This window comes from Equus asinus, chromosome 3, assembly GCF_041296235.1.
Source record: "Equus asinus isolate D_3611 breed Donkey chromosome 3, EquAss-T2T_v2, whole genome shotgun sequence".
In the NCBI taxonomy this organism is placed as follows: domain Eukaryota; kingdom Metazoa; phylum Chordata; class Mammalia; order Perissodactyla; family Equidae; genus Equus; species Equus asinus.
The window spans coordinates 32,905,525-33,049,703 of NC_091792.1; the positions used below are offsets into that span (position 1 = coordinate 32,905,525).

The window sequence follows — 144,179 nt, forward strand, 5'->3', positions numbered from 1 at the left end:
GCTCCGCTTTGGTGGCCCGGGTTCACAGGTTAGGATCCTGGGTGTGAACCTACACCACCTGCCAGCCATGCTGTGGCAGAGACCCACATACAAAACAAAAGAATATTGGCACAGATGTTAGCTCAGGGACAATCTTCCTGAAGCAAAAAAAACAAAATAAATAAATAACAAGTAGATGTTTGTATTCTGGTATAACGTACAAAAGCAGGTAACATAATTTAATGTTACATTTAAATTAAATGTGAGCATCCATATTAAATGTGACCTAAACACTGCTTAAAATTTTAATCTTAGAGATATTTAAGTGCTGTGTGAGGCAATAAGTGTGCCATGGTAAATAAAACAATAAGGTGATCTGCCCTCACACAGCTTATAGATATACATTTAACAAACATATAAACAAACAAGTAAATAAGTAAAGTGGTAATATGTACAATGAAGCAAACAAACAGGGCACAGAGGTCTTATTTAATTTTGTAGGTCATAGATAGTGTGATGGTTAATTCTATTTTTCATCTTGACTGAGCCACGGGGTGCCTAAAGATCTGGTGAAACATCATTCTGGGTGTGTCTGTGAGGGTATTTCTGGATGAGATTAATGTTTGAATTGGTAGACTAAATGAATAAGGCACATTGCTCTCTCTAATGTGGATGGGCCTCATCCAATCAGTTGAAGGTATGAATAAACAAAAAGGTCAAGTAAAAGAAAACTCTTCCTGCCTGATTGCCTTCTATTGGGGACATCAGTTTTTTCTTGCCTTCTGACTCTAACTGAAACATAGGCTCTTTCTGGGTCCCAAGCCTGCCCACATTTGCATCAGAACTATACTATTGGCTCTTCTAGGTCTCCAGCTTGGTGATTGCCACTCTTGGGACTTGTCAGCCTGTACAGCCACGTGAGCCAATTCTTTATAATATATCAATCTCTCTCTAGCTAGCTAGTTAGCTAGTTATATATCTCATATATGTATATTTATATAAATGCATATATATAAATACACACATCCTATTGGTTCTTTTTGCCCAGAGAACCTTGAGTAATATAGATGGTATTTTTTAGGAAGTCTCACTTAAGCTGAGATGTGGAAGATAAGTAGAAATTAACACAGTGAAGATAATGCAAAGCATTTGCAAAATTTTTAAGTTGAACATAGCCCTAAGTGGCCGAAATTTTGTGTAAAACACCATGAATTTTGTTTTATAACCTAAGTGCAATTATGAAAGGTTTTTAAGGAGGGCCATGACTTGTGTTTATATTTTATATTTTTAAATATATTTTAAGAAGTCAGAGGGAGACATTCAGATACCATATGATCTCATTCATAAGTAGAAGATAAAAACAATGACAAACAAACACATAGCAACAGAGATTGGATTGGTGGCTACCAGAGGGGAAGTGGAGAGAGAGGAGGGCAAAAGGGATGATTAGGCACATGTGTGTGGTAATGGACTGTAACTAGTCTCTGGGTGGTAAACTTGATATAATCTAACCAGAAATCAAAATATAATGATATACACCTGAAATTTACATAATGTTATAAACCAACGTTATGGCACTAAAAAATTAATTAAGTAATTAATTAAAAGATATAAACTATTTGTGAAGCAAGGAAAAAATAAAGAAAATGTAAATCCTAAAATACATATATAATATATTTTATCCTTAAAATGTGTGTATTTTAAAAAATTAGATCACTGAAACTAGTGATTGGAGAACAGATTAAAGGTGATGGGTGAGTTGAAAGAGGACAGGAAGAGGGGCAGCATTAGAGATGGAGAGAGGTAAAGAAAATGTTGATAGGTTTTGGAGGTAAATCAGCAGAACTAGCTCATGGCTGAGGAAAATGAGGGAGAAGGAGGTAGTGTGAAGGATGGTTCTTGTGTTGATGGCTTGAGCAGGTGGGTTGAAACAATTGGATGAAGAGCAGATTTGTAGAAGAATAATAATGGTGAAATTTGGGGCGTATTTATTTTCTAAATGTAGCAATCCAAATGGTGATTTTCAAAAGAATTGCATATAATGATATGAAGCTCAGAAGAGATATTGGCAATATATCTTTGAGACTCATAGCCTTTTAAATGGTACTAAAGGCATGGCAATGGTCGAGATCATCTAGGAAATGAACAGAGGCAGAAGAAAAGAGCACATAGGACTGAGCTCTGAGTAATGCTTTGAAGTTTGGGAAGAGAATGAGCCCACAGAAAGCACCGAGAAGTGGTGAGTAAGCAATATCAGTAGAGTGTGGTGTCACAGAAGTCAAATGAAGAAAAGGTGCTGTGAAGAATGGAGGAGGCAAGAGTGTTAAGTAAAAGTGTTATCAGTTCATGAGAAACTGGTAAGGGGAGAATATTAAAATTTGGCAGATGGAGATAATTGGAGGTGGGAAGGGAAACCTCTAAAGAAGGATTGCCACATTTAGTAGAGTGAAAGATGACCCTAGTAAATAATTCTCTTGAGACTAATAGAATCACATCACAACCAAAGTAACAGATTCAGAGAAAATCTGAAAATAGAAGAGAAGAATTCTATACATAGTTCCAGGATTCACCAGCTTTTCTAAAATGCTATGTCAACTCTATATGTAAGATCTCATTGTGAGCATTATTGTGTCAGAAATATATTTTAATAAGTAGTTTATTTCTGTAGAAACTCTTATTGTCTGCAAAGAAAAAATGTGCCAAACTTCCTAGGAAGTTTCACTGAAAATCTAGTTTAAATAAAGATCTGATCATGATAGAGTAGCAAGGCCTGGAGTTATCTCCCTGGCATAAACAGCTAGAAAACTGGAAAGAAAATATGGAACAATTGTTCACAGATGTTGAGATAGCACAAAGTACAGTACAGTGACCCCTGAAAGAAGGGAACCAAACCAAGCCCCCTCTGCTTGCCCTGGCTCTCTGCTTGAAGGTACATTTGATCATGGTGTGAAGAGAGGGACCTCAAGCAGAGCATAAGTGTATTGCTGGCTTGAGGAGACAAAGATGGGAGTTCAGAGTGCCTGAGAGGACTGGAATACGAGGAGCAGAGTATTAGAAAGGAGGAAGAAGCCCAAGGAAGAGAACAAGAACTCTCCTTAAGGTTCCTCTTAGGCCTTTGGCTGAATACTAAGCAAGATATACCTAGTGTGAAACTCAGTGTGTCTGGGCAAAGAAGGACCACAGATTTTTAAGATGAAGAATTTCCATACAGGGAGACATTCATGTACAAATATCCAGAGTGGAGAGCTTTCTTTAACACTTGAGAAATTCAGTAGAGATCCCAGAAATGTCATGCTTAAGTAGGAAGCCTAAACCAGCACTAGAGTAGCCCTGTTAAGCTTAAAAACAGGCCTTGAAATGATTGAGATGTCCCACCAGTAATTAAACTGCCCTCCAGAACAAAATCCAACATTCTTTAAAAGAAGACAGCATAACCCATATACTCACCAATATAGCATTGACAATGTCTAGAATCCAATGAAAAGATTTCTAGATGTGGGGCTGAGGAGAAAACAACAGGAAAATATGATCCACATTCAGGAGAAAAATCAGTTTGAAAAAAAGACTAGAAATCACAGAGATGATGGAATTAGCAGATAAGGACCTTAAAAATATAATCTCTAGAGGCCGGCCCGGTGGTGTAGTGGTTAGGTTCATGCCCTCTTCTTTGTCGGCCTGGGCTTCACTGGTTTGAATCCTGGGTACATATCTACACACTACTAATCAAGCCATGCTGTGGAAGCAGCCCACATACAAAATAGAGGAATATTGGCACAAATGTTAGCTCAGCGACAATCTTCCTCAAGCGAAAAAAAAAAAAAAGAGGAAGATTGGCGACAGATGTTACGTCAGGGCCAATCATCCTCACCAAATATTTGTGTAGATTAAACATCAATGAACTTAAACACATTGCAATAGAAACTGTTCAAGCTAAAGCACAACCTGTGGAAGTAACCTGTGGAGAAGTATCAAGTAGTCTTACACACATGTAATGGTAATCTTGAAAAGTGGGGCAGAGGAGGAGGCGAAAAAATTTTTTGAGGAGTAGTTGAAAATTTTCTGAATGAAAACCACAAATCCACAATTCTAAAAAGCTCAATAAATCCTGTGCAGGATAAACAAAAAAGAAAACTACATCTAGGCATATCATAATCAAATTGCTGAAAACAAGCGATAAAGGGAAAAGCAGTCAGAAAAAAAAAAATCACATCACATAAAAAGGAACAAAGATGAAGACCACAGAGATCTTGAATTAAACTGTGCAAGGCAGAAATCTTTCCAATGTTGAAATAATGAGGGTAAAAATTGTTATGCTAGAAATAGCCTTCTAAAATGCAAGTAAAATCAGGAAAACAAAAGTTATGAAACTTTGTTGCCAGCAGACCTGCTCTACAAGAAATGTTAAGGAGAGTTCTTCTGGTAAAAGGAAAATGATAACAGATGGAAACTTATATCTACATCAAGGAATGAAAAGAGCCAGAAATGGTAAACGTGTGATTAAATATTCAAGACTTTTTCATCTTTCCTAAATTCCTTTAAAATGTAATTGACAGAGTAAAGTAAAAACAATGACAATATTTATGGTGTTTTATAACATGTAGAAAATAAAATACATGATAAAAATAGAACAAAGCTCAGGAGGGGAAATGGAAGTGCTGTTTTAAGGTTATTACTTTATATTTAAGTGGTATTGTATCATTTGAAGGTGGGTGTGATAAGTTAAAGATGTATATTCTAAACTTTAGAACAACTACTAAAAAATTAAACAGATTTAGTTTAAAATACAAAAGTGGAGGGGCCGGCTCCATGGCTGAGTGGTTAAGTTCGCGTGCTCCACTGCGGCGGCTCAAGGTTTGGATCCTGGGCGCGGACATGGCACTGCTCGTCAGGCCACGTTGAGGCGGCGTCCCACATCCCACAACTAGAAGGACCTGCAACTAAGATATACAACTATATACAGGGCGGGGTTGGGGAGATAAAGCAGAAAAAAAAAAAAAAGGATTGGCAACAGTTGTTAGCCCAGGTGTCAATCTTTAAAAAAAAAAAAAACACAAAAGTGGAAATATGATTACTGAAAAACAGGTAACTATCCAAAAAAAGACAGGAAATGAGGAAATAAAGAAAGAATAGCTAGACAAATAAAAAGCAAATATCAAGATGATAGATTTAAATGGAATCCTATAAATAATAACAGTAAATATAAATGATCTAAACTCTCCAAGTGAAAGGTGGAGATTAACAGACTGGATTTTTTTTTTAAGCAAGACTTAACTGAATTCTGTCCAGAAGAAACACACTTTTAACTACACAGACATATATAGGTCACAAGCAAAATGATTTAAAACATATATCATGCTAACAATAATTAAAGAAAGTTGGAGTAGCTATAGTAATAGCTGACAAAGTTAACTTCAGAACAAGAAATACTACGAGAGAAGGATATTTTGTAACGATAAAAAAGACATAACAATTTCAAATGTGCATACACCCAGGAACAGAGGCTCAAAATACACGAAGCAAAAGCAAAAATACTCTCTGAGTAATTTATAGAATAAGTAAAAATAAAATCAGCAAAAGTTTATTGACATAAATAACACTATAAACCAATTCGACCTAATTGTCTTTTAGAGGACATCCCCCTCAACATTAGCAGAATGCATATATCATTTCCAAGGATATATGGAACATTTGCAAACTACATGTTGGGCAATAAAATAAGTTTCAATAAATCTAAAAGAATTATAGTCATATAGAATATGTTTGTTAACATCAAAGCAATTAAATTAGAAATCAAGAATGAAACATTTTTAAATCCCCAAATATTTGAAAATTAAACACCACAATTTAAAACAATCCATGGGTCAACGAAGAAATCACACGGGATATTACAAAATATTTTCAACTGAATTCAGGTAAAATCACAGAGCATTAAAATTTGTGGATTGAAGCTAAAACAATGCTTAGAAGGAAATTTATAATTTTAAATGCTTATATTAGAAAATAATAAATGTCTAAAATCAGTGATCTTTATAGTTTTCACCTTAAAAAACTAGAGAAAGCAATGCAAATTGCACTCAAAGTTAGGAGAAGAAACGAAATGGTAGTGTGTTAATCAGTGAAACAGACAGTGAACAAACAATAGAAAAAACTTGATGAAACCAAAACCCAGATCTTGGAAAAGATTAATAAAATTCATAAACGTCTAGATAGATTAACAGAAAAAAAATGATAGAAAAGATACAAATTACCAATATTAGGAATGAAAAGGGACAATCACTACAGAACCTATAGATATTAAAATTATAATAAGACATCATTAAAACAAATATATGCCAAATAACTTGTAAACTTTGATAAAAAATGAACACATTCCTCGAAATAGACAAATTATGAAAACTGACCAAAGAAGAAATAAAAACCTGAATAGCCCTACGGCTATTAAAACTGTAATTAAAAACCTCCCCTCAACGAGTACTAAAGGCTCAGTTGGCTCCACTGGTGAATTATAGCAAATATTTAGTGAAGAAATAATGCCTATTTTATGTAAATTATTATATAAAGTAGAGTTGAGAGGAACTTTTCTCAACTTATTTTATCAAAATTGGTACCAAAACCAAACAAAGACATTACAAGTAAATTGCAGACTAATACTATTCCTCATGAAATTAGATGCAGAAACACTTAAGAAAATATCAGCAAATCAAATCCAATAGTATGTAAAAAGATAACACATCATGACAGAGAGCAGTTTATTCCAGAAAAGCAAGGTTGGAGGGGTTTATGAAAGTCAACCAATGCCATTCACCACATTAATAGATTAAAGGAAAAAGGCATGTGATTGTCTCAATTGATGTAGAAAAACATTGACAATATTCAATATCCATTAATGATAAAAAAAATTCTTGACGAAGTAGCAATATAAGAAAACTTCTAACTTAGTAAAGTGCATCCATGAAATACCTACAGCCAGTATTATACTTAATGATGAAAGACCAAATGCTTTCACCTTAAGATCAAGAATAAAACTGGATTCTCTGCTCTGCACTTCTATTCTAATGTTGTACTGAAGGTCACGAAAGCTCACACAACAAAGGAGCAAAAAAGCAATTAAGGACATACGGATTGGAAATAAAGAAGTAAACCTCTCTCCCCAGGTTTCTTTCCCTAATAAATTATTTGTTTCAATTTCTTTCTTTTCTTTTTCAATTTTACCTTCTATGTTCCAGTTCAAAGCAGAGAATGTTGCAGATTTTGATCTGTGAAAGAACAAATCCCTTTTCTGCCTGGAATTGATGTCTTCTGCTTAGCTTCAGGTTGGAACTGTTCTTATCAAATCCATCAAAATGCAACTTCAGGCCTCTGATAAAATGTGAAAAGGACCACAGATTGTTTGCATTCCTGAGGGCATTCTCCTTTGCCATGTTACCTTACAACTCATTCCATCAAGAGTGGTCTATATCTCCTCCCTTCAGATTTGTCCTTGTCTCTTGCTTTGGCCAACAGAAAGCAGAAGAAGCGACTGGAGTCACTTCAAGCCTAGACCTCAAGAGACCTTGTTTTCACTCTTGCCTTTGGAAGCCTTCCATGACATGAGAATGAGCCTGAGCAGTCCGGCTGGATGACAAGAGACCGTTTGGAAGAGAACCGAGATGCCCTAACCTACAGTTGGCCCTTAGCCAATCCCAGACACCTGAACGAATCCTGGCTGAGATGAGTTGAGCCTGGCCTGGAGCAGCAGACCATTAGCTGAACCCAGCCCAAATCGCTGACCTGAAAATCAGTGCATTAAAACAATAGTTGTTTTAAGCCACTAAATTTTAAACTGGTTAGTGACACACAAAATGCTGTCTGATAAAAGTATTCGTTGTGATTTGCTCACAGAATTGCCTCTTTTTACTTTTGGCTTCTAGTATCATCTCCCCAAGGTTGAATCTGTTTTCATTTCTCCACCCTTCTTACAACCTATAACCTATATGCACTTTCAAAGTTTCAACTTCTCTCACAACTTTGCCCTGATAAATGATGTTTGCGTTTGTATTTGATAGAATTGAATTAAAAAGGGAATAATGAAGTGAGAGTAAAGAATTATTATTTAATTGGAAATAGAAACAATTCCTTTTACTTTTATCTTCTTGATTTGTACATTTGACTTATTTTTTCTTTTTGAGGAAGACCAGCCCTGAGCTAACATCTGCTGCCAATCCTCCTCTTTTTGCTGAGGAAGACTGGCCCCAACTAACATCCGTGCCCATCTTCCTCTACTTTATACATAGGACACCTGCCACAGCATGGCTTGCCAAGTGGTGCCATGTCCACACCTGGGATCCAAACCCGGGATCTGAGCCGGTGAACCCGAGGCTGCCAAAGCGGAATGTGTGCACTTAACAGCTGCGCCACTGGGCCAGCCCCTTTACTCATTTTTGATGCAGTGTCTTGTGGCTGGTAATCTATAAAGAAGGGACATAAATAGTTAAATAATTGATGTATTTTGTCATTGTAATGCACATATCCAAGGAAAGTAAAATAAAGAAGTAATTTTCATTAGTATAGTTCAGTCATTATGGATTAATTTATATGAGCCTTATATGGAATCATGTCTCCTGCCAAAAGTTGAAAATTCCACATGTTCGCATTGAAACCTCCAATTTATAGCTCATTCATCTATTGACTCAGTCAACATTTATTCATTATTCATTATCACTTGTTTGTTCATTTATTCATTATTCATTATTATTCAAACATTTATTTATTCATTCATTGTGCTAGGTCCTATACTAGACTGACATTACAAAAATGGAGAAGGCAAAGACCCCATTGGAGCATTTCAAAACACTGGTTTTTAGAGATTATCAGTGGGGTGAATTGTACTTTTACTGCAAAGTACTGGAGCTTCTCAATTGTTTTGTTTTAAGGATCTCCCTGTTAGAAACATACTTTTCAAGATAGATTTTTATATACTGTTTTAAGTAGAACAGAAAGGAGCAAGGCAACAGCCCTTGGATCTAATTCTAGACATGCGCATGAAATGTCATACACGTGAAGTGCATCTGTCATGTATTTTGCCACAGAAATAAAATAAAAAACTGCTGTGGGAAAGGAGAATGCATATGTGACTAAAGTGTTGTGAATCAGATGATAGAGTATGGTAGCATCTAGGTGAGTAGACCACAGCAAAGGCTTTGTAGAGAAGACTGTTGATGTGGGAGGCGAATGGATGTTTGCTATTTGGACAAGATGCCAAGGAAGGAAAGGGTATTACAGGCAGAGAGAGCAATATTAGCAAAGGCATAAAATGAGGGAAACAGTTTTAGGTGTGGATATCAGTATGGTATGGGGCATGGAGCAGGGCGAAGAAAAGGTATTAGCCACAAAACAAATGAGCGATCAGAGAGATTAGCTGAGGCTGGATCATAGAGAATTCGCATGCTACGCCATGCTGAGTTTGGACTTATTTCTGTAAACAATAGGGAAGTTACTGAAGCACTCTGAGCAGGTAGACGGTGAGAATTAGACCTACATTTTAGAAAGGTTTCTCTGGAGGTATTTTGGACAGTAAATGGAGGCATGGAGACAAGTGAGGCCCAGTTTAAACAAAAAAAAATCTCTTACAATAGAACAGTAAGAGAAGGCAAGAACCTAAGGCCATCTCAGGGGTAGGGAAGGAGGGCGATATCTGTTGATCATGAAGACTTGGTCCTGTTGGAATGTGGCTGGTCACAGAAGAGCAACAGACCAGGATGACTCAGCTTTCGGACCTGGAGCATTAACTGAGTGAAGAGTGGTCTCATTAAACACAAAAGAATAGGCCAACAAGTTTCCAGTGATTTCAGAAGTTTGCTGAGGCCACAGTCAGTGATATTTGCTGATCACTGAAGTAGAATGTAGAGGAGGTGGTTTTCTGGGCTTTCCAAAGAGAGTGTTTCATGAGTATCTTGCTTCTCTGGTTCTGCCCCCTGGCAGAGCAAGGGTCTCATAAACACATACATTAATGCTGGGGGACCCAGCTCAGATAATGGGCTAATGATCTTCTTTCTCTTGCAGATGAAAAAAATTCGATATTGTGAACCATAATTCAGTGTATAGTCTACCCAAAATACTCAAAAAGTTCTTTTGCGTTTTTATCATTCTGGGACTAATTACCACGTGTTCTTAAGCAAGTCTCTGGACCTCTCTTTTCTATGAGAATGCTGAACTAGATGGTTCCCACATGCCCTGTCTGGCTCCCTTAACAACAAAATCTGCGGTGTTGGACAACGAAAAGAGCCTTCATTGTTGAATACGTCCTAGAAGGGTGACTGGGTATGCCTATGGGAACAGAGTGGGTATGCCATTTTTTCAGAAATATTACAGGGCACTTTGTCATTTGGAGGCTTCCCTTTATGGATATCACCTCCACTCTCCAAGCATTTTGACACTAAAATATGTCTTACTTTTAGGAACTATTTCCTCCAGAGGCTAAATATAAAATTTACCAATAAGATAGTCTGAAAGCAGAAATCAAACAACCAAGGGCACCTATTTACTATTCATTATTTCCAGAAAATAAAAATAAAATATCTTTTCTTTTCCCGAATCTAATTTTGAGCCTGCCAAAGGGCTCAAAACCAGCCTACTTTTTCCTTGTGAAAAAGACCAGGCAAAACCCTGAGGATAGCTTTGAACATTTGGCAATGTTGTTCTCGACTTGTTTAAGGTTATCTTCACAGAGGCAGTGTAGGTTAAAAAGAAAGTAGTGTAACTGAATTTTTTTAATGTTAATGCTCAGGGGAACGACTTTGGCATCGCTGCCTCTATGAGGATAGCCTTTCCCTTCCCCTGTTCATACAGTTGTGTATTCAAGAAAACCAGGACCTCATTTATGATTTTGCTTCTTCTCCCCGTGGGACGTGCTAATGTTCTCAATTTAAATCTAAGGCATTAGAGCAATGGGCTCACTTTGGTTTAATTATAAAGTCACATACTCACAAATATATAAGAAAAATGTTGTATTGATTCTGACAGTCCACAAACTATTCTGTTTCACTTGATAGCTCTACTTCATTCAAACATACTGCGTGTTTTAAATTCTTATTATGCATGTCTGTGAGTGGGAATTGAAGAATTTTTGTCAGCATTAAATATATGGGAAACCCGTATGGCTCTGAATTAGCCTTTTTTTTGGTATTATTAGTCTTGTTTGGTGTTATTTTCATGTAGATGAGTAAGGTCTTCTATAGGTGTAAAATCATGAACACTGCATTTAGTGATGGGTTTGTAAGTAACAAAATTCTGACTCACTTTCATTTTCAACTGATGGTCTCTCTAGAAAGTGGTTAGGGACCGTATTTCTGCAGGGGTTTGGCCTTCCAAATATGTTGGCAGTTCTTGGCCCCCACTCAGGTTCTGGCTGGTATGGAATTTGTTTTTCTTTGAAGGCTACTCCAAGACTTGAGTAGAATGATTTGTATCTGGGTCTGTTTTGCTTCTCAGGTGGTATCATACTCCCTTGTGGAAACTTTGCCAGGAATAACCTCTGTTGGAAGGAGAGGGGATGGGAGGGAGGGAAGGAGGGATAACAGAGAAACAGAGCATATCAGACTGACTTTATATTTCAGAGTTTTGAGAAAGAAAGCAGGACTTACTGTGGAATTTGCTTAAATAAATATTCCATTGCCTAGATAATCGTACTCAAGTGTTTTGGTACAAGATAGGAAAGATATAGCTTGATGCTTATTCATAGATGGCTACAAGGGCAATATTAACCAAAAATGTGATTTGATGTATAAAAAGACCATTAGGCTGCTCCGATGGGAACATAGTGCCTGAATCACAGACTGTGCTGGTTCCTCTGGATGCAAATGCCTTCTTCATGCTGCCTTGAGGGATTACATTTAATCCAGCTACCACAATCTAAAGAAAATGGTGACAAATTAGAGCATATCTAAAAATGGCCATCAAATAATCCTAACACAGAAGACAGAATATTTGAGGAACAGTGAAAGAAAGTCAGCATATTTATCTCAGACCCGAGAAGGATTAGATCCCATTTCTGAAAGTGGGCTTGACTGATACCTGAGTCAGAATCACTTGAGATGCTTTCTAAAATACAGATTTCTCGTCTCCATCTGTGAATTAGAGGATCGGAATCTTGAGGGCCAGTTGGGGGAAGGATATGCTTTTTAAAGAAGTTTCCAGATGACGTGCATGCACATAAGCAATTGAAAACTCCTGGAGTGGAGAAGCTGAGAAGACTCTTCCAGGGATTGAGGACTATGATGCTGTAGACAGAGGGGGTGAGGCTGGTGATATCGGTCCAAGGATGGAATGGACACCACAGGGAGGCAGGTTTCAGTACGACTAACCCCTTGAAATCACAAGCACCTTTTCATCAGAGACAGTTTATTTTCTTCTGTATACTCTCATTTCTTAACAAAGTGCATTCACTTCATGGATGCTAAGTAAATATTTGTGGAATGGACGAGTGAGTAACACTCTGATTAGGATGACCGTATATTCTGGTTTAATGGGGCAATTCCTGCTTTATGCTTTTAAGCCAGTGTCCTTTCTAGTTTAGCATTTGTCCTGGATTTCTCTTATTTTTTTTTAAGCAAAGTACCATTATTATTACTAATTGTGTTAAAATAATACAGGATCAGTTTAGCCTACTTTTATTTTGTATTTCCAGCTTCTGCCATGGACTCGTCCACTACTTGTGAGGTGAATGGAACTGAACAGAATTCTCACTTTTAACATATAGTTAAATCTGAAAGGTGACCAACAGTGACCCTCTCTCTTATCCCTCTCGTTTTCCAGCTTTAATATAATTAACACTTCCCTTTATAGAACAGCATGCAGAAAGCTCAATAACAAAATCAGTATCTTGGGACCCAAACAACTGAGGGCAGCAAACTTCGTCCAGCCTCAGAGGGTGAAGAGACCAGCAGGGAAGGCTCCTGTCCCCGTAGGCTGCTTGGTGTACCATCCTGCCATGCCCCTACCTGTGCTTGGCTTACAAGGTATACAAAGCTGCCAGGCCACCAGTTAGCAAGCCCAGAGGAGAGTGTGGAAAAGTGTCAGATAGGTGTGCTAAGTATGCTCGGGAAACAAAGGCCGAGCTGTTCTACCAAAGAACATGAAGCAAATAATTGGAACACTCTAGTTACAGTGGTTTTGTCAGCACTTTGTATGGTGTTAATCTTCCACTATTTAGCTAATTTAGTTTGTTAATTCTATTTTGTTTTGCAATAAACTTTTTCGACAGCAATTTGCTGAAAAGAAAAATAAACCATATGTTTAATGAATATTTAAGTTCTGATTACTATTTCACAAAATTTATTGACTGGTATCACCCACATAGAGGTCCTAGTGACATCCCTGGTCACATGAAAACCAGCAGATACAAATCTGCTGAAAATGCATTAATGTCTAATCAGTTTGAATTATGTGAAACTGCTATTTTCTAGATCAAAAGTAAAGAGTTTAAGTAACATATAAGTCAATGCTAATGCTTTCTAAGTTACTAGTTATTTTCAGATAATAATTTGTCATGAACAGTGGCAGAAGGTGCATTTAATATATCATTCTTTCAAGCTTGACGTTTCATTTAGTCAAACGATTATTTTTATAAACAAATTTCACTTATTTTCCACTCTAAGGGGTTTTTTATGCATTACCAAAAGTTAGTGTTGACTTCATTAGCAGTAGAAGAACTTGAAAATATTTAAATGAGATCAGTTTTATATCAGTAAAAAGCACATGCTTCAACTGGAAAATCAGTTAAGTGAATTATAACTTGAAGTACCCAATTCATAAATGGAAAAATGCAATGGTAATATAAGTACAAATTTAGAAGGGGCAGATTATTGTGGTAAGTAATATTCTTTCCAAATTAAAGAAGCTGTGAAGCAGAAATACATTTGCAACTGGTTATACCAAACAAATAATTCATAATTGCATCCTAAGTAAGCTGGGATAGCCTATAATAGAAAGGGAATCTCTAGTAGCTAAAATTTATAAATACTTTTATATGCAGATTGAGTAATAATACTACAAAAATGTTTTGATGAAGCTTATGTTGAATAAAAGAAATTCATTTAACATGGTAACATGTACTTTTTCTCTTTGCTGCTGGTCATCAATCCAGCACTAGAAATATCAAGCCTCTAAAGAAGTACTTTGTAAATTACCTAAATAGCCTTAATAGCAGGGGCCTTTTTGTAAGTAACTCCTCTAAACTTTTTCCATCGATTAAAATCTCTAATCAAAGTATTCAACAAATGAAAGTTTTGGAAAAGCTTGTGAAGCTTTAAGAAAATTGCGATAATTGAAAACAAAGCTCGCAAACCAGAAGACATTGAAATTGATCCCTATAAAAGCAAGGAAGCAACAGAACAAATTAAACCATTCTGTACAAGATTTCATTGTAAAATACCTCAAATTGTGGGCTAATCATTTGATCAAGCTCCTACTCTTGTTGGATAAATTTCTATCCTAAATGAGAAAAGAAAGAAACTGAAAGGCCTACAATATTACAGTATCTAAATTGGGTGAAATATTTTAAAGAATTGTAAATAGAACTTACATATATCAAAGAAAAATACCCTTAAGGAGGCAAAAACAGAGCACCTGTGAAAATATTCACACATTTCAATTCAGAAAAAAAACTTTGAGTTGAGAATTTCCTTTAGTAGAATTTGCTCTGAGGTTACCAGTCACCTCAGTGTACGTATGCATGTATTTCTCAATTATAAAAATCATGATATATAGAGAATAGTCAATTGACAATGTCAGTAATTTCAAATGCATTCACTACAAAATGTAACTTTGAAGGAGAATGAAGACAATTTTACTTAAAATTTTTTAAATATTAAGATTATATTGAAAATAATACATTCCTATGAAAAATGTCAGTGACACATTTTTAGGATAGATACAGCTAAGAAATGGACTAATATGAGAATACATAAAAATAAAAATTGTTCAGACTATGCGATGTTTAAAAAAATAATAATCAATATGATGACATTTACAATAGTGCTTCAATTTATACAGATGTGATGTTTTTATTTTTTAAAAAAATATTTTTCACAATAGTTTTTGAAAACAACTGTTTTTGGGGTCCACCAATTTACTAAGACCAATGTGTCAATCGATAAAACATTTCAAAAATAATATAACTTAATTAATTTCAGTGCATCCCTTCTTTTACTTTCAAATGTATCTGTTTTCATGATAAATTGTGTGATCGTCCTACTTTTAATGGTTGAGGAGAGCTAGATTAGGCTGCCACAGAAAGTAGTGGGCATCCTGTCCCAAGAAATTTTGAAGAACAGGATGAATAAGGCATGAGCCTGAGAAGGCATGCTATGGATAATACATCTGAATCAGGACAGAAGCTGGACTAGATAACTGGGTTTCAACCTTTCGTAGCTTTGTACAATCACTTTTAATTTGAGATGAGATTTGTGCAGAGGAGAGAAGCAAAACCATTTTTTATTAATTTTTATCCATCAAGTAAGAAAAAGAGAAGAAAGAAGGAGGAGAAGGAAGGAGAAGGAAGGGAGAAAGGGAGGACAGGAAGGGGCTCTCCCTGCCAGACATAATGCAGGAGGGTTGCTTTCTTCTTGAAACAATACCTAGTTTTCGTGAGTGAGCTCCATTACAGCCTGTGTGGCGTTATGCAATGAGCCGTATGCCGGGAAATGGGCGGAGGCCCAAGCACAATAACACATAGAACGTAATTAAGACATATGCTGGTGGGGAAGGAGACAGGCGGAATAGGAGAAGCACTCATGGTCCAGGTCACTGCCCCTGAGTAGGCATGGGTCATTGGTGGACAGGTAGGATCAGCTGGAGTTAGCGTGACACCCAGGCAGTGGCACCATGGAGTGAAGGAGAGGCTTTCTTGGCAGTTGTTAGGAACACTGCAGACCAGACTGTCTCTGCATCTCACTGGTAACACGAATACTGCTGGGTGAGAATCACTGAGCTGCCAAGGCCTCCTTCCATTCCAGGATGCTGCCATAGCTATTACGGTGTGATAGTTAGGGGCGTAGCATGTGGAGCTAGACAGACTTTGAATTCCAGCCTGGCTCCACCCCCTACAGCCTAGGTGATCCTGAGTAATTTCCTAAACATGTCTAAGCCTGTGTCTTCATTTGTAGAGATGATATTTCTTACTTCATTATGCTTTGGGAAGGATTAAATAAAAGAAGCTATGACCAGTGCTTACTATCTGATAATACTGAGCAGGCGCTCATTAAATTGCAGCTATTATTATTTATTATTAACATTATTATTATTAACATGATCATTATTACTATTATATTGTGACTACATGGCTTTCTGGTTTTCCCCTCTTCCCTTCGGGGCTTCACTACTATGATTATGGCTTCTTTCATCCATTCAACAGCATTTATTAAATTCCTACTGTGTGCAGGGTTCTGAGATTACTGGGATTGAAGGATGAATAAGACATATTGTAAGATCTCGTGGCTGGGTGGGAAACTACAGTCTTTGCCTCTTTGGGGACAGTCTTTACTCAGAAGTGATATAACTGAATCTCTATTTCCTGCACTTTGTTATACGACTGAAGTCGAGAAAGGATTGTTTTATGATCCTTGAGACAGTTCCCCATCTGAACATGTAGGCCTCTTCCTTTCAGAGATTATGTGTGTGTGTTCTCCACATGTGTAAATTAGACTTTCCTATGGATTGGAAAGACAAGTCAGTATTGCCAAAATTGTCTTAGCAGGCAGTGTGGCGGCAATGGCAGCATACCATTTTAGGTGAATGGGACTGAGCTGCAGGCTTTGCTCTGCCTTGACTATGTCCCCACTCTGAGCTGCCCGCAGGGCCCTGAGAGGGCAGGGCTGTTTGCGCCTCCCTCCAGGACTTTGTATAAGTTGTTCCCTTTGCTGGGAACCACCATCCCTCCCCCACCGGCTGCAGAGCACCCCTCATCTCACAACCCAGCCTGTGTGTGACCTTCTCTATGGAGCCCTGCTGAGACACCGACCCTGAGGAGGGTGGACTGCACTCCCCTTTGGCCTCGCTGAACTCTTTATAAACTTCTGCAATTATACGAGAATTGTTTTTTTTGTCCTTCACTGGTACAGTCTTTATCTTTCTGTTAACCATAAGTCCCTTAAGGACAGAAACTATTTCTTAATGATCTTTTTCTCTAGCACACAGCACAAGGCCTAGAACATAAATGGGAATCTAATAAAAACTTGCTTCAGGGGTAGGTGAGTGAATAGAAATGGTGATTGCGGTAGTACAGGTACGTAGGATTAATTATTCTACCTGGAAACTTTTCCTACACTATCAACAAAGTCTCCAGGAATGACTCCTCCTTCTCATGCTTTCTATTTCACATTCTTGACTCTCTTACTCTAGCTGGACTCTCAGAAGGACTATCTCCTACCTGCTCCTACTAAGCAAACTCTGAACATTCAACCAGACATTTCGGAAACTGCCATTCTCCCCGGCTACTTTTGGCAGCTGCTGCCAGACATTCTCACTCACCTACAAACCATGTGGATTTGTCATCACTTTCAAATTCCTGAAAGCGTCAACTTTCTTTCTCCATCATTTCCAAACCTAATGACGATTCTCTTTTCCTTCCCCCAACCATCCAAGAGCACAACCTTTCCACCTGTCTCCACCCCATCTCTTCTCAGTTACTGATAACCCTGGCCTCAAACTCACTCCTCTCATCCTCTTCATTAATCTATTTCTTCTTTCAGGATTTTTCTCAGCTTTGTTCAAGCATGTTGGCTTTTACTTTTCACGAGAAGTCATCACTGAATTCCACTTGTCCTTTTGTCCGCCACCCTACAAAGTTCTTTTGTCACTAATCTCTTATCCTGGTCCTCCTCCCCAGGTTCTTATCAGGCCACATTTAGACACGCACAGGTCTCCCTTATCTTCACAAAGTTATCACTGGATTCCACATCCTTGTCTAAGTGCCACTCAAGATTCTCCTACTGTTCACTTGTATCTAAACCCATGGGGCAGTTCCTTAATCCCTTTCAATCGGAGACTTAATTGGAGTAGTCCCGAGAAATGTAACAAGTCAGTTTGGGAGTCAAATCCAAGGTCAACTAAATCTCTCCAGAGTTTGGTGATTGGTCCTGCCCATTCCTCTCTTCAACACGAGACGGCTGATCTTGACTTCTTTTTCCATACTGTGTGTTTGCTTACTTCCTGTCTCTAATCAGTCATTGATTCAACACCATCTTTCTGGTTCTATTATATCCAGACAACACTCTTAACCAGTACTGTAAGCATTGGAAAATATTCAATTTAGTATCAAAGGTATAAAGAACTTACTGCAATGCCTGACACGAGTTCTTTAAATATATCAATTCTCTACATTTACCCTTTCTCTTTGCCTACAACACCACATGAGATTTTATTTCACAGGCAGAAACTGAGTCGAGAGAAACTGTTAACTTTTCCTAGCTTTCGTTGCTGATTGATGACTACATCGGCACGGGGAACCGAGTCTCTCATCTCCAGGCACAGGTGCAGTGAATGTCCCTTTGAATTCTCTGCCTCTAACCTCCACTATATAGAATGAAATTTCATTTCTCCAAACTTCAAGGAGACTTCCAGACTTAATAATTATCTGAAACAGAGATTATCAACCATAGAGTAAGACTGACAAACGTGTCCCAATTTAAAACAAACTAATGGGTACAAAGACAGAATGAATTTGAAAAACAGAAAAGAATGAATTATTTACACTGCAAAAGGATACTTACTTTACGAAGGGGGAACCACTGAAAGGACCTCTAAAGTGTGCAGTAGTGTCCTGTTACTTAAAATATATTCTAGAAATTATATAGTTTACATAATTATATATACACGTATATTATATAAATATCCTGCTATTTAAAATAGAATTTAATCTTCAAAGTTTAATTTACATGAAAACTTTTAAAACCATCATATAAACTGGGAGGTATATGGTGACCCCTCTGTAAGTCAGTGCTCAGCTATGGGTGTGTGCACCAATAAGAAGACACGATGATGAGTTTTGGAATCTCATTACAATGCTGTGGCAACCTTGGGCAAGTTCCTTAACCTCTACTATACCGTGGTTGATACATTTATAAAATGTTGATAATGCCTAGGATTAACAAGAATGCTTATACAGTACCTAAAGCTATGCTTGGCACTTTATGGTGTCATTTTCCTCTGCTTCCCCTCGTCTAGCCTCTTCATGAGATTCTCTGTTTATAATCCATGAAAGTGATCTTCCCCTAATCTATAAACTTAGCACCCATATGCCACAAACTTTAAAGCTTTTCTTCTAAAACTCATATCTCTGCTCTTTCACTTGGCTGCAATAGGAAAAAAATAAACAGAAATATCTTCAATGCCCAGCTAAAAGGAATTGGTTAGACATACTTTGATACATCCATTTAATGTGAGACTTTCCATGCTAAATCAAATGTTAATGTGTATTTGTATTTGTTAATATGAGGAGCAATTCATAGTATATTACTAATTGAAAATAAGTCCAAAACAATACATATAGTCTGATACCATTTAAATAAGTCTTATGCATATAGATACATATGTATTTACACATAACAACATGTATCATTACAAGATTCCTGGACATTGAGTATGTTTCTTTTCATTTTTTCTCATTACACACAAGCTAAAGAACATAGCCTTGGTTTCCTAAAAAAAGATTTAACATACTGTGGAGATTATACGTTAAATTTTAACCAACAATTGGTATCTCAGTGTAATGGGATTATGGTTGATTCAAAAAATTTTTAATCTACAGCAAGTGCTTTTTCAAAAAATAAATTTATATTACTTGCTCAATGATAAATAATAAAAGTGGACAAAAACATTGTACTACATCATATACCCTGGCAGGTCAGCATACCACATGTACAGCCCTCAGGGACAAGTGACATGCTACACATCTCAATAGCAAAATACAGCAGTTCTCTTTTTAAATGCATGCAGCAAATATCTGCTATCAATGTTAATCAATTTATCAATTGTCTTTGTGTTTACACAAATTTTAAATGTGATCAATAGTTTAAATGCCATTTCATGCCATCGTCACTTGAGTCAACATACAAGTATTGATGTAACTTGGATTCCTGGAAAAAAATGTATACAGATTCAAACAAACTTGGAAAATCCAAACAGAGTCTTTTATTAGTGACCCCTAATGACCCACAATCAAGGCTAAACATCTTAGCTAAACAATTATCTTGGGGAATTGAAATGTAAACAGAAAGAAAATTTGCTGTTTGCCCTCACCCTGTGTAGCTATTCCTCTCCAGCAATAACACATCCACATACAGCCTATTAATATTCAGAAGTTCTCATTACAATTTTAAAAGTTATCACTTTCTCATTTAGAAAACAAAATGAATGTAGTTATATATCTATGTACCCGAATAAATTGCTTTTCCCCTAAACAAAACCCCATAAGAAACAATGTAGGAAAGAGCAGACTTTGTTCCTACAACCAGGCATATAAAACACCTCCCGAGCGTTATTTTTCATTTTGCTCCTTCTGCTCATGTTCGCAAATCAGTTTGCCTCTGAAACATTATCATATGAATAGCTTGGCAAAACTTGGGTATACTCATCTGCACACCAGTGCTTAGAATTGTGTCTCAAGAGCTGTTTAATGTCAGAAGTTCTGGTGCTGATTAAAAGTTCTAGAAATAAACTCTAAAATATGTGGAGGTACCTGTGTGTGTTTAGAAGAAGGGAGTTTCACCAAGAATCAATTTCTGCCTTTGCTCTGGGCTCTAAGGAATTGAGATGAATACAAGCCTTGAAGAAACAGACCTGGTGCCTTTGTAAACCCCAAGCTGCTAGATCAAAGTCGATGAGGATATCATTTGTTAAAAGTCAGAACACTGTTGTCTCATATACTTTTACTTTGAATGGATGTTACTTTTGGACTGATTTCCTACAACATTTACTACCATCATCATGAATAAGGAACCATTTCAGGAACCTCCTTTTCAGAGTCAGATGGTTTAGTCACACAAATCCCTCGCAGAAATAGAACTAAAATAAATTTCCTTCATTTTATTTTTCTACAATCATAAATCTGTGCAAATATAGTGGTAAACTGCATTGCCAAAGGCAAATATTGCTTCCAGCTGATGGTACTAGCAGAATATCAATTTGTCCTTGCCCTGCCTTGTGACTCCTGTTGCTTATTTTCTAAAGAAATGACACTACTTTCAAAAAGTGTAAGTTTTCTTATGTGGCACTTATATTAAATAGAAGAAAAGCACAATAAAAAAGAGAATAGTAAATGATCACATTAAACTCTTTAGCCCTTTACTCTGCCATCTGTCTTCAATTTCAAACATGTTGTTTTTGAGTAGCGTCCCATTGTAACCAAACATAATAGGATAGGCAAGTTAATGAACTACAACACATCCCATCATAAATGTGATGTATCACCCAGGCAAAACCACCCAAGATGGAAGGCAGCTACTGTTTTTCTGTAAAGCTACTAGTTTTTAGTTCAGTGCTCTGGTGAAAGAGTAGACTCATTTATCTCTGTGTTTGCTCTAGAGTCTCAGACTGCTGCTCTATCCTTTTTCTCCCTTCCTGACATTGACCTCCAAAGAAAAACGAAAGAGGTAAAGAAGCCATAGAGAGATGTAGGTAAAGAACAAAGAGGTAAAATTTGAATTCATCTGAAAGAAAAATATATGTGTATCATTTTATCACCAGTTAGGATTCCTTAGTAAAGTACAAAATCAGTTTCGCCAACATGGAAACAGTTGTTGAACAATTCAGTTATTAACCAACTGTGTCTTTGTATATTCTTCTCCTGGAACTAAACCCTTTCCTCAGAAAACACTTATTTGGTTTACATTCTTTAAATTTATTTAGAATGTGTGGACAACACTATTCTCTGAAGCACTGAACTCAATTTCTTGCTTATGAGAAATACTTAAAATGTTATTAGAAATAAAATACACAGTGTTAGAAACTAGGAGACTTACAAGATTGCACTGGAGGGGTCTGAGTCTTCCTTAATCCATTTTTATTTTTATATATACTGGATTGAGTGATTTTGATTTAACAGGAGAGTTAATTGTAAAGCTCATTAGTATAAGAGATTATCTCTTCCTGAACTCATTTCCTTCTCTACTTGACTTTACCTTTTCCATCTATTCCACTACTCAAGTGAAAAATTTGTCGTCTCTATTTATTTGAGCTCACTTATGAGAGGAAGTTGTTTCCTCACTTACAAGTGCTGAATAGCAACCTCATCCATTTCATGTTAGAATTCTCAGTTTTCTATGAGGTTCTTACTTGCCAGCATCAATTCCTATGCAGAGAATGGTAGACAGAATTCTGAGATTCCCACCTCCTTGTGTACACACACTATATTCTCCCCTCCCCTTGACTGTGATAAAAACTGTGGATAGGACGGGTTTCACTCCCATAATTAAGCTACCTTATATAGCAAAGGTGAGAAGATTTTACAGATGTAATTAAGAAATCAGGTGACTTTCAGTAAACAAAAGGGAGATCCTGGGTAGGCCTAACCTAATCAGGTGAGCCCTGAGGAGGGACTGGGCCCTTCCTGAAGGAAGAGATTCAAAGTGCAAGAGTTTCTCCTGCTGGCCCTGAAGGAGCAAACTGCCACGTTACAGAGAGGGCCATATGCGTGGAATGACGGATGGCCTCTAAGAGCATGGAGTGACCCCTGTCTGACAGCCTGCAAGGAAATAGGGACCTGAGTTCTCCAGTTGCCAGGAACTGAAGTCTTCTGAAATCTGAATGAGCTTGGAAGAGGACGCTGAGCCTCAAATGAAATCACAGCCTAGACTGCCACCTTGATTTCAACCCAGTGAGACCCTGAGCAGAAGACCCAGCTACCTTGTGCCCAGACTCCTGACTTTGGGAAACTGTGAGATAATAAATTTGTTTTATTTTAAGTCACTAAGTTTGTGGTAATTTGTTATATAGCAATAGAAAATTAAGGCACACAGCATATGAATTCTCTCAGAGGCATTGTAAAGTGTTTGATGATTAATTTCCTACCAATTCTCAGCCTTACATCCGTTCCCCTGAACTGCTGCCATTTAGTACTACTCATGATTCATAACTACAAAGACAAACCCACTTGATCTTTGGAGTATTCAACCTTAATCTCGATGTATCCTCTCTCTTGTTTTATAGATGAGAAAACTGAGGTTCAGAATAATTGACTAGATTGAGGTTACAATGACAACAAATAGAAAAAATGTTAGGTGTATTCCAGAGTTCTTTCCACGATAGTAGAGAAACTAGATTAAGATTTACTTACGATTTAATTATAATGGAATTAAGCCCTTCCACTTCTGAGTTGTGTTAGCACTGTTATATGTTGCTGATCTTTGCATTTCCTGCAATACCCAATACAATCACTTATAGCTGTACCGGAACCTTCGTTTCCCATAGTATCACATCAGCTAGTACTTCGTGAACAGTAAGCATTTAATGGATATTCTGTGAATTAATGAATGACTTTAATGAGGCTGAATTGCCTGTGTAGATAGGAGAGATAAGTAGAAATATTAAGATGTCTACAAATTATAATGGGGTGAAGGAGTGGGGGCAGGCAATTAAGAAAGTAGAAAGGCTTTAAAACCAAATGCTTAAGGAAAAAATTAAGTTTCTAAGGAATTCTTTGCAACATATATTGAGGAAATACTTAAAACACTGTGATATACTCAAAACAAATCACCAAATAAAATCATCATTAATGCAACAGAAAACAGCATTAATGAAATAGAATTACAGGGCTGTGATTTCACTTAAAACGTTGGCATTGTTATCATCTCTCTCTTTTGCCTCACATACAACTCCTATTATAAAGATTACTATCTCAAAAATTAGATCAATGTGAAAAAATGTCTTCACCAATCTCAGGTCACTTTAACATCCCTTCCAAGGGAACTTTAACAGTACCATAGATTGGAAAGAATTAGAACCCCAGACTAACCTCTGAAGTACTCAGCTTTTTCTTTTAACAAAAGACGTTCGTTGACTGAACTCTATGGTTTTCTGAAGGCTGTCATTGTATAATTGTGACAATAATCAGAAAATTTGCGATTCCTTGAAGGAAATAACTACTCTTCCAACTCTGTAGCTTCACATTCTAGCATAAAATTTCTGCGTAAAATGGAGATAAATTTTATATTTTGCTCCTCATGATTCTCCAGTTGACAAAAGCTCAGAACTGAGTGAGTTCAGCTTTAACAGCTCATGTGAGATTCCGGCATGCCAGTGGGCAGCAATAGCAAAGACAGAAGAACCGGCAGAACGTGGATGCATGAATTGTACAAATTCAAGGCGTCACCGTTTCCCAGTGGGGATTTTGAAGGGTTTATGTATTTCTTAAGTCTGACCTTCAACTGAATAAGAGACATAGCAAATGTACACTTCTTGGAGCACATTTTTATTTTCCTCCTCAAAAATTTTCATGTAAGAAAAAAATGCTAACACTTGCCTTTGATTTATTCCTAATTTCAGAAAAACATGACCAACAAGAACAGTGCTGAAGTGCAAGTACAGTAATTGAAGGGACAAAACAAAGAGGAGGACAAATGTCATCCAAAAGAAACTATCCTAGAATGTCATTTACTCCATTCTGGGACTCCAGTGTAAGTGAGCCCACAAGCTGAAGTCACAAACTGGAGTAAATAGATTACCCTGGTCCCTAGTCCTAAGGCCCCGATACAAGTAGAAATCAGGAAGAGAGTGCTCAATAATGGTTTACACGTCAAAGGAGACACATGTCCTCCATTTGTTAGTTTTGTTAGTTCTGGTTTGTGGTCTAGAACTCCTGGAAGCGACAATTATTCTTTGATACCACATAGATACTCTTTATCAATTAAGCATCCATGAAGTGACAGTTATTCTTTGATATTACATAGATACTCTTTATCCACAAGGCAGCCATTTGTTGGGAGTGATAGAGGTGTTAGATCACCCTATGGTGGTAATCATGTTGCAATATATAAATGTATCAACTCAACATGTTTTACATCTGAAACTTACACAACGTTATATGTCCATTATATTTCACTTTCAAAAAGAGCGTATTAGTGGCCTGAAAGAGTAAATACTAGTTCCGAAGATGTTTATATTATCACCATCACACAACTAACACAAGGCAAGGATCTGGGAAGTCTATCAAAAACGTCAAAATAGGGTTGTGAGATAAAATGCAGGATGCCCAGTCAAATTTAAATTTCAGATAAATAACAAATAATTATTTTTACTACAAGTATTTGAAACATTGCATCAACATACTTACCTTAAGAACCATTCCTTGTTTATCTGAAATTCAGTTTTAATTGGGCATCCTGAATTTTTATTTGCTAAATCTGACAACCCTACAAAAACAATAGAATGAAATCACTCTGAACTTCCCAGACTGAACATTTTAAGCTTTAAGTCATTAGCTTGCCTGTTACCTGAAAAGAAAAGAACAGCCGAGTAAGTAGTTATTTCCTAATCAATTTCTCCTTTGGTCTGTGGGCCCTGTCCTGGACAGAAGGTAAAGTTCCAGTAATAACTATCCTAACAGTGCAGACAAAATCGTAGGGAAGCGTATAGTCACATTTAATCAAACCATTTTAAGTAGACATTAAGTAACATTTATAAAGGACTTGGTTTAATCCAACACTGTTATATGCCATGTAAATGAAAGACCAAAATGTAGTCTATTGGGTTGAGGAGCTTAAATTTGTGTTAAGGAAAGAGTAAAGATACGTGGGACACAATTAGAAAATGAAGTCCTGCAACTTGCTCGGCATTCAAGTGTGTGCTCTATAGACTCATGTATTTATTCATGGATCACTGAGAGCCATGGTCAAGGCTGGTCCAGTGCCAAGGAAAGAACCATGAACAAATCAGACAAAGTCTCTTTTCTTATGAAGCTTCCATTCTAGTTGAGGGTAGATAGACAATAAACAGATGAATTCATAAGGAAATGTCTAGTAATAACAGCTTCTGTGATGACTATTAAAAAGAGAGGTAGGGAATGAATTTAGGTTTGGGGCAAGGAGAGTTGTCTCTAAGGAAGAAACATTTCAGCTGTGCAACAAGAAGGAGCGTGCCCACAGGAAGACCGAGGAGAAGCAGCTGTCCGGCGGAAGGTAGAGTTAGTGCAAAGACCTTAGGGCAGACGTGGCCAAGGCAGGAGCAAGTTTGCTATGACTGAGGACAGAGAGAAGGATTGAATTGCTGAGTCATAAAAGGGCAGAGGAAAGCAGGGCCATTTAAGCCAGGATTTTGTTCCAAGTGCCATGGAGAAACATCAGGAGGTTTTAAGCATAGAGTGACAGGATCTGAAATACGTTTTAAAGGAAATCATCCTGGCTGCTGCCAAGACAAAGAATTGTATGTACACAATAACCAAGTAAAAGTGGACGCAGAAGCAGTGATGGAGAGACTCTGACCCTAAGCTGGGGAGGCAAAGGTGGTTCGTCTCAAGTTGAAATGAAGACGGAGACAGAGATTAGGTTTGAACTATATTTTGGAGGCAAAGATGATAGGACTTGCTGAAGGAAAGGTAGGGTTCAGGGGTACTTCCTAGGGTTTGGGTTAATCACCTAGATGGATGACAGTACCATTTACTGAGAAGGAAAATCAGATAATCAAAAGTTTTAATATGGGACTTATTCAGTGTGAGATGCTTTTTCGTCAGCCAAGTGGATATGTTAAATAGGAGAGAAAGATTAAATCTCAGCTGGTATAAACCAGAAAGAACTCATGGGAGAAAGAGGACTTGCCCTTGAAAAGCAGGTTGGATCCAAATGGATATGGGAGGAATTTTCTGCATTTCTAGCAGAGCAAATAAAATTAGAAAAAATGTAAAAGAGAGAATGAGCGTGAAATGACTGGAGGTGAAGTAATGAGGAATTTATGTTAGGGAAAGGTGAGAGGTAAAAGTGGAACTGTAAGGAAGAGCTAATTTATATGGCCCTTGAATAAGAAGAGTTTAAATTCTTCCTCTAAAAAAACATGGAGCCATTGGCAATTTTAGAGTAGGAGCCAGCATAAATTTCAATTCCGTCTCGTTCTCTGTTATATCGCCAGTTTTTAACACACAGTCTGATACATAACAAGTGGTCAATTTATTAAATAAATGAATGAATGATTGTATGACTAAGTGTGTTTGCACAATAAGAAAACAATGAGTGAAGAAACCAATGAAAGGGCTCCCTATTTCAAACATCTAGGTTTTCAGATGTAGAGATAAAACCTTTGTGTAATATAGTGGTGAGGAGAAATAAATAAAAGAGCCTTATTATATTGCCCAACACGGTAAGATGAGAAAAGTAAATAGAATATACAAGTTTAGTTCATCCAGAAGGTACTAAAGATTTAAAATACCACCATATATTTCTACTAAAACAATAAATTTGACAGAGAACTTAGTTGGTTAATGAAATTAAGGAAAACTTGGATAAGATTTTTTAAATGTTCTAAACTCAAGAGGTCAAATTTTTCTCTCAGCTATTTATGTGTCATGCCATTCAATTCTTAAATAGTTTTATAATTGAAAGTTTATGTAATTTTTTTAATGTGTCTGTAACATTTCTGCTGGAATATGAAACTGATTTGATTATTTTAAGGGCACAATATTGATATCCAGTGGAACAATAAATCAAGATCTCCCTTTTGTTTGTCACCTGCTATTGTTACAGATAATCTCCATTTTCTACAAAAGTTAGTAATTGTCATAGGTTTGTATTTATTTGTGCAGATACATACGTACGTTAGTTTTGCCATGGTAGAATGGTTATGTTGCATTGCTCACTGGAGAAGCAAAACTCACTGCTCAGCACACAAAGAGGAAAACAGAAGATGAAAAACCTCCAATAAAGTCAGTAAGCTATGTTGGCACTCACTTACTATTGGCCTCAAAGCTCTCAGATTATACACTCCTTTTATTGGATTATTACTTTAATGAGACTTTTTAAAGAGCATTTTAATAGCCTCCTTGTTTCAGCAGATATACATTGAAAGGCATTTGGAATACCTCCCAGTTGCAACATTTTTGATCTTCACATTTCTTAGAATTCTGACAACCTACCAGGTAACAGTTAGTATGATATTATGCTGACACATTCCACAGCTGGCAGTTGTTAGATTTGCCAGTGCAGTTTGTTGTCCAAATCCCACGGGCCTGAGATTTATTGCCTTTTCCTCTTACCCACCTCTCCATAGACCCTCCCCCCACTCTTGTTTTAACTCTTTGACTAGATACGCTATGGGTGTGTTTTTAAGTACATCATGACTATCGAAAGTAAATGCATAACCTAGTACGAAACAAGAATTAGCCGCAGTTCTTATGTTATGAATTTGCACTATTCTGTATAATTTGAAGAACCAGAGATAGCTTACTTATGCAAAGATATTTGTTTTCTTCACCCAGAGTCATGTCATTCTCAGAACTCTCCCAAGTCACAGATGGACTATATACAATATCTGTAAACCTCTGAAAACCTGAATCAAGCAGAATGACTGTGCTGTGGCCACTGCTCAGATTCCTTCTTTCCCAAACAACAACCTCAAATATGGAAAGGAACAGGGAGGGAAGAAAGCAGAAAATGATCATAAAAAATGCTTGAAAAGCTGCCCTTTTTGCCACTAACGATAACAAGGGCCAGACAAGTATAAAATTTTCTTGGTCTAGAGTTGGCTTCAATCCTCTGGGAATCCATCTTCCTCCTGATAAAGGAAGCAAAGAGAAGAAGGTTGGCCACAGTATGAAACAGCTTCCCATCTACCTGACCTTTGCTCCACGTCAGCTTTTCCAGATTCACATACGGAGCATGAGGAGTTGTGGGAATTAGCATGTCTGTTAGGCCAAGGCGCTCTAATATAGTACTCAGTCCAATGCATTCCTTCCTTACTTCATTTATTCAACAAAGATCTATCGGGCATAAACTATGAGCCAGGAATGGAGCTAGGAACTCACATAGGAACAGAAATAGGGCCTGACCTTAAGGAAATCAATATCTAGAGGGGAAGACAGAGACATTAACAGATAAATAGGGTCTAATACTAAAAATAAAATCGTAGATCTACACACTGCCAATTATGAGAGTGTGGAGGCCGGGCACCTAATCCAGCTGGGATGGCCCTGGGGGAATGTTTCCTGAGTTGAATTGTTAATAATGAGGACTTAGCCAGTCGATGGAGAGGTGAGCTTGGAGCACAGAGGTCTGTGAGGACCACATAAGCAAATACACCAAGTTGACAACTCACATAATGTGTTTGGAGAACTTTATGCAGGGCAGTTTTTCTGTTGTATAAGGTGTGAGGTGTGGGCAAAGAGAAATGGTGCTGAAGAAATCAGGCAGTGGTCAAGGTGGAGGGCTTGAAGTTTATGGCATAGGCCTGTGCTTCCAATGCTCTCGTCCGCTAGTCACACGTGACTGTTTGAATTTAAATGAAGTAATATTTCAGAAAACAAAAATTTAGTTCTTCAAATGCACCGGTCACATTTCATGTGCTGATTGGCCACATGAGGTAGTAGCTAGCACGGAGAGTGCAGATTATAGACCATTTCCATCAGCCCCGAAAGTTCTACTGGGCAGTGGTGGTACAGGCAGTCCTGAACTTTGAAGCGTTTTATATAGAGAAGTCAGGTTTAGGTCTCAGATTCACACCTAAGACCCTGGATGACAAAGTTGAAGAGACAAGCTGGTGACAGAAACTCATTTAGAGTGATTGTTTAATGGTCCATGGATCTTCCATTCTGGTGGGGAAACAGACCAAAAACAACAAATAGTAAGTAAAATACATAGTATGTTAGAGAGTAACGAGTGTTAGAGACAAAACAAAGAAAGGAAGGAGGTTAGAAGGGGCTGACGGTGGGTCACGATTTTAAGTAAAGATCTCCCTAAGGTCTCACTGAGAAGGTGATGTTTGACCAAAGACCTGGAAGAGCTGAGAGTATGACGTAGGTATCTGGGAAAGAACAGTACAGGTGCATGAATAGCCTGGCCTATTTAAGACACATGTGCACTATAATCTAAAATTTTTATATTCTTTATCTCATTGTATCAGTCAGAGTTTTCCAAAGAAATAGAACCAATAATGTGTGTGTGTGCATGCACACATGTATTAATATGTACATATGTATCAAGAGACGTTTCTAAGAAACAGGCTAATGCAATTATGCAATTTCTGGGCCTAGAAAGTCCAAAATCTGTAGGGCAGTTTGGAAACTCAGGCAGGAATTGAAGCTGCAGTCTTGAGGCAGAATTTCTTCTTCTCCAGGAAACCTCAATTTTTGCTCTTAAGGGCCTTCAACTGATTAGATGAGGCCCATCCACATTATCAAGGGTAATCTCTTTACTTAAAGTCAACTGATTGCATATGCTACCACATCTAACAGAATACCTTCACAGCAACATCTAGACTAACTATCACACTGATCTAATTCCCGAGTTTCAGATAAGGGAATTGAGGTTTATAAAGACCAGAAAACTTGCCAAAACTCATTCAAAGAAAAGACTAAAGACACAACAACTATCTAAGTCTCCTGACACTAAATCTAGCGCTCTTTTTGCTGCCCAGTCTAAGTAAACCAGATAGAGAAGCCTAAATTAGACCACATAGTGAGCTCCAGATTAAAGGAGAGTAGATTCAGACACGCGTTTATTTTATGATGTTCACAACCGAACTGTACTTTTGAATGGAACTGGAAGTGCAATGGAAGATTTTTTTCATCTACACATTGTTTTTGCCTTGCATAGGGTCACACTAAAGATGAGAATTAATTTTCTCATAAACTAAAAGGATAAGAACAACAAATGAGTCCATTAGAATGCTTTTAAAGGAGTAAAAAAAAAATAATTTTTACCTAAAGTAAACTTTTTAAATATTATAATTCCTGGTTTTTAGAAATTTTTACTTGCCCGGTATTTCTTTGTCCATCATTTTACTTTTAACTTTAAATTAACAGTTTTTAAACACTAGTACTGTATATAGCATAAAGCTGGGTTGATGTTGTCATCCAGTATTTTTTTTAAAATAAATTAGCATTATTGAGATCACAGATATGTTTAATCTTTAGTTCTGCCATCATATGTGGAATAATATTTATATTCTCATTGTTTTTCTTGATAACTCAGAAGGTTTTCATTTTCCTTCTTGTTGTTACTTTTGTAACTAAAACTTTATTCTTCATTTCCATAGTATCTTTGACTCCCTACTATTAGCGTTGATAAAAATAGTCATTTCCCCTTTGCTCTTCCTTCTCTTCTCTCACCTTTGTCTCCTGATTATACTATATTTGTATACTTTTATTTACTTATATATAGTCATATTTTTTCTTATTCTTTATCTAATACCTTTAAATATACTTCAACTGCTTCAATGATCAATTTTAAATCATCTTTTATCCCTAACTACAAAAGAAAAATAAATCAGTATAATTACACCATTCCACCTTCTTTCTCCCCTCCTGACCATTATTTCTACATTTTCAGGATGTATAAAGCTTACGTTATGTTCTGTAAGCATAATCTACATATTTTCCTTAATTATATTAAGTATATATATCTTGAGTTAGTTAAATTTATACTGTAATAGTTTCTCCAAGAAGGGCTCGTAGAAACTATATTAACTGACTTTTAATATGTTCAAAATGCGTTTATGTTGCCTTTTCTCTTGAACAACAGTGACTAGATAGAAATTATTGAGTCATGTTTTCTTTCCTTGCAGATATTACAGGCATTTTCTCTACTGAATTCTAGGAATGAAACTCGCTATGGATAACTCTGAGATGAATTTTCCTCTTAGAGATGACTCAAACTTTTTGCCTTTTCATCAAGTTCTTAATTTATCTTTGAAGTTCCATGATAATTCTTCCTTAAACATAGTGTGCCTTTTCAATATGCACTTCGAGTTTTCCCATTACTTTGGAAGGGTTTTCTTAACCTATATCATTAAACAGTTTTCTCTATTATTTTTGCAGTTTTTTTCTTTAAGGGAACCAATTATTTGAATGTTGGATCTCCTTTCTTTGTCTTTACCACATGTATGATTTGTTTTTATTATTGTTTTTTAACTTTTTATTCATTTCCATTTTATTTTGCTTAAAACTCTCAATCCCATCCTCCAAGCTTCATATTTTGTTTCGGATAATGCATATTCTTTCTAATGCTGCTTCTACTTTACCATTATTACTGGCAACATTTTTCTGGTAAGTGTTCTTCATATGCATTTTATTTTTATCCAGTTTATTTTTCTTTTTTCTTTCGGTATGTTTGTTTAGAAACTGGGCTGTTTCCCTTCTATTGTTGCTTATCTCCACTTGTAGATTTGTACTGTCAAGGGATCAGCGAGGTATCCAGGCCAGCAAGTGTTCTTCTGTGACATAGAGTTTCTGTGTGAGAGGAGTTTTTCCCAACTGACTGAGATCAGCACTGCAGGGTAGTGCACGATGTATAATCTCTCTCCTATCCCTAACCTGCTGCTATATTGACTTTCACAAATAGGGATTATTTGTGAAAGTCAATATCTCGTTCAGCCTTCTCATTCAGACCAAACAGGATCCAGGGAAGCTCCAGAACAAGTACTCTGTTCCCATAGATGCATATCAGAGATCGTTGACTTTGTAACTCAGATGACCCCCTAACCTAGGAAAAGTATGCTTTGCCAGCTTTCCCTGAGAACTGCATCCTATTTCTCTGTTCGCTTCACCATCTTTGCCTTTAGTGTTCTGCAGGTTTCCTACAATGTATCTAGGAAGAGAGTACATTTTTTTTTTCTGTCATGGCTAGGACTTACTGTATCTCCTTAATCTTGGATTTCATATATTTAACCAAATCTGGAAAGTTTTTGTCTTTATCTCTTTGAATATTGTTCCCACCCTTCACCTTGCAATTTTTCCTATTCTGACTTTAGGGTACTTCTACTGGTTATATGTTGAAATTCAATTTCCAGGACCACAATCTTCTTTCTTATCTTTTATTTCTTTTTCTGTACTGCATTCTTAGGAAATTCCTTACAACTATCTTTCAGTTTATAAATTTTCTCCTCAGTTCTGTTTAATATGCCTTTAACCCAAACATTTAGTATTTTTATAACAATTCTTGTGTTTTTCATCTCTAGACATTCTTTTTGGTTCTTTACCATAGGTTCTTTTTCCTTTTTTCGTACTGCCTTGTTCTTTTCTTTTGTTTTTGCTTCCTACTTATATGACTTTATTTTAAACATACTTATTCTACAAAACACTATCAACATTGTATTTTCTGAAGCTTTCAAGAATTTAGTCCCACAGTTTGATGTGCCCTCCAATTCTTGCTTATAGTAATGAAGTTTTCTTCATATGTCTTATAACTTTGGATTGTGAGCTTATCTTGAGTGGAGCTCTACCCAGCAGAATCTTCTGTGGCTTGGGTTAAGGGCATGTGACTCCAGAATTATTTTGAATTAGCTTCCTTGAGGCAAGCCAGGGACATCTCCAGCTTGGGACTAATTTCAGTGTTAATTCTTTTGCTTTAGTGGCACAAATTATGCAAGTAATGCAATTTGAACACTGAACCCAGGTCTGATATAAGTAAGCCCATGGGAAGGGATTCTCAGGAGAGACTTGTCCCCGGCAATAATATAGTCAGAAACAAACACGTTTCTTCGTAATCTCCTTCTGTCAATGGAGGGATGTTTTAGCCCAGTTTTTCCCTGAGGGTTCAGACTTTGAGCATCCAGGTTTTTATATAAGTGTAAATTCCAAATCCTTGCTTTACCAGGACTTGAGGTAAATGAACTCATTTTACCTAGGCTGACAGCCTCTCTTTAAGCCCTACGATAGTTATCTTACTTATCACTCTGGTTTTCAATTCCCTCTTTGTTTCTGACAGATAAATTATATTGATATGTATTATCCTAGAAAATTACAGTGAGTGTTCTTTTTTACTATAACTTCTTATTACTTGACTACACACACACAACCCAGCATACACAAAGACACTTTATATGCAAAGGATTTTTAATAATAGTCACCATTCACTGAGCCCCCAGAAAGTGATAGGAACTATGCCACTTTACGTGCGTCATTTCATTAATAACATTTCAAGTAGGTAGTATTATTATTCTCATTTTACAGAGAATGTGAGGGCTTGGGAAACTCTTCAACTGACAGAGCTGGCATGGAAACCTCGTTATCTGAATCAGAGGCAGGTGGTCTTAATCATCATACCATATAGCTTCCATATATGTGAGCCTCCGCATATGAGAGGAAGAGCCTCAATATATGCATGTCTTTTCTCTGTTTTAAAAGCTTTTAGTCTAACAAGATATTCATAGATTTTATAAATTGCTATAGATTGTAAAAGTGTATTCATATTTTATCAACTAACTGCCACTTCTGTATTTAAAGTCAAGTGGAAAATTTATCGTAGTAAATATGTAAGTTAGTTTGCTTTTGCAAACTGGATTTTGAAGGAAATAGGAATACAATAATCTTCTATTTCTTCTTCATGCTGGGGAATTGTCTGTCCACCTCAATAAATTATGCAAATTACCAGATTAACCTTTCACACACTGAATTTTAATAATTTTATTAGAAATGATGCTTCCTTCAATAAAAAAATATTACTATTATAGTTTTTATGAGGTAAAGTCACCAATCTGGCTTCTCCTTTATAACTCCTGCAGTTCCCAGCACTTGTGGCTTTTTCGACATTTTTAAAATAAGGCAGCCTCAATGGTACTACTCTGGTTCTATAAATCCTGTTTTATATCTTTGAAGCAAAATAAGAGGTCATCAAGATCTCATTTCTTTTCTACTAGAAGGTTTCTCTGCTTGGCTAAAGTTATAGTTAAAAATAGATTATAAAGGAAGGGTACTGTCCAGTAGCATCAAGACTCAAAGAAAATGTATTTATCAGCTTAAAGATAATGCCAAACTCCTCAATTTTAACATATTTCTCTATTGTAAGTAGTAAAGCAATAAATACTAAACCACATGAGCTATAAGCATTCCTCAAATTAATTCATATTAGTTAATTACCTTCCTAGAAATTTGAATATTTTACCACACTCTCATATACATTGAATGTGGTTTTCTTGCTAATCTGATTAGCAAATGTGATTTTTAATCTCTAAAATTATAATATTTAATGAAGTTGAACATCTTTAAAAATGTTCAGTAGCATTGATATTTCTTCCATTATGAAATAATTATCTCTATTTGTTCTCCATATGATCATTTGAGTCTGAATATATTTCCCTCTAGATATTTTGTATAGTAATATTTAATCATTGGTTTCCAATACTTCCCAGTTTATTGATCACCTTTGATTTTTGGGCTTTTGGACACACAAGGCTTCTAATTTTTAGATATTCAAACATATCATTTTGTTTTTCATGATATTTTGAATGCTTTCAAGTCCTCTCCCATCTATTGAGAGATTAAACAGATATTTGTTTCTACTTTCTTTCAGTTTTCATGGTTCTCTTTGTTTATATTAATTACCATTTTTATTGATCTGGAACTTACTTTAACATGTAGAAGCAGTAAGAATCTAAATTGATTTCTTTTTTCTAAATAGGTCACCAATCTCCGGCAGCACTAATAGTTTTGCATAATTGACTTATTCTCAATGGACTTGACATGCCTCTTTTTAAAAATTAGTAATAACTACTCATGTATTATAGAGTGTATCTATTTTTCCTCTGTTATTTATTTTAAACAATTCTTGAGCCAGCTCTACACAGATTTAATTATTAGTGCTTTATAGTATGTTTACATATCCAATAGGCATATTCGCCAACCGTATCTGCAAATGCCCTATTTTTCAAAAAAAATAATTTTGAGTTATTCTTAACAGTTTAGTTCACCATCATAAAGACTATTTTATGGACAAAACAGACTCTTCTCTATATATTCAGAGTTCTAATTGTGAACGTCAAATGTTTTGTTTCATGGTGATACCATGGTAGCCTCTGGACATTTGCACTTAAACAAATATTGTGGGATGTTTCACCTAAAAGGTATTCCATGACCAAGAACATTTGGGAAAGATTGCCCATTACACTCCCCTCTTGGAGATTCATAACAAATATGAACATACAAACGACGGAGAAATAAAGAAATTGTGCAGTAAAGAAATATATGCAATATTATTTATCTTAGTGTTTTCCATATTTTCATTTTATTTTATATTTTGCTTAACAATTACTGGCAAACCACCAAAATGGTCTCCATGCCCTATGTGTTCTAAGAATGATATTTCCTTTTGCCTACTCCCTGTCCTTTTTCCATCACTCTTGCCTGAAATGCCAATTGATCCTCCAGATAGGCAAGGCTCTACTACATAGGAGTGCCTCTCGCTGGCACAAGACAGAGTGGTTAGAGACGGCAGAGATGCTGGGTTTGTGTGATGGCAGACCCATCAAAGACGTTTCCATTCCTTCATGTTGCAGAAGCTAATGGGAGTGACTTCAGTCAAGGAAATAAAGAAGCTGGACCGTGTTGCCTGAGTCTTCTGAAGAGAGGCAGAGTCTCCCAGCGAGCCTGCAGCCTGGCTGAAAGTGGGTCATTTCACCACCGAGGAATGGCTCTGGGTGGCACTTCAGAGATGTTGTGGTAAGGGAACAGACCCCTTATTCATCCTGGGGGAGATAGTGTTTTTCCTCTCCTGTGATAGATTCACGCTGGCTCGGCAGCCTTTATGGTTAGGCGTGACTTCCTGAGGGATTTTCTCTGGATTCACAGAAGTTTCCCTGAATCCCAGGGAAAGCCTGACTCACCCACAGTCCTGTCAGGGTGGGGCCGGCATGACTTGGATGCAACTTCTACTTGGCTGAACTTACATGATGGTAATTTTCAGCCTAAAATCAGCTGCCTCTAGGAAAAATGGTAGAACATGACGCGGAAAAGGCCCCACAGAGGTGCTGACAGGGGCAGTAAAATCTCTCACAGGCTTCTCACTGATGCCCTAGGGTGACATGTTAGGGAGCTTGGAAAATTTTTTTTTTCTCTACAACATCCTCTTTCCTTACAGCAGCTTCTCCAACAAGTTCATGTCCCTAGACATCCTAATAACTGATACCTTCCTCATAACTGATACTCACAGTACTTTGGATAATTGGAACCAAGCCTGGAACTGACTTTTCAACTTCGCATCTTAGTCCTTAGCTCCCATACAAAAATGCTAAAGCTTCCTTTCAGTATCATATCTTGTGTTCTTTATCACTCAAGTTACAAGAGCAATCTTGTTCTATTTAATGCCACCCTAGGAAGAGGTACTTAAATTCTCACACACTGTCATTCATGTGCCAACACAAACACACATGTGATTTCTGTAAACAGGCAGGAGCTGTCTGGTCGATAACTACCTCCAAGGAAGTGAAGTGTTTGTTTGCCATTACTTAAAGCAAACAGTAGCCAGACCCAAGATAAAGAGACCATAACAGGTTGAGCCTGAGTTGGTTGGGGAAGTAAGTTGGCAAGTCACAGAAAGAAAGAAAAGGGACACATAGAATGGACAATTGACCAAGATGTTTGAATCCCAAGTCTGAGTCTTACTAGTTGAGTGACTTCAGGCAATCTACCTTATCTATTCTTTAGTTTCCCATGAAACAGGGATGGTAATGGTGTCGGCTTCACAGGAATGTTGTGATGATTCAATGAGATAATATGTATATAGATATGTAACGCATCTTGGTCACAGTCATTCCCAGGAAATGTAGGAATTATGGTGTTAACAATGGCCTTTGACGGGTTGCTGAAAACTTGGAAACTCAATACTCATGAGCAGCTTCTGGGAAAAGGGTCCACAACTTTCATCAAGAGTTCTCCAAATGATTAAAAACTGCTAGAATAATGGAAAGCAATTTGAAAACATTAAGACTATCACTGAAGTAAAAGACAGTTGTTCCAGACAAACTGATCTTTCCAAAGTTACAAAGATAACAATTATCAAACTGGTATCCTTGACCAAAACGTACTCATTGCTTTTCTTCACTTATTTAAATATTTCCCTCTTTCCCTCAAAACTCAAGTCAGGTAACCTTTGCCGAATACCTGGCTGGGCCACTCAGGTGACACTTGCATAGTTCCCTCCTTACAAGTTGATCCTGTTTCTCCAACTTCATCCCACCTGCTGGAAAGCAGGGCTCCAATCTTACATCTTCCTTCAATGCCCAGCACAATCCTTTGCACATAGTTACTAATTAGCAAATGTGTATCACTGATGATATTCGTCAAGGTGTGATTCTCTGTAGAGTATAATGAACTTCTGGGTAAGTCCATGTAGTGGACCATCCCAACTTTACAGCATAGCATCCAACATATCATAGTGCTTCGTGGGTGAAGGGTGAATGAAGATAAAATATTTGCGTCACTACAAAAAAATTATATACCGATAAATGGATAAATTATGCAGGTAAGAACACAAAGAAGTATTTTTTTTAAAAGATCACCATATGGAGGATGTCACCAACTGTCTCAGCATTTATTTCAAATGAATATGATAGTTTACAAACATTTATAAGTCATTTACCAAAAATTCATTGGAGCAATATATTTTCATCAGGAGACCTAAGTTTAAGTTCAGAGGATCAGCCACCCTTACATTCTGCTTGAGAACAATGTCCAAACCATTGTTTCATTCATTTTCCTCTTATGGTCCTAACATGAAGCACACCACCCATCGTTGAGTTGTACATTTCTAGAAGTTTCTTAGCAGTACCTATGATAAACAGAATAGGAAAGGGAAGAGTCTTAAAATCAAAAGGAAAACAGCCAACATGGCAAGTAAATTATCTTTTGTGGTGATAGGGTTGGGAGAGAAAGGGGATATGTTTGTGCAAAGGAACCACAATGTGCCATCGGAGCTATTGATGGATAAGCTGTTTTCGAAACCTCTGCTTTTTAAAGAAACCATATCAGCAGCACCAAGTGGGTCATTTGCTGCATATTTGTCTTCAAACTGTTTTTTGCAAAACGCTGATAAGCATAACTTAACTCGAGAGAGAAACTATATACATTTTTCATTTAAACACAGAGCAAATGGGAAACCACAGGACATATACAACTGTGGGAGCAGGAGACAAATAGGCTTGTGAGAAGCCAAACAAAGATGCTGGCTGGGTGGAACAAAATCATAGACAGGGCACAAAGTCAAAGAAAAAATGGACCAGTGGAGTGGAGGTGAATCCCTGCTAGAAATTCAGGCTGTTGCTATTTTTCTCCCACACAGGAGCATTTCCGCTTAAATTTCATAGGAAATTCTAGACTGAAATTTTACACAGTATTGATTAATAGCTTATTTTCTTGTCAATGTATTTTTATGAAACACAAAAATAGCATTGGAAAATAAACTAATGTGGATCATATTATATCTTTAGTGGGGCAAACAGGGATGCTATATTCTGAATACATTGTTAGGTATGGAAGACCAGCATCAATTATGGCATGAATAAGGATCATGTAGCCCCAGCTCATTATTTGTAACAAATTAGGTTGCACAGAGCATTAGTTCCGTCAGATGTAAGCAGGTGACATGCCAAATTAATGGTTCTGTAGTCAAATCTCTCACCAGCTAATAAAGAAGCTCATATATACAGATACACACAAGAAACAAGCTCAAAGCAGGAATTTTTGTAGCATGTTTTAATGAATTTTCCAAGTTATGTCCCAAGATTGTTCATAGTTCTGTGTCTTCTACTGTTCCCAGAGTGTGTTCAGGAGAAGACTTGTTCCACAAAAATTACATAAATACACACACGTGTACACACATACATAACACATAAACAACGTCCTTGGTAAAATAATGTAGAGAAATTCTATGCTACGTCCCTTATTTTTAAGAATCACAATGGACGTTAATTCATTAAAGGCTCTAAAAAGTCCTACAGCAGAAACCCTATTTAACCAGAATTGCTAAAATTTCTCATCATGAAACTCTTTACCTTTTTTAAATATGTAATATTTACTAACAACTCATGTAAAACAGAACTCACTTTGGAGTATACTGGTATAGAAAAATATTTTATAACATAAATTAAACAAAAAAGTACAAAAGTAAGAAACGAAAACAAAAATCACAAAACAGTATGCACACTATGATCCTATTTTTCCCAGATAATTACCCATTTGTTTTCCCTATTTTCTCATAACAATTTTTTGTCAGAAAAAATATGCTATTGATAACATCTTTTTAAACACTTAATATTGTTTTATTTGGCATGGGGGAAGGTACCTAAGGCATGACACATTTTCTAAAGTTTCCAAGCATTCAAATGTCTATTAGGGTTATAACTGGAGCCAAACACCTTCGGTGAGTGACGGCCCTGTCTTGCTATGCTGGGTGTTAAATGTTGAATATTGAATGTCATGGGAAGTGCCCCAGGCTCCTATTTCTACTCCTAATTGGCGCACCTGAAAAATATCCATTGAATTGAGCCTTGAATCACCTGCATAATTAATATAGTATATAATGAGGAGGCCAAATGTGAAGACGAAGTATTCTCATGCTTTTTCCCCCAAACACCAACTTTAGACACCTGACCAAATACTATTCAATTTCATCTGAATATCTCTTTCCTACTTAAGTGAATGAAAGCACTGCATTCTCCCTCATTTCGGCAGATGGGCAAAGGCAAGTTGGGCAGCAAGCACTCACACCCCAGCCAGGAACAGATGGACAAGAGGGAGACAGGAAAGGTGTGTGGTTCTCCATTCCTCATCAGCCTCTCACTTTAAGGAAACCAGAATTTACAGAAAGGTTGCTATAGCAGACAAGTGTACATATGGAAAATATACTATATGGAAATTTTGCTATAGCAGAGAAAGAGCTGTGGGGATTGACAAAGAAGGCCGGGGAGATAGCTTCCACCTTGAAGGAGCTTACGATCAAATGCACAGAGCAGGATAAATGGAAGAAATAGGATTCATACATTTCAGCTCTACTGGGATGCAGCTCTAAGCTCCGTGTAGTCAGGGTGGTGGGAAGGATTAGAGAACTGGAGAATTACATGGTATACAGGAGACTTCTCTGGAAAGACAGTGTAAATAAATCAACCAAGAAGTGTGCCCGCATGCCTTTTTGAAGCACTCACGGGGCTTGCCATGAGAGGTGTATGACCAGGCTCACACCCTCACGGAGCAGGATTTCTTTCTGGTTGGCTAGATGGCATACCAAGAGGAAATGTAAAAAAATCAATAAATAAAAACAGTGTGTAATTTGGTTCAAAATGAGCAGATAGAGCCTGGCATAGAGCCTGGAAATAGGTACTTAATACGTGTTTATTGAATTTAATTAGATCTATAAGCTGTCAGAGGGCTAGACATGAGATCTGCCGCATTCTACAGGAAATGAGGATTCCTATTAAGTAATAACAGACAGAAACAATGGCATGGGTAGTGAAAGGAACCTTTGGGACAGGTTGGGGAGAAGCCAAGTAGAAGAGCTTTTAAACACAAAAAACAACAGTTTAAATTTTATTTTAAAAAGGCACATTAGAACCACTTTTATGCTAGGAAGGTAAGCGACAATCAAAATAAGTCCTAAGGACCACAAGTTCTGGTAAGAATGAAGAGATGAGCCTTGAATCTGGCAAACCAACAACAAGTCTATTTCTAGGTTTTTCCTACAGCTATCATGGCAATATCACTTCAGAACAATTGTCAGGATTTGAACATAAACTCAGAGGGAAAGACTGAAAGAAAAGAATATTTGGGGCTCAGTAAACACAATTCATTTATTCTCAAAATCTAGTTGGGTATTCAACCATTGTAAGAAACATATTACGGTGACTTTACCCATTTTTATAACAAAAAGGAATGTAAAGTGTTTCATTACTTGCCACACTTTATTAATTCTAGTGCAATAAAAATGTGTGTGCAAGCACACGTGTGTTTGACAACTTAAGAATCCTTCTGATATATGGAATCCAGTAAAACCAACAAAAATTAGTATCAGCTTAAAGAGCAATAATCTGACTAGGCAAAAAGCTACCCATCTCACTGGCATCATCTTAGCAGGGAGGCTAGGGGAGGAGAACATGGCTGAAACTTTTGTTCTAGGTACATTTTCCAAGCCATCTGCGTCCAAATGGGAGGTGAGCCTTCTCAAAATGAATTCTCATATTCTGCTGTTCACATAGCGGACTGTTATTGAGCCTGACCCCAGGATGGCTTTGGTCATACGGCCAGTTCTTGCACGCATTAGCCTATTGCTCTGGATATGAATGTTCTATTCAGCTTTCTCGGCTGTCAACGGCATGGACCATGTTACATGCACATCAGAGATGAGTAGAAGAGATCATTGCTTAATATGTAATTCATATGTCTCCCTTCATTACTGTCAGAGCCACAAATATTTCCAAACCACAAAGCAAAACTCACTTATATCACTGCTTATATAAGCTGCAAATACTTTGTGTGCATTTGTACAATGTTAGGCAGAGCTGGATGTGTTTGTTCTTTCACACATCTGTTCTCCCTGCTTTTTGGGGAAGGTAGACCCTGAAGAGTATGACCCTATAAACTTCGGTTAGTGCCAGCGCAATGTCCAAAGTCTGTGGCCATGGCTTTTTGCTGCAGATGATCGTGTAGAGTGGAGCTCTGAAGTGCATTTTGAACCAGCTTTTGTGTGAGTCGAGTTACCAGCTAATTAGAACTAAAACCTCAAAGGAAAACGTGCAGGTCGGAGGGGTGGAAGAAGAAAACGTTGGTTTCATTTTATATTTCATTTTTCTTAATTAGATTAAGAAGCTGCCCATCTTCTCTTTCAACATGGAAATTTTGAAAAAGAAGAACACAGGCCCTCCTACCTCCAGGATGATTCCAATGCTTTAAGTTTCACATTCATTTAATTTCACAAAGGCATTTTTGTTCCTGAAATAATTATTCCAGATAAGAAAATTCCCATCACAATTATGTGAAATCAGACCCCAAGAACACATTTTGGCAGTGTCTCTTGACTAAAGAGTGGTACTCAGTATCAGAACTTGTTTTTCTCCCAAAGACAGATACCACCAATGTTAGACTGCATTCGCAATGGAAATCATCACTTGGGCACTGAATCCAGCCACAGAGGATTTGGCAAAAAGGCTGTAACCTCTTCTCCCTCCTCACCAGTGAGAATCCCACCACAGTTTTCCATCCGTTGGTGACCTCCATCCCAGATTACCTCAATGCCCTTTGCTCAGGGCTATGGTTAAAGACCTCCCAGAAGCTCCAGCTGTTGGTACAGAATGCATCAGTTGTCTAGTTGTTAACGGTCATAGACTGATGTGACTGGAGTGTCTCTGAATCCCCAGGGCCCATCTGGCTTAGGCTGGTGGTCCCGAGCTCTTTCATCAGCCTGAGTCACTGAGTTTTTCAAGAAGTATATTGGGCCCATTGATATTTTGCAACTTTTGAATCTCCATGTAAGTTCACCACTTCTAGGCAAAGAAGTAGACTGGATATAAGTAAAAGGTAGAAAACATTCTTTTTTTTTTTTTAATTGAGTTATTGATAGGTTACAATCTTGTGAAATTTCAATTGTAGATTAATGTTTGTCAGTCATGTTGTAGGTGCACCACTTCACCCTTTGTGCCCACCCCCCACCCCACCTTTCCCCTGGTATCCACTAAACTGTTCTTGGTCCATAGTTTTAAATTCCTCATATGAGTGGAGTCATACACAGATTATCTTTCTCTTGCTGGCTTATTTCACTTAACATAATTCTCTCAAGGTCCATCCATGTTATTGCAAATGGAATGATTTTGTTCTGTTTTGCAGCTGAGTAGTATTCCATTGTATATATGTACCACATCTTCTTTATCCATTCGTCTGTTGATGGGCACTTAGGTTGCTTCCACGTCTTGGCTATTGTAAACAGTGCTGCAATAAACATTGGGGTGCACAGGACTTTTGGGATTGCTGACTTCAGGTTCTTTGGATAAATACCCAGTAGTGGGATGGCTGGATCGTATGGTAGTTCTATTTTTAGTTTTTTGAGGAATCTCCATACTGTTTAGAAAACATTCTTGAGAATGGATAGATGTAAAAGGGAATTTTGGTGAGTTCCCTCAGCTTTGTGCAACAAATTAGGCAAGAAGTTAGTAGTAAAGAAAGTATGGTCTCTCTGAAAGGATGCCATGGAATGCAAATGCTTGCCAGCTGGAAGCTAGAGATTCTATAGCAAGATGGTCTCTCTATCTGGGTTCTACCATCACAACAATTAATTAAGATTCTGAAGAAAATGAGTATGAAATGGCAATTTTCAGCAGAGGGTTTATACAACTTGATTCTGCTTCCTCCGGTTCAATGAAATCCAAGGTTATCAGCTAGTATCCTGGGGCTGTTCGCTATGGAAATATGATAAGAAATAGCAAGGCAAAATGTCATTGTCCTTAAATACTTCACTTCCAAAAGTTTGCTTGGAAATCAGAAACAGAAATTAGTATACCAATTATCTGGAAGGCTCTCACATACTCAGTGGTTATCTGAGTTCATCTTAGTCCAGTATTTGGGGTTTGGACTAGCCCAGGATTATTTACAACTTGGCATTAGAAAACAATTTAGAAACATTAATTGAGAAGAACTAAAATAGCACTGTGGATACACTATAGGAAAGTTTACTAAATAGTTAAGTCAGGCATGTGTATAGAGATAACGTCTGTTCCACTCAGAGAAATCAGTTATGAATGCTGACAGCAAAACCTGAGTTGGGCTCAAAGAAGTTAATCCATATGCAAACAGGGCAATCAGCCTCCAGTGCGGTGACAGAAGATTCTAATGAGTAGGCAGAATGACCTACCACGTTTTAGGGTGAAATCATCCACTATCCAAAGAGAAAGACAGTTCATAATCAAGCATTTTACGTTAATGGACACCCGTAAATTGAGAAAGTTAAATGACAGGAAAAATGGAATTAGCTAGATTCACATGACTAATTCCCAGAATTAATGTTGTTGTATGCTACTAAGTATATTACAATAACTCTGTAGAAAGAGTTACTGTCCATGTTGCAGACAGTCCCAAGAGTGTTAGAAAAGTGGAGCTTAAGACAAATGAGTATACTCAATGAAAATAATTATATGAGGAAATGCACGTCAAAATATATTAACACAGATATTATGCATGTGTTACAGGGGTGCGGACTATGTGCATCTCTCGAGAGAGAGCTGGGGTTTCAGTCCTGATTCCTCATTATGCCCCCTTCACAACACAACTTACCTTCATCCTGGTCCCCATGCTGGCTCAGCCAACCAGCTACAGGGCTCTCTGACTGCCTGCGCGTTTACTGCAAGAGCAATGATTCTGCCTGTGGCTTTACCAGCATAAGGACTCTGCCCCATGAGAAGCTGCACGTTGCTTTACATTATATCAGGGTCAATTTCCCTTCATATTCCCTCTTACATTTAAAGACCCTTTGGACTCAGCACCCTAAGAACATTCCTTTGGTTCTTCTAGTCCCTAAGGGTCACCATCCTTCAGAGTCAAGGACTTTGCTCCTAACATTCCAGGTTGTCTGAGATTTCTAAAAGCCAGTCCACTAACAAGCATCAGTCTGTGTTGAAGTATTCCACCAGTCTGTAGCAAAAATCAGGACAAAACAAAGAGCAAGAGAATAATTATTTTTCCCCTGAAGTTAAATGTATGCTTTATAAAAGCTACCTATAGCCTAACTTTGTATACTTTTACCCTCCTACTTTTTTGGTGTTCTTTCATCTGAAAAATGATGGTGATGAATTGATGGGAAATTTTCCTTTATGTCATTATTTTGTTAAACATAAAGAAGAAAACCTTGTTATTCCTTCCTTCTTTCTTCCCTCTCTGCTTTCCTTTTTTTCCCCTTCTCTCTCACATTCATTATTTTTGTTTGTTCTTTCTTTGTTATTTGCTGTTTTGTGAAATTCAAAGGTGTGGAAAACATGGTGTCATAGATTCTCGCTGGTCGCTAGGCTATATTGATTGACTGTCAATGTCCACCTTGCATATACTGATCATATGGTTCCTTTTAAACCTCTTTAAACTATATTTAAACCTATTCCTGCACATTCTTAGCATGCAAGGAGAAACTAGGTATTTTCTATGGAGGGCTATCCAGAAAGAAGGAAAGAAAGAAAGAGAGAGAGAGGAAAAGAGAAGGAAAGAGATTCAGTTACCGTGGTCTCCCATGTTTTCCATTCAAATTGTTCCCTCAATCAGGCTTAACTCTGTTGCTGCTTAAAGCTGACTGAATCGCTGTCTCCTTCCTACGCTATAAGTTTGGGTTGAACATGCACCACCTGAGTAAATTCAGTGGATCCAGAGAGGCTGTGGGTCACTTTCACCCCAGCAAAGCCCAGAGTGACTAGATCACTCCTGTGACAGCTCCTTGTTGACAGAATAAACCAGAATGTGGAAGCATGTGAGGACGTGTACAGACCTGGATCAGCCCTGGGGATCACCTGCTCTCCCTAAAGATGCTAAAGCAGTAGACGACAAAGAAGGAGGCCAAGGCCCTATCCCAGCCCTGCACTAACTGGTGGTGTGGTTTTGAGGGGGTCAGTTTACAATTTGGGGTCTCATTCTCCTTACTTACAACAATAGGAGGTTGTGACCTACCAGATAAAGATGCCAGAATACGATGGACCAGGTCTTGTGTTGAATCCTAGCCCCCAAAGATGATGGTATTAGGAGGTGGAGCCTTTGGGAGGTGCTTAGATCATGAGGGTGGCGCCCTCATGAATGGGATTAGTGCCATTATAAAAGAGGCCCCAGAGAGCTCCCTCCCCCTCCACCATGTGAGGTCGCAGTGGGAAGGGCTCAGCTATGAACCAGGAAGAGGGCCCTCACCAGAGAACATAACCAAGCTACAGCCTCAATCTTGAACTTCCCAGCCTCCAGAATGTGAGAAATAAATTTCTGTCGTTTATAAGCTACCTAGTCTGTGATACTTTGTTATAGCAGCCTGAATGGACCAAGACAGTCACACAACCATAACTGTACACTCTGAGAGCAACACCGAATGTGTATCATTTTTTAAATTTAAAAAATAGACTCAACTAAAATAACCAAACATAATAACATTAAAACCTGTACATTTTAAAGGTGATCTGTGCTTAGTAAAGATTTTAAAAGCGACTCGATTCATTTTGGTACCGTTCTGTCCCAACTGTTTGGTACAACTTTCAATTCCTTTTTGGATCTCTTTTTAAAGTGCTACATTGTGTCACCCCATTCTTGTAATTTTAAGTTCAATTGGCTTCCTAAATTGCTTGACTCAGAAAACCAGTCTTATTCTTCCATCAAATCCTCTTCTCTTCTACTCCAATTAGAAATGCTGATTCTCTTATCAGAAAACGTTTCCTCTATACACTTTCTCACCTACTTAGGTAAAAGATTACTTTTGTCCAACTCTTTTCCTGGAAATAGAAAGAAACCTACAAGGAGATCAGGTAGGCCACCTCCACGTCTGCAGCGTGGACTGCTCAGCTTTCTTCCAGTCTCAACGTCTGTCTCAATTTGCCCATCTCTCTACGTTTGCCTGCTTCAACCCAATTATGCTATATTTCCTGAATTATAAGAAACATATTACTTTTCACATTTTAATACTTCTAAAATTGTAATTTTAATTGAATTTGGCAGTTTCCTTATTACCTTTAACTTATTATCTTAATTGGAATGCAGCAGTCCTTTTAACAAATAGATGATATTCAATATAAAACTTGTAAATATAAAGCATTATTTAATAAAAGACTATTTTCTCAAAGAACAAATCTCTTCCCTACAGAAAAAATGAAAACATTTAAAAAAATCTTAGTAAGATGTTGTTAAATTTCTTTCATTATGTAGATTTTAAATAATCCCTCTAAATTTTTGAAGCATGTATATGACAAAATTTCTTCCCTGGCATTCTAATAAAGCAATTCTGGAAGATGTGGAGACTACTAAGAAGTTGGGAGGAACGTTCTTTTGCAAGGAGACACCTGCTTTGTTGAAAACTGGGCTGCTATTCAGCTGGATGCATTTATGGGGCAAAGATGACTCTCTTCATTTTGATTTTTCAGCGCCTGTGCTGCACCTGTCATTAAAAGCTTTGCACATCACCCAGTTGTGTGTTGATGGATGTTTAACAACTGGCTTTCTGGGAAAAAATGGGGGGAGGAGAGAGGAAGCCTCGATATGTAGCATTTGCCAATTTCCCTGGTTTCCCACCACAGCAAATTTCAAGCTGTCAACATCACATTGCTGAACGCAGAGTTGGGAAGAGATGCTCACAGGCCATCCCAGAGACTCCAGCACACACCTGAATGGAATTTCTGGAAAAGAGATGTGATAAGCTACTGCATGGCTGAAGGGAGCCTCAGGCTGGTACCGCCTTCTTGAGGGAGAAGAATTATGGTAGGGGAGCAAGGACAGAAATTTGGGTGGAAAGAGATAACTGCCTGAGTCAGGGGTGAAATAGATTTTACTGGGGAAAAAAAATGTCTAATTGTGGCTTGTTAGGTTATTTATTGTGTGTCTGTGGGGAGGAGAGGCTGTGTAAACGTCCTCATCTATTTCAGCAGTGAAATATTTGGTAAATTCTACGTGGCTCACTAATGCTTTGGGATGAATGTGGGGGGTGTGAATTGCAAAAACGTGTTGAGTTCTTCAGGATTGGTGCAGGACTAAAACTGAGGCTGACTGACACAATAAAAGTAAGTGGGCAAATAATCAAAGTCGGAGTGGATGGAAGCTTCCAAGAAAGAAGGAAAAACGAGGGTTTTTTTGTTTGTTTTGTTTTTTCTTGCTAAGGAATTTCAGTGTATATGGCTGGCCATAAAGGATGGTAAAGAAAAGACAGAGGAAGGGATGCTGCAAAATGCATGAGTTTTCATTGGGTTTGGGAACTATATGACTAAGCCACCAATGTTATGACATCATTAGCCAAATTTTCTGTGTTCTCTTGACAGATCCAGTTTTGATACAATCTGATATAGCCTTCTAACCACAATTGGCCCCTCAATTTTAAGTGTTTAAGAATTTCTTCTGGATAGAACTTTATAAATTATTTACATTTGCTGAATTCTTTGCCCAGATTTTTATCTGAGGAAATTTCATAGTAGAGTCAAATAGATTCTGTGAGACAAGATGCCCACAAATATGACTGACTTCTCACCATTTTATATAAACAGGGAAAATGGGGAGCAGAGAAATTGAAAGGATTTATCCACAAGCATCTCTTTGTCCAAGGATAGACCTGGAAATATAACCATGTCTTCAGATTTCTGATTCTGTGCTCTTTCTTCCAGATAATATTTCTCTGGCCGTGCACCAAGCTCTTGGATGCACAGAGGCCACCAGAAACAGAGACAAAAGGGTATGGTTATACTTTGGTTATATTTTGCCCATTGCTTGAGAGACAATTGCTACATTGGTTCTCTCCAGAACAGAGGAGAGAAATGAGGAGGACTGGATGGGGCTGTTCTCTGTGTGGTCCAGAGGCCTTTACTGCAGGAAGTGGGCCCTTCCGGCCACAGTTCTACCAGGAATCTTTTTTTCCCCTTATAGTAAAACCCTGTTTATAAATATACATGCACCCATATGCAAACATATACATCCCTCAAATGTCCAGAGCAGTTCTGTATCCACAGAGATAAATACAGAAAGAAGAAGCATGACAGAGACAGATGGATATAGAAGTATTTTTAATTTTTTAAGAAAACATTTGCCCGCTTTGGGGAGAAACAGTCAGTTCTAAGGGAAAGGAAACCTGTACTTAGGCTAAACTTCCTCAGGATTAATTATTACTGTATTTGAAATCCAAATGACTTGACCCATCATTAGTGGATAAGTGTAGGCCAGGGAATAAATATCCACTCTGTCCACAATAAGACAGGTATCCGCACCGAGTTCAAAGGCCCCTGGACTTTACCACACACACACATTTAGGCCATCTTTAGAGTTGTGATGATGACGAAAGGTTGGATGTATTCTGAAGCCCAAGGAGGCAGCCAGCACAACCTCAGACTAATTAGCAGAAACCACAGGTATAACCAGCTGCTGGGCCATTCACGTAACCAATCCTTGAGCCAGATGCCACTTTTGGAAAAACATACCTCAGTGTTCCTCATTGAAATTCCGTCTCTGGGCTTATAAAGAGTGTACTGTGTGAGCAACACAGGCATGGCTTGGGGCAATTGGGGCCATTCTGTGAGATATAGTGAGAGCCTCTGCTCTGCCTTCCAAATGGCTGCTCATTGTAAACAGCCTGTTCAGTGTGCCTGGGAACACCACATAGGCCCAGCCGGCAGGGTTTTTATGCACGTTTGTGTTTCCAGCCTCACTGTATTCTGACTTGTGGAGGAAAAGGATCAGATGGGTACAAAATCTCATATGAAGTAAATGAACGAAGAAGTGTTTTATCAATAAAATTTCATTTACACCTCACATGCGTATCACTTAAATGACAAAAGCACGGGAACACCTCACATCTTCTTTAGAACACACGTCTTTTTTTCTATTAATAAACAGAGTGCAGACCTCAAACACTTGTGTACTTAATAAGTGTTATTTGAAGATGGTGGCATTTGTTGAATTGAATTCATGCACTTGGCTTACAAAGGGTTCTCTTTACTCCATCCTAGTTAATGTGACTTCAAATCAACGACCAATCCTTCCCATGAAGGAAACATTTCGTGATTTAAATGGATTTTAAAGCAATTTGGTACCATACCCTATACATGTTGGCTGTCATCATTTTGAATATATGTAAGGTCATAATTCAATATTAGTACACTGTCTCTTATTCTGTGCATTTTCTATAGAAATATCTACTCAGGAGAGCAACATCTGGCAACAAAACCAAACAGATTACTTAGTTAATAATACCCTTTTGCAACTCAGGACAAAAGCAATTGTGTAGAGCATACATAACTTGATATAATGTCTTTCCAGGGCCAGGGAGAGGAGCTTATAATAAACCAAAAAGCAAACAAAGGCAAAAGAGCAGAAGGGCTAATGATAGAATTTCCTAGTTTGTAAAAGATTGGCAGAGGATAGCAGCAGTCCCACAAACTTTTAATTTGCCAGGATGCACCACCTATTCTTCTAATCCCTTTATATCTGCATTGAGTTTTCAATCTCTCTATAATCCTCATTCTCTATACAATTTCCCAAAGTCTTTCTTCTCCATATCATGGTTTATATTTTTCCAGTCAAATTGTCTAAAGTCCATGATAAAGCAATATTGAGTGATATCTTTGCAATGAGCTGAGATTCTTGATGCTCTGGTGGGCAAAATATTGTTGGGGTCACTAGAATAAATCTGAGTTCATCAAGCAGCCCTCATTCCTCCCATCTCTATTGCCCACTTTGACCCCCTCCCTGAGTAGTCAAATGCCCTGATGCTACAAGGATAAGGGAGCTGAGCGTGGCCTAGTGTCCAACCAGAAACCATATCATAAAAACAGAGACTGCACAAATTATAAAGCATGAATAGTAGAGTAGAAACAGGAAGATGGATAAAAATGAAATGTGTTGATATTAAATATAGTAAAGAAAAATAAAGAAATGTAACCAGGAAGGCAAGTAAAAGAATGGGGAAATTTCTATGCAGGTTTCAGGTAAGGTTCAAGGTCAGTTACTTAACCCTTAGAATGCTTTACATAATTCTGACCCAATATGTGTGGAAGCCCACATCCTGAAGACATCAAACTGTTTACTTCTGAATGGCTCAAAAAAAGTACATTTGCATCTTTGTAATTAACAGGTTCTAGAAGGAGTCAAATGTTAAGATTTTAAAAATTATTGTTTCAACGAGTGCAGTTGACTTCCGGTCTGGACAAGATAGTGTAGAGTTGTTTTTCCCTATTCCTTCTTGCTAAGCACAACTATACACCCAGGAAATGGAATAAGAGACAACCAAGGAAGGATTCTGAAAGCTGGTAGCAAGAAAGTGGGTTTGTTTAGGACCACAGGACTGGAGGAACTACACAGCAAAAGAGTGTCATATGTGCCACCACCCCACAAAAGAACACCACCCGGACCATCTTCCAAACACTCACCTAGCAACAGAAGGCGACTCATGTAGGCTAATTACTTCCCTAGACTGAATGAGACATCCTCTGATATCATCAGGTGAGACCAACACAACCAGCAAGGGGGTTGGTTGGGATCCTTGCCAACAATAAGCAGCCAGGAGAAGGCTTTTCCTCTCACTAGGCCCAAAATTCTCCTCCCCACTTAGAGACACCAAGGCAGGAGGGAAACATTAGCAAGAGGGACACAGCTACAGAAAGTAGTGCAGTCCAGGAAGCTTCTTTGTGCCTGTGGACCCAAGTTCCTCCTCTCCCATCCAAAGACATCAGGGTATCCCAGCGGTACAGATGGGGGACCCCACCACACCCTTATCCACTGTGAGACATCTAGGGGCCAGGCCTGGAGAAATCCTTTACCCCTTCAGGCAGCGCCAGCAGGGAACAGTGGGAGCTCCAGTGTCACCAGATAAACCAATCAGACCAAAGTAACATTGTAAAGACTCTGAAAATTAACCTTTCAGTGGAGTTCAATTCCACAAGTGTAGGTCAAGACCCACAAGCTAACCCTAAACAGGGTGACTGCCAGCTAAAATAAAAGATTTCAATGAGACCAGAGTCTCCTAACATAATAGAAAAAAATGTCAAAGATGGAGTGGAAAATTATCTCATACAAAGAACCAAGAAAATCACAAGTTGAATGAGAAATGACAATCAACTGACACCAACATGAGATGAATCTCATGTTGGAATTATTTGACAAGGATTTTTAAAGGAGCTATCATAATAATACTTCAACAATTGATTTCAAATTCTCTTGAAACAAATGAAAAAATATAAAAATCTCAGCAAAGAAAGAGAAGTTATAAAAAAGAACAAAATGGAAAAATAGAACTGAAAAAATACAACAGAAATGAAAAACTCACTGGATAGACTAAATAATAAGGTAGAGATAACAGAAGAGAGAATCAGTAAACTCAAGCACAAAACAATAGAATTGACCCAGTCTGAACAACAGAAAGAAAAGAGACCAGAAGAAATGCACAGAGCCTTAGAGACCTGTGGACAGAAACAAGGGTAAAGGCGAAAGAGTACTTGAAGAAATAATTACTGAGAACTTCCGTAATTTACCAAAAGACAGAAACTTATAGCTCCAAGAAGCTGGGCAATCATCAAAGAGGATAAACCCAAAGAAATCCATGCCAAGACACATCATAATTAAACTTTTATAGACTAAAAACAAACAAAAAATCTCAGAAACATTCAGACAGAAATACATTACCTGTAAAGGAACATAAATTTAAATTACAGAAGATTTCTCATCTGAAACTAAGGAGGCCCAGAAAGAAGTGGTACATGATTTTTAAATGCTGAAAGCAAACTGTCACCCTCAAAAATCATACCCAGTGAAACTATCCTTCAGTACAGAGAAATAGGGACATTCTCAAACAAAGGAAAACTAAAGGAATTTATTGCCAGCAGACCTACCATGAAAAATTGGGTAAAGACTTTCTTTAGACAGAAAGGAAAAGATAAAAGAAGCAATCTTAGAGCATCAGGAAAGAAGGAACAATGCAAAGAGCAGAAATCTCTATGGTACATACAATAGACTATGCTTTTCCTCGTGAATTTTATAAATCACAGTTGGTATTTCAATTAAAAATTATAACACCGTCTCGTACTTAAAGATATTTTAAAGTGGGGAAGGTAAAAGGACCTAAATGGAAGTGAAGTTTTCACTCTTCACTTGAAGTGGTAAAGTGTTCATACCAGTAGACTACGATAAGTCACATATGTGTATTTTAATACCAAGGGCAACCATTGTGAAAACTATACAAAGAGATACACCCCAAAACACTGTAAATAAATCAAGGTGGAATTTTAAAAAATTTTCAAGTAGCCCACAGGAAGACAAAAAAAGAGAAACAGAGGAACAAACCAGAAGAAACAAATAGAAAACAAATAATGAAATGTCTGACTTAAGTGCTAACATATTAAGAATTACCTTAAAGGTAAGTGGTCTAAATACGTCAGTTAAAGATTGTCAGTATGGATTAAATAAAATGATCCACGTATATGCTGCTAACAAGAAACTCACTTCAAATTCAGCAACATAGATACATTGGAAGTGAAAAAATGGAAGAAAATGTGCCGTGCAAACATTAATTTTGAAAAAGCAGGGGCTGGCCCCACGGCGGAGTGGTTAAGTTCAGCATGCTCTGCTTTGGTGGCCTAGGTTTGCAGGTTCAAATCCCAGGCATGGTCATACACCATTTGTCAGCAATGCTGTGGTGGTGACTCAAAAAATAGAGGAAGATTGGCTTGGATGTTAGCACAGGGCTAGCCTTTCTCAAGCAAAAAAGCAGGAAGATTGGCAACAGATGTTAGCTCAGGGCGAATCTTCCAGAGCAAAAATAAATAAATAAATAAAAGGTAAAAAAGAAAAAAGCAGCAGTTGCTATATATTTTTTTAGTCTTTTTTTTTTAAAGATTGGCCCTGAGCTAACATCTGTTGCCAATCTTCTTTTTGTTTTCTTCTCCACAAACCCTCTCAGTACAGTTATGTATTCTAATTGTAGGTCCTTCTGGCTCTGCTATGTGGGACACCACTTCAGCATGACTTGATGAGCAGTGCTAGGTCCGCACCCCGGATCCAAACTGGTGAAACCCTGGGCTGCTGAAGCAGAGCATGTGAACTTCACCATTCAGCCACAAGGTAGGCCCCAAGGAGTGGCTATATTTTTATCAATAAAGTAGACTTCAGAGCAAAGAAAATTACTAGAGACAAAAAGAGAGATTGCATAATGATAAAAGGCTCAATCCAAGGAAGATAGGATCCTAAATTTGTACATAGTGAACAACAGAACCTCAAAATGCATGAAGCAAAAACTGATAGAGCTCAACTCTACGATGCTCATTTTTGGCTGCCAAAGGTGGGGGAGGCAGCAGGGTGGGCAAAATGCTGCAGGAAGATAAATAAATAAATAAACAAAATGCACATTTTTCTCACACAATGTTTCTCAGATGGAGATACTTCTTACAATACATGGACAATTTTATGTGAAAAAGTAGTTACTTTTGAAAAGCTGTTATTAAGTCAAAGTTTCACTTTTCATTTCAATAGTGTCTTAGAAATGAGGAAATGTGATGATTACTTCCTAATTGTTTCAAAAGTGTGAGTCTTGCTGCTTGTTAGGCAAAGAGAAAGAATTCAATTGACAGACTGTTAGAATTCCATTCATCCCATAAGCTAAATTTCTGATGAAAACAGACACAAACATATCACATAATTAGTAAAAATTTGTTTTATTATTAAGGCAAAAAGTGTAAAATCTGAAAATACCATCCTAAGTTAGCTTATAAAACAAAAACAATAGCCTTGGTTTTTCACATTGATGAAAATTTTCATCTAACCGCTTTGTATTACTGTTTAACTGCACAGTTCACGTTAACCAAACACTGTGAAATTGCTCAGATTGGAGGCTGGATTTTGCTTTTGTTTTAATGAGTGAGTAACAGAAAAGCCAAAGTTTGGCTGATTTCTGCTGATGCTGTATCAGTTGATGGACATGTACTTCCAGAAATCAGTTCTAGAATTTTCCTCGTATCTTGAACAGATGGTCATGTCTGCAACTGTGGCTTTAGCCATTCCAGTCTGGTAACCTTTCACCTTGAACTTCTAGAGTCCTGAGATAACTAGTGTGTTCTCTTGTCTATAGTTGGAGACCATTGTTAAGTTCAGCCAAGCATTTTAGCAAGAATTTGCACATGAGGTGATAAGGTAGAAATAGATGGTTTTTTTCTATTTTAAAACGCATATACAGGATCTTTGTGTATTCTTCTGTGACCTGTTTATTTCCTCCTCAATTATGTTTTTAAAATTCATATATGTTGCTCATTCATTTTTGTTACCGTGGAATTTTATATTGTATGTTCACAGTCTATTTGACCATTCTACTCGTAATGGGTAGTTGAATTGTTCTTTTTTTTTTCTTTTTTTGAGGATGATTAGCCCTGAGCTAACTACTGCCAATCCTCCTCTTTTTGCTGAGGAAGACTGGCTCTGAGCTAACATCCATGCCCATCTTCCTCTACTTTATACGTGGGACTCCTACCATAGCATGGCTTGCCAAGCGTTGCCATGTCCACACCCGGGATCCAAACCGGCGAACCCCGGGCCGCGGAGAATCGGAACGCGCAAACTCACCCCCTGCGCCACCGGGCTGGCCCCTGAATTGTTCTTATGAAGAGCATTCTTATATTTACCTTCTGGTAAACAAACACAGGAGTTCATCTAGAGTATCTCCCTAGACACTGACTCCTGAGTTGTGGGTATGTATCTGTAAAGTTGATTAGGCAATGCTGAATTGTTTCCAAAGTAGCCGTACAGTTTTAACCTCCCATCAGCAGAGTCTGAGTTTCTAATGTTTAATATTTTCACAGATACTTGATACTTTCCAACTATTTAATTTTTGCCAAGTTCTTATCTTTTTCCATTCCTTACTTTATCTCTTTGTTTTATATGCAATAATTTTGGAGTCTATTCTCCCATTAACTCTTTTTCACAAAGGTTTGTTTCCTCAAGTATTTTGCGACTTTTTATTGCAGGCCTATATTCAGGAGACTTTTTTTTCTTTTCAGGTGGGAGTTCTGTGCACCACGTGTTGTGAAAGTGTTTCTGTGGAGTAGCTTTGTCTCTCTATCTGCTGGGATCACCTTGGTCCCAGACCAGTTTTTATATAAATATTTGAGCAGGATGCCTTGGTTCTTCACAGTGTCTGCTCCCATGTTTTCTCTTCTGGCACTGAATTCCTTATTTATTTCTGGCATCTGGAGATTTCTCTTTCTTTTGGGCTAGGTCGTGTATTACTTTGGTTGCTGTTCTATTTCATCAAATAAATGAAATGAGAGGGAGTGTTCATGCCAGCTCAGCCTGTCATATTACCAGAAATTTTGATCTGATTTATAGTATTTCTGGTCCATGCAAGAGTAGTTTCTCAATGTAAAGTGGCTTGAGGTTATAATTTGGTTTTTAATAAAATTTGGAAGAAAGGAAGAAAATGGACTAAGAGTACTGTGATTCCTGTGACTATCACTGACATTGCAAATTAATTTAAAAGCCTCCTGGTTTGAAATGAGTCTCATGAATCTCCTCTAAAGAGGAGGGTCAGCTCTCCGAGAGTCCACAAAATCAGTTTGCAAAGCCTGCCAATCTAAGGGCTAGATGCTGGACTTTGCTACAATTTCCTAATATCATACTTGCTACCCTGTGTAGCTTCTTGGGACACAGCTTGACTATAGATAATTTTCTCTGGTAAGAACACCTCAACCTGGCTGTTGGCTACACACAAATGTGTAGTTAACATCTATGTGCGCCAGCACACGCCCAGGCTCGTAGTGCTTTTCTTAACATTGCACGTCAGCAACTTAAGTTTTCAAAAATCAATTTGCAATCATGTGAAAATCTAGCAAATTATGTTTGCGTTTAATTGCCTTAATTATACGATATGCTATTAATTATGTTAATTGCTTTAAATTTAGAATTATTAGATGACTTCTGAAATTATTTCTGCCTTTTAAGAAACTTAGATAATTTATAATTCTTAGTGATTTACTAAAAAGAGATAAGGAGATTATATAGAACACATTTCTTAGAGCCATCATAACTCTAAAAGGCATTTAACTAATTTTATTTAATCCAGAAAAAAAGAGTGGGTAAAAATAATTCCAAATATTATATTTCTGTGCATTTTATATGTTTTCTCTTGTATTTTTTAAGGTATTAAAGCATAATTTCTTCCCATTTCCCACTATAAAATAATAAAGGAGATTTTCTTGCAAGGTCCAGAAATAAATTAAATTTCTTATTTCTAACAATCTTTGGCAGCTGAAACTGAGAAAAAAATTTTTAAACTGTTTTAAACAATTGAGAAAAAAATAAGTAATGAAAACCATTTTAACTGGATAGGAAGCAAGTTATCAATGTTCAAAGCCAAATGAACTCTCTCCATTAGTTATTCCTAAATATGCACTGGCCATAACTGAATGCCTAACGTGTAAATTTTCATGGAAAGGGAAAATTAGACCAACTCATACATACGCTCTATAATGCTGTATGGCTCAATATGTCTGTCCACTGTGATTCTCCACTTGCTGCCGCTCCATTCCTTCAAGTCACATTCACACATTGAGAAATATTATGCTACATGCTGAGGGCCGCAAAAAGACCACCTAAATAAAGCCTATGTCTTTAAGAGACAGTCTAGCTGAAAGGCAGATGTCTGACTATATGCTGTCTAACAAAACTCACTTTAAATATAGAAACAAAGGTTAAAAGGAAAAAGATAGGGGAAAATGCTACGCAAAGAATAATCAAAAGAAAGCTTATTTGCTCTATTAATATCAAATAAATAGGCTTCCTATTTATTATTATTGTTAATATTCCAAGGGAATATTCCTATGGAAAAAGGGCATTTGGGTCAATTTATCAAGAAGGCATAATCTTAAACATATATGCACCTAATAACAAGACTTCAAAATACATGAAGAAAAAATTTGATAGAACTGAAAGGCTAAATAAACCCACAATTATACCCTTGTCTCAGTAATTGATAAAACAAGTAAACAAAAATATCAATAAGCATATAAAAGACTTGAACAACACTATTAAGCTAATAATTATGGAACACTCCAACCAAAATCTATATAGAATACACATTCTTTTTAAATGCAAATGGAATATTCACCAAGATAGACCATACTCTGGGCCACAGAACAAATCACAACATATTTTAAAACAAAATTCTACAAAGTGTGGTATCTGATATCAATAGAATTAAATCAGAAATCAATAATTTTTTTAAAATATGAAAAATCTCCAAATATTCAGAAGTTAAGCTTCAAAATAATTTTCAATTGAAGAAGAAACAAGAGAAATTAGACTATATTTTGAACTGAATGAAAATGAAAGCATAATATATCAAAATAGATGAGATGCAAATAAAACAGCCAATAGACTAGAGGAAAATGTCTACTTTTAATGCCTATATCAGAAAAGAAGAAAAGCCTAAAACCCTAAGTTTCCATCTTAAGAAACTAGAAAAATAAGAGCCAACTGAAAACAAAGTAAACAGAAGGAAGGAAATAATAGAGATAAGAGCATAAGTCAATGAAATAGAAAATAGACAAACGTTAGGAAAAATGAATAAAACCAAAAAAAGATCCTTTGAAAAGTTCAGTAAAATTGGTAAACCTCTAGCCAGACTGATCAGGAAAAATACAGAGAAGATATCATTTATCGAAATGAGGAATGAGAGATGGAACAACTCTACAGGTTCTGCAGAAGTTAGAAAAGAATATTATAAATAATTTATTGACTAATTTTAACAATGTAAATAAAATGAACAAATTTTTGAAAGACATAAACTATCAAAGTTCACTCAATAAAAAAGAGTTAAACCTGAGTATCTATTAAAGAAATCGAATTTCTTTTAAAAACCTACCCACAAAAAACGTTAAAGAGCCATATGGCTTCTCTGGACAATTCTGCCAAACACTTAATGAAGAAATAATACAAATTCTTTCAGAAAATAGAAGTTGGGAACACTTCCCAACTCATTCTTTACAGGCAGCATACCCAGACACCAAAACCAGAGAAAGATATCATGGGAAAAGAAAACTAGAGTCCGATATTCCTCAGAAACATAGATGCAAAAATCCTTAACAAAATATTAGCAAATCAAGTCCACCAATATATAAGAATAGTATATCATGGTCAAGTGATATTTAACCTAGAAATTCAAAGATGGTCCAACATTTAAAAATCAATCTATATTATTCACTATATAAATAAACTAACAAAAGCAATATGATCATCTTAATAGATGCAGGGAAAGCATTTAACAAAATTTAGCATCTTAGTCTTCATAAAAATGCTCAGTACATCACATTAATAGATCAGAAGACTCAATATTATTAAGACATCATTTCCCCCATATTAATCTACAGATTTTACACAATTCCAATCAAAATCCCGCCTACTTTTTTTGTAGAAATTCATAAGTTGAATCTGAAATTTATATAAAAATGCAAATGCCTAGAAGACCCAAAACAATTTTGAAAAAGTTGAAGCACTCACACTACCTGATTTCAAGATTTACTATAAAGCTATATTAATCAAGATAGTGTGGTATTGGTGTAAGAATAGACATAAAGGTCAAAGGAACAGACATACATGCATATGCAAATGATATTGGACAACAGTGTCAAAGTAATTCAGTGAGGAAATGAAAGTCTTTTCATCAAATGATGCTGGAACATCTGAGTATTCATAAGCAAAAAAGTGACCCTCAACCATTACTTCATGTTCTATACAACAATTAACTTGAAATGATCATAGACCAGACATAATGACTAAAACTAGAAAAATTCTAGGAAAAACTGAGGAGAAAATCTATGTGAATTTGGATTTGGTAAAATTTTCCTAGATTGGACACGGAAAATCCCACAAATCATAAAAGAAAACATTTATAAATTGGACTTTATAAAAATGTAAAATTTCTGCTTTTTGTAAGCTACCGTTAAGAAAATTAAAAGATAAGCTACAATCTCGGAGAAAATATTTGCAAAACTCATATCTGATATAAGACTTGTATATATAAAGAGCTCATATGATTCAATAATAACAAAACAAATAACCCAATAGAAGAAATGGGCAAAATATTTGAACAGACAATTCGCAAAAAGAAATATGCAAATTGTCATGAAAAGATGCTCAACATTATTAGTCATCAGAAAAAAATTTTTTTAATGAGATTTCAATATTCACCCTCTACCATGGCTAAAATTGAAAAGAATGACAGTACAGGAGTGGTGAGCATGAGGAGCAACAGGATTTGTCATGGTGATGAGAATGCAAAGTGGTCCAGTCACTTTGGAAAATAGTTTAGTAGGTAAATATATTCTTAGCATATGACCCACCATTTCCACTCCTTGGTATTTACTCAAAATAAATTAAAATATATGTTAATTGAAAGGCTTGCATGTCAACGTTCACAGCAGGTTCATTTACACTAGCTAAAAATGGGAATAACTGAAATATCTATCAGCTGACAAATAGATAAAGTGTGGTATTCTATACAATGGAATAGTACTATTTAGTAATAAAAAAGAATGGACTACTGATATATGCATTATGCTAAGTGGAAAAAGGCAGAACAAAACAAATTGTATGTTAGGTAGTAGTTACCTGATTGCATACATTTGTCAAAACTCTTCTAACTCTATATACTTTAAAAGGATGAATTTTATTGTATGTAAATTATACCTAAAAATATGCAAGTATAACTTGAAGTAACTAGGTGAAATAGAGAAAAGAAGAGGTAACAAATTCAAGAGACGGGTCCAGAGGTCCAATAAGTGAAAATATGAGTTTCAGAAAGAAAGAACAGAGAAAATCAAGAAGGGGAAATCATCAAAGAAATAATTCAAGAAAATTTCCTAGAATTGAAAGACATCAGATTCCCAACTCAAACAGACCATTGCCTACTCAGTAAATGGATAAAAATAGACTTGCATCAAAGTACTTTGAGAACATTAGAGACAAAGGGGAGATCTTAATATCTTCCATGCTGGAGATTGGGGCATGGGGGTATGGAATAGGTCACATACAAAGTATCAGAAATCAGAAAGACTCAACATTTTTCAAAGCAACATGGAAAGCAAGAAGTCAAAGGAGCAATGTTTCAAAAGTATGGGAGAAATTATTCTGTATACTGCTAAACTGTCTATTTTAATTGTGAGGCATGGGAAAGAAAGTTTCAGATACGTAGTACTTTCTACTTCTTTCCATGCACATTTTCTTAGGAAGTTACTGTGGCTGCATCACAATGATAGTGCGAATAAGAAACAAGATAAAAAATCCAGGAATCTGGAGGTCAAACTTCAGAGAGGGTGGAAGAGAACCTCCAGAATGATGTGAAGGAAATCCCTGCATGAGAGCTGTTCATGGATAGGCCAGCCTATTCTGATGAGAGCCGGTCAAAAGAGGAAGCTGAAAGAATTGTAATGTTTGAATAGATTGAGAGGAGGTTCAGAAAATTGGGAAGAATTTGAGGATGAATTAGTGATAAGCATATAGAAAAGTAAGCAAATAAAACACTATGATATTTATTAACTCTGGGACAAAAAAATTTTTCAAGGAAGAGGAAGAGAGGAAGAGATGGAGAAGAATGTAGTCACAGTATATACAATTGCTCAGCTCTGAAAATATTTACATGGTCATAATAGTGAACACACATAATATTGATCTAAGTCAAAAGCATAACTACATTTGGAGAATGAGAAGATGTGGGAGTTGTGAGGAGAAGGGCTGGTAAAAAAAAAAAAAGAGCTAAATTCTCATTTTCCATGGTGGCAATACTTCAAATTGAAACTTCAAGAAATAATAATCTAAGCACACTTTTTAACAAAAGAATTGAAAGAGGTTGCCATTGGGGAGTGGGAAATAAGGAAGCAAAGTGGGGAGAACACTGTGCTTTTTCATACTATTATGAAATGTAGAACAGGAATATTTAAACCACGTGCATATATAAATTTAATAAAAATTAAAATTAATTTTTAAAGTCTGAAATCCAGCCAATAAAACAATCATTCGAACCAGGTGTCTTACCTGGGGCTTCTGTGAGGATGAAATTAAGTCACCACCTGCCCCCTCAGTTCAACCTGACTCTGGCGTACCATCTAGACTTCTCATCATATTGAGCTACGTTTATTTTCCAGTGTAGCACTTACCCAGCACTTACCATATGTCAGGTACTTTATTATTAACTCAGCTGAGACTCCCACCAACTCTATGAAGGAAGAGTTACTATTACCTCCAGTTTATGCATGAGGAAGCTGAGGCACAAGCCTTAAGTAGCATCCTGTGCTCACATAGCTTGTAAGTGGTGTTGCAGACATTCATACTCACGCACAATGGCTCCGGAATTTCTCAGCAGAGGGGGTTAAGGATTCGACCTCCCACCAGGATTCACAAAACGGAGCATCCTCGTAAACCAGGAAGAATGTTGGATACCGAGCAGCCAAAACCCATAATGTGCCCACTACAATTAATAAGCTGGGAGGCACATGGAAATTGCTGCATTAGGTCTTCAGCAAATCTCTGTCAAAAGCTAATAACATATCAATGTGCACTGGAGAAAATCTGATGTTTTTCTTAATTATTTTTTAAGTGAGATAAAGCAAAGAGAAGCAGTAATCCCACGAGAAACCTGCTTGCTCCTCAGGTCAGAGAGGAGCTTTAGAGACACTGACTTGCAAAAAACAGCTGCTAACTAATGCTTCGGGAAGACATCTTCTAATATATCTTGAACGTCCTCTGAAGGGAATACCTGAGTAATTAGGTAATTGGACAAAAACTAGGACCTACATCTCAGGATAAGTTCTAAATAATTCTAATGACAAGGAACTTTAAAAAACAATTCCTTTCCTTTTTTTCACCTTGGGTGATTGAAAATAAGGAGAACTTAGGGATGGAAATATTGGGCAAGATCATTAGATAACCTTAAACTTGAGTAAAATTTCGCCAATTTTGTGTCATTATTTGTAAATTATGCATGACCCATATTTGCAATGAGATAACCACGATAATTCAGTGTGCATTTCCCCTGTTTTAAAAAATTTGTTCAATGATACAAGTATATATTTTTTTAACAAAATAAAATTCTGCTCTACATATTGGGCTGAAACTCACTTTTTTCTTCTATAATACACAATTAATACCTTTCCAGATTGGGTAATCTTCTTGCTTTGTTATTGTTAATAAGTACAGAGTATTCCATGATGTGGATATGTTATAATTCATTAACCACTTCATTATTGATAAAGATTTAGATTGTTTCTAATTTTTTTTTTTGGCTATTACCAACGTCACAATGATCATCTTTGTGCAAACATATTTATAGATTCATATTTTTAATTGTGTTAAGATGTGGTCTAGAAGTGGTCTTTTAAAACACAAATTAGATCATGTTTCGTTGCTTCACAAATTAGATATATTTCTTTGCTTTAAACTTTCTAGTGTCTTCGCAGTCACTCAGAATAAAATCCAAACTCCTTTCCACAGCCTTACCAACCATCCATGCCCACCTTGTGCCACTCCCCCTCTTCTTCATAAGTATCACTCTCGCTCTTCTTCACTTCTTCACATACATATATAATAACTTCCCTCGCCCCTCAGCCCCCACCACTTCCCTCTTGCACTGCCTCTCGTGAAGAGACATCACATCCCTAGGCTTTGCTGAGCCTCGCAAGGCTTATCCCTAAAAGCTTGGCTTATGAATCTCAGGGCCTGAGCTTGACCTTGAAGCAAGAACTACATGACTTTGCTGGACCATACCAGCCATGTACAAGGAAAACTGATACAGTTAGCTCCGGTCCATCAAAAACAAGAGCCTTTCCCATGTCTCCAGATGGTGTAATATCTAGTTTCCCTACCAAGATACTTAAGAGGAACCCACTAAAATGTGTGAGAGTAGATTTTCTTCTGACCCTAGTAGAAGGATACCATTCCAGATTCAATTTGATTTAGACAAGTATAGAAATGTGTTCTTTCTTCTACAAATGTAATAAAGCTAATGGTATACCTAAAAGAGAACTTAAGGAGAGCACTACAAATATTTTGTATCTCATAAGATTAAAGATAGCAGTTGAGAAGAAGCCAGCACCACACCTTTTTGTCCCTCTAATTTTGATATACTGATTGTGTATATGTTAAAATTCATGGACAACAATATCAAAGGTCTAAAATTATTATATCAAAGTTGAAGATAGAAAGCCTCCTTAGACAGGAATAATGCTGGATTCTTGGTCAGTATTAACAACGCAATACACTGACACTAAAAATTATAGATCGTGGTAATAAATATTAGATGTAGACATTTTCCTTTCCATTTGAGAAATAACCCAGAGAAAAGCTTCTTTGTCTGCCTAGAATTCTATGATTGAGGCTTTGGCAGACGTTAACAGTGTTTGACATCAAGGCTCCTAACACTAAGTCCATCCAAGTGAATAATATTTGAGAGGTTACCAGAGAGTTCTAGACACCCGAGACCTGTGACATGGCAACTGAATCAGGATGCTAGATCAGGAGAAATACATTCTCATTGTAGATGCCATACAGTTTCTGATATTAACTAAATTAAAAAGGCCCTAAAATGTTGAATGTGAAGAAATTTGCTTCCTAAAACGAAGGTAGGTTTGTTTTTGTAAACTGGTGGTAATAATGCCAGAAAAAAAAAGTTAGTAAACCATAATTTGTTTAGTATTTTCTCCTCTGAGATTCATTTAAAGAAAGTATTTTTGTGAATGGGTGGTATATTGCAAAACATGTTAAGGATAGGAAAACAAGTGCAACATTTCACTTTGAGATTTTGAGTTGTACAATTCTGTAACTGCTGCCTTACAGGCGACAGTAGGATTAGATCCATCTAACTCATCGAAGGTGAGGGGAGCCACATCGGCCATTTTCCATGAAGCAAGAGACACGGGACAAGCTATTGTCCAATCCATTCAGAGTGAACAAGCATCAGATAGTCGAATAGCAAACAAAACAAAGCTACATACAATGGAAAACGTATTTGAAATATTTCATGCTGTAAAAGTTTAAAATTCTTAATGAAGTAAGAGTTCTTATGAATCAAAAGGACAAACGACGCAATAGAAACAGAGACTAAGGATAAGGGTAGGAAATTCACACACAAAAAAAGAAGAGTAAATTGCCAATAAATGTGTAAAAAAAAATGCAACCCTGGTATATGGAAATCATGAGATATTATTTGTCTCCTACCCTCTTTATATGAGCGAGTTTTGGGGGTTCTTTTGATGATAATACCAAGTTTTGTTGCCATTTTTGATTACCTTGCCAGAAAGCAGTTTAGCAATTCACAGCAAAAGGTTGGAAAATTCTGCACTCATTTCAAGTTATTCTGTGTCAGATACTGGGCTAGGTGCTGGGCAAAAAAACATCACAAAGCACAGCCCAAGCCATAGACTCCACTGGATGCAGGAGCACAAATGCTGTTACAGGGGAAAGAAGCTGATAGAATAACTTAGACTGATTTTCTTTTAATGGGTAAGAGTCAGCAAGCTGATTAGAGGCAGTGAGGGCCAGAGAAGATTTTTACGAAGTTAATCACCCAAAGCAGCCAAGGCCCTTTATCGGAAGGAACTAACCAACTCCCAGTGCAACTGACGTAATAGAAACAAATTTCTTTTAAGGTGCTGGGAGACTAGATCAAAAGTGATCCCCAAAGGATCTTATAAACATGGGATCAGGGCCCAAGATGCAAACTAGATGGGCACGTTCTTCAGACACTCCTGTTAAGGGTGATGCCTCTGTTCTCCCCACCCCCACATTCCAGTTCCTGTTCTTATCACCCCCTTTAGTGCGTGATTTACAGTGAGCGCTTTTAGAATGCAGATTTTTTCAAGGTTTTATTGTTAGCATTGGAGTCATTAGAATTGTGGTCTCAGTACAATTACAGAAATTGACTATATATTCCAAGTGTCAGTCTGCACAAGACTCAGTTGCAGATTCTAACCTGTAAGCTTTTGTTCATTTAACACTAATTTACAGAAATTATGTTTTAAGACTAATGTGCAACCAGTTCCTCTTTAGATTTATTATCCTTTGTTAAGATTTTTTCCCCTGCCTTCTTTCTTTTTGTATTTGGAGCTGATTTGAATACTATTGACTACAATTGTGAGATGTGGGTGTGTGTTTAATGCACATTGAGATGTTTTAAATCAAAGAATTATAGAGGGAGTGCGAGCGAGCATATACAATTCTCTTTTCTTAGAACACAGCTTTGCTGGATGCTAAGAAAGATTTGTGCTAAATGAAAGAAAAATACAAATATAACAAATTAGATTGGCTCTTGTAATTGGCAGGTGTCGGGTTTTCAATAGAGACAAAAGACTGTACATTTTAGACCCACTGTTTTCCTGGGGTCTAACTGAAAATGTGGCTCATTGTAAGAACGCACATGGTGGGGGAGCGTCTATCCAAGGTATTCTTTTAACTGTCAAAACAGAGTTTCCATCAGTCCTTGCCTAAGGGAGCTGTGACCTGGTTGGAAAATGCCGCAAAGTATTAAAGCAAACTTTAGTTTTTTGACCGCCCCAATATCTTCCCCCTTTCCTCCCACCAAGGAATTGGTTCACTGTGGTCTCGTTTGGAATATTCCATGAAGAACACTGACAATGTATCAGATTGGTCATGGTATGAACAATTTTCATGGCTGGAAATACAAAGGCCAGTGTTAAATGAGAGCCTTTACAGAGGGTTCGAACAGTAATAAATTCTGATGAAAAGTCTCCCACCCCTGCAGACCATCTTAATCTTTTTCAGGCACGCATGCTTACAGGAGAAGCAGCAACCCTCCGCGGAACAGGAGGGAAGAACGAAACTGGTGGCCTTTCATTCAAGCTGAGACACAAAATTCACCCAAATTTCACAAAACAGACTTCAGACATAAACCAAATGAAAAATTCTTTTCATAGTTAGCCCAATGGCATGCCACCTAAAATGACCAAGTTCATATCCATGTTGTCTGTGTCTGCATAAGGGTGAGCTAGAACAATAAACTGCTGGATATTTGGGTTTATTTTCTATTGTAACCCAAAGCAAAATGACCTCTGGGGTATGATATAAGATAATATGACTTCTTTGAAGCAGAGAGAACAAAAGGGAAACGGAGTAAGTACTGGTGGCATTAAAATAGAGAGCAAATAACTTGTCGCTATAAAGGGTTTCCAAGTCTGGCAGCCCACGAAAGCCTGAACTCTGCTTGGAATGTGATAAGGTGGCCAGGCCTGTTGTGAAATCCTTCTTTGGTAGGAGCTCTGAGCTGACAAGCCATATAAAGAAGTGTTGCAGATTAGAAGCTTATTTCTTGTCAACATATCAGGGGTGGTCCTTTCGCAGCCTTGCAATCTGAGGGACACTGAGCCTTGACAGAAGAAGCAGAAAAGGCAGGCTTCTAAATAGGAGGAGAAAATGGGCTTAAATAACCTAATTGGATTTTAACTCACATTTACCACAGCCTCCTAAAGTTGATGGGCAAGGGACTTAGAGTGAGGTGAGGAAGTTACTAGAAGGAGCTAGAGCTTTGAAGTCAGACAAACTCAAGTTTGAATGCTTTCTTCATTACCAATCAACTGTATGATCGTGGGTAAATCTCTTAGTCTCCCTGAGTCTCAGCCACCTCTCTGTTGAACGCATATTATGATATAAACCTCTTAGAGTTGTTTTAAGCATTAAATGAGGTAATCTATGCCTCATGGCATTGTGGTAAGGATTAAATGGGATACCAAGGATATCAGTACTTAGCTCATCCTGGTTCCTTTTTCACCCATTCCCCTAAAATAAGAACATTGCAAAATCTGTGGATTCTACAACTTTTTATTATACCTATGATATATCACAATTTTACCTTACTAGGTACCACTCTTCTACAATTTCTGGCTTAAGTCTTGACAAGTGGACAGTGTGTTTAAAAGTTTTCCACTTTATTCTATATCATTGTCTCATATAGCAGTGAGCATTGTAGGTTTTTTTTTTAATTCCCATTGACAAGTACTTCTCTGGGAAAATCACAATGACTCTATCCTAATTTCTACTTATACTGTACACCCTGAGTCAGTGCACTCACAATGACTCTATCCTAATTTCTACTTATACTGTACACCCTGAGTCAGTGCACACTGGTCAAAGCACGACATAAAAGTAATATAAAGAAAAACAAACATTAAGCACACTAGTTACAACTAGGATACACACCTACAGTTTAAGGAATCATTTCCTAATAATAAGAATAGTTATGTAGACATGAGTTCTTCTAATCAGGAAGTAGCAGTGAATCTCTCTAAATTAACATTATAACATTGAAACAAGAAGTTTTATTGATTGCGAGCAGGCTAAGGGGAGCTATGGCTTGTCTAGAAGTGATCAGCAGTAATCTAATAAGACAAAGCAAAGAATTTTTAACACTGAAATCAGACACTTCCTAGTCTAATCCTTACATTTTACAGAAGAGGAAACTGAGGTTCCGTGGGAGGTATACGACCTACACTGTTACTGAGGGTCGGAGCCAGAACACGACCCTGAGTCTCTTCTCAAAGCCCTGGGCTCTTTTTGAGTCACTGTTTCAGATCTCCCCAAACAGACTCTCTTGCTATAATTACAAACTGGAAATAATCTAAACATTTCCTGAAGTTTTGAAAGTGTCACACACTGCAGTGCTTTCTGATACAGCTTTCACAGAGATGTTTAGCGACACTGGAAAAAAAATGCTGTTTGCAAAAGTGAAGCCAGCAGATGGTTATTGTGGAATAGCCATCCCAATTTTCAATCCCAGGAGGTATAAATAAGTACAGAGAAATATCCACTCTTTTGAAGGATCATCCAGCTCTCTTGAGGTTTCCATCATCACCAGTCATAAATATCACTTAGCTCTTACACTCATGTGTGGCCTGGTAGTATACCCCACCAGGAATTAGGAATTTCTCATTTCTAAAGCTGACTTGGCCACCCACTTACTGTGTGGCCTTGGACAAGTCATTTAGCGACTTTCCTAGTCTTAATCATAGAGCAAGAATCTTGACTTGCATTATGAAGATGACCTTATTTGCACTTACTAAGGATTCCCATTTTCAAAGCTGATTTTTTTAAAACGACATTATCATATCACGTATATCTAAAGACTAGCTATGTGGTTGTATCCTCCAACCACAGCAAGATTAGAATGCAGGAAAAATGTGGGACAAACTCTTCTGCACAGTGCAGCTGAGAAAGAAGCTTAGTAATGAGCATTCTTACAAATCAAGTTATTAAAAGCAAGGCTCTAATGAGGACTGAATGTCCATAGAAATTTACCACTTCTCCAGTAAAACACAAGTCTGGCATCAAGCTTCTTCGGGAAGTTCCAGAAACATAGCCTTCAACTTTAGACTAGCTGAGGATGGTTATTTATAAGCTCACAATCCCGTGATTATGTTGATGTCATTTCACTTATCGCTTTGTATTAAAGTTATTTATTCATGTAATTCTGGCCCCCAGTAGACTTTAGCTTTCATAGGCAGGAACTACTCATTCATTTTTCTATACCCACTGCATGGCACACAGTAGGTATTAAATATGTGGCTTCTTGAGCTACCATCATGGGACAGTTGGTTGCATATGGGACAAGCCATTCAATTTTATTTTCATAGCCAGTAGAGAAATGAAATGATGTTTTTCCAGTAGAATTTCATTTCCTCAACTTATAAAAAGATACTGATAAAGAATTGAATTTTCCTGAAACGTACTTCAATGTCTTCCAGCTATCTCTGCCTTAGGTCCTTGAGATGTTGGTCTAAGTATGGCTACATTCTCTTGATTCTGGCTGATACACACACTCACTCACATACCTACTCACACATACAGTTATACACATGCATGCTCACACATCCACACTTCTACACACATTCACATACTTGTCACATATTCACACATGCACACACTCATATATACTTTCTCTCTCTCTCACACATGCACACACACGCTCAAGCCAGAAGACATGCAAAGGAATAAAATATTGAGAATTCTTAGAGGGCTATAGGTGTGTAGTATTCACGGAAAGACTAATAATTTACCCTCTTCAATAAGAACTATAACTTTTAGTCTAGGAAACGTGTTTTCTACAAAATAATGACAGACAAGTTAATCTATCTAAACAAAGAGGTCAGCTGGCAGCCAGAAAATTCTGACTGCTGGGAGACTCTATCACTTCACTGTAGGTTGTGGCGAGGCCTAAAGACCTGCGTTCCTGCTTGGAAATATACCACTTCTCCTGTGCATTATCCTCTGGGTGTGTTGGAACTGCTTGCTATAGAAATTTGGGTATAGATAACCTAAGGACCCTGCAGAATGCCAACATTCATTCACAACTGTTTCTTCTAAATATTTATCTTTGCTTGATAGATAAGTCCAAGATAATGCAGCAAATTGACTTTTTCTGGAAAAAAAATCTAAACATTGTGAAAACAAAAAATTTAGGAAATAAATACAGGAGGTATACTGCTTCTTTTTATGTGACTAATACTACATTATTCTGACAATTTTAGTATATCCTCTGTTGTAGTCTCATGCGATAATGCAAGATAACACTAGTTTGTCGCTAATATTTCGCCGTGGATTTTTTCCTCTTATCAAAACAGAGAAGAAAATTCTACCCTAAGTCAATTATTCCTAAGGTAAATTTACAAGAATCAATGTCATTATGATGCAGTGAAAAGCAGCCAGTATGAAGTAGAAGAGGATACGGTGGGTTCTGGAGCGAGCCTCCTGCGTCAGCACATTTATTAGCCATCTGACCTTGGATAAGTTATTAAACCTCTTTGGGCCTTATTTCTACATCTCTCAAAAGAAATATCCCTTAGACAAAGAACCAATAGGCCTACAGCTCACTCTGGCAGAACTATAAAAGAAGAAACAAATTGGAGGACCCTCGTCCATCATCACCCAGGGGCAGAAACTAATCCTCATCACTGTTGCCAGCAAGATTGAATTATAATAAGTACCATTGTTCCCCATCCACCACTGAAGCCTAGCGTGCTACGTGAGACTGACTGTATCCAACCCAAGAGCTCTCCTGGTGGAGGGGTGGCATTTCACAAAGGAGAGACGAGAGATTTTAGGATGAGAAAACAAAGAAGGTGATGGAGGTGGGATGAAGGGTGCCAATATTCCAAGGGGTATGAATATTATTCACAGGATGCCCTCCTTGTGTGGGTCTCAATCTTTATGAACAGTTCTTATGAAATTAAACAGAAAGTCCAAGTGAACTACAACTTTAATCTCTTTACCCCTTTATTGTAACTCCTTTAGGAAATTGCCCTGATAATTTAGGATAAAATATAATTGCAGATAACTAAACAGTATGTTGTGCTAGTGCTTGGGAGACAGAACGGACAGAACGGCAGGAAGCTTGGTTCCTCTCTACTCTTTCTGGGTACCAGCAAAATGGGGCTCTCAGCCTGCTGAGTACATGGCAGCATGAAGTTCCAGGATGCACAGGAACCTCTTCCCAGCCAGGAGGAGTTGGGGAGAAACCCCAAGGACAAAGTATTCTCAAGTGGACAAGCAGGAGAAACAGTAAGACCAAAACTTTTTATTAGCCTTGCATGTTAAGTAATGTGGCCCAAAGAAACAAGGCAAAGGGCCCATCAATCAGATGGTATGGGGGAGGGGAGGGGCACGGAGAATAAACAAAAGCCAAGACATAACAACACAAACAGTGATGCAGAGAGTCAACAGCCTGAAACCACAGAGGAGTCTTCATGTGTAAACAGCACCTACGCCCGGTGCATTATCTACCAACTGTATAAATCCAGCCCGTACCTATGGAGGGGCAGAGGTGGTGACCTGGAACATTGGGGATCTGTCGCCAAGTGATCTGTTTAATGTAGATTCAATACATCACATAGATTCACCTTTGATCCCCAAAATTCATTTATTTTTATCTTTTCAGGAAGGATGTTGCTCTTATTCCTTTATATAATTAACTTTATAACATTTCCGTTCTATGTACTGACCTCAGTAATTCTTCAAATACAACTTGTTTTGCAAATATAATGACCCCAAAGTGAAGAATAATAGGAAATTTGTAAATAGTGGAATTTATAATTATTTTTCTTCCTTAAACGAAATTCTCCATAAACCTCAAACAAATAAGAAAAATCTTCAGCCCCCCATACCCTTTCCAGGTTGACATCAAGTTACGAGTAGTTGGCAATCAGGCCATACAAAAAATGATCCTGATAATCACAACTGAGCTTCCTGTAAAAACTTCAGCTGTTAGTAGAAGACTTGAAACAAGTTTTCCCCACTTAAGAGGCTAATTTTAAAGTTCATTTCTCAATATCTGGAATTTATTACAACTCATTAGATACCATTTTTGTCATGCAAATAAGGATGGTTCACAGGATCTTTTAATTTCTTCCCCTAATCACCACTGGAACGAATTTAGAGGGTTCCAAATTCCCCATGCAGTTTTCCCATTGACTTAGGGGCAACCCACAATTACCCCTGTTTTTCTCCATCCCATTCCTCCTACTTGCCAAATCGTGAGCCAGCTTCTTCCCAGTTCCCACATCCCTCCCTGAAACTCCATTGCATGGCACATTCCAGATCTTTCATTTCAACTGAGTAAATAGGACTCAGGTCCTTTTTAAGATTGGTGTTACCCCCTACTTGCCTGGCATAATGTTAGATAAGAGAAGGAATTAGGTCAAATTAAAAGTGACAGTGGATTGGCAGTGTTATTAGATTTAGTGTCTTAAACCTCTAGTCCTCTTTTTCTTTTTTTGAGGAAGATTAGCCCTGAGTTAACATCTGCCACCAATCCTCCTCTTTTTGCTGAGGAAGATTGGCCTTGAGCTAACATCTGTGCCCATCTTGTTCTACTTTGTATGTGGGACTCCTGCCACAGCATGGCTTGACAAGAGGTACATAGGTCCAAGCCTGGATCTGAACCCACGAACCCTGGGTGGCTAAAGTAGAGCACCGAACTTAACTGCTACATCCCCAGGTCAGCCCCTTTAGTCCTCTTTTAATTAAAACAGGAAGGCTACACCTAAAAGATAGCATTCAAGACTTAAAGATATTTCTCTCCTATATAAAATGTATTCATTAATTTTCTTTTTATTTTATTTTTTCCTTTTTCTCCCCAAAGGCCCCCCAGTACATAGTTGTATATTCTTCGTTGTGAGTCCTTCTAGTTGTGGCATGTGGGACGCTGCCTCAGTGTGGTTTGATGAGTGGTACCATGTCTGCGCCCAGGATTCGAACCAACGAAACAGTGGGCCGCCTGCAGTGGAGCATGTGAACTTAATCACTTGGCCACGGGGCCAGCCCCTTCATTAATTTTTTTGTGTGTTATAAAGTGTGTTATTGAAACATGCTAATTGCCTTTAACTGCTAGATTTAGATCATACATATTTGTGGCCTCATATATACTAATGAGACAGTTTTTTTCATGTTTCCTTTCCAGTAAAAAAACCAAAACAAAATTGAAAAAATATTAGCTAAGTGATTAATCTTTATTAAGAAGTAGCTGAAAACTTAATGTGAAATTGGAAGTGGAGGTGTGAATAAGACATACTTCAATTAATAATGAAGAACTTGAGTTCTTCTCTGTTACTCTTAGCAATAAAATGGAAATTTGGGGGGGAAATCTGAGATTTCCAAAGCTAAGGTACACCTCAGATTTCCCAGGCTTCCCAAACCTAGGAAAACCAGTGGGTCGCACAGTCACGAGAGCCAAACATCCCTTGGCTTCAACACAGCATCTGCCTTTTTCTTCCACTGCTGCTCTGCCTGTGCCACAAAGGCCTCTCTCACTCTAAAGCAAACCAAACTGTCTGTGTGGGGCCTTCTTCCACTCTTTCCTCTTTCCAAGTTCATTTAATTGGGTCTAGATGATCTCACTGACTGCACTCACGTCCATAAAAATGCTAGCTTTTAATACATTGGTTGTCTAACCCCTTGTTCTGCATCTTCTGTCTAGAGCAGAGGTCTGCAAAGTAAAGCTCTCGGGCCAGATGGTCCCAGCCTTTTTTCGTGCAGGCCACAAGCTAAGGATTTTGAATACTTTTAGATGGTTGAAGGAAGAAGGAAAAAAGAAACAGAAAGGGGAGGGTAAGAGGGAGAGAGGGGAAGGAAGAAGGAGGAAAAAGAGAGGAGGAGAAGGAGGAAGGAGAAGAGGAGAAGGGAGCAACATCTGCAGTGGCAGAGACTGGACGCGGTTTGCAAAGCCTAAAATTCTTCACAGGAAAGTTCTGCAGACCGCTGGTCTAGAGAGATGGTTGGCTTCACTCACAGAATGTGATTTCTTTTTAGCTCATTTAGGACAAAGACATAAGGAAAGTGCAAGAAGAAACATGGCCAAATCTGATGCTCATACAAAGGAACTCTTGATTAAAGCCTTGTCTAAGTATTTTCCCCTGTGTGGCAAACACCATTGGTTGCCTCCCCAGCAGATATTTTCTCTCAATTTGATCATCTATCAGGCAACCCTGTGCTTCAGGGGAGGCTGGGGCCCACTCATCCTCAGGGAGGTAAATTTGGATGAATCCAGTCAAGGTAATTCCACCCCCCCTTGCCAGTGATCGGTTTGGGACTTGGCACAGGTTTTAAATCTGGCCAATAAAGCATAAGGATAAGTCACCTGGGGGCCACATGAAAATAGTTTACTTTCTTTTTAAAAGGAAGCGAAGGAAAGAGCACGTCTTCTTCCCCAGGTACATTTGACACTGCTGGGTGAAGACACAATGTTCAGAATTGCTGTAGCCATCCTGGGACCCAGAGGCTGAGGAGGGCAGGCAGAGGGGAAAGGTGATTAAAAAAATCAACTCTCAAGCTACCTACCAGGGAATTTGGTATGTAAGTTAATGAAATGTCTCTGCTGTCAAGCCCACTTTTGATTGTTTCTTTCCCTGCCCCACCCCCTTCAATCCAGAAGCATCTTGTTAGACCCTATATAGGCAGCAGCTTATGGGAAAAACTTCTTGGCTACTTCTACCACTGCGCAATAGAGGAATTAAAAAAAAAATGAAATGCTGATCTTGTTCTAATGGAATGGAACAATCTGTTTATGAATCTACCGTTGCAGACACACCACTTTTTTTTGTTTAATTTTTATTTTTTTTGGATGTACATCATATTTCAAATTCTGGATACATTACATCATGTTCACCACCCAAACACTAATTATAGTGCATCCCCTCACATGTGACCCTAATCATCCCTTTTGCCCTCCCCCCTCCCCCCTTCCCCAATGGTAACCACCAGTCCAATCTCCAATGCTATGTGTTGGGTTTTTTTTTTTGTCGTTTTTATCTTCTACTTATGAGTGAGATCATATGGTATTTGGCTTTCTCCCTCTGACTTATTTCACTCAGCATAATACCCTCAAGGTCCATCCATGTTGTCACAAATGGCTGGATTTCGTCATTTCTTATGGCTGAGTAGTAGTCCATCGTGTATAAATACCACATCTTCTTTATCCATTCGTCCCTTGATGGGCACCTAGGTTGCTTCCAAGTCTTGGCTATTGTGTATAATGCCGCAATGAACATAGGGGTGCAAGTATCTTTATGCCTTGACACACCACTTTTGAATCTGGGGTAAATACGTCTCTGGGTGCAGCTTTTACGACTAATTCTTAATTTAGAAGAACTATGAGAGAAAGAAGACTGCGTCTTCCTAACCGTTAGTAAGTGAACGGTTTAGTTGTGTTCAGAGGGAAATCAGATTTTGATGTGGTTTATCAAAGTTTCTAAGTATTCTACTCCACAGCAAATACATCCTTTCACTCACAGATATTTTTGAATAATACAATGAGGAGATCACAATAAATGTCAAATTATTGAGTGAGGTTAATTTTGAGAGTCAGAGGTAAAATTCCCAAAAGGATAGAATAATCTTAAAATCCATGAAGCTCACTTCCCCACCCAACCCCCACTGCTTCTCACCCTTCCCCACCCATGTTGACATATTCCACACTCCCCCTCATCCAGCATGCTGTTGGCCATGTGTGTTACCACACTTGTGAGAAGTTACAATAGTTTGTTCTAAATGTCTTGGCTTTACAGCCTAAATTGAGGCCTTTAGTGGCACTTGGAAATTATTTTTGTGGCTTACTTTTATAGATAACACATTTCCCACCCCTACCCCTTTCTGCTGGCTCCTTCAGAAATTTGGTTGAGGGAAACCACACAGAATTCTGAAATCTGTAGGCCAGGTGCCCACATCACAGTAACTGGGATCACCATACTGGTGGCTTTTGGCAAGACATCAAAGTCTGCTCTTTCTCCTATTATCATTCCTAACAGGAAATTTGACTCCAGTGAATATATATAATATTTTCAGTAGCTTTAACTCATAACCCATTAATTACTTTTGGTTTTATTTATTGTGCTTCTGGTATTTCTCTTAAATTTAAAACTCTCTAAGAGTCTTTTTAATTTTAATATTATACTATTATTTATGGGAAATTGTAGCAAGGAAACTGGTGGTAGTAAGAAGGAAGAAATTGATGAAAAATTTTTCTCACTATCCTCTCCCCAGATCCTCACATTCGCTAACTTCCTTTACATCATACGTTGAATTGATTTCAGCCCAAGATATTCTCTTGCCCCTGTCTCAGCTTACCAATAGGCAGCCCATTTCATTCACCAGCTCACTTGTTCATTAGTCCACAAATACTTATTCATAAAGTACTATGAGTCAGACATTTACAAAGGCCCTGGGGGATTCAGTGATGAACAAGACAGACCCAAAGCCTGTCATCAGTGGAACTTACAGTCTCAGAGAGGGGACAGATCCAAAACAAGAAAAGGAACTATTACAAGTTGTGATGTGTCATAAAGGAAACAAATGAGGAGTTGAGAGGAAAAATAGGCTATTTTTTTCCTTCAGAAAGGTTTTTTGGAGAAGGCATCTTTGAGGAGATGAGTTGTGAAAGGATAAGAAGAGCCAGCCATATGAACACTAGAGTTAAGACTGTTCTAAAAATACCGACTCTATTCTCTGGTTTTGCTAGAGTTCCTATTATTGTGTGTTACCTATGAGAGAAGACTCTGTCTTACTTCCCAGCAGCTTTCAGCTGGAAGTCTTTATTATCTTTATGGTTCCCCTGTGACAACTGTCCAGATCCACAGGGGAAAAAGATTTTTCTCCTGGAACTCTGGGATAAGTACAATTGTCCACTGACCTAAAATTCTGCCAAATGACTTCTTTATTGGAACAGAATATTCAAGAAACCCCAAGGAGTGAAGGATCCTTCTTGCCAGTGAGGAATGTGGAAACAGAACCCTTCCAGGGCAAAACACACTTGAGCGTGTTGCTCTGTCCTAGCCTCCCTCTTTTCCCTACTTCCTTCATATCCTCATCTCTATCCACTCATGCCATAGAAGGTCAGATCATTTTCCTTAAGAAAAATTCTCTCACTTGAAACATCAATGCAATCTGAACTGCATAATCTTACCATATGCTATTATCTGCATCTAATTACACTGACTCAAAATTTTTCACCCCACACCATACAAATATAAAGCATTTTTTCTTAATCATCTGTAGTAGTTTGAATGGTGAACTCCAAAATGATAAGTCTATGTCCTAACCCAAAAAACTTGTAAAGGTGACACTAGCTGGGACAGGGATCTTTGCAGTTGCAATTAAGTTAAGGATCTCGAGATGAGATCATACTGGATTGGGGGCCTCTAAGTCCAATGACAAGTCCTTATAAGAGAAAAGAAGGGAAAACACTTAGGAAGACACAAACACTTAAGGAAGAAGTCCGCTTGATGATGGAGGCAGAGATTGGGGTTATGCTACCATCAGCCAAGGAATGCCAGCAGTCTCCAGACGCTGGAAGAGGCAAGGAAGGATTCTCCCCTAGAGCCTTCAGAGGGAGCACAGCCCTGCTGACACCTTGATTTTGGACTTCTAGCCTCCATAACTGTGAGAGAATAAATTTCTGTTGTTTTAAGCTACCAAGTTTGTGGTAATTCGTTGTGGCAGCCCTAGGAAACGAATATATCATCTGAAGACTCAAACTGATGTTTTTAAAGGTTAAAAAATTATAATTTGCCTTTATTTTAGTTTATTTTACTTTAATACTGAAAAAGGCAACTGACAAGAGATGAAATAGCCTTACAAGAACACTTTGCATATTGCACAAAAGTATCCTTGGCAAGCTCTACCACACCTCTATCAAAGATCATGTGCTCAGGGCATAAATCCATCTCAGACACAGCCATTCCCCATGCTCCATTCCATGAACAGCAAGATAAAATGATAGAAGGAAAGCTGGACTAGGAATCAGAGCTGAGGTGATTGTTGTCCCTGATTGTAGATTCTGAGTCTTGATTTTTCTATCTTTTCTCTATGTACTTCATGGTCTTAAAATGGTAAAAATGTAATAATAAAATAATAGCTGTGAAAATGAGCTGCCACTAATAGTGCTCCATGAAAAAGAAGCCCATACTATTAAAGAATAAAGGAAAAGAAAGAAGATTCTTGTGAATTCCTGTGCCATGGACATCACGGCACCCGAATAATGAACAAGAACCCTCACTCCACAAGAGGCTGGGTGACCTCTGCATAGCCCATAGTTTCCAATGCTGCCAAGTCACTCTGATGAGTTTCCAAGAGTCACAAGTCCACCTTCTTCCTCACAGAAAATTGATGTGAAAAGTACAAGTCACGCTTGGCTACCTTTTGGAAGGTTTAATATTCAGAGAGGCGATAGCCTCATCTTAAGTGCCAAACTCAGAATTAAACATCTTTCCTGGCCATCAGTTCCATAAGCTGGTATTTTCTGGGAGTCTTTGGAAGACTCTGAACACCCTGGTACCACTCAGTGCTCCACTCTGGGCCAAGTCTGTGGATGTTTCAAAAGAAACCCAGAGCAGCCGAGGTGGTGGTTTTGACGAAAGTCTCAGAGGCCCCCTGCCAAAGCGAAACCAGCTGAGTAAACTTCATGAGCAGACCCACAGCTCAGTAAGTTAGCCCCACTGAGCCATTAGCCTCGACAAGACAGAGTCCTGGTTCCATAGCAGTGGGGTAAACACAGAGTTGTCTGACAGACTTGGTGGGAGATGCTACGATTCTCGTGCTGCCTCCAAGGAGTTAGAAAGGGAACACTAGAGCAAAGAGAACACAGGCTGAGACGGACCCAGATTTAGAAATAAATCCTTTAACGTTAGCCTGAAAATATGTTAGGGAGAAGCAGATTCTCCTTCTTCTTCTTGCCTCCTATCAAAATTAAATTATATTTAAAATGAAGGTATCTTCTTTGCATTCCTGATTTACCTGACTTGTCAGGCCAGCTGCAGGATTTAATTATTGCCAAGTATGGTGAAGTGGAAAGCGGCCTGAGCTTCATAGGGCTGGGTTCTAGCCCTAGACATGGTCATTTAAAGAGCTGGTTAAGAAGCACGTTGACCTACTTAAATCTCAGTTTCCTCATTTGTAAAATATAGGAGCATAGTTAGAGAGGATATGGGGCCCTTCTTAAAAGTGGGGTTTTTTTTTTCTTTTTTTGGTCAGGAAGATTGTCTCTGAGCTAACATCTGTGTCAATCTTTCTCTACTTTTGTATGTGGGACACCACCACAGCATGGCTTGATTAGTGGTATAGGTCCGTGCCCTGGATCCAAACCTGAGAGCCCTGGGCCACCAAAGTGGATCACGTGAACTGAACCACTATGCCACCGAAGCAGCCCCTAAGAAAGCATTTTTGAAGAAAATTCAAAATATCAAAAGAACAATGGTTATTTAAATACATTAACAAGTTATCAGGTTTAATAACTTTCAAATCCATCTCAAGTCAATAATACAAACTCCTCTAGAAATCAATCCTTCAGAAACTTGTATATATCACCGGACTCTCGTCCACACCAGAAATGTGTCCATTACTGTGGGGAAGTTTTGCATGGTAATAACTTAAGGTGGGACTCCCTTCATTTTAAAAGTATAAAGATACCATGGAAATAAGTGAAAATGAGTCAGTAAAGCAAACAAACAAATAAATATAAAGCACAAAGGATGAGAATCTGAAACACTCCAAAAAAAATGATTCTTATTAGGCCAATATAAAAATTTGAGGTTGTGAAAAAAAATAAGAAAAAATAAAATCAAAGTAGCATTATATGTTGGCAATTCTGAGTAAAAACTAAAGTATGAAAATCAAGGGATAAATCCATCTATATGAACACTGGGTTTTGTGGCTTTTTGTTATTATACAGAAGCACTAGGAGCTTTGGCTCTTGATCTTAGGATAGATCGTTTTAACTATATTTTAATTTTCATGTTTTGCACATTTGTAATCACCCACACAGATGCGTTGTCAAAGTGAAAGGAACCCACATTGTCAAAGGGTCCTGAGATCAGGAAAGAAGTGGTCAGTGTCCTTAGCAGCAGAAAAAGCCAAGGAGGGCCCCTTCTCTCTCCAGGGGGCTGTGAGTTACTTGTGCTCTCTAAAGACCCTGCATCCAAAAAAAAAAAAAAAAAAATTAAGATGGAGAGTCAGGGCCGGGATGCACGACACGACCATCAGCTAGGCAAACCTGCCGCTCTGAGGCTTCTTCTCAAGACTTTCCTGCTTCAGGAGAAATTGTCAGGGGCCCAGGGTGGGGGTGGGGCGGGAGCCCAGCCGCTCCCTCCCATCACCTGCTTCCCTCTTCTGTGGTCATTTTCACAAGTCAGCAGGGGGTAGAGGCAGGAGGCAAATCCTGCACATCGTCAAAATAACCAAGTGTTCTGTGCCAAAAGGAAATGTGGGCTAAGCACTATAATGAGAGGGTAAGCAAGGAGCCACCGGTTCCAAGCAGTGAGATGTGTCAGCGAGAGAGAGCAGCAGCCCCGCTGGCCCTGGTACAGGCCAGAGCCTTAATCTGTAAATCACTGTGAAGCCCAATACGTCAAAAAAATGCGGCCACCCCTGGAGTAAAAGCATAAGGCAAACAAAATAACCTCCTGCTCTAACCTCCTGCGGATAACCCATGTGAAAATGCAAGAAAGCGCGGCGTCCAGAGAGGGGCACGGTGGCTTGCCAGAACCTAATTACATTTAATCAAGATGGCAAAAAATGATGAGCACGTGTCCCATAATCCCAAATGAAAAACACACGCCTATGCACACACACGGACACACACACACACCACTCTTAAGAATGCTTGACTGTGCATTCTCTCATCTCCCTTTATAAGCCTCCTCTAAAATTTCTGGCACAGGCCTGAAAGTCATTAGTAATTTAGCTGAAACGTAAAATTTTACTGCGGCGCATTGGTAGCTATTATGAGGTATAAATCTGTGTGGCTCTGGCAGGTTGAATTCCCTCCTACTCCCTTCATCATGCTACAAAAAGCATTTAACTGTGCTGGGGGTACTGGACTTGCATTTTGGAATTAAATTAGAGACATGAGAATACGAAAATACCCTTTCTTTTCTTGATCCACACTAACCATTTTAAACTGCTTTCTTGGGCCGTGTCCCACTAGAGAAAATGTGATCTTCTTCAGAAATCTGGATTCAGCAAACTGCCTTGCAAAAACCATAGTGTACGAAATCATCAGGTCCAACAAAATTCTGTGTTTGCTGTGCCACATTTCTCATATCTACACAGGCCCATCATTTTCAGAGGTCACTGGAGAACACAAGCATCTTACTCATAAATTCCAACAGTTTCCCTATAAAACTAAACAAAGAAAAGAGCATGTATACTGTTATTTGAGGGTTTTTTTCCCAAGAGAATTTTCTTATTTTATTGCAGTTTGTTTCACAATTTTCTTCAAAATCCTTCCTGGAATCTTTAGGTCTTGGGTGCAAACATATTTTTATAGCCAAAGCGTAATGTTTTTGAGAATAGGACCATTAGAACATGAGATATGAAGCTTTATTCTTGGAGTGATTTAGTTGAAAGCATATGGAACTTGGAATTGACACCTGAATTCACACACTTAGCCAGAGATAGCAAATAGATGCACTTGTTCCCCCATTCGCCATTCTTGTGCCCATAGCAGACATTATTAGTAGGTTACAGAAGTAGCACATTCTCGGGTGCACCTGGATCCAGAACATCTTCTGATTGAATCCAAACACAAGCTGAGCCTTTTTCTCAACATGAGTCTGCAGGTAACCATGACCAATTTATCAAAGTTAACATGTGAGACAACAAAACTCATTTGCCTTCTCAGGCATAAACTGTAAGCACCATGAGAACCGGAACCACAACGATTCATTTTGGGTCTTAGGCACCTATCTCCATATCTGGCATAGAGTTGGCCTTAGAAAATATTTATTGAATGCTACTGAACTGTCTGACCCTGTCTTTAACTCCAAGAGCTTTCTACACCAAAGAATCTCTTTTCCTTATTTTATTTTCCAAGAAAATTGGTAGTGTGTCAATTACCAGTTACCTTATTACTGTTAGGAAAAGAAATTAAATGTTAAATGATACCAATACCATTAAATGTTTATTTTACAAATAATTCTATATTCAATATGACTTAAGGCAAAGTAAGTAGGCATGTTCTCTACTCCCCAGTTGCTTAGCGTGTGGAATGGAGTAGCCTGACATACAAATGAATTTAGTTTATGGGGTTCAGTGTAGTTATGGTGCCTTCAAGGGAAGGCCTAGTCACCTTTATCAATTTTGTCCAGTTCTGTGGCAACACCGGAATTTTCCTTGTCTGTTTAAGGAAATAGAATAGTTTTACACCATGTTAAGAATATTATTGGAGATGCTGGTCAGTACTTTACACCTTTACTAGTGAGAATACTTTCAGTAATAAGTAGCAGAGGAGATATTTGCAAACCATATATCAGATAAGGAGTTAATATCCAAAGTATACGAAGTCATACATCTAAACAACAAAAAAACTAACAACCCAATTAAAAAATGGGCAAAAGATCTGAACAGACATTTCTCCAAAGAAGATATACAGATGGCCAACAGGCACATGAAAAGATGTTCAACATCATTAACTATCAGGGAAATGCAAATCAAAACTACAATGAGATATCACCTCACTTTCATCAGAATGGCTATAATTAACAAGACAGGAAACAAGTGTTGGAGAGGACGTGGAGAGAAAGGAATCCTTGTACACTCCTTGTGGGAGTGAAAACTGGTGCAGCCACTATGGAAAGCAGTATGGAGTTTCCTCAGTAAATTAAGGATAGATCTACCATATGAGCCAGCTATCCTACTGCTAGGTATTTATCCAAAGAACTTGAAAACACAAATGCATAAAGATACATGCACCCCTATGTTCTTTGCAGCCTTATTCACAAGAGTTAAGACTTGGAAGCAACGTAGGTGCCCATCAAGGGACGAATGGATAAAGAAGATGTGATATATATACATAATGGAACACTACTCAGCCATAAGAAATGATGAAATCCAGCCATTTGTGACAACGTGGATGGAACTTGAGGGTATTATGCTATGCGAAATAAGTCAGAGGGAGAAAGTCAAATACTGTATGATCTCACTCATAAGTAGAAGATAAAACCAAGGACGAACACATAGCAACAGAGATTGGATTAGTGGTTACCAGATGGGAAAGGGGGAGGGAGGAGGGCCAAAGGGGTGATTAGGCACATGTGTGTGGTGATGGATTGTAATTAGTCTTTGGGTGGAGAACACGATGTAATCTACAGAGAATTCAAAATATATTACAATGTATACCTGAAAGTTATGTAATGTTATAATCCAATGTTACTGCAATGGAAAAAAAAATTTTAAGTGGCAGAAAACTTCACTAAATGTGTTTAAACTATAAGGGAGGATTCACTGAACCACATAACTAAAAATACCAGAGAGAGGGTAGGCTTCAGGTACACCTTGATTGAGCTACTCAATTATGTATCCAAGATCTTTTTTCTTTCTGTCTTTCTGCACAGGAATTCATCCTAAAACGGCTTATCTCATCGTCCAAAAATGGCTGCAACTGCACCCACAGTGACAAACTTCCTTTTAATTTCTTCAACCATAGCATCAACGTGCCAACACTTCCAGGAAAAGAAACGAGATTTAATCTGTATGGCTGGCTTAAATTAGATGGCTTAAAATACATGCCCAAACTGTAACTAATTATTATAATCTATGATTAAATTAGCCTAGGTCATCTGCTTCACCTTAGACCCAGAGGTGGAATCATTTTTCTTAGAAGCAAGCAGATCTGTAATCAGAAATTAGTATTATTGGAAAAGAGTAAAGGGAATGATGCAAAAATTGAACCAACAAATATCTATCATGATGGTATGTCTTTCTGATGACCTGAGGCAGAAACTCCTGTGTGATCTATGACCCAAGAAGAGTTGTCAATCTCCTGAGCATCTGCTGTGTTTTATCTCACAGACATTGCAAACCGTGTGTAACCCAAATATCTTCTGATCCTACAGCCTCTGGGTACTAACAGGATTTTGGAGGCAACACACAATTCTTACCGCCTCTATAGCCTCTACATTTACTCCTTCAACGATTCATTCTCCTACAATGTTCTCCCACCCTCAAATTTTTCTGAGAAGCCCCATAGATGTCTCAGGTATATGGAACAAAGAGCACAAGCTCTCTGGATGCTTGCCTCCAACCCGGGCTTATCTGAAATCCACGTGTCCACAAAACGTTAACCACGGCCACACGATATCTGCCATATTTGCTGTGATCCCACATGCCCTTCATCACTCTACCACTCCTGCTGGAGAATTCTAGTCTGTCTTGGATCATGTCCTATTACACATCCCAACTAGAAAATAATGATGCGCTCCTTTCAGTCCTCATAAATTAGCTCATATAAGGTGTTCCTTCATTTGACTGTGCTGATTCCCGTAGTTACCAAAACAAGGACCAGCTAAAACTAGAGGCAGTCATATCCTGTTTACCACCCTATTCTCACCCAGGTACCCATCAAATCCTCCTCCTTCTACCTACCTCTATTTCTTAAAAGAATCAACTCATGCAAATAGACTCCTGAGAACAAACTAAGGGTGTATATCTCACTTTTAATTCAGTTGAAACATCTGGATAACTAGCAAGGTTCCTTTTTGCCTTGGTTCTAGAAAGCTTAGAATGAAATGTACAGTAGCTCACCTTGTATATGGGTGTGCATTTCAGGCTTTATTTCCGGGAGTACATTCTCTCTATCCTTGCTTCCCTCCTTCTTTATCCAGTGATTCCCATTTCCATTTTCCTCATGATTTCTTACCCTGTTGCTGCACCCAACCCATGGCTCCCTTGTGGTATGTTTTCTACCTCTTGCTCCACGTTTACGAGGTCCCCTGGGGTATATAACTGAAGGTGTATGTGGCAGTCATATCCTTTTGCCAGTAGAGTGGGTAAGCTCAGCCTCCTTCCTTCCACTCCGTGACCCACCATTATATCTCCTCCTTGACAGCTGGATCAGAAAGGCCTGGAAAACTGAACAACTCTCCTATTACCAAAGGGAGAGATCATAGATTTACACCAGGAAGAATTATTCAATGAGGTCTGTTGTCACCATGATGGACCCCTCACTCTTCAAGATAGTTCCTGCCCTCACTTAACTGGGATGGGAAGTGTCACTCTCAACCTCAAATACAGTGACCAGTATCTAACCCCAGGAATGGCATCTTCCACACTCACCATCCACCCCTAATTGGCATCTCACAACTAGTTTTAACCAGATCATCTGATTCTACCTCAGTTTTCTTCCGTGTGGTGCTGAGGAGTATGGCAAAAAATTAAGTAAAATAGTATGTTACACTTCAAACAAAGAGTTGTTTTAAATAAACAAGTTATCTATTTATAAGTAATGAAACAAAGTATTCAAAGTCATTGATGTTTCCTGTCAGGAGTAATTGCTACCACCCTTCTTAGAGAAAGAAGACCTCAGATGTCCCCCTACCAGGGAAGAAAGTCACAAGTGGTTGAAATCAAAGTGAATCTTGGAGAAGACTTAGGGTAAGAGTGCAATGAAAGCAAGAACAGAACATTGTGCAGTTTGTCTGAAAGGTGTGGTGCACTGAAAGAAAAGGCGCATGAGAAGATATGTGGGATATGAAAAGTGTGGGGCTCTGTTCAAAGGAGACAGAAGGTACAGTCTTGCTTGCAATGAGTAGTGTGACGGAAGCAGGTGGACCAGTGGGCAAAGAACATTTGGGAACATTGGGAACGTTTGGAGGGGGATGGATATCAAGTTAAATGCCCTAACAGCTCTGGGCAAAAACCTTGTAAAGAGTAATTCGGAGGTAGTTACAAGGTAACTCTTTATAGGGAACCATTATTAGTGTCAACAGTATGAGGTTTCTATACAAAATGGGCTCTGCTTGTTCCAGAGTGACTTTAAATGACAAATATGCTGTCATTATACGATTTAACACCTTCCTTAGAGTTTCCACTATCAACCCTTAAAGCATTTGTCTTAAGGCCATTGATTATGTTATTATTTTTTTATCGAGATCACATTAGTTTATAATGTTATAGAAATTTCAGGGGGATATGATTATATTTTGACTTCTGTAGAGGCTGCACCATATTCAACACCAAAAATCTAGTCGCCATCCGTCCCCATACAGACGTGTCCCTTTACCCCTTTGACCCACCTGCTTCCCCTCTGCTAAACACCAACGTGTCCTCCACATGGGAGGAAAGATACAGAAGACAAGCATTGATTACATTTTTCAAGAAAGAGAATTGTCTGTTTGAAGTTAAGGAATTGACCTAAAAAATAAAACTAAAGTTCTTTTAAGCATAAAAGAAAAAGATATTGAATAACAATGAAAAACAAGATAAAACAACGTCTTGGAACATAAAGCCTTATGATCCTACGTTAATTGTGTATTGCAGAGAAATAAATCGAATTGTAAAACATCAGAGAGAACGAGGAGAGAAGGGCATTACAGAAGTAAAAAGAATTTTTAAAAAATTAGTTCTCTAATAAAGCCATTTAGATTGTCTTTGATGCATAAAATTTCCCTCTCTGTCAACTGAAATGAACCTGACTTATTTCACTGTCTGACTGGCCTCTTCCTGTTATCTTATATTTGTTGTCTTTCCGGCCTGGACAGCTGAATGTTCAAGCTTATTCCTGGAGAACTGGCATGTCTGCTTTGTAGAACGCACAGCGACAACTGAACTGGGGGACAGCAAGAGACTGGAGGGCCTACTGCAAGCTAAAACCTAAAATAAACAGAACCCAGAGGCACTAGTGGATACTTAAAAAAGGAATTTATGGCCCATTTCCTCATTTCCCCTAGGATTTTGCTTGTGAAAATAAATTCGATATTTGCAGCATTAAAAAAATATATTTTTCAAAAAGAAAACAGGCCAAAGTTTCACATGTCTAACCTACTATTCCAGCAAGACACCAAACGTGTAATAGCGTCAGTGGGACCCTCCATAGGGGCGCTGGCTCTGAAGTTACCAGTCTGCAGAGCCACCCACACCTGAATACACTGTGACGCTGTCCTGAACATGCCAGGCCTGCTCACAGGTATCACATTACTTATTTCGGGACACCTTATCCGTTGAGAAGTCAAGAAATGTAACGGCAGTTTACATTAGGCTAATAGTCTTTGCCGTATTGTCAGGAGTTTATTTCCCCACATTTTTTTCCTCCTAGGGAATAGAAATGGTGACGTTAAGCAAGACAAATCCTGGTGTCATAAAATATATCCCATTTATTTAATAGTTTTCTACCCTAGAAAATGTTGCAGACTTTGAAATTCTGCATAAGTTATGTACTTAGTATTTTTAATATGCCTTAAAGGCCCACTCAACTCCCCCAAGCTGGTGAGGACAGGAAGTAAAGAAAGCGAGTCTTGTTCCTGCTAATCCTCCTAAGAGGAGTTGAGGGGGCTAGCAGAGCCATTTGGGAATTATGCTGGGAAACAAGGATTAGCATCTCTAAGGGATCCTACCAGATTATTTGATTAGAATAGTGTTGCCTGGTTATTTTAGATGAGATCCAAAGAACACTAGCTTGAGGTTACACTGTGCACCTCAAATCTTGTCTCAAAGAAGCTATCCAAGGCTAGTTGACCATCCATTTCTCTTATGTCTATTGCTAACACCATTGGAGAATGAATTGGAGAATTAGAGTGTCATTACCCTGTTAAAAGTGTTTATCTCAGTCTTTCAACCTTTAAAAGCAAATTCTTTAATTTTCTGGGATTCACTTAATATGATAGCAAGAAGATTAAACTAGAAAATGTGAAATCTCTCAGCTGCTAGAGAAATTCTGTGTTGGGGAAAATACTTATCAAAGTTACAAAATTTCTTGAAAACAGTAAGCAAACTTCTTGAGGACAGAGACAACTGTCTATTCAACTTCGTATTTCCTACATCTAGTGTTAGTCTGTGGTACATAGTAGATGTTCAAGAAATGTTGACTGAAGCATGGAATGCATTAATGGCAGCTTTTCCAAAGGGTCCAATCTTTAAAACAGTTCTTTTGTCTATTGAAAACTAAGTGTGCAATGTGAGTATTTCATTGTTAATCCACATTTGCTCAAACTAGGGGTTCTTTCCTACCTGCCACTCATTCATTTATTAATTAATTCACTGAAAACTTATTGAACAATACTCTACATTATCATCTAAATTAAGTGCTAGAAAATATTTCCCCATATTAAAAATATCACATAGTATACATGGATTTAAAAAAATACAGTTGGGAAATTATAGTCAACTCCTCTTGCTTTGACTATTAATTCAACCTAGAAGTTTTAGTAGGTATAAAGTCAATAGAATCATTAAATGAATAATACTGGCTGTTAGAGTTAAAAAGATTTCTTTCTACGTGTATTGGCTCTCACCTATTTGCTGCATTTTGTTTTCAAGTGCTTTTTTGAACCCATCAGTTGTCAATGAACTGCTACGATTCATTGATTCTTATTGAGTACCTGAGACTTTTCCACTGAAGAATGGAAAGCTGTTAGAAAAATATCTTCTTAACTTTTGGTATAACCTAACACTTGAAGTGGATTTTTTTTTTTTTATTTTTAACTTACTTTAGGTTCAGTTCATAGTGCTGAGGGATCACAGTTCTTATTGACAACATTGAGATTGCAAATTGGATTTGCACGATATAACAGTGCTGTAAAACACACCAGCACATTTGAAACACAAAAGAGCCACATGCAGCACCTCAGATCTCTAAACAGCCCTTCTATTTGATTCCATCACAATTGACCCCTTAGATTCTCAAAAGGTTGTTTCCTTGCAGTGTGCTCCCATCCTCCTTTCATTCTGTGACACTTCCAGTTTGCATCTTTCTGTAGAAGCGGGAGGGGTGCAGGACAAAGTTTGGGTATTAATTGGTGGAGTTTATGAACAGGGAGAGAGCTCATTGAAGATTCCAATCTCCTGCTAAAAAAGGTCTTTTCTCCAGTTTTTTTCTTTCTTTTTTCTTTTTCTTTTTTGAAGTACTTAGATAATTGCATCAGCTCTTCATTTTGCCTGTCTTGACAACCTGAAAGTGCAATGTGTTCATCGTAGCTGGAAGTCTCTGGTACTTTCTTGAACCATCTTCTGAGTAAAAGTGGGTGGTCTTCCCTCCGGATCAGGAACTCTGGTGGTTAATTCACCACCCTGAGCCATCAGGTGCAGCCATCTTCACAAGCTTTCCAAGAAATCTAACAAACCAAACAGAACTCATTCCCGATAAGTTCCTACTCTCTCTTCATCAACAATATTCCAGAAGACAGAATATTTTCCACTCTGAAATAGGTATTTTGGAAAGTTCTACACGAGCTTGTTTGACAGGATTGACATCTACACAATCATGAACAACACCTTATGTGGTACTTAGGATTTCCTTAGAGGACATTTATCCAAGTGCTGACCTGGCTTAACCCTACTTAACTTGTAAAAAATGAAGGGATTACGGGAGAAGGTATATGGCCATGGGCCACTGATGGATTAGACTTTCCCTTGGTTGTGTTTTTCTTAGAGCCTTTAAAGTGTGGATTGAGTACAATCTTCCTCAATGTCTTCTCTTATGGATCTTGTTTTGTTACAGTAGCTGATCTTCTGGGGCTTGGAAAATGGAGAAAGACTATGTTATACTTATTTTGCTTATAAATGGTGTACCTTTGCAAGGAAGACGGGCGTTTCCTTCATAATGTTCTGGAGGCCTACTCCTCTGCAACTATATAAAATATCTGGAGCCCTATTTTTGATTTTAAAACCCAGTGCTGCTCAAGAGGGGAGAAATAGGCCCTTTCATACATTGCTTCCTGATGGGAACTGTAAAAATATACACACTCTTTGACCTGGCAATTCTAATTCTAGAAATTAATCCTAAGGAAATAGTGAAGATGTATGCAACAATTTAATCACTAGCATAGTCACAGCTGTGTTGTTAAAGGTACAGCAAACTTGAAAACATATAGCAGTAAAACTAAATACATTCTTATGCCCATAGAATGGAAAAGTAGGCAGTCATGGAATTGTATATATTCTAAAAGTGTCTTTAATATTGACTTTGACAGATTTTCTCATTATGTAGGTGAATAAAAAAAAGTCCATTCTATACCAAATGATCTCATTTTTATTAAAAAAAAGCAAATAAAGTAAAAACCTGCCTAAATGTATGCATTTTCACAATCAAAGCAGCAGGATACGAGTGGGGCTATGTGGCGATATGTGCCCGGATTATGGGTGATATTTATTTTCTTCCTTAGTTGTATTTTCTAACCTTTTTTTTTTTTTTCCTATAGCTACATATTACTTGTCTAGTAATAAAAAATATTTAAAGTTTGGGGTTGTTTGCAGGAGTGGGGGTTGTTTTGTTTTGTTTTGTTTTGTTTTGTTTCTCAAGTAAACGAAGTCAACTGAAGCTTGAAACTCAGGGGACTGGTAGAGCTAGACTGCATATCCAGGGGAGACAGGTTATGGAAGGAATTTTGGACTTGGCTTCAAGCCTAAAGTCCAGGCTTGGCTCTGCCACATGGTCTCACTCAGTGGAAATCAGTGAATCCTTTTACTTCTCCGGGTCTCAGTCCCCCCCCCCCCCCCCGCCCCTTTAAATGAGGACACTATGATTAGCCCATATGTCTCACAGGATTATTACGGGCATCAGGTAAGATACCATATTTGAAAAGGTTTGGAAAAGTTAAGCATGTTAAGAGAATAGAAGAACCAGGAATCAGCAGTTTAAAGAACTAACACAGGTTAAGCCAACCAGCTGAGGTCCTGTCCTAATCGTATCCATGCTTTACTTGCTTCATCCTTTCTTCTGGACTAACAAGGAATTCTTCTTGCCTGTTTCAGAATGCAGCTTCCTTCTCTCTTTCTGTCCACGAATTCAGCACTAGCAGATGTGCAAGGAGCCGAAAAGCCAGTTCTGTTTTCCTACATTCGTTTCCAGTAACCCCGTTACCCTGCTGTTCACTACACACCTGCAGGGTGTATTGCCCCAGACAATTCCACTGCACTTTGAAACCCTCACTTGTCGATGTTAAGTATGCCGTGGTAGACACAGTGTGCTCTGTTTTCATTTTTCCACAAGAATGTCACAATAGCCACATGAAGGAGAGGTCTTACTTCACAAATCCACAATACTCTGAGTCGTCACTCTCGAAAATTCCCTCCTGCAGCGTCTACGTGGGAGAGTTCTTTTATCTTTGGATTTCCCCCTGCTTATCTACCTCCTGTCCCCAGACTGATAAAAAATGAAAGTCTAGAGCAGAGTTTGTTATGTCTGAAGATTTAGTTGCCCAAGCTGTGGGGGCCCACACTATTAGTTTTTGAGTCACGTTTCTTGGCTTTTGAGCCTGCAGAAAAGAACTTGGACTTACATGAGGGAAACATGTTTTCTCAGGTAGCTGGAGAGGATGCCATTGTCTGACTGTCCCAAAAGAATCTTTTGTTCCTATGAGAAAATGACAAACCAAGTTACCAAGTGGGGCATCTGTCCTGTTGGAACCTTCCAGACTCCCTGTCCTCTGAATTAAGAATGATAAGGACAATGTCTAATAACTTTACTTTATATTGGATATTTTCAAAAATATGAAAAGCACTTTTATGAAGTGCTTGGGATCCAGTCTTTACCCATATGAAGACAGTCACTTCCAAAAAACAAGCTTGCTTCCTCTGCCAAACACCAAGCATTTACCAGGTTAGGTAAGAATATGGGATCTTGCTGGCAAGAGGAATAAAAGTGATTTTAGAATAATAAATATGTGTCCTTACCCTTCTGCTGAGCGTTAGGCAGAGAGTTTTGCTTACATCAATTCTGATAACCAGAGAGCTCTTTGTTCCCTGCTGCCCATTGGTGCCCCATTGCATAACATTTTAAATCATTTCAGCCATGGCAAATGACGTCCAAAAGAACAGCTTCAGCCCAGAAGAGACAAAGGGACAGTGTTGGAGAAAGAAAAGCAGTGGTATTCTCGCTTCATTTTAAAATTAATAGAGTTGGTTATAGTTTCTAAGTACACTTGGAATTCCAGCTGCCAGAGAATGGGTTTGAACACTGAAAGCCCTCTTTAATCCGTGGACCCCGGACAGGTAATGGTGCTCTCCAGCAAGCAGGGCACAGGTAGTGGCACTGTAAAGCCAGCAAAGAGAGCTTGCCAGGAAGCTTCAACACTGTCCTCAGGGAACTGCCTCCACGCAACGGGCAGGCTTTGATCTCTGCTGAAACTGCTCCCGGGATGCCAACGGTGTGGTGGGTGTCCACGAGTTCATTTTACAGAGACCATCAAAGCCGCTTTCAGATGGTAAAGACTAACAACCTGGCCTCTATTTGAACAGCCAGCAGCTCTTCAAACTGTCTAATTCCCAGAGCCTATTAAACAGAAAGAGAGCTAAGAAATACAGCGTATGCTGAGTACTGGATAGAAGGGAAGGGAGGAGAAGTGAGCCGGACTTGGGGTGCTTCTGCCACGGGCCAGTGTCACCCAAACATCAGTTTCTCCACCTTTAAAATAAACCATTTCTAAGTGTTAACATCAGTGGAGTACACAATTTCAGTGAATCATGATTTGGCCAATGATGCATATTAAACTTTAAAAGAATCACCAAAACATCAAGCAGAGATTTGTCAGCAGATGGGGAGAAGGAACACCCTGGAGAAGAATTTAAATAAAATAACATAAGTAAATGGGTTTTTAAGTCAAATTTAAATCCACTGGGAAGAAACTTAAAGAAAGGTAACTTAGTAAGCAGCCAGTCACAATCCTTATGATCTTGCACTTCTGACTTAAGAAATCAATGGGGTATGTTTGAAATATTATTTTTCATTAGAAACACACAAAAAATTGAAAATAACTGAAAATATTTCTCGATGTCCCTTCTACCCCCCCCCATTTAAACTTCTTTCTATATGAAAATCAGAATGTCTTTCTTTAAGACATTAAAACAATTAAGACTAATGAGATAGGAAGTACTAAAGAGGACTGATTCTATAATAGAGTAGTAATTATCTTTGGAGAAAATGATATATTCTCCTTTGGCTTGAGGGGCAATGTCTAAAGACTAAACATCACTTAAGTATCGTTAGCCAGTAGTTAGTCTTTAAGTAGAAGATAAAATGCATCATCAAACAATACAAAAGAATAAAATGAACTACGTTAGCACTTCACATAAGAAGAAATCTAAATAATCAATAAGCATGAAAAGATGCTCACCAATGGCCAGGGAAACAAAACAACAAGGATAGCATTTTTCTCCTCTTAAATTAACAAAAAAAAATTCAAAAGAGTGATAGCATCTAGTGTTGGTGCAGATATAAGAAATGGGCACTGTCATATATTGTCGATGGGAGTGTAAATTGAAATAAACTTTTTTGGAGAGAAGGAAAAATTGCAGCAATTATAAAACATTTTAAATACCCAAATCCTGAGATAAATGTCCAAATACTGAGATAAGAATCTCAGCAACCAAATCCAGATACTTTGCTGAGTCACAGAAACTCAGTGCTAATCAATTCAGGGTACTGCTCTTTCCCCCCATAATTTCCAAGTCTTGACATCATGTCAAGATTTTGGAGACAAGGGAGAGAAGTATGTGATCCTCGAAGTCGTCAGTCCACATGCGCATCCTCCAGGAAGTCACTGGCTCATCTGGTCCTCAGCTGTTATCCCAGACAGGTCACTGATGAGATGTCCCTTGTTCCTAGTGGCGTGGTCCCTTTCTGTCCAGCAACTTTCTCTGCTCCTTTCATACCATGCTCAGGGCCTGAGAATAATTTTTCTGCTCCCTTGCTTAGCTGGAGTCTCGGCATAGGGGAAAGGTTGTTTGCAGGCAGGTTTGCCTCTGCCACACACAGCATTTCTTCTCTGGGACCCCGCTGCCTTCATTCCCTGGGGCTGGCTTCCTCACTGAGATTGTAACCTGGGAAACATAGGTTTCCCAGGCCTGGCCTGCGCTAGGACCTACAAACGCCTCCACTGTCCTCACTTCCCTTCCATCCCCCCTCCCTCTCCACCAAGCCAGAGAAACTTTCTCTAACCTAAAACAGAAGTTCTGCGGTCTTTTACGATGTGTCTCCCACACATTTTGTCTTTGCCAGTTTTCTCCATTCCCCTAAGCATTTGGGCTTTTGTAAACCAAAGCCCTGAAGAAGACTTTTTCCCCCCCTCTGATTTTGGAATTAGAACATCCTTCCTCAGTGACAACGAACACAGAAGATCTTAGCCACTTGACTATGGTAGAGACAGAAGGGAGAGAGAAAAAGCATTGGTAATATTTCCAAAATATACAATTTATGAGCTAGAAATCCACTGCTATCCTACAGAAATATAAACATAGAAATGTGTAAAGAGATAGAGACAGAGATGATTATTGTAGCATTGTTCGTAATAGTGAAAAATTAGAGATAACTTAAATGTCGTCCAAGAGGGGAGATGGTTAAATAGATGACAGTAAATTGATATAATGGAATTCTATGTAAACATTAAAAAGAATGTGTACATCTCAATGTGCTGACTTGGAAAGATCCTTCGAGTACTACAAAGTGGAAAGGGCAAACTGCAGGATGACATGCAAGATAGGATCTCATTTGTTTAAAAAAAAACCCCACCCTATTTCTGTGTGTATGTACGTGTGTTAGTATGAGCACAGAAAGGGATGGCAAATGTTAGTAGTAATAATTTCTGAAGAGTGAAATTAGAATGAGGAAAGACTCTTTTTTATTTTACAGTCTTTTTTTAAGATTTCATTTGATTTAGCAAGCACCTACTACATTTAAAGATTTTTTAAAAGGAAAAAAAAGAAAATACATTGTAGCCCATGTTAATTTAGCTCTAGATGGGACTTTATCCATTCTCAAAGCACATATAATTTCTTGAAGCATCAGGAGCTAAGATGTAAAATGAAGACATTGCATTTGTTGAAGTTTATGGTTTGGTCGCAAAGATTAATCACTTTAAGATCCAATGATGATTATAAGAATTATTTTGTAAAATCTTGACTGGAAAGTGGATTCCTGCTGTGAAATATAAGGAAACCAAAATTTAGACATAATTGAAGAAATTTAAACATCTTATCACTCTCTGCCAGACTCTATGAGTCAAATAAATGCAGGAGCTCTTATTTCAAATAAAGGATAACAGTTGACAACAAAGCATAAACATGACCCAAGCCAACAAATGTGCTAACTGTTCTTTATTTTAATTCCCACTACACATCCTCCATTATCTTCAAGATTAACCTCTTTGTATTGAGTCAAATCTAGGAGTAGCTTCTTCTGCCCCTGACACCACTGCGATATGAAAGGAATCTGATTAGTCTGAAATCCAGGCCCAAACTGAACATACTTGGCCTGACTAGAGGTGTTACGATGACGTAGCAGAGGATGAAGTTATGAGCTCAGTGGATATGCTTGGCACAGCGGCGCAGTGTGGTCGCTTCATCAACAATGCTAACACCATAACTCCTGAACAGGATCTGATATCTTTATAGATAATGCCAAAAGAAGAACCAATCTGCCCGCACAAGGCAGGATTTTTGTTTTATATATAAAGGCTGTGACTCACACTGTCAAATAAGAAAATAGCCACAGTTTCAAAACACCTTCAAGTGAACCTTGTCATCCTCATGAGTGTCAACCAGAGCAAAGTTTGCATCACCTCGCAGTAAGAGATGCTTTTTCAAATATCACTGACAATTATTCATTCAATCAACATTTGTTGAATGAGTGCTATGTTCCACGAACAGTTAATATTTATTTAGCACTTACTATGTCCTAGACATTGTTGTAATTTCATAAATTAATCCATTTAACCCTCATAACAACCCTGTGAGTGGAGTATATTGTCTTTCAAATGTCACAGAATTGGGCACTGAGTCACAGAAATGAAGTAACTCACTCAGCTCACACTGACTGGCAGGGAAGAAGCTGAAATCTGAATCCAGGTGGTCTGGCTTCAGAGCCCTGCTCTTTACTCTACAAACTAGGCTAAAAAAAATAAAGGATTTCTCTTTATTGTATCTATATGAGATGATAGATATTAACTAAACCTATTGTGGTAATCATTTCAGCATATATGTAAATCAAACCATCATGCTATATACCTTAAACTTATATAGTGATATGTATCATTTCTCAATAAAACTGGGAAAAAATTAAAAATAAAGCTTTTTCCCAGAAAATAAATAAATAAATAAAGGACGCTATCTAGTGGGGGAAACAGAAATGTGAAAAATAATTAAGATGCAACGTAGGGGCCAGCCCCGTGGACGAGTGCTTAAGTTCGCCTGCTCCACTTTGGCGACCCAGTGTTCACCAGTTAAGATCCTGGGTGCGGACCTACACACTGCTCATCAAGCCTCACTGTGGTGGTGTCCAACATAGAAGAACTAGAATGATCTACAACTAGGATATACAACTATGTATTGGGGCTTTGGAGAGAAAAACAAAACAAGGGCGGGGGGAGATTGGGAACAGATATTAGCTCTGGGCCAAACTTCCTCACCAAAAAAACAAACAAACAAACAAAATGCAATGTAATGCTTTGGGAGCATAAATGTAAGGATGAATAGAGAAAAACCACAAGTCTCAGGGTTGAGTTCATAAGGATTATGGAAATGTGTACTGGAGGGGAGCTGGGCAGCAATTATTCTACTTTTTGGCACTCTGTATTAGCAAATATATGACTAAATGAAATGCTTTCTTACTCTATTCAGATTAGAAGTGTACAAACCAATGAGTTCTAACCTCCCATGTGTACTAAACTGGGTGTTTTGGAACTTACCTAATTTTAGGAGACTAAGATACCACTTAATGCCTTACTTCTGTTAGAAACACTTTGTGATCCTGAGAGAAAAATCTTAGCGTTTTATTTGATGGAATGAAGCTCCACATTGAGCAAGAGCTTTACCTTTAACTCCTAACATATATAGTCTTGGAAGATCAACTAATTGACCTTGAAAACTGCGCCCATCCCTTTTTACAAATCCCACCAATAAATGGAATCTCCATTTTCACTTTCCTCTAACTACTCTAGACACAAATACTTATTTTGCAAAGATATTGATGTGTCACTGGCAAAATTCACTTGTTGTGCTATTTCTGTTTATTATTCTTATACCAGGCCTCATCCCAAAATAGTCCCGCACAAGATGCCACATGTGTCCTCTAGCACTTCAGGAATTAAGAGCATATGGTCAGTAAAAATGGAATCCCCATGACTTCCGACTAAGTTACCCCGGAAAGACGTCCATCCAACGTGGTTAGGAGCTGTTTCTTAGTGTCAGCTTTTGTTCTAAGCTTGACAAGACGTAGCAAGATAAAACTCAGCTGCACAACTGAAAACTTCTAAAAGTTCAGTATGTTAGCCCTGTCTCAGTCCATTTGGGTTGCTATAACAAAATACTAAAGATTGGGTGGCTTATAAATAACAGAAATTTATTTCTCAGGGTTTGGATTCTGGGAAGTCCAAGATCAAGGTGCTGGCAGATTCAGTCTGTGCTGAGTGCCTGCTTTCTGTTTCTTAGATGCCCGTCTTCTGCCGAGTACTCACAGGGCAGACGGGGCCTGGGAGCTCTCTGGGGTCTCTCTTAACAGGGCACTGATCTCATTTATGAGGGCTCCACCCTCATGACCTAATCACCTCCTAAATGCCCTACCTCCTAATACCATCACCTAGGGGGTTAGAATTTCAACGTATCAATTTGAGGGGGACACAAACATTCAGTGCGTAGCAAACCCATTCCACAATATCTGAATGACTCCCCAAAAATGTCAACAGTCACAGAGACAAGTGAAAATGTAAGCATTTCTATTTAAAATTCATTCTGGGCCAGATAATGGGAACACAGAGATGATCGACCTAGGCTGTGCCCACATTGTCCCAAAACCAAAGTTTGGAGCAGGTCAATAGGCCTAGTCCATGTTTGTGACTTTATAAAGTATATTTTTGAAGTGGCTCCTTAATTCAAAAGTAAAATCTTTGTCAAATAAAGACATCAATAGCATCCTCTCCAAGACCGAGGGCCAGATTCCTTCCCTCAGAGTCCTCACAAGACTTTTCACACTACTAGATTAAAGATAGTTAATCAATATGTGCGTTTCAGCCGAGGTAGGTTAAAAAGAAGAATCTATTAAATATAACATCAAATTAGTCACTTTTAAGATAATAGTATAATCGTCTGCAAACAATGACACTTTTAGGGAACAACCATCTGCTGAAAAAAAAGAAGAAAATCTAAAGGTCATCTCATTTCGACTGAAAAGCTGAATTGTAAAAATTATGGTTGGCAAAGTGATATCTCTTCAATCATAATAAAAATAAAACATAAAATGATCCTTACTAGGCCAACAGCAGCTGTCCAATTATAATAAACAAAATTCCTCAGTTGATGTCTTTTTCTGGATCCATGTTTTCTTCACCTTTTATTTTTTCCTCAGAAAACTAAATGGAAATACCCATGGATAGGGGTGAAGAAAGAAAGACATTTGGGGCTGGTTCCTATGTGTGTGTTGGATTATCTGAAATACACAGATAAAACTGGGTGTAAGCCTTAAAATAGAGCAGAGTGTCAATTTCAAAATAAATAATGATAATGGTATTTTCAAGATCAGCTCTTTATTCATGTTCTGTGCCAAAGCATTTAAATACCTTGTGCTACTCATAACATAATGTGGGTGGTAAAAGAAAAAAGCCATCGGTACTTCAACATGTTATTCCTAGAGAGTCTATTCGTGTCAGAGCGGCAAAGATACAATTAATTTATATAACCCCAATATCCTGACGTTGAAACACACAGCCCACGAAGCAAAACATTCCCTTATTTTGAAAAGAGAAGAAAGAACATAAACTCTGCTTTATGCGATTGCACAAAGCTGCTTTGATAAATAATAAAATAATTTTAATTAACAAATTATTCTAATAAACCATTTTTATCAGAGACTTCATTTTTTTTAAGTCCAAAGTTTGAGCCCACACATACTTTTTCCCCATGGGACTTAACAGTTGCTGTGCTGGCCGTTCTGTAGAATTTGAGATGATCTGGGCTTGGCACTCCTTAATTGAGCCTAGATGATGACATTTACCATCATATAGTTAAATGGATGGCTTTAGATGCATTTTTTTGGCCACATATCTCACCTATGTGGCTGAACTCTGTTTTGGGAAGACTTTTTCATTTAAAATTAACCTTTGGGCCATTTAAATCTAGTTTGCTAAAACCATAAACAACTTAAACGTTTTATCCAATCTGTTAATGTAGAAGTTTCATATATTTCTCTTAAAGAGTTCTAAATAATAATGAATCAAATTATTTGTCTTTAGTGGTTCTTTTCTAAGTGAAAAAGAAACAAACCAAACTTATGAAAAACAGAAAACTTACCAAAATCTAACTCTTCAGACAAATAACACACTCAAAGTTGGATCAGGCACATTTTTCAAGTTGAGTTATATTTTAACTACACCTGTAAATAACAAGAAACTAACAAGAAATGGCTCTAGTTTTGGCTTACAACTGGGTTGCATTTTTAATTTGAAAGTTGTCTTACAAATTTAAGTATACCGATTAAAAGCTGAACCTTATCAATAATTTGTGAAAGACTCCTTAAGAAAAATGTAAGGTTTTGTCCAGAAAACAGATATTCTTTATTATTTCTTTTTTGAAAGAAGCCTTGTGAGTTTAAGAAGGAGGGATGTGTGTGTGTGTGTCTATATACTTGACAGAGAGGGAGAGAGAACACCCACGAGTGTCCAAAACATATATTTAAATATCACCAATTACAGAGGCATTCCCTACACTTAACATTCATGCATAACCTTTGTACATATTCAGGTGGAGTCAGCAGAGTATTTATGGAATACAGGGCAGTACTGCTGGGAACCACCTCCCCCTGCGACAGAGGGGTAATGCCATGGGTGGACCATATCCAAGAGAAATAAGATAGGGACTATATGAGAGACAGCATCATAAAGAGGTCAGTACCATAATATCCTTAAGTCTCCAACCCATGCGTGGTGGAGAGGAGAAAGCTTTAATTCTACCAGCTACTACCATGAGTAAAAAGGTTTCATTTCTTGTAAATGTTTATTTCATTCTGAAATCCATTCTTTTTTCTTGTTTCTGATACAGTGTATCTTGCCACTGATGCCAACTCAAGTCAGAAACACTTAAGTAACATAGTGTATACATCGGAGAAGTCCGTGTGCCTGACCGTGTGAGGGGTTGGTTCAGTTGCTACCTGTCTTGCAGCAGGATTATTTTACTTTCATGGATCGCGCTCATTAACCCAGTATGTGATGGAGAGGGCTGGAGCGGGAAGGGGAGGTAGTGCACACAGAGACCTGCCTGGCTGGAGAATGCCAAATGCTTCATATTGATGAGATGCTAGATGATTAAAATCCCAAAGACCAAGAGTTGGCAAATGAGACAGGATGGCATAGTGGAAAAGGCAGGTATACTCAGGTTTGACTTTTACCACTTAATACACGTACAGTCTTGGGCAAGTCAACTTGTTACACTTAGTAACAAATTTCCTCTTCCTTAATACAGAGATAACAGGGTCTTTGCAGGGAGTTACTGGGATAGTGGCACTTAGGCACTCAATTAATGTTTGTCTACCCCTCTATTTACTAAATAAAGCTTATTAAGAAAGTTAAAAATGATCACCTCCCAGTATAAGACCACTTTGCCCTGGAATCTTCCCAGGTACCTCCCCAAAGCATATTTATCATGTCCATGACCTAATGTTGTAACTCCATAAGAATTCGTTTATTCTAACAGCACCAATTTAGTGGCTTCACATGGGTATGGTTGGTCATCCCCAAGTTTGTTCCATGATGGCAGGAACGATTTCCCTCCTGTACAACTTGCATCCTGGCTCCCAGGTCCAAGCTTGGCACACAATAGGGTTTTAAGAAATCTCAGAATGCATAACCTACACCCACTGCCCAACATGGTGAAAGATCAACAGTGAGGCCTTCGAAAATTCTGTTCGTCCTCATTCTTTACTCTTCTTATTTCAAAAATAAAAGACTGACACAAACTTAAGTCACGATAAAGAAAGGCAGACTCATCTCTGCCTTTTTTCTGGAATGCATCATTTCTAGCGCCCAGCTACTCTCTTGCAGGCGGCTGCCTGCGCAGCCATGAGTGCTCCACTTTTCAGCTTTATCAGAAAAATAAAGGTGTGATGGAAAGAGCACTAGAGACAGAATTTTGAAAACCCAGATATTGGCTATATCCACCACATGAACACTTGGGTAAGTTACATTATCTCTGTCAGTCTCGTTTTTTCTCATTTGTAAACTGGAGATAAATCTTCCATGCACTAAATACATACCTCACCAGTCCACTATGAGAGAGGATGAGATAAAATGTGCAAAAGAGCTGGAATGCTGTAAACCTCTATATGGAAGTAACAAACTGTTAGGATTAACATGTTCTTAGAAGGAGGGCGAGGGGAGCTGCTACCAGAGCAGGCATAAGTATCCTTACTGTGGGTTGTAATCCCAAGAAAGATGTTGGAAGAAGACACAAGTCAAGTGGGGAGAAGAAGCTGTCTGTGTGTGTGTATACTGGGGGAATGGGAAGGAGAGGCGCCATCATTTATTGAACACCCACTCTACGCTACAATCAGCCAAGGTGAACATACTCTACAATAATTAATCCAGGTGATTTGTTGCATCCCATCTCTGTTACCTGTCCATAATTCCTCTTCAGTAAAACCTCAGACCCACATCGAACAAATAGGCCAGGTAGAACTGAGAAAATAACCTAAATCTTCCAGGTTAGTGTATTTTAGTTGGACTTAAAATAACAACACTTCTAAATCGATTGAGGATTCTTGATGTTACTTTAAAAAACATTTTTTGTAAGTATTTTGTATATTTGTCCCCAAGGATCTTATTTAAATTCTTGTTGTGTACTTTTTATGAAGAAAGGATGTGCTAAGGGAAATTTTAAGCCTAACACCCATCTCAAGAGATGATAAATACTAAACCTACAGTATGAAATTAGCAGTCTTATTCTATTGACTCATTCTTCAATAGAGTAGTTCAGTGGTGTGCCTGAGCCAGCTGGCATTGACTCACAAGGGCCAGTTTTGTGCATTTCTTCCCAATTACATTTTCATCAACATTGGTCATTTGAAATTAGCCACGGTGGGAGCAGTCACACCATAGAAATGGTCAAGGTAACAAATCAGGGCTTTTCCCCCTGAGAGCCAGTTATTAAACATTTACCAGCACTGTTTTATGACTCTCCTCATATCAAGTTGTTTAATTCTTCCATGTCTGCAATTCCATCTTCCACAGTCAGTTCCAAGACTTTTCCTCACTAAGATAACTTGAAGATTTCTATTTCATAAATTGATCCAGTCCAGAAGGTTGGTCTAGAAACAAACTGACTCATTTTTGCTTTCCATAAATCTTCTGTCTTTCTTCTTACTTCTCCTCTTTTATTTTCCATTTTTTCTCAGCTGTCATAATTACCTATCTTTCCCTATTCTACGCATTATTCTCCATCCAGCTCTCCTATTCCTGAGGCTTTCCCCTAAAACTAGGACAGCAAAATTAAATGCCTAAATAGAAACATATTTCAAGTCTTTTGGTTTTCATGCACATAGCCAGTGCCTATAATATTTCAGGAATTACAAGTGAATGAAAGGATGCCCTTCTGTCTGCTTTATATTTTATATGCGTGCACATTTTGGCATCTTCTTCATCTAGGGAATTTTTTCAGAGACTATAAGACAATATAATACAGTGGATTGGCGATAGTACAGCAATAAACCTTATTAGCCATTCACATCCAAGCGCTCCTCATTAATGATGATAACCTATTTACAAAATGAATGTCAGTTGCAATCTTCTCATCACAAGCATGATGAGGCATTTCCACCAATTGGCATATTAGATTCAGCTTCACAACTCCTTAGTCATAACTTGGACAAGTTACATAGACTATATGAGCCTTAGTTTTCTGTAAAATGGGGAGAATAATAAGAATAATATCCGTTTTGCAAAAGTGTTGTGAAAGTTAGTGATAATATTAATAGAGTCCCTGGTACAAGTGCTATATGTTATTATCTTTGTTATCTGGAAAATGTTGTTACATTGACACTACATTTTCTTCTAGGCTACTGAAGAACACATACACTTTCTTGATAAATGTCTCTCTTTCTTTATCACTACAACATACTTTGAAATAATAAAAAATTGATTTTATTTTATTACACTGTTATATATGTATATTAAAAACATTTAAAAAATAATGATAAGGGACTGGCTGAGCAGCATATTTGTTAACTGTGTGCTCTGCTTCAACAAGCGAGGGTTCGCAGTTTCAGATCCTGGGCACAGACCTACATATCTCTCATCAAGCCATGCTGTGGTGGCATCCCACATACACAATAGAGGAAGACTGGCACAGATGCTAGCTCAGCAATAATCTTCCTCAAGCGAAAAGGGGAAAATTGGCAACAGATGTTACCTCAGGGTCAATCTTCCTCATAAAAAATTAAAATTAAAAAATGGTAATAGAAAAGGGAAGGCAAAATCTATTTCTTGAAAATTTCCCACTGATGCAGTGTTGTACATGCTTCCAGGTTTTTTTAAATGCATATACGGTTGTAAAATGAAATCAAACTATATATATACTGTTTTGTAATCTACCTTTTCCATTTAACACATCATGAACCACTACTATGTCAATAGATATGATTATACAGCAAAACTTTAACATCTACAATGAATTCTGATCTATGGATGTCGCACCATCCATCAGAAAGAAAGTCCAGGTATGGCTGTGATAACCTACTGCAGCTTTTAGGCAAAAGTCAGGGACCCCTTTCCCAGGTGTCTGATGGAGGAAGGGGTTAGCCAGACAGTCTTACCACTTAGAAAAGTCAAGTGGAAAACAATGAGTGTTGGATCCTTAGATCTTCGTAAGGCAGAGAAGAAGACCATGAGATGAACCAATAGGTTATAGCTAATTGGCTCTAGAGGATAGAAATTTCCCACAAGATGCCTGGAGAAGATGACCAAATGGGAGGCTTAGCTCCACTCCCCTGCCCTATCCCCCCATAGAGGAGAAGAAGGTGTTTAACAACTCTCTCCTAAGACTAAGAGCATTGGCCAGCTCCAGTAGACTAACAGCATAAAGGCTATTGCTCTTTGGCCAAATTGTCTTCTTCTTCTTCTTTTTTTTGGGGGGGGGGGGTGGGGGAGGTTTCTGAAAGGAATGAGGAAACCTACAGGTGATTAAATGTTCAGTGTAAACCTCTGGGCTGGTGTTAGTTCAGGGCAGGGACTGAATAGGAGAAGGTAGCAAGAAATACAGGTTAGCCCAATCCACCAATTCTCTAAACCATATTTCCTTACAGGTTGTTTCAAGACATAAAAGAAACAATTTGAGTGTTCAGTGCAGCTAAGAAGAAGTAGGTAAAATTCTTCATAACATTAGAATGACCGAATGTTTCAAAACTTCTGTATTTGAGCCTGTGTGTATATGTTTGAATAGATTTGGTCTTTCATGCAATCAATTGCTGCCAGCAGCAAAACATGAGTTATAAAAAGGAATTTTTTATTAAATCAGTACATCAAAAGATAGAAAGCTATTATTACTCGGAAAAAGAAAGGAAAGGGGGTAACTGGCTTATTTTGTAATTGTTTTTCACATTCTTTTGGATGCAAGTACAAAATCACCAATGATGACTCTTAGCAAAATTGAATTGAGGAAGTTAGTCAGAAAACCCAGCCATAATATTACCCTTTCTGAAGTTCCTCCAAGTCACTCATTGGCACCATCTTGGACAACTGCCTTGACTCCCAGCCCCATCTCTTTGCTCACTCATTCTCCTCTGCTATTTGGTGCAAGGGCACCCACACAATAAAGCAGAAAAAAATACTTGTTACTTTGAGCATGATTCACTTCCACAGAAAGTCCTGCTTTGAATTGCTCGTCCTCCTCCCGTGTGGTCATCCCTCCCAGCCTTGGGATCTACGGCAGAAAAACTGCTTTAGGCCCAAAGAGGTTTCTATTCTTTCTTAAGAGTTACCATTTCCTCCCATCAAGAGTGGTTAATGAAAAACCCTCTGATCAGTTGTATTTGTTGTGCTTCAATGTTGAGCTGCCATTTAAAGGGTTTAAAATTAGGTTGGTTGCTGTTGCTGCTTTTCCTGTAGCCAGTTAATCACAGGATTCTTTGCCACATTGAGGCCAGAACGGGCATGGCATATGCAACAAGTAAGGAAACCACTGATTATAGGCCAAGTAGCTAATGTGCTTACACAACATGAATTGTTTCAAACACTCTGAACATTATTTTCTTTGTTTTTAACTGTCCTTGACTTAAGAATTGTTTCTCTAGGACCCAGCACTGGGCCTGGCACATTTGTTAATGAGTAAATGGGTTTCTGGCTTTTCCCTTGAATGGGTGACCAGTCATAACAGACTTTTTCTTGGGAAAATCAAAACTGGAGTTTGAGTTGGAGACATTCTATACTAATCACTGAACCCGAAATTGTGAAGGCCCTCCATTCTCCTTCCTGGTTGGGCTACTGTGACCTACAGATGATAATGTTAAAATTCAGAAGAAGTGCAATGCACATTTTAAAAATCAATGCAATCTTTCAAAATCATATTTTAATGAAAAACTTGCAGCTTGCATTTGCCTTGAAGTGCAGTCAGATTTAAAATCCAAGTACAGACATGATGCCACCTCCTCTCAACTTTCTGGCATTGCTCTGCCATTGCATTCGTAAGAAAGTTCTTTTGTTTCAGGATCTTAAAATGTACATAAAATACTTAGTGTCTTGCAGGGACCGAGCATCAAGAACTCATGGGTTCTGACTTGTTTTTCTATTCTGCCTTGCTGTATGTCTTTAGGCATGTCTCTAAATCTCTTAGTGTCTCAATTGGCATGTCTATAAAGTGGAGATAATTCATCTCACCTATTTCATAGGAGTGTTGTGTGGAATGGACAATTAGTGATTATAAAGTGTGTTGAAAGCACAGTGTATGAGACAAATGCTCATAAATGATGGTGACATATTACAGAGTAGGAATGCCGTATTAAACCACTTTTACATAGAAAGAAATTAAAGTGCAGTGAGATTTTCATATCACATCCAATGTTGAAGATGATAGAAAGCAAACCCTCGCTCACTTCCTTAATGTTGTCATTGTTCTACCCTACTGACAACCAAAGGGGTAAGCGTTATCATGCCAGGTTCATTTTCACCTGGAAATCCAAACACTGAGATGACGAGATTACAGCAGAGAGAGGGTTTTAATCACAAGGCAGCCATGGGAGGAAGCAAGAGCATGAGTTTCAAACCCACTTCCCCAAAAATATGGACTCAGGAATATTTATGGGGTGGGGGCAAGGTGGTCTGAAATGAGATAGATGATTGGAGGTGAGGAGAGATGAAGTAATTGATGATCCGTGCAAGCATAGTCAGACTTCATGTGTCTTCATAGGACACGTGTTCACAAAATGTCAGCAAAAACACAATCAGAGGGTGAGTTTTTAGCCTCTTGACATCAAAAAGTCACCTATCAGACATCTGCAAGGGCCCAGGTGATGAGTTGGTGGTCTCAACAGGCATGAAGTGGACAAGGGGGATCTAATTCCTGAAAAACAGCTCATGTATCCACTATCATGGTGACCCAGGCTCCAGGGAAACATTATCTATAGTAACCTAGTGGGAGTCAAAATATTGCCTAAAGAGCACAGTTAACAGTGGGTGGGTAAACGGCTAAAAGCTATAATCAGTAATTGCAAAAAGGAAAAAAACCTTTACTTCCTAGCTGCTTAATCATCAATGGCTAACTGTTTGCTGGTTTCATAAGAAGCCTAACATAACACTAAATAATTTGAAATAATTATCACAGATAGCTAATTCCTGACTATAAGCAGCCTGCAACTTCTGTATGCTATTGAAAATGTAGCAACAAGGCCAACCGAGAGCAGGAGTAATGCAGTCATTGATCTCCTGGCTTTTACTTGTTTGTTTTTCTTATTTGTTTTTGACGCTTGGGAGGAAAAGAGTCTTTAAAGATATCAGGCTAATCAAAAACCTTCTATTACTATGGCAAGCTAGTCACAGAACCAAAAGATAATCAGCATAGGTAGTACACCAAGAATATTTTAATGCTGCGTGAATACTGACGTTGAGTTCTATTCCCTTGAATTCTTGGCTTCACCATGTCCCACAAGTCAAGAGCTTGACCTCACTTCTGTTCTCTCAGACTGCATCCAGTGCTGCAATAGATTCAATGTTTCTAAAGTATGTTTACTCCTAAAAAATAAACAGAGCCACATACCAGGTCCTTTCATTTACCAGCTTTGCCAAAGATTTCCATGCAGAAAATGTTGCCATAACCACTGTGATACGTGACCCACCATCCTGTGTGGGGACCACATCATGGCAGATACGATCTTAACTCTATGGCAAGGTGCAAAGAGAAAAAGATAAAAGAAGATTTAAGAAAGTAAGACATTTCCAAATTATGCAAAGTTTAGGCAATGTTACAAAATTACTCTGACCCATAAAACACAAGATATAAGCAGAGTTAAATGATCTTATAGGCCTAAGGAGAAAAATGTGTCTATACTCAAAATGAAAATTAGGACCAACATATTGGAAAGTTGAAGACCATAAGTCAATCATAACAATAACTAACATAAATTTAATATATCAATAAATGTTATTATGCTATATAATTTGCATGTATTATAGCATTGCATTTCTCACAGCAACCTTTTGAGAAATTCATTCATTCATTCAAACATATTTATTTAGTCTTCTGGTTCCAAGTAGGAAATAGTAGGTGATGAGGACCACTATTTCTACAACAATAACTTTCATAAGCCAGCTACAGTTCAAAAAAAGACAGGCTTATTTTAAAAGTCCTTGGAAAGTTGAGAAATCAAGGAGAATTAAATAATCCATAGAAAGGAAAGCCCTTCTAAGATGAGCAGTCTGTCACTGACTATTTTCTGTGGAAGATTTGCCAATTCTAGACATGGGCTGATGACTGGGTTTGGCCCACACAGAGGGACTTCACTGGGAGAATGAGAAATCAACAAAGCTTTTAGTGGTCGTGTGGGGTTGGCGGGACAATTGGAAATTTCAGACATCCTAACACATGGTTAGTTTTTCCCACAGCATATTTGCTGAATTCTGGAACTAGGAAGCTTTTATAAAGCAAACTGAAATCTCCTGTAGTACGATGGTGTTTAAGAGACAAAGTACCACTTGAATTTGCAACCTGCCTCAAACACACAGCTGGACTCCTCCTCAATATGTTTGCCCAGTTTGGAAGCAGTGGAAAGCAGGAGGCCAAAGACCAAAGTCTCAGACCTCTGAAGTGCAGACTGAATGTCTCATAGTGTTTCAAGGTCAAAGTGATGGAGACCTGCTAGGCTTTCAATAAAAAGACTTAGATGCACATGCCTGAGAAAGAGGGGTAAACGGATTCAAACTGAGTCATATGTACCTGCTATCCAGTTCCAACTCAGTGTAATGTAGGTTGGAATGAGACAATGAGTCCCTAACACTCTCTTCCTAACATGGAAAACTTATTGGTAGAAGATATCATCTAGAGGTTCTAAAAATACCTACACATGATGTTTGTCATACAATTAAAAATTACTAGATTTGTAGAGAGCCTAATAAGTATAACTGATAATCAATGAAATAAAACATAATGGTAGAAGATCTTTAAATGATTCAGATATGGGAGTTAGCTCACGAGGGCTTTAAAATAATCAGTTCCAAAAATCAAAGAAATTAAAGAGAAAGAGGGGCAAAACTGATAAAAAGATGGAGAATAATGACAGAAATTGGGATTTATTACAAAGGATCAGATTGGCACCCTAGAACTACAAAATATGATATCTGAAAATAAGAAGTCCTTGATTAACAGCAGACTGACCTATGGAAGATGGTATAATTGCATCAAAAGATAGATCAATAGAAAATACCCAAACTGAAACATAGAAAGAAAAGATTGGGAAAAATAGAGCTGAGTATAAAAAGAGACTTGGTATCTAGTGAAAATGGTGAATTTACATGTAACTAGAATCTCAGAAGGAGACAAAAATGGAGAAGGATAAAATGGAGCAGAAGCATTATTTGAAAAGATAATATCCAAGAATTTTCCAAACTTAGTGAAAAACATCAACCCAGAGATTGAGATCAAGAGTTTTATCAAAACCCCAAACAGGATAAATACAAAGAAAAGCACACCTAGGCACCTCATAGTCAAATTGTTGAAAGCCAAGAACAAAGAGAAAATTTTAAAAACAGCCATAGAAAAAAACACACAACCTTTAAAGGAACAATAATAAGACTGACAGCTGACTTTTCACCAGAAACCAGGGAGTCCAGAAGAAAAGAGAATGACATCTTGAAGCTGTGGAAAGAAAAAAAAACCCAAAAGCTGCCAACCTAGAATTCCATACCCAGTGAAAACATCCTTCAGAAGTTTTTCAGGCTGGAGGAAAATTATTCCAGTTGGATGCATGAGACTGCAGGAAGGAACAAAGAACACTAAAAAAGGTATGAGTATTTCTGAAAAATAAAACATGTATATCACACACACATACACATAAGGACAGTTTCAAATAAAAGCAATAATAATCTTGTGTACAGGCCATACCACATGATAGAAGTAAAACATGTGATGACACAATGGGCAAGAGGGGAGTGAATGGAGTCGAAGTAAGGAAATGATCTTCCATTCTTCAGGAACTGATGAAGTACTAATTTAATGTAGGCTATAGTAAGTCAAGAATGCATATTTTTATACTTAGGATAACCAACAAAAGATTTTTTAAAAATCTATAACTAAACAGCCAATAGGGAAATAAAAATGGGATAATGGAAAATTTTATTAATCCAAAAGTAGAGAAGAAAGAAGGAATGAAGGAAAACAGAAGAGATGGGACTAACAAAACAAATAGCAAAGTGGAGACATGTGCTCCACTCTATTAATAATCACATTAGCTGGACAATGGACTAAACAATCTAGACAGAAGACTGTATAAAAATAAGCCCCAATCATATGCTATTAATAGAAGGCACACTTTTACTCTAATACAGAAAGTTTGCAGGTAAAATCATGGATAAAGATATGCCATGCAAAATCCAGCACAAAGAAACCTGGTGTGCTGTGCTATTATAGTCAGTTGTCTTAACAATGTTAACTTAACAATGGGGACGTGTTCTGAGAAATGTGTCATTAGGCAATTTTGTCATTGTGTGAATGTCATAGAGTGTTCTCACACAAACCTAGATGGTATAGCCTACTATACACCTAGGCTATATGATACTAATCTTATGGGACCACCATTGTATATGTGGTCCTTCATTGACCAAAATGTCATGGCTGTGTATGACACAGTTGATGTAAAGCAAGATGTATTACTAGAGGAAAAGGAGAGAATTTCAAAATGATTAAGTGATCAACTGAATAAGAAATTATAACAAGCCTAAATTTGTATATATCTAATAACATATCTTCAAGATGTATAAAGCAAAAATTGACAGAATTAAAAGAGGGAACAAATCACATATGTATTTAGCAACTTAGGAAGTGCTGATAATATAATGCTGAACAGAGAGACATGGCTGCTGCCTTTAAAGGAGCTTATGGTCTAACACAAGAATGTTTCCAGAGGCAAACAACACTGTTTCCTCCTTCTCTTGAACCAAAGTGCTATTCTAAATACTATTATCATTCTCACTTTAAAAGAGAAGTTGAAGGAGTTTAACTGAGACACGATGTCATTTAACTAGTAAGTGGCAGAATCAGGACAAGAACCAAAGGCTTTCTGACTCAAGACTCTGAGCTTTTAATCACTCTGTCAGCAGTTACATTTCAAGGACAATTCTCTTTTCAACTGGGATTTATATATAACGGTCAACATTTAACCAAATGTTTAAGTCAGAGTTTAAAAAATAATTGCTATCTATTACCACCATGATTTTGATAACAAAAATATAAAGGATATAATTTCAAGTAAAATATATCAATCCTTCCCCAAAAAAGATATTTGGCAACATTTTACCAACATGAAAAAATAAGTGAAGAATAGTCTCTCCCCTCTTTTGATCATAGACAAGTGAAAAGTCTATCACAAATAACACTGGTCTGTTGTCCAGCTTTAGGGAACTGACCAAATAGACTGAAAAGAGTAAAATACAATGGAAGGCAAGTAATCAGACCTCTGCTAATGAAAATGTAGTCAATTTGAAAACGCAAAGAAACAAAGAAACACAAAGTAAGGCCTACTACTTAGTGGAGAAAAGACAGACCATTTCCAGGCATTTATTCAGTACTCACCAGTATTGAGTTCCTACTAAGTTAGGCGCACAATGACTAACAAGACCAACATTTTCCCTGCCTCTACGGAGCTTATGTTTCAGAGTCTACACTCTACACAATTTATATTCTAGTGGAAATCAGGTAAACTATGGGAACAGAACTTTGCTATTTATCTTCCCTTGGCCAACCTAGTATTTGTTTGCACTCTCAGAACTGAGCCAGGAACGAGGTCAAAATAATCACACGGGTTGGGCTATGAGTTTGGATACCATGTAAAATAAAAGCCTCTATAGTAGGTATCTGTCCCCTTATTTTAACTGTCATCTCCTTTCTCTAATTTGCCATTTCAGCCTTCCTGACTGATTTGAATGTCAACTTCATCAAACAGTGAATTCCAATATATATGTAGATTTACTCTTGGACTTCCTGATTTTGATGTCTACTTTTGTGTCAACATTAAATTGCATTAGCTCCTGTAACTGTGTATTTTAAAATCTCTTAGGGTAAGTTTTCTCTTATTAATCTTCTTTTCTAAATTTCCTCTGAAAATCTTAATTTTTTTCCTGTTAGATTTTTTCCTTGTTGAAATTACCATTAAGTTTTAAAAAGTAATTTATAAAGACTTAGTAATGTCCTACAGGATAATTTTTGTTACAGGAATAGAAGTTTATTTTTTGTTAATTTTCCTATAGATTCTTATGACTTTTTTTTAAAAAAATAGATAATATCACGCTAAAATTCCTTGATGGTGATCCAGTTGTGAACGAGGCTAAAGTCAGTCAAACATAGAGGTTTGCTGCCCGGTCCCCAGTGGCTTAAGGCATTTTTTCCCTTTGAGAGAAGGGTCCAAACAAGGTCAAGGGCTTCATGTCTTTTCCCACAGTAATGACCGATGCCCTCCACCAAACCTGCACCACCAAGAAAGTCTCTCTCTGGTACCCTGCCGTGCCCCCAATCCTTCTCAGGAGCATCCAGAAAAAGTTCAAGAAAAAGAGTCTGCCAATGAATGTGAACTGCCCTTGTGTCTAGGCTAGCCCACACTCAACCTTTAGAAATTCATCAAAATTTGAACTGATTTCTTCTTACCCACTTGCATCTCCTTTCCATGCCTTGCCAACCACAGGTAAGCCAGCTCTGACATCCTCTCTTTCCTGGGGGGTTGGGAAGGTGTGCCTCTTTAGATTTCAGATTGCCTGATTAGTCTGTAACCTCAGTTACAGAGTTTTCTGGCTTCCAGAAAAGTTCTAAGTTTGCAGTTTATCTGGCTTTTTCTCATTGTGATGTGAGGTTGGAAGTGGTATTCTTTCCAGCTTTCTACATCCTCAACTAAAGCAAACCTCTGCCTCATTAATGGATGCATTCTGTGATTGTCTTATATTAATATGCTTATATTTGGGCTAAACTTGCTGATAATTTAGCATACTTCTCTGTTCAATGTGCTAAATAAACATTTTTTAATCAGTGTCACTCATCTATTAAAATAAATCTTATGTAAAAGCACAATATACAAAAGAAAGAAGCGAGAAGCTGTTTAATTGAACAAGTATGAGTAACGAGACCCACCCTCTCTGTTCTTGTGGTGATCCCATGCTAGGACTCAAAGAAACAAAGTAGAAAACCTCTGCTTCATTGAAATATATCTTAGAAACTGGTGAAGAGGAACTGAAAACCAAGCTGGAGTACAGTCATTTCCAAACTTTTCTTGATTCCTTGCTTCTATAATAATGAACCCCTAGTATATCTATATGCACCAAAAAATCAGAAATATTTTTTAAGATATGATATTTTAAAAAATAAATACAATTAGAAGTTCTTATGCTTTCTTCCCATATTCCGTGGTATTATCGTGCACAATCCTTGGATAAGCACCCCCAACTTGCAGATGACTGTTGTAGTAAATGTTGTCCATTCTCCCTCCACATGGGAGTAGGTGACGTCTTCGATCCCCATGCCTCCTCTCCCCCTCGCTCTTGCATCCCTGGGTCCACTGACTCCTCCCAAATGCAGCACAGTCCAATCTAAGGAGCTGGCCCACCGGGGCCTTGGGTGCAAAGAAAGAAAAGCAGCCTTGATTCCCTCATTGTTGCAATGTAGAGCTGAACTAACATCTTGGGTGGGGGGGGGAGGCTCCCGTATTGTGCCCTGGAATGTTCCTGCTCTCTGGCTGATTGGTGCTAATCACTACTGTTTCTGAAATGTCATACAATTTCTCATTGATGGCCTATTCTGGTAACAGGGAACTTGAAGAGGAATTCCTGAACACAACTCAAAGAGGAAGAAAGGAGTGGGTAGGAGGGAAAATGAATAGGAACGGTATTTCTCCGTAGTACTCAGTTGCTACCTAGCTAATTCAGCAGGTTTTAAAGAAGAGCTGTCCATCTGTAAGTGTGTTACGAGTCTGAAACTGCTTGCATTAGGATTTCACATCTACTCAGTTAATTACTGGATATTTTACCATGGAAAAAACAACGTTTAAAGCCAGAGACACCCCTACTACAGTTAGAGCTGCTTTACAGGTCAATTAGGAAAGTCCCACAGAAAGAACGCACCCAAATTATGACTGAACCATTGACTAGAGTACTGTGCTGTATTACCAGCAAGTATAACCTAAATAATAGCTGTTATGATTTGGTAAAACAGTAAAATATAAAGCCACACAAAAGAATGTTTGTCAATGATGGAGTTTAATGTCTTTTAGGAAATGAGGACTTTTCATGTTAGTTTCAGCCTGGAGTTCCTCTTTTCCTCCAGAAAATAAAGAGGGATATCATCACTTCCACCACCACAACACTGGGAAAATCAGAGACAGTATATATCAGTAGTCAGAACTACCATGTACAGTTATGTATACTGTGCACTGAACAACTCTAAGAGCAATTATTGCCATTATAATCATATGAATACCACATGACTAGGTAGAGGTTCATATGTATGCTATTAACTCAGATAGACTATTTTGGAATCCTGGCCTACCATTTACTAATTTTATAATCTTGAACAAGTTATTTAACTCTCTGGTCCTTTATTTTATCATCTATCAAATAAAAAAATAATGATTTCCATTATAGAATAGTTACAAATATTAAATGGGATAATAGTAAAAAGTTCTTAATCCAGTGTAGTGGAATGAATAATGATGCCCAAAGATCCACATCCTAACCCCCAGAACCTGTGACTATGTTATGTTACATGAGAAAAGGCAATTACAGGGCCAGCCCTGGTGGCCTAGTGGTTAAGTTTGGTGTGCTCTGCTTCGGCAGCCCAGGTTTGGTTCCTGGGCACGGACCTACACCATTCATCAGTGACCACACTGTGGTGGCAGTTCACATACAAAATAAAGGAATGTGGGTCACAGATGTTAACTCAGGGCAAATCTTCCTCAGGAAAAAAAAAAAAGGTAATTGAAGTTGCAGAGAGAATCAAGGTGACTAAATAGCCAACCTTAAAATAAGAATGTTGTCCTGAGTTATCTGGATAGGCCCCATATAATCACATGGGCACTTAATAGCAGAAGAGGACGACAGAAAAGGAGGTCGGAGAGATGCACCGACAGAAAAACAAGGAAAGATTTTAAGCATGAGACAGACTCAAATTGCCATTGCTGGCTAAAGATGGAGGAAGGGGCCATGAGCCAAAAATTGCAGGCAGCCTCTAGAAGCTGAGACTTCCCTTGGCTAAAAGCCAGCAAGGAAATGGGGCCCTCAATCCTATAAATGCAAGGAACGGAAATCTGACCACAACTTGATTGAGCAAGGAAATGGATTCCTCCCCAGAGGTTCCAGAAAGGAACACAGTCTGCCAGCACCTTGACTTTAGCCCACGGAGCCCCTTTGTGGACTTCTGGTCTACAGAACCATAAGATTATGGATTTATACTCTTTTAAGCCATCAAGTGTGTGGTAATTTGTTACAGCAGCAATAGAAAGCTAAAACTAATATACTCATTGATGCGATTGCTATTATTACAACTATAATCATTCATTCAATCTTTAACAATGTTTACTAAGGACCTACTAGGTGCCAGGCACTGTTCTAAGTACTGAGATCCCACAAGAAACCAACTAGTGAGGGCCCTGCCTTCATCAAGCTTACCTCTTAGTGGAACTAGCCAGAGCTAGAGCAGGGAGCAGGAAAGTCCTGAAAGCAGCCGTAGGCGGTTTGCTAGGCGTATTATCTAAGAAGGGAAACCTCTTCAGAAAGTCAGGTGAGGAACGTTAAATAATTGTGACAAAGAAGTTGAGAGGGCACTCATCCAAGCAAGTGACAATGTTACACCACCACCAAAAATAGGTTCCAAGAAGAGGATCATTCACCCCTTTGATAAATCAAGAATGTGACCTGGTCAATACAGAGATTTCATTCAGTTTACACCTAAATAAGAGGGACAGTAGAGTGGAACCACACTTATACTGGAGTATTTGTAGTTTGCAGCATTTAAAATTAATCTTGCTAATTATTTAATAAAATATAGTTTTTATTCCACTTTATGAATTTGTCCATTCTAGATCATTTTGCCTTAATAAAGGACAAATTTTAAAAACCCTTCTGAACCATTATAGATTTCCGTTCCCTAAGTTAACACAAAATTTTAACGTTTCACCGGTTCTAAGCATTTACACATGCGTTGTGTCGTTTGGTTTCCACAAACATTCTGTGAAGCATTTTATCTCCATTTTACAAATCAGAAACTAGACACAGTTAGAAAGGGATGAATGATTCAAATACTAAAAGGACGTTTAGCAGTCTACATGAAAATTAAAAACATGATGAAGAGAGGAAAGGGCTTCACGGGGACCAAGGACGGCAGTTGCCTTCCTCTGGAGCTAAACTTGTAAGGTAAAAAGCAAGGAAATGCAGCACAGATGATGAGCTTCGTCTATCCCAACGCTGTGCAGCCACCTGCCAAAATAAAGCAGCCCACCCCATCCACTGCTGCAAATCTTTCAGTCGAAACCTCTGGCTGTAAAGGAAACAGCACCAATTTGCAACATTCCAGGGCTCTGAGTTGGTTTCTGGAGTCTTCTGCGTCTGCTCTGCGAGGAGAATGAATTGATGCCATGGTCCTCTGTTACTTTCAATAAACTGCCTCTGGAGTTAATAAGGGATCTTGAGAAACGGGCTAATGGTGAGAGTTTAGAAGGAGGAAGTCATCAACCTAGGAGTTAGAATAAGCAATCACAGACTCCCCGTTGTCTTATATTGAGGGAATACCTACCACGCACCAGCCCCGCGAGGAAACACAAGAAGAATGTTTTCACCAGATATGTATACTTTTCTCCCTTTGAAGTAAGAAGTCGTTTTCTTTGGTTGATTTGGCAAAGACTGATCATCTGTCAGTGACACTGTAATGAGTGGTTTCAAGTCATATTTTTTAAGGTTAGGCTTCTCGCAGAAAGTGACACTTGAAGAAAACTGTAAGCAAACGAGGATTACTTGATGGATAGAAAATGATAGATTTATCTCAGGCCTGTGAAAAAGCACAGGGCTCATAAGAGCAGACAGAAACAAGAAGAAGGCCGTTTTGGACAAGTGAATTATATAATATTGTAGACAGAGGTTGAGGAAATGGACACCAATATTTGAAAGCTTGTGAGGCCACCTAAATACTCAACAGTAAAATCTATTTCAATAAAAGATGGCACATTATTCTGCGCAATATTATACACCCTTAAAGTCGTGTTTTTAAGGATTATTTAGTGGCACCAGAAATTATTCATGATATAATGTTGATTGAAAGAGAAAGCAGGATATAAACTTCATATTCAGGAAAGGAGCAGTTTTGTTAGACACACCCACACAAAAACACACACCACACACATATGCTCACTGTGTCAGAAGGACTCCTTATGTTACAGATACAGAAATGAAAAATTAAAGCAATCAGTCTTGAGCAGGATAGGGAATGATTGACAATATAACCGAACAATTCAGGGATAGAACTGGCTTCAGACAAGGCTTGATCAAGGTTCAAACACTGTGCCAGGACCTAGTTTCTTACCCTACATTTCTCCAATCTGCTTCTGTGGTATCGCTCCCATTCTCAAGTAGGTCCTACCCGAGAGAGCTGCCTGAGGCTATATCCACCCTCATTCAAGTCATAGGGGAAGAGAACTCTGAACAAACACCAGTTTGGGATCCTGGTTTGTTTGACTTGTTTCTTGTTTCCCAGCCCTGGACCAATTGCTGTAGCCAAGAGAGTGTGACGCTTCTTATCCTCCCTCAACCCTCCCACAACTAGAGATGAGGTAAATCTCGTCCACATGGTTGAAAATGGCAGGATTTCTTTTTTCTTTAAGACTGAATAATATTCCATTATATAGATTTACCACAATTTCTTTATCCATTCATCCATGGATGGACATTTAGGTTGTTTCTGTATCTTGGCTAATGTGAATAATGCTGCAATGACGTGAGAGTACAAATATCTCTTCCAGATACCCATTTCGCTTCCTTTGTTTATGCAGTTCTGAGACCAGCTCTAATGCGTGGGGTTTTTCCCCCAACACTAAGCAATTCTCCAACTTAGAGAATTGCTGGATATCCTGCAATTCAACTTAGTTCTGACACTACCCAGAGATAGCATTAGATTCCACAGTGTGAGGGCTCAGTCCCATAGGACTGCCCCCTGCTTCACCAGTCACAAGTCCAGATTGTTAATTGCACTTCTGATCAACTGGCTATAGGTTGGACATTCCCAGAACCTCCTCCTTGGGTTCAATTAGTTTGCTAGAGCAGCTCACAGAACTCAGGAAACCAGTTTACTCACTAGATTAGCGGTTTATTACCAAGAATACAAATCACAGCCAGATGAAGAGATACATAGAGTGGGGACCCAAACAAAGGAGCTTTTGTCCCCATGGAGTTTGGGGCCCAGCATGGCCACATGTGGATGTGTTCTGGTTCACCAACCTGGAAGTTCTCCAAACCCTGAGCTTCTGGGTTTTTATGGAGGCTTCATTACTTAGGTATGATTGATTAAATCATTGGCCATTGGTGCTTGATTCAACCTTCAGCCCCTCTCCCCTCCCTGGAGGTCAGAGGGTAGGACTGAAAGTTCCAACCCTCTAATCACAGGGTTGACTCTACTGGCAACTAGCCCCCATCCTTAGGTGCTCTCCAAAAGCCACCTCATTAATATAACAAAAGACACCTCTATAGTTCTCACCACAGGAAATTCCAAGGGTCTCTATCAGGAATGGAGAGCAAAACCAAGTATATATTTCTTATTATAAATCACAATATCACAGGATATATACCCAGAAGTGGGAGTGTTGGATCATACAGTAGTTCCAGTTTTAATTTGGGGGAGAACCTCCATACTGTTTTCCATAATGACTGCACCAATTTAACATTCCCACCAAGAGTGCACAAGGGTTCCCTTTTCTCCACATCCCTGCCAACACTTGTGATCTTTTGTCTTTTCGATAAAGCCATTCCCGACAGGTGTGAGGTGATATCTCATTGTGGTTTTGATTTGCATTTCCCTGATGGTTAGTGATGTTGAGCATCTTTTGGTATATATTGGCCATCTGTGTGTTTTCTTTCAGAAAATGTCTTTTTGGGCCCATTTTCAAATTAAGTTGTTTGGTTTTTTGCTATCTAGTTGTATGGGTTCCTTATATATTTTGGATAGTAACCTCTTATCAGATATATGGTTTGCAAGCATTTCCTCCCATTCTGTAGCTTTCCTTTTCATTTGTTGATTGTTTCCTTTGCTTTGCAGAAGAATTTTAGTTTGATGTAGTTCCACTTGTCCATTTTTGCTTTTGTTGCTTGTGCTCTTGGTGTCATATTCAAGAACTGTTGCAAGACCAACATCAAGAAGATTTTCCCCTGTTTTTTTCTAGGAATTTACAGTTTCAGGACTTAACATTTAAGTCTTTAACCCATTTTTAGTTGATTTTTATGTTTGGTGTATGATAAAAGTGCAATTTCATTCTTTTGCATATGGCTGTCCAGTTTTCCCAACGCCATTTATTGAAGAGGCTTCTCTTTCCCTATTCTTGGTGCCCTTGTTGAAGATTACTTGACCATATGTGTGTGGTTTTATTTATAGGCTCTTAGTCTGCTCCATTGGTTTATGAGTCCTTTTTCCCCCCCAAGTACCATGTTGTTTTGGTTACTAGCTTTGTAATATAATTTGAAATCAAGAGGTGTGATGTCTTCAAGTTTGTTCTTCTCTCTCAAGATCGCTTTGGCTGTTCAGGGTCTTTTGTGGTTTCATATAAATTTGAGCATTGTTTTTTCTATTTCTATGAAGATGCCAGTGAAATTTTGCTTTGAATCTGTAGACCACTTTAGGCAGTATGGACATTTTAACAATAGTAAATGTTCCAATCAATGAACATGAGATATCTTTTCATTTATTTATGTTTTCCTCGATTTCTTTCATCAACGTTTTATAGTTTTCAGTGTATTCATGTTTTATTCTTTTTGGTGCTATTATAAATGAACTGCTTTTTTTATTTCCTTTTTGGACAATCCATTGTTAGTGTATGGAAACACAACTGACTTTTGTATGCTGACTTTGTTCTCTGCAACATTACTGAATCCATTCATTAGTTCTAACCGTTTTTGTGTGCGTGTGGAGCCTTTAGGGTTTTCTGCGTATAGGATATGTCATCTGCAAAGAGAGAGAATTTTACCTCTTCCTTTCTGATTTGGATGTCTTTTATTTATTTTCCTTGTCTAATTGCTCTGGCTAGGACTTCTAGTACCATGTTGAATAGAAGTGACAAGAGTGGGTGTCCTTACCTTGTTCCAGATCTGAGAGGAAAAGCTTTCAGTTTTTCCCCATTGATTATGATGTTAGTTGAAGATAACCAAATTTTAACACTAATTACTTCTGAAATTGGTAAGTTTATTCTAGATGATCTTAAATGACGTTACAGTATTACTTATTTTTTTTAAGAATAGTTCAATAAGTATGTATAATCTGAGAAAGAAATTACAAAGCTTCATGATGTCACTAAAGCCAGGTTATGTTTTATATAGTTAAATATAATCATATATAGTTTTATAACTCTGTATAGTTTTATAGTTATATGTAGATAGATTATAGATTTTATCTATTTATTTATTCATAAATAAATATACGTTTAATAGCTTGAGACCAAGTGGGTGAATGGTTCTATGTAGTGTTTAAAACCACGGGAGAGTTAATGAAAAGAGAGTGGCCTCATCAAGCAATAGTTGAGAAATGTTACTTGGCAATAATATTTCTGACTGATGGAACTTAATGGGTCTCATCAATTATCATTAATTTTCTATTACCAAATGTTTAGATAGTCATAGTGTTGGACTTTAAAAACCCTATTTCTTAAAAAGAAATCACTAAGAAGATGTGGTGTAACTGGCCTGTGCCTGGGCTTTCTGAGCCATTTCTCCTCTAGTCCCACCTGTCTGTGTGTCAGTCTTAGCCCATTGTCAACGATCTCTCCACAAAACTAAGCAATACACACACAAACACGCTCCCCTAGTGAGGTAGTTTCATTGACATTCTTGTGGACAGATGGAGAATGGGGGTGTATCATATGGCACAACTTTATAAACAGCACATTTACCTTCTTCACACATTGCCCAAACACCCTTTCCCTTGGCAGCTGTCTCATACTTCCTGGTTCACTCATCCAAGAAGTCTGTGTCCCTTTTAGGGGTCAATCCCTTGGTGTAGTGGCTACGTGTGGTGCCCTCCTCTTCGGCAGCCCGGGTTCACTGGTTCGGATCGTGGGCATGGACCTTCACCACTCATCAACCATGCTGCATTGGCTACCCACATATAAAATAGAGGAAGACTGGCACAGACGTTAGCTTAGGGTGAATCTTCCTCAGCAAAAAAATAGTCTGTGTCCATTTTATCTTTGTCTTTTCCTCCTCCGTCCCTTCTGAAGCCACATTGCCTCTAGCTCCTACCACCCTAGGTTGCTTCCTCTAGGTCAAGAGTCAAAACACAAATGCCCACAGGAGCCAGGCAGGCAACACAAAGGAAAGAATCAAAGTCTAGGTATAAAGACCTGGTGGGGACTATGGCAAACTAGACAGCAAATGCCCCACAAAGTACTTGGCCCCGTGTGAGAATGAGGACCCATATGCCCTGAGTTTCCAATTGTTAAGAGATCCTGGAAATATGATCTTTTCCACATTTTGGCAACTAATTCACATTTAAAAAAAAATAGTGTGTAAGTCAAACAAAGTATATTTGCCAGCCAGATGAAACCCATGGGCCATCAGTTTGTGACCTCTTCTCTAGATCTGCCTGTTCCTCTTCCTAAGAGGACCACAGTAGCCCTCTCTTGGTGTCCTCAATTTGTATAACCAAACATTAACCACTGCTCAGGGGGAACGTAAATGACAAATCACTTAATTTGCGTGTGCACAGGGGTGAGGGGTCAGAAGGTTACAGACACCAAAATTTCCAACACAGCACTGCATCTTGCAGCCAGGATAACCTAAGTATCAGGAAAGCTGGTGCCAGTTCCTGTCTAGCCCCTTCCTAGATATAATCTTATATCCATGCCTACAACACCAAGATAAGCACTGAGATGCCTTAAACCCTAAAATTAAATGTGCTATATTGTGCATATTTTCTTTTGTTCCTTTTTTTTCCCTTTTGGGAAAAACAAAATGAGCCAAGCAGCTTTCTATCATCGATGATTGGTGTTGTTTATTGGTTATCAATGTGCCCAGGCTGCTGCAATAGAGCCTGTATGAGTGAGGTAAGACTGACAGTCAATGCCCAAAGCAATGGCTTTTAAAGTTTTGGTTTTTGTTTTTTGCCTATGCATCATTCAGAGTCTAGACAAGAAAATGAAAATCACGTTAGGTATTTCAAACAGAAGGATTTGAAACAAAGAATAGGTTACCCAAGTGTTGAAAGGCAAATAGAGCAGAAAGGGAGCACTAAAACAATATCTACATATAATAACTGCAGGAATTAGCTACCACGCCTTGGGGAGGAGAACAGATAATAAGAGATGGGGTTGCTAGAACCAGGAGCTTGAAGGAGGGGCTCCGAGGAGCTGACATTCACATCTTTGAAGAGTACACCACCTGATTTTGGTTGGCACCTCGCTGCTGGAGACCTAAAAGAAGCTGAAAGAAGCTGGAGGCTGAAGCCACTGCTGTTGCTGGAGCCATCCCAAGGGAAGCAGAAAAACGGAAAGGAAGCTCCTTCTCCCCTCATCCCACCTTCTCATCTCCCTCTCGTGCCTCCTACTTGCAGAAGCTAACAGAACGAGCTGGCAGAGCAGAATCCCAAGGCCAACATCACAGAGCAGTGTATAGCGGGTGGATTTGGAGTTGAGAGACAGAAGGCAAATAACTGGCACAGACACAACCACAGTAAGCAACACGTTTCACATCGGGACTCAATACACAACACTTGCATGCACGTCCAACTGAAGCAAGTTTCATGTACCAGTGGGATGCACCATACCTTCTTTTCTATTATAGTCTATTCCATTTTACTTTTTAAATGCTGATTACACCCCCCTAAATTATTTCACAACCCGCTAATATCCTGGAAGAGTCTCAAATCTGAAAAAGGAGTGGGTGATTCCTGGAGTTCCGCGGGAGCAAAGTGTGTGCAGCTGAGACGAAGAAGGGCTCCTATCAAGTTCGAACAAAAGTCTATGAGCAATTTGGAAAATGTGGGGAAAGTATGGGAAGATTTGTTTCTCTGATTTCAGAGAAGTCCTTGCAAGGAAACAGAACATCACTGTGGTGAAGTCAGCAAGATTCACATTTTAATTTTGACTCTGGTTCTCCATCAACATTACAGACATATGTGTGGAAGCAACATATGACATAGGTGTTTATACGGTGGGTGGCACTGAAATACTTAAATGCTCTTTTTAGAGTCAACATTTATCAACATGGTGGCACACGGAAATTAGGGTTGTTTTCTTTAGTGAATAAGTCTTAGGAAAATTACAGTGTTGTCCACTGGATGGCATAAAAGTCACTAATAACAGATTCTTCTTTTGATTTCTGGGGTAATTAATCTAAAAGAGTAGACTTTTATGATTCAAATAACACAATAGGACTGTACTAGTTATTTTTGATTATTGGTTCCTTCAGTATTGTCAAACTTTCTTCTATATTTAAGTTCATTAGTAATTCAAGCACTAAATTTGGTCTTTATGAACCCATTTAGATATCAGTACTACTAAAAACCCAACACCTACCCTCCAAGATATAGACCAGAAATTTTGGGAGGAAATCAATTAAAATATGCTATGGCAAATGCAAATTTAAATCAACATAGATGATTTTGACTCATGGAGTTAATCGATTCATTCCTGTTTTGCACCTGCAGGAAGTTTTGGCCTGAATTACATACAATTTTTTTTTTTTTTTTTTTTTGAGGAAGATTAGCCCTGAGCTAACTACTGCCAGTCCTCCTTGTTTTGCTGAGGAAGCCTGGCCCTGAGCTAACATCCGTGCCCATCTTCCTCTACTTTATACGTGGGATTGCCTACAAGAGCATGGTGTGCCAAGCAGTCCATGTCCACACCTGGGATCCAAACCAGTGAACCCGGGGCCACCGAGAAGCAGAACGTGCGAACTTAACCGCTCTGCCACAGGGCAGGCCCCTGAATTACATAAAATTTTACGCTTTGCATTTTTTTCACTTTGTGCTCAAATTCTTCTCTGTACATTAGATTCTAAAATTCATCAGAAAAGCCCAGGGCTGAAATCTAGGCTCAGATTCTGCCTCTGCCATGAATGTACCATTTGACCTTTGGCAATTCACTTAACTTCTCAGTCCTAAATTCTCTCCTCAGTTAACTTTCACGAGGATCAAATGAGACGATCAATGAAAAAGAATTCGGAAGTTTACAGGCTCTATTCAAGGGAAAAATCTTATCGAACACCCCACTTTATATGCATCATAACATCTAACAATAACTCAGGACACATATTCAATAAATAGCCTGTAACTGATAAAGGACTTTTTTTTGGATGAGGGTATCTACCAAGAAACTATGATTCTCTAATCTACTTCTACCGAAAAATATAAATACACACTAGAGAGAAAAGGGGCAGGCTGCAAGCTACACCAGCATAGGGTAGTATAAGGATCAAGAGCTTGCATTCAGGGTCTGTCCACCTCATTCCAAATCCAGGCTCCATGACTTCCTGTGTAACCTGGAGGAGTTACTCACCCTCTCTGTGCCTCATTCTTCCCACCTATAAAATGAAGCGAGTAAAGCATGTAACTCACAGAACTGTTGTGAGGTTAAAAAGAACATGTACCTGTGCAGAGCTTTGGAATAGTGCCTGGCAGATAGTAGCCCACAACAATTATCAGCTATTACTATCCCTTTTGTTGCTGTTCCTAGAGTTTGAGGAAGCCAGTGGAGAGGTGAAAGCAGGATGGAATGAAAGAAACCATAGAAGAGGCACGAATTTGAGAGATGCTTCAAAATTCTAGGATGTTGCAGCAACACAATGGGACTCAAAGCCCCACAAAACAGCAGATTAAATCACTGGATAGCTTTCTGTCCCAGTTTCCAGCCCTATGTTAAGAGCAGTTGTCCATGGGAACACATCTGTGATTTTATGATTAAAAAACTCCCAGGTTTCATAAATAAAACCACAGAAAGACCAGTATGTATCTGGGAGAATCGCTAAAGTGGAAAAAACAGACAATGCCAAGCACTGGGGAGGGTATGGAGCAAATGGAACTCGTGTACACAGATGGTGGTCACGTCAACTGCTAAAACCACTTTGGAATACTGGTTGGCAGTATCTTTGAGAGCTGAGCACATGCATTCATTATGACCCAGAAAGTCCACTCCTAGGTATATACCCAATAGAAATGAATACATATGTTCACCAAAAGATGTGTATAGGAATGTCCATAGGGACAATATTTATAACAGCCCAAACAGGAAGCAACCCAAATTCCATCACAGAAGCATGGGTAAATAAATTGTGGTATATTCGTAAAATGGAATGCTATACATCATAGAGAATAAACAAACCATTTTTTCACAACGTGCATGAATCTCACAAACATAATATTGAGAAAAGTAGCCATATATTAAAGAGTACATACTTTATGATTCCATTTATATAAAGTTTAAGAGCAGGCAAAACTAAACTACGGTGTTAGAAGTCAGAAGAGGCATTATCTTTGGAGTAAGGAGGTGATGGCAGAGGGAACAGGGGGCTTCCAGAGCACCCTCATGCTCTATTTGTTGATCTGGGGGCAGATGACATGAGTGTGTTCATTTAGTGAAGTTGTATGTGCATACATATGTGTGTATGTATATGTGTGCGTGTTAAATTTCAAAAATACATACACACATATCTGTATGTGTGTGTACGTATGTTAAACTTCACAGAAATTTAAATGCAAATAGGACTTAAGCATTTTAACTACTGTAATAGAAACAGGACCTTTGAAGGAGTAACACCCCAGGCACCGCTAAGAACTCCCTCCTTTGTGCCCCCAGTTCACTCTGGACCACAGCACCCGGTACAGTACCCTGAAATGACTTGTTTACGTGTCTGTCTCCCCTACTCAGCCATAATCCGCTTAAGGCTGGAGACTGTCTTATTTATCATTACATCTCCAGGGTTCAGCAGAGAGCCTGCCACACAGTAGGCTTCTGATAAATGTTTCTTGAATGAACGCAAACTAAAACTAATGGGAAATAAGATATGTTTTATTTTATATTTTATAGAAATACATTTTGATGCCAAATTTGCTGAAACATCATTTTGTCAAGTGGGCTACCCAGTAGATGTCTTCTGAGTTCTCCCCCGAAGTTTCACCTGAACCATCCATCACCTTCCCCTGGCTTTGCAATATTATTCACTAAGCTCCTCTGATCAGAGAAAGCAGAAGACATTATGAGCTGTACTTTCCTTGCTCAAGTTTCTTAACGGATTCTGTGATTGAAAGATGAAAAAAAGCTTCTGTACATAGCCTAGCCAACTCTATAATTTATCAGAGAAATATTATACTAACAAATGCTTTGGTTGTGTGCTTATGAGACCTGCTAAAGTTTGCAAAGACAAAGTAAGGATGGAGGAAGCTTTCTAGCTTTGCTGTGTCTTAAACAATCTTCTGAGATTCATGGTTTATGGCTTTCATAGGATATCAAGAAAAATGAAGTAATCATCTGAGACACAGGATGTTATGGATCTGAGCCTGGGCACTCGTGCTTCCCGCCCCGAGGGGCAAGTTCTTATTTTTCTCATGAGTTCAAATCTGTTTAATTCCCTAGATGTCTCTCTATTCGTAGAAGTGTACTTACAGATGACAGCAAAGAATTATAGCACCTCAGCTTCTGTCACATCCTAGGCATGGCTCTCTACATGTGAGACTGACAATGCAAAGCAAAACTAGAAATGTCAATTTCCTGAGGTTCGAAAATTAGTTTCATATTTGCTGTCTCGACAGCAGCCAAAAAGGAAAATTAATAAAACATTATGTACAGTACTAAAAAAGAGGGGGTGTGGGGGGGAGATTTACGTCATCCATTAATCAGTGACCTAACCAGAAAAACTTGAGTGAATGATTAAAGAAAGACGACCCGAAGGGGAAAGCAGGGGGATTCAGAGAGGCTTTGGTCAAAGCCCCCAAATCTAATGTAATTTCAAGCTGGCCTCAAAATTCAATTTGTGTGGAACCTCTAAGTCATCTATTCCGCAACGACATACAGCATAATTGCATTTGAACAGCTTCCAGCACAGCACTGAGAAAATGTCGTGTTCCCAGCCCTCAGTGCCCACGAGGAAGGCGGCCCAGATGACCACACAGGAGGACCGGCTCACTAACGCAGGCTGCCGATCCCACCTGCTGACCGTTGCCCTCCACAGGAAGCACATGTTTCTGCGTAATTCCTGCCAGCTTTTGGCTGTCAGGTAGGGCATCTGCAGTGGGCAGCTCCCAAGGGCTGCCACCTGGTGCTGTCAGTCGGCCTCAGACCAACAAGGAAAAGGGGAGGCATTCATCTATGTGCTTATTTTTCTGTGTTTAGGGTATTTCTTGGGACTTAGAGTTTTCACTTGGCAAGTTAACTGGTCTCCTTAGTTAGGAGGGAAAAAAAGGAATTTTGCTTGCTTTCCTCTAACTCAGAGTTCCCTTCTTTGGAAAAGCTGTTTAGTAATACCTGGTTCACCCCCATTAAATCTGTGTAGCTTCTTCACAGGACTGCAAGCTTACTTGAAAATATACTTTAAAAGTATATCCTAACCATCAGAATTTGAGACATAGTCGTGAAGTCCCATTATTTTTTCATGTGCAGTTATAAACAATTACAAATAAGCAAAAACAAAGTTGGCATTTTAATCCCATTAAAAAGAAAAGACAAAAATAAAACAGAAATAAACGTCCCAGGAGAAAGATGGAACGTTCCTTAGAAAAGACCATTTTTGGCTCCTGTCTCAATAGTTTATAGCATGCGAAGGAATAAAAGATTCTCAGTGAATGTCAACAGTTAGATAAAATTTCAACCTCAAAAAGGCTGTTTGTTTTCCTCCAAAATCAACTTATATTAAAGTTTAACTCATAACTTGCATTTTGCATCTACAAATGCAGTACAACTTTCCATAAAACCGATTAGATATCATGAAATTGACTAATGAGGAATCATGATTTGCTTTTACCAGAATGTTTTAAATAACAAGACTATTGTGAACAGGAATTAGCACCTGGGTGAGAAGAAAGCCATTGCCCTAAGGACACAGATATTTTGGCTAGTGGCTTTTTGCTTGGTTTATCCTACTGATGAGTGACAAAAGTAATAATTATGATAAAATGGGAAAAGATGCTGGGTTAAGGATAGTGTCGATAGTAATAGGAAAAGTTACATGTGATCAAATGCTGAATTTGCTCAATAAACTTCAGATTGTATAGCTCAGTACCTATAGGTAATTTTTAAAATCACGCCCCCAAACGCTTACTTGCATTACCACTAGAAAAGTTCACTTTGTTATCTCTCTAGCTCTGAACCATATTTTTTCCATTGAGGTGATTCTTTTCATCGCGTGACTTTTTTTTTTTTTGATAGAATTCTTGAGGAACGCAACCATCACATTATGGCAGAACAGACTGTTCTGAACTTGAAAAACATATTACTATGGAAATTGGTGTTCAGAAAGTCGAGTGGAAATTGCCATGAGTTTATTTCTGTCTTAATGGCATTTTTAACACTGGAAAGAATCATACTGGAGACAGAATCTGAGAATCCTACACCAGCATATTTATGCACGTTTTCTAGTAAACATAAGCACTCCACTACCTTTTTTTACCTGGCCATATTTTCATTCTACCTGTGTATTTTTAGGAAGTTCAATAAAATATTTGCTCAGAAAGTATTCCGGACATGTGAAGGTATGAGGTGCCAAGTCATACAAAGAGCTGGATGCAAGAGAGGAACAGGAAGTTGAATGGGTGAAAAGTGGTTGGGCAGAAAAGCACAAAAGGAATTTAAAAAACGCAGAATGACCCTTAACTTAAGAATCAGAGGAATCCGACCATAACATTAAAAGCAGAAATTGTTTTCCTAACTTCTTGTTCCTGCAAGTGGTGTCTTGATTATCTTAAACCTCTAGTAAGCTGCCTGTGCTCACTCACACTTAGGGGCAGCCTGGACAAGGAATGAAGGGGATTTTAGCCCATTGGAAGGTTTTGGACACATCCACTCTGTGCACTTTCTGATTTCCCATTTGTGCACCTACCATCAGCCCCCATGCAATGATTACATCATACTGAGAGTTCTTTCAGGTGTGCTTGAAACGATCCACTTAGTCTCCCTCAAGGATGCTGACGGAGAGAGAGTGGCCTTCACAAGAGCATGCAGCTTCCTCGTACCTAAGGAAGGGGCTCTACCCCAACCAAAGAATGCTCAGGAAACTCCTTCAAGGGAATTGTGCAGCGGAACAGGGGTGTCAAACTGAAATGGTTTTTCCGAGCAGTGAGAGCATCTGCCAGGCTTGCAGATAAGGAAAAATTTCAGGCTGCCCCGTGGTACCCTCTCATCGATTTTCAAGTTGAGCTTCTGAGAACTGTCCTTGGACATGCGGAGAGCTTGCTGTGTTTCCAGGGAAAGCCATGACCATGAAGAGTTCCTAAGTGTCCAGGCATATTCTGTATTCACGTTCACAGAAACAATATTCCACATTACTTGTCTCTCATTCAGCTGGCTCTGAAGTGGAAACACCCATCCCTCTGCGTGCACTGTGAGAAATTCCTAGGTTTTGTTTCATGAATTTTTCATGGAAAGCAAAACAGTGTTGTTGTTTTTTTAACAGAAGACCTTTTGAAATGTCTTGAACTTGCTTTGGGTATTTGATGGGGTCAGTTTTCTGTAGTGTTGCTTTCCACCCTCCTGTTCTTCTCTCATCCAAACCCCAAATCCTACAGCCACTAGCCTGATCAGTGCCCTGGTTTGATAACCCTGCAATTGGAGGGTGGAGTGGGAGGAGAGGCCTCATACCTTTGTTTTTCTGGTTCTCCCCAACACTCTGGTGGCCTACTTGGGTGTCCCACAAGCTCTCTGTGGAAAATTGTGCATCCCATTTAGCAACAACTCCACCTAGCATGAGTTCCTGAGCTATACTTAAACAAGGGTGAGAGAGAGTTGGAATGATTGAGGCCTGCATTATGCCATGCGAGAAGAACCATTTTCTCTCCATGGTGGTGGGCCACAAAGTAATTTCTGCTTCTACTTTGGCAACCCATGGGGTAGAGGGAGTAAAATCATGTTATTTTCCAGTTTGACAAAAATGCAATTGGTATTCAAGGGTATATTTTCAGGGGAAATTTTCAAAAATTTGAAAGGGTTTTTTCTTAACCTAATAAAAAAATATCCAAAAGAAAAGTTTTGTTTCCCAGGGCTTCTCAAAATGTTGGATTATCTTTTTATGTATGGAAAGGAAACTATATTCTATGTAGCTCAGAGTATCCATATCCTCAGAGCTGCACAAAATGATCATACTCTTTCCTATTTCTTCTTCAGAATAGCCACTATCCTTTGTATTTTGTGATATTTATAGAAAAACATGGATTAACTCCATACCCCAGCTTTTTAAGAATCTCAGCTATTTAGAGTGTTCCCCCTTAGCACTAAAAACAGGCTGAGGGAGGAGGCGTGAATCTGTCAACGTTTGTATCTCGAGTACTGTGAGCTGAGTATACGCTCTCCTTCAATAATCAGTATGAAAAGCCTTCAGGCAATTTTTTCTAAGTATGGAGTCACTAAAATTTAACACTCACACCCATCTATAAAAGCACTGTGATGTCAAAAACTACTTCTGGGGTCTGGATTGTCTTACATTTCAAAACTGCCTTCTGCCTCCATTCTAATTATATTGACCATCATTCCTTTGTGTCCCATGGTACCCAATATCTATGTCTATCATTCAATTATATTTCTTTTAATATTTTATTACCTAGATCATTATACTGATTTGTTAAATGTTTGTCTTCAATTAAAAAATATAAAGCCCATAATTCCACAATGATGTCTCAATTATTGCAAAACTTCCAGGGTCAAGGACACACCTAGAACTTACAGATGTCTAATAAACGTTTGTTGAAGGAAAAATTGAATGAATACGAGGAGGTCAGAACTGACATAAAGAGACCCAAATATTTATGTTTTAAAATAAATTAAAAATATGTAAATGTTTTAAAAGACACCAAAAGAATAAATAAGCACTTTTTGTATAGAATTCTGAAAAGAGAAATATAATTTCTTGGCCTTATATGTATACTTTCTAAATAAATTCCGTTTTTGGAGAGCAAACAGTGCTCATACTTTTAATGAGATAAGGACATGAGGTGTCTCGGCAATAGGGGGAAGACAGCTGAGTCTAGGCAAAGCTGGGGTCTGTGCTCAGAATAAGAAAGAAACTCCTGGCTGGAGTCTTCCTTCTTCACTTTAGACCTTCTGGCCTGGGCTGCAGTTTTCCCTTTTTATATTACCATGCTGCTATTGAAAAACCTTGATTTCTTTTTTGTAAAAGACTAAAAGCTTGAGTGAACCAAATTTGCCTAGTTTGAATTCTACCAGTTGAAAAGAAAAAATTTACCTTCCCTCCTTTTCACACACTCAGAGGAATGGGCAGATAGGTGAAATAAACAATTGGCAGGACTCACAGACATCACAGTGAAAGCCCAAAAGCATAAAAGATTTCTCTGGCATCAAATTTATAGACACATGAGAGCGAATTTCTTTTAAAAAGAACCAAAGTAAAAAGAAAAATTAGTGCAGTCCGGCCCCGTGGCCGAGTGCTTAAAGTTCCACATGCTCTGCTTCAGAGGCCCGGGTCCCCAGGTTCAGATCCTGGGTGCGGACCTCAGATGTGGACTTATGCCACTCATCAGCCACACTGTGGAGGCATCCCACATACAAAGTAGAGGAAGACTGGCATAGATGTTAGCTCAGGGCTAATCTTCCTGAAGCAAAAAAAGAGGAGGATTGGCCATGGATGTTAGCTCAGGGCCAACCTTCTTCAGCAAAAAAAATAAAAATTAGTGTGGGACATATATATCATCTGTATATGCTATAAAATATATGTGGAATATAAATATATTGTACATCACATAAATTAGATATTCCTTTAGGGGAACATTCACGTTTGTAATTAAGAATATTCAAAGTTAAGCATCCAAAGCTAGAAGTCTATGAATTGCAAAAAGCACTCTGTGATCCCAAAGAGAGACTTTATAAATAGAAGATTTTGTATATAAGCCTATTTATCTGCAGCCTTGTAAAGAGTTGAGCAGTGTCTAGAGAATGTGGTCTAAGTAGGCAAACAATTCAGATAATGTAAATTGCAGTTTGAAGCCTAAAAAATACAGAAAACATGTTTAGTCTAAAAAAATATAGAGGCCTAAAATGGCATGCAGATTCTGAGAAAAGTTTTTCTGGGACTGGACAATATGGAAACACAAAAATTAAAATCAAAGAGACTTTGCAGTTTAAAATGGTGTGTCCAGAAGCCGCTCCTAACAATTTGTCACAAGCTCCCATTCAATTCCCATAGAGACAGGCAAAATGAAAACAACGGCCAATTATCTATTGCTGGAGTTAGGGACGATTTTTCATAAATGGAACTAATCTGAAAAAAACAAAATTTCAAAGCCTGTCTATGCTTTACCTCTTGAAACAGATCAGCCTTATTTACCTAGAAGAAAGGAAGAAGACTTTTCTACTGACATGTAGGTCAGTGGCCCTGAGACCTTTACCAACAAGAAAATGGGGCCATTTCCTTAGGGGCAGGTGGTGTTTTCTGAGAGTGGCAGAGTACTGTGTCCCCAGCTGCATGTTTCATACCCATTCTGAGGCTGTATTTTCGAGGAGATAAAGAAGCAATAATTTAAAGAGATCCTGGTGATTGTACATTGCTTCCTGGGTAGACAGAGATGGGGAGAAGCCGATGGCAATATTTGCTGGAGGTTTGGTTTATGGATGCCATTGGTTTAGTGTGTGAGAGAACAGTCTGTCGGTGCAGAAACCTGGTGGTGTTCACTTGCTAGGCTGTCCTTCAAGGCCTTATGTTGATTGAGACAAAGTTAATGAAAAGATCCACACAGAGACATGTGCTAATAAAGTGTTAAAATATAAGGACAAAGGGAAAATATCCCATTAAATATCTAGACAGAATAGAAAAAAAAATTGTAAACTAAAGGTTTGAAAACCCAGTAAAGATGTTTTCGGTGTGAGAACACCACAGAATGATTTTCCTCGGTATGTCAGGTCTAACAACAAACAAACAAAAAAGTCACATGTCCTTCTAGGAAAAATTATAAGACATAGTGGTCAAGAGTTATTTCAAAAATAAAAAGCTAACAGTTGAAAAGTATACTGTAAAGTCATGGTGGTAGAACACCCTGAAATCTATTAAACATAGTTGTCTCAGTAATAATACAATTAAGTTGAAAAATGGAATGAAGATTTCCCAAACTTCAAAGACCAAACATATAAGCTAACTATAATAATAGCTTATATTGATGTTTAGTATGTGCTAGACACTGTCATTGTGCAAACTCTTAATTTCAACAATAAAACTTAGAAGATGAGGGCCGTCATTATCCCTATTTTCCAGATGAGAAAATTGAGGCACAGAGAGGTTCAGTAACTTGCCCTAGGTTACATAACTAGAACAGGATGTAGTAGCCTGAATTTACAAATCTGAGATTTTTTTAAACTTAGAATTTGGGAGAAGTGGGTAGTCAAATCACTTGGATATTTTAAAGCTCAAATGAATGTTACTAAAGTCTCACTCTTTCATCCCTCAAACAACATTATTTTCCCAGTTCTCATCATTTCTCTAAAAGGTCTCACCTTTCATTCAGTACTCAAGACAAAAAACTAGGAATTATTTTTAATGATTGCCTTTCTTGCATAATCCATATTTAACCTAAAAGAAGTCTCATCAATTCTACTTTCAAAGTGTCTCCCCTTCTTCCAATTTGCTCATTCCTACTACCACACTCTGAGCCCAGGTAGCCATCATTCTTCCTGCCTCTGACGGCTTCTATAAAGTCAAATTGATCTCCCTAAAGGGGGTTTGTCTTAACCCCCTTTAATCGACTCTTCATCCAGCAACCATAAAACATGGCGCCATCCTTAAAATTCTCCAAGAGTTTCCCACTTCTCTTAGAACAGAACACCGACTCCTTTGTGTGTCCTAAGCAGCCCTGAATGTTCTGTCCTCTGCCTACTATTTCTACCTTATCCTGAATGTAGCATCCCCCTTTCAGCCTTTGACAATTTAAATTTTCAAAAAATATATTTCATAGAATATTGGAATAACATAACGAATACATTTGAATCAATACATGTACATACCTCTCTGTTTTTTACTCACTACACTCCAGCCATGCAGCTGGGCAATCCCAAGCAAATGTTGGGTCTAATCGGACAGAAAGTTATAGCATAATTAAAATATTATTGAAACAAGGGCAAAATATATCATCTGTCACCAAAACTCTATGTAGAGATAAGGCCATAATTGTAGATGCTTTTATCAAAAAAGAAAGACTAAAAATAAAGTAATGCATACAAATATTAGAAAATTATGATGCTACTTTTAAGAGTAGACTTTTAGATCTATAAATTATATTGTTTCCATTTTTGATTTTTTACAAATAGAAAAATTTATAAAAATTTAATCAAGGAAAAATTAAATTTAAAATTTAATGACAAATTTAATATGAGAAAGATATAGGAATATATAAGAATAAATTCTTTTTTTAAACTTTAGAATTGTAGCAAACACTATGTAAATAAAAATTGAAATCTTAATATTCAGTGCTGATTCCACATCATCTAGAACAGTGCCTGAGACAGAGAGTTCAGTAATATTTGGTAAATGCACAAATTTTATAGGAAAATATTACTTGTCTCAAGAAGTAGAAAGCCTGAAAAGAGCAACAACTCTGGGGTGGGGGGTGGGGGGTAATACTATGTTATCAAAGAATTCTCTCAAATTCCCAAAACCTTCTCATTCAGTAAAAGTGAGCATTTATTATAGGATAGGAACTACTCTAGACACTGGGAAAATCCATCCACTCCCCTCCCTCTAAAAAAATACTGTCTTCATAAAGTTTCATTCTTTTCCTATTATCAACGGAAAAAATAACCAAACAGGTGAGAATACATGCTATGAAGAAAACGACAACAGAGTGAGGAGAGTGGGGAAGTGGGTCCATGGATGGTCATTCCTCAGGGGAGTCAGGGAAGGTCCCTTTGGTGTTATTTGAGCGGCAGGCCCGAAGGAAATGAGGAGTAAACCATGCAGAAAATGAGCAGAGCTGGTTCCAGAGAAGACAGAGCCCTGAGGTGAAAGCATGGGCCTGTGCCTGGAGCTGGTGAGCGAGGCAAGAGTGGTGAGACCCAGGTCGCGTGGGGCTCAGAGGCGTTGTGCTTTGAGTAAGAAGGGAAGCCACTGTTTGGTCCTGATCTAACACTTGAAATCCACACTGTGACTGTAGTACGGAAAATAGATGCTAGGGTGCAAGGTGAAAGCTGGAAGAGCAGCTAGGTCTTTCGCTACAAGCTCAGCAAGAGATGACAGCGGCTGAAACCAGGGCTGTCACAGTGGAAGTAGCAAAGTGGTAGGACTTGAGCCAAATAAATGGCCAGATTCTGGATTCAAACTGAAGATGGAACTGACAGGGTTTGCTGATGGATGGGGAGAACTTATACCTTAAGACAGTAAAGCATCTTATAAGCTGCAAATAAACACACGAAGGAACAAAAGAAGAGTAGAACACTGGTTGAGTGCAGAAATCAGTAACTAGTCCTAGAGAAAGAGATCGCCTGTTAACAGATACTAGGGTATATTTTTAAAACTGATTATATGATAAGCTTGGCTTTACAAATCAAATCTGTGAAGAACTATTCAATAAATGGTGCTAAGCTAATTCATTACCTATTTTCAAGTCATATTCTTAGATATTATATATGCCAAAGAAATGATAGATGGAGTGATAAATTTGACGTGATAAATTGTTTTAAAAGGCAACCATTAATATCTAGAAGAAAATTTTGATGAATTTTTATCTGCACTCAGTAATCATAGAACTTCTAAGTTTAACAGCAACGAAAGAAAGCACAGAGGGAAAAAAGTTTTAAAAATACTGGAGTTAACTAGATAAAAAACATAGAACTTCTACAGGTCAAAAACATCCAAACAAACTAAAAACTTTTGCCAAAAATATGACAACAGATAGTCAATGTTTTTATCATATACAAATTTATTTAAGAAATAAAGAAACAAACCTTAAACACCATGAGAGAGAACTGGTTTAAAGGCCAAAACCAGAACGAGGAGCTCACTGGAGTCATGCTAACAATGTTTCTTCCTGGAACCAATACTGGTGCTAGTCATGATTAATATTTTCTTAAAATCTTCAGAATTAAAAGTGCCACTTAGTATTTCCAGATAGAAGGAAGAAGTAGAAGATAGAAACGAAAAACTGAAATGGTTAACTAAATGATGATATCACAGAAAATTCATGTAGTCGGGTGGGTTATAGCTCAGACACATGGGAAGAACTGCATTTGGGAAGAAATATCCAAATAATACATAAAAGTGAAGGACTCTGAGCCATCAATTAAAACTAAGAGTTCTAAGAATCTCTGCATGCTGCTCCCTTAATATAAGATCCCAATATACTGCTTTAGGCAAAAGGAGCAATAAAATACCAGACATCAAATGTGAAAATGTCATTCAAAACAATAGTGGTCAGTCCCTGGAATATTATATGCAGTACCGAAGGTCATTGAGCCTCTGGAGAGAAAGGAAAACAGAACAATCTTGGGGATTGAAGGGCTTATGAAAATAAACTTTAGAAAGCAGGATTCTTTCTCACAGGTGCAAAATTAAAATAATAATAATAAATGTACTATGTGTTTATGGTAAGCCGGGCAGTATGTTAAATTCTTTCAATATGTGATCCCATTCGGGCCTCCCAACCAGCCTAGGAGGGAGGTATTCTCACCCCCATGTTACAAGCGAGGATATGGGTCTCCAAGCTCGAGATCACACAGCTGGTAAGAGCAGAGCAGGGTCCCCATGGTGGGCCTGTCTGACTCCAAAACACATTCTCCTAGTCCTTAGCATCTTTAGGCTGTGGAAACAAGCAACACAGACTTGGTTACCACATATTAGACCAAGAAGACACTCCTTGAAATTTCAAAGAGGAAAACCCAAAGTCAAGCAATTCAATCCATGGCAGCACCAGTGGAATTCTCTTCCTTTGGAGGCAGAGCAAGATGAAGCACAACATATTCAAAAAGGGAGTCATTCATCTTTGCAACAAATATTTATTGAGGCCTTAATGCTCTAGGCACTGTGCTATGCACTAAAGGGTAAATTCAGAATCGATTTCTAAGGGCAGAAAGGAATGCTTGGGATGGACATTCTGAGTTTTTTGAGATTGAATCCATTAAGGACAAGCATGCTTTAAAAAGAGAAGCCTTCTCTTGCACTGGCATAGTGAGCACAACAAACCACAAATCTGACCCATGTCCTTCTGTCTAAATTTAATCTATACACATTTTGAGAGGTGGAACATTTGGACTTGTGTATGGTTTCCTGAACACTTGAAGAAAATAGCGCTAGGTCGTAATTTTGGAATGGTAAGATGCAGCCTACTTTTTAAATGTGAAATCTGTTGAGATTTCTTATGCATTTATTCCTATATTGCCAGTGACTAACAACATAATTTTAGAGTTGGTTTATTTTCTACTATGATTTATCTTATATTGGCAGTGCTTCCTAATCTTTGTCTTCAAGTTTCTTCATCCTCTTTCTCACGATTGTTGACTTTGGGAGTATTGTAATATGTCTTACATGTTGCTGGGGAAGAAAGTATGGGTTTCCCTTCAGAACACGTGAAAGAGAAGGATTATATGGGATGGAGGTGTTCTATGAACAAGTAGAAACATCAGGATATTTTCCAAAATTAAATATTCTCTTGTAAATTATAGAGAAGCTAATTCCATTGATTGTATTTGATCCTAGCTGACAAAATTTTTCAACTTGGAAATTTCATGTTTGTAGAACCAGCTTACTTGGAAGATAATGGCTTTATGTTTACCAGCTGCCAAAAGCCTAAATGCAGAACAATAGACTCCCAGAGGGATGGCTGTGGCTCAAGTGGTTATGAAGGTGAGGCTGGAACCCAGGAGGGAGGAAACGGATTGCATTGCACATGAGCATGACCTAGTGGTTGGTTCACTGAGTGGCATTTATGGCAGTAATAGAAAGGGCTACTTGTCTGTTTTCCAAGGGTCAGGGTAAGTGATGTGTATGCAGCTGCTGCTCACGGAGAGGTAAAGAGAAGGAAAGAATAGCATCCTAAAAAGGCAGTGTAGGTAAGAGAGGGACATTCACAATCTCTGAATACTAAGCAGTGGGGTCTCCCCAGTGCCTTCAGGAACCTGGACCCATCAAAAGCACTTCTTTGCATGAGTAAACAGGATGTTCTCACTGATTCTTCACAAGGAACCAAAAATGATAAACTTTTCCTCATACTGGCTCCCAAATCATTGTGGGGAGTTTATTTAGACTGTGAAACACTTAACAGAGCTTACCATGGTAAGCATGACTTGCCATACACACTTCATCAGGGGATCACTGGCCAGTGCACAGTTATGTTGCTAAATACATAACGTAAGTGGCATGTGTCAACCCTAGAGAGAACATAAGAATGCTATGTTTTGCTATGTTATGGAATACAGACACATATTCCATATATATACATATATATGCCTAAGCACTTCTATCGTCCTTTGATAACATGGCTTTTCATGCCTCTGATCATTTTAATTAAAGTTGATTGCATGGAAAATTATCTGAGGCACTTTTTATAAACTCTTGATGATAAGTGTTTCATCTTAAAAACATGACTATTGCTATAACAGTTAATCTTTTGCTCCCATCAGGTTTTACAAAACTTGAGATTTTCTACCCAGAATTGTGAACTTACTACAATATTCCTATAATTGGTCTCAGTAACTTTGAGGAAAAAAATAAGGCTAGAGATGCTAAAATTGCAGTCCCGCGTTAAAAAAAAAAAGCTGAGTCTTAAATGTCTCATTTGAAAATTATGTCACATATATTTGCATCTTATCTTCAGGGGGCTCATCTATATAAATTTTAGTAATTGTTGGACCATATTGCCAATATACTCAAATTCATTATTGAGTAGTAAACCCATGAACTGTTAAGAGATTTTTTAAATTATCACGTCTCTAATTAGAAGTAAAAGTCGCAGCATTGAAAGTATGGGATAAAGTATGATTTAATGAGCCTAGTGGTTCGTTAATGGCCTGATGATGGCCTAGTGGTTATAGTTCGGTGCTCTCACTGCTTCCGTGGCCCAGATTTATTCCAGGTCACAGAAACACACCACCTGTCTGTCAGTTGTCATGCTATGGCGTCAGCTCATATAGAGAACTCTACAGAAGGCCTTACAACTAGATATACAACCATGCGCTAGGGCTTTGGGTAGGAAAAAAAAGAAGATTGGCAACAGATGTTAGCTCGGGTGAATCTTTCCTTGCAAAAAATTATAAAATAAATAAAAAGTACAATTTAACAAAAAGAGGTTTGGACCAGGAGTACAGAGACCTGGGTTCATTTAGTCACAAACATGCTGCATGATTCAGGCCCTCAACTTCCTATTCTCAGACCATTGTGGGAGGCAGAGATTCATACTGTTCTGTATTAGAATGATTCAGGCTGCATGGACAGAAACACTCAGCTCAAAGTAGATTAAAAGAGAAGAGATTTTCTGATTTAAGTAGTGTAGGAGTCCAGGGGAAATGGGTGGACAGGCTTTAGGGTTGGACTCAGGCTCTGTCCTACAGATATCCCTAGGGTCCTGATTCTCTCTCTCCCTCATCTCTTGGTGTCAGCTTCATCCTCAGCCTGTTCTTCCTCATGGTCATCAGATGGCTGCCAACATCTGAAGATACATGTTCAGAGACAATGTGTCTGCCTCACATTTTAAGATAAATACTTGCATTTTTACTCTGATTAGACTAATGGGGACTGCTACCCCAGAAGCACCTGAGCTGTGTGGGAAAAGTATGCCTGCCCCCTAATAATGTGACATTTGTTAGAGGGGAGTAGGAAAGATGCTATGTAGACAACCAACAAATATCCAGTACAAGTTTTTTTTTTTACCAGTTTTGACCTTCTACCATTCTTAATTCCTTGACCTCACTAAGTTTCTGCATTTATTCAACAAGCATTTATTTAGAATCTAAATCAAGGCTCCTGGCCCAACCCCAAGGAGATTACAGCCTGGTCAGAGGGAGAGATAAGAGAAACTATTATTTTAATAACCAAAGGAGAGATTGAATGAAAATAAATAAATCAGAAACAAATGGGAATGGGGGAGATATGGTACAGGAAATGAGGGAGAGGTATAAGACAAGGATCTGAGGAGCATAGAGAAAGAAATTGGCCAGAGAGCAGAAGATGACACACAGAAGATTGTTGGGGTCAGAAGGTGAAGAGCCTTGTGTACTAGTCTGAGGAGCTCAGACTTGGTCTGTGGAAATCAGGTATAAATGTATTCAGATTTGTTTAAGGAAGTAGAACACATAATTGTAGCTTTCAAAAGCCTAAAGGATAATTTAGGTACATTAGGCCAACTCACTTTGTTGATGGTTTCCTTTGCTATTCAGAAGCTTTTTAGTTTGATGTAGTCTCACTTGTCTATTTTTGCTTTTGTTGCTTGTGTTTTTGATGCCGTATCCAAGAAATCATTGATCAATGTCCAAGAGCTTTGCCCCTATGTTTTCTTCTAGGATCTTTAAGATTTCAGGTCTAACGTTTTGGTCTTTTAATCCATTTCGAGTTGATTTTTGTGTATATTGTAAGATAAGGATCTGATTTCATTCTTTGTTATGTGGCTATCTAGTTTTCCCAACATCATTTTTAAAGAGACTAGCCTTTCCCCCTTGTGTATTCTTGTCACCTTTGTCAAAGATCAGTTGAAAGTATATGTGTGTGTTTATTTCTGGGCTCTCCATTTTGATCCATTGGTCTATGTGTCTGTTTTCATGCCAGTGCCATACTGTTTTGATTACTGTAGTTTTGTAATGTATTTAGAAATCAGGAAGTATGATGCTTCCAGCTTTGTTCTTGTTCAAAATTGCTTTGGCTATCTTGGGTCTTTTGTGGTTCCATATGAATTTTAGGATTGATTTTTCTATTTCTGTAAAAAACGCTATTGGGATTTTGATAAGGATTACATTGAATCTATAGATCACTTTGGAGAAAATATTTACAAACAATATATCTGATAAAGTGTTAATATCCAAAATATCTAAGGAACTTCTATAACTCAATAGCAAAATAAATAAAAATAACCTGATTAAAAGGGCAAAGGAACTGAATAGACATTTCTCTGAAGAAGACATACAAATGGCCAACAGATATATGAAAAGGTGCTCAATATCACTAATCATCAGGAAAATACAAATCAAAACCACAATGAGACATCACCTCACATCTTTTAAGACGGTTATTATCAAAAAACAAAAGGTAAATCTTGGTGAGCATGTGGAGAAAACAGTGTTGTACACTGTTGATGGGACTATGAAATTACATATGATGGGACATATCTTATGTTACGAAATGGTGCAGCCTCTATGGGAAACGATATGGCAGTTCCTCAGAACACTAAAAACAGAACTACCATATGTCCCAGTAATCCCACTTGTGGGTACCTATCCAAAGGAACTGAAATCAGTATCTCAAAGAGACATCTGCATTCCCTTGTATATTGCAGCATTATTCACAATAGCCAAGATATGGAAACAACCCAAGTGTCTGTCAGTAGATGAATGGATGAATAAAATTCAATATATACACAAACACAGTGGAATAATATTGACCCTTAAAAAATAAGGAAATGCTATGATCTGCAACAACATAAATGAATGTAGAGGACATTATACTAAGTGAAATAAGCCAGACACAGAAGGACATATACTACAAGATACCACTTATGTGATGAATCTAAAATAGTCAAATATAGTCAAATTCATAGAGGCAGAGAGTAGAATGGTGATTGCCAGTAGCTGGAGTAAGGGAGAAATGGAAAGGTACTAGTCAAAGGGTACGAAATTTGGTATGCAAGATGAATAACTCCTAGAGATCTATTGTACAACAGCACAGTGCCTATAGGTAATAATACTATACTGTATAATCAAAAATTTGCTAAGAGGGTAGATCTTATGTTAAATGTTCTTATCACAAAAATAATAATAAATAAACAGGACAGAAGGAAACTTTTGGAAGTGATGGATATGTTTATAGCATAGATTGTGATGAAGGTTTCACAGGTATATACTTATCTCCAAACTCATCAAATTGTATACATTAAATATGTACAGTTTTTGCATGTCACTCATACCCCAATAGGGGGATATATCCAAATTACAGTAGCCCTGAGCCCCTACTTCACTTTCCCTTCTGGGGACAGTCCCTTCTGTCCTCCACATATATAACTCCTGCAAAGCCTCCCTGGTTTTTTCTGTGACCCCACATTGAAAAGCAGACTGTCAGCTGCATTTATCAAGTGACATCAGCCATCTTCTCCTTGGCTCTGGCTTCTCCTTGGCCAAGTCTACTACCCAAAAAAGCTACTTAGGGAAACCTCATTGACAATAATGTTGACCCACCTATAGAGAAGGGAGCCACTGGCCTGCAGAGCTCTAGAGCGGTGCCAGCTTCCATGCAGAGGGAGTTAGAAGGGCTCTCACAGCTAACGCTTATTTCTTGGGCTCTAACACAATTGTTTGTTCCCAACGATGCACAAAGTGAGACTTTCATAAAAATAATTCCTTCAGTCCCTTCCCACTTAATCATAGGTGTTCAAATTTATTTCAAGGGACACGGTGGGATCCACACACCATGACATTCCATCTCCCCCACTCTCCTCAAAGTCCATGTACCACCCGAAATCCCCACTTTGCCTCCAGCGACAAAGCCTTCATCCGTATCAAGATGCAGATGGAGACGTGGGGAGGAGGAGGTTGACCCTTTGCTCTACCAGCATAGGGGACCCAGCCCTTGGTGCTTCCCCAGACTAATTTATCACTTATCTTCAGTGCCTGACACATCAAAGTCCTTAGGTGTCACTCATTGGATAAATGCACAAGTAAACAATGTACGGGGTGGATTGGAGATGGAAGAGGAAAGTGATTCAGAGACTAATAGGCTGTTGGAACCATCTGGGAATACTAAACCGACACTAAGCAGGTAAGGTCAATTTTGAAAAATATTTCTGAGATGGAATTACCAGATATCTGCAAATGGATTCTCCTCTCATGTCTTTCAGGAAGAAAGAGGGTAGGAAAAAATGAATGCCAAGTAGACAACCAACAAATGTTCAGTACAGGTTT

The 144,179-nt window shown here is 38.1% G+C and overlaps 1 long non-coding RNA gene across 1 annotated transcript; it reads right to left on the bottom strand.

The window, feature by feature from the left end:
• Nucleotides 1-38,436: 38,436 nt before the first annotated feature.
• On the bottom strand, nt 38,437-112,417 carry LOC123284215 (uncharacterized). Its single transcript, XR_011501936.1, has 4 exons — nt 112,298-112,417; nt 108,272-108,393; nt 92,332-92,405; nt 38,437-38,690 (listed from the first exon to the last, which is right to left on the bottom strand). It is a non-coding gene; the product is annotated as an uncharacterized lncRNA (long non-coding RNA).
• Nucleotides 112,418-144,179: the final 31,762 nt, after the last annotated feature.